Raw genomic sequence first — 126,345 nt, forward strand, 5'->3', positions numbered from 1 at the left:
GCTAACATTTTATGTTTGACTGGCTCCGGAGACAACTAGTGTGCAAAATAGGACAAAGAAAGATTCTTATAAAAATGTTATGGCATCATCTAACAGGGCTAATGGGGTCATGCCAACCTGCTAACCCTTGTACTACAAGAAAGAAAAAAACAACAAGAAATTGCTTGGGAACATGGTAAGGAAAAAAACAGGTCTACATGAAAGAGATATATTTAGCATACAAACAGGGTTAATGTAGCCATGCTAACCTGATAGCCTAAAGAAAAAAATACAATAAGATGTTTGGGAACATCCACAAAAATACAGCTTTGCATGAAAGATATACTTTAGCTTTTAGCTAATGCAGCCATACTAACCTGACAGATCTTGACCCTGTGCTGTAAATATCTTACAGAAAAGAAAAACACAAGAAAATGCTTGAGGACATTGAGAACAAAAATGCATGAAAGAGATACTTTAGGTTTTAGCATGTTAACTGGGCTAATGTAGCTATGCTAACCTGATAAACCTTGGTCCCTTGCTGTAAACAGCCTACAGAAAACACGACAAGACTTTTAAAAAACAGGTTTACATGGAATAGATATTTTAGCTTTTAGTACACTAACTGGGCTAATGTAGCTATGCTAACACGGGAAACCATGACCCCTTGCTGTAAACAGCCAACAGAAACAAAAAAATGTCAAGAAAATGCCTGTGAAAATGGTTTACATGGAATAGATAAGCTATGCTAACATTAAACCATGGTCCCTTGCTGTAAATATTCAACCAAAACAAAACAAACAAAAAACAATAAAATGCTAGTGAAAATGCTTAAGACAAAATACAGGTTTACATAGAAAAGCCTGGAAACATGGCCCATTGTCATTTTAACACCTGTTTAGGACATTTTGTTAGACATTATATACCTGTTGTTTTTATTGTTTATTAGTATTTCTTAAAAGCAAGCTATTCAAGGCTGCATGTTACCGTGAAATTACCACAAGCAAGCATATTTTACTCTGTTTCACATAATGCCTGAGAGCCCATGGCGTAATGCTTTAATAGCATGAAATTTGTTTGTGGTATCAACAGTCGGTAGAGTCAAGACTGTAAAGTGTGGACTGCGTACAATGGTACACTATCGCTGCCTTGTGCTGTTATGTACTGTAAGGCACAATAAAGAATTGGCTGCAAAGTCACAAGACCTCTAGTCCTAGAAACACATGACAGCATGCCTTGCCCCAGCTGAGCACAGTACACTTTCTCCTTCTTCCTCTCCACCAATGGATCACAAATAACATTCAGCAAAGAACTGCGTGACCTTACACTGTCTCTCTCTCCTGTTTTATTTTTCTTCTCACATTTTTCGCATTCTTTTGAGAAACTGTAAGCCGCCATACAGAAAGTCAGATTATTGATGAGAGACTTCTGAGAAAAAAAAAAAAAAGTGGGCTGGGTGATGTTTTGAAGAGAGCTGTGCACAGACACAAACTAGGTCATGGGAGAGCTGTACAGGGGCCGTTCTTCTGATTGATAGATGGCAGTGTGTCTTTGCATCTCTGTGCATGCTGCTTTGAACAAAGATGAGTTCACGTGCCTTCTTGAAAAGAAAAACATCTTTTCCCTCCTACTTACCCCTTGAGAGTTCAGGGCACTACACGTACACTCTTAAAAATAAAGGTGCTTCGCGATGCCATAGAAGAACCTTTTTGTCTAAATGGTTCCATAAAGAACCTTTAACATCTGAAGAACATTTCTGTTTCACAAAAGGTTCTTTGTGGTGAAATAAGGTTCTTCACATTATAAAAAGGTAAGAAAGAGATGGTTCTTCAAAAAACCTTTGACTGAATGGTTCTTTGTGGAACCAAAAATGGCTCTTCTATGGCATCACTGTGAAGAACCTTTTGAAGCACCTTTATTTTTAAGAGTGTATGTCAGTAGTATTTTGGTTTTCATGTTCAGAACATAGTACTAGAAAAGGGCTCAGATGCTCCAGAGATAAAGATCTAAGTAATCTCACACATGTGTCTTTGCGAGTTTCAGAAGAGATACCATCTCACATTATGCTTGGATTTGCAAAGTTTACAATCAAGCGCCTTCAATCAACCATCAGAGATTTGAATATGAGCTCAAATACCTCTTAAATAAAACGTTTGCATGCAAGTTTTTTTACGCGCAAATATGGTACAAGTTCCGGTTGATTATCAAACAGAATAGGTGCTATACTATTGTATGACTTGGTGAAAGTATGTGGAGTTCCGATCATATGCATAAGTGTTGAAAGCAGATCTGCTTTAGACATAAGATTAAATTAAATATCACCTTTAGACTCTAGACCATATAAAACCACAATATCAGTTGCCTTTAGACTTTCGATGCGTTGAAATGTTACTTTTTGTGGCTAGACCATATAAGGCCACCAGATCAGGTGTGATTCTAATCCAAAATTCTATGCAATAAGGGGTGAAATTCAACAATCATAAGTGAATGTTGGGGATGGTGTAAATGCGGCTGTGATAGCAGTCTGTGTTGGTGTTGTATATTAGTGCTTCTGTATGATTATAAGGTAAAATAAGGGCACAGAATCACACTGTTGAGACTTCCATATGCCTGCCCACCCTAAGTCCACCATGCCTAAATAAAACATAAATTAGATCACTATTATTACTACATTTAAATAAGTATTCTACTTGATACTGTTAAGAAGCCCCACCCACCCCAGTCTCTTTAAAATCCACTGATAAAACTATGGTGAACAGGTTGCTAAGTCATTTTACATCTTTATGACAGCTGGAACATGGTTTAATTCTTGGGACAGTGCCCTAGTTTCTGCATCAGCAGAATTATATCTTCCATACCATGTGCCCTCTGTAAAATGTGTGGGTGTGTCTGTGATCGTTTTGCAAAAACTTGAGAGTATATCCTGTTTCATGACAGTTGTAAAAAAAAACATCTCACACATGATGCAAATGACATTTGTCCCTAACAGATAAGCCACCCTCGCGTTTTGCAATTCAAGATTCGCAGTCTCAAAAGGAGAGGGGCTTAAAATATGCATGACTAAAATTTTAAGGGTGACCCAAATCATAAGAGTTATTAACCTCCTGTTCTTTAAAGTGACCTGATTTGCATTTTAAGCCTCTGGCCTCTAAAATCTTTTGTGTATAGTATGCGAAGAATGTCCGCCTTAAGTGAACATGCAACAATGAGAGTTCATTGTCAGGGCGAGACTCTTCTGGCAGATGTTAAACAGGTGACTGGTGTGGCAGCTGTTTGGTGCTGTGTTTCATGCTAATGCCATGGTCCACGACTGACAGCAACTACTGCAGGGATATAAAAGCTGGACACCACTAGATGTGCAGTTTTATACTAGATTCTATTCCAGTTTTGCGGACTCAATCATATGAGAAGTTAGCCAGTCTAATGTGGGTGTGGTATACTGTGACAGAAACAGCAGCGGAGGGAGCTGCTCAAATTACAGAACGTTGAGGAAAAACACACATGCAGACACGCAAGTATGCTGGCACACAGGCACACACCTTTCTTCCGCAGAAACAATTAAAAGAACCACACAGACACGGTATTTAACAATAAACTAATCTTATTTTGTCTCTTTTTCTCCTGCTATTTACATTGGTACCTAATGTGCAAATTAATAATTTAAAGTAGTGTAAAACTCTCAAATTAATACAAAATCATATTTTACAATTCTAAGACGGTGAGAGTCCATGAGCTTGTCGAATATAAAGGAGGAAGAGGAGAAGCAGGAAGATGGGAAGTGCAAGACACACATGATTGTGGAGGTGTATAAACATGGGAAGAGAACCAAGCAGTGGACATCCTTGGCCAGGAAAGACTAAACACTTACAAAGACACGGTGTTGGTTACCTGGACACCACCACACAACAAAACACAACAAGCCCTGCTCTTATGGTAATCTTGTCCATGAAGTAGAAAAGCACTTGGTTGGGCCTTTGCTTGGCAGAGGCACACAAAGTGGCTAACATACTAGTCATGCTAGTTGACTTGATTGGCGCAGTTATTTGTAACATCCTGATTTTCTAAGCACACAATGAGAATTAGCGCTTCGAGCGTGTGTGATTGTTAGCCAGTTAGTAGCTTAGCATGTTGTTGTATGGGATGGTTTTTGCACTGCTGTGATCAATTTTGGCATGTACCATAAAATGTCCGATTTTACATTTAGAGAGTTGGTCTGGAGAATATGTCCTAACCACTCATGATACAATCTGACAAAGAATAAATTAATTAGAGATTTTGTCCAAACTAAATACCACTGTGTAAACATATTCTGATCTGATAGGGTGTGAATTTGTTGTCACCGAATTTTCGTTTTCATTGTACACATAAAAATTTCAGCTACTAACATTCCACATTGCACCTATTTAAGATATTTTACACTGCTATGTAATCTATGAGAGTCAAAAACCTAAAACGCTTTCAAGAGGTAGATTTGTACCTTTAAATATCCAATTTTTCATATATAGATTTAGATGTTTCTATGTATATTATAATCACAATTGTGTGGTTAAGACTAATATTCCTGAGGACAAATGAAATGGAGGTGAAGGACCGTTTTGGCACATGAGAGGCTAGCATGGCAGTGTTAGCATGAGTGCTACAGAATGTTGATGAGCAGTTGCCAATTGCTTGTAGCCAAGCTGTGCCATCAGAGAAGGTATAAAACAGTTGACAAATACACAGTTTCATAAGCTTTCCACATTTAGTCCACTGCTGAAGCATATAAGGGTTTGCATTTCACATATATCCTCAGATAAGGTGGTTCTTGTAATTTAGCATTCACTAGCATGACTTTGTTATATATTGCAAATACAGAAAGCAATGAATGGAAGTCAAATGCTTACTGTATCGGATGTCAAGTTCAAGTAGCACACAATAGTGAGGTTTCATTCGATATCATGATGGAATGCAAACCCTCATATGTATATTATTTTACAATATACTGCAGCGTATATGTATATATATATATATATATATATATATATATATATATACACCACAAGATCAATCCAAAAACACACTCTGATATGCCACATATTAAATATTTTCCACCATAATAATCCCTGTACAGCAGACCTATTATAATCTTATCTATATCCCATAGAATCATATTGGGAAAAGTAGAATATGGCTGACGTCATGAATGCATAGATAAAAGGGGGAGGGGTGACAGTTGTTACCAAACTTATTGCTTTCAAAAAAATCCAAGTGCTGAACAGTGCATCTCCCTCCCTTTGTAATTATTTGCAATGCACAGCAAATCAATGTTATTTCATATTAAGATTCCAAAGAGCTATGCTGTGAAGTATTGCATTATAATGACCTCTAAACAGAGTTTTCCCTTCCATGATTTGGGAAGCTCCATCAGAGACTGACATATGCTTTTACATCTCTTTCTGCAGGTACAAGGAGTTTTTCAACACAGACTGAGCAAAATGCACAGAAGAGAACTTTTACTCTAGAACAAGTAAAAGATTGAATTAAATCAGACATAGGACAAACAATAACACAATCTCTGGCCAAAGCTGTAAACTGATTCTGGTTGCACTTCCTGTCATTGTAAAGCAGTGTTCGTTCGCTATTGAGAGTAAAGTAACAAGAATACAAGAAGGCCGATCTTAACTATAGTAGGAAAATGTTATGCCAGTTCTTTGTATCGCTTGCAAAGTGCAAAAAGGTGGTGGTGTTGCTGTTCTTTTTCACACACATTGGGCGTGGCTATATATGTGTGTGCATTTGCAGGGCTATCCAGGTCGGTGCACCTTCACCTCTCGTTCCCTGTGTTTCAGCTCCTCTCTATAACAGTATGAGCAAAAGTTCTCTGTCTCGGGTCGGCCATAGAAGGTGCAGTTCTCCCTCCTGCAACGTTTCTGCTGAAAACAGTACATTGGGCAAACACCACTCTGCCCTTTGGTTTTATCCTGCCCCAGCCAGGCATGGGGCGCTGGGTCCTCATCTGCAAACTCCAGACAGTCCCGGATGTCGCCAGTGTTGAAGCCGTTGGTATAAGTGTGGGACTTATGTTCCCCAGGCATGTTGTACGGCAGGGTGTCTACGGCATTAATCGTACGGATACCAGACATGCGGGCTGGACTGTAGCTCTGAGAGGACAGTGAGCGGTTTTGCTGGGGGTAGGTAGCACAGGTTTTCAGAGTGCTGACCATTGGCTTGTAAGACTCATCTTGGTAGCTGGATGACTGCACATTGACATCTCTCAGATGGATGACACTGTGCCTCTGGATAGGTGGCGTATGGCTATAGTGAGCTGAAACAGGGACTGGTCCAGGTCTCTTAGCACCGTTACTAGGGGAGGAGAAAGGGACAGGGGACATGGAGGATCCTGGGATGGAAGCTGGGATGGGTATTGGGATAGGGGAAGCAGCAAGCTTTGGGCTTCCCCTTTCTTGGACCTTCACAGCCTGGGAAATATTATGGCTAGGTTGCAACACCGGTGAGCAACTCTCAGGTGGAGAGCTATCTGAACGCTCCCTTTGGAAAACGCTCTCCTGTTCAGGTTTCTTTAGTGCCACCCCATTGGTCTGAGGCTTCTTCTCTGCCTCAGCCTTTCTCTTCTGTTCCTGCTCAGCATTGAATCGTTCTTGGGCACTGCTTAGGTAGAAGCTGATCATCTCTTCATGGAACTGGTGTCGGTGGCTGGTGAGCAGTAATCCAGCGAAGATGAATTTGCGCTCGCCCTGCATGGCTGCCCGAAGTATGTTCAGGCTGAGTTTGACATCTGTGCTATACTTCCAGTTGTCCAGTGTCCGATCACCCGAGTTTTTGCCTGATCCTGGTGGTCTCTCAACAGGTGAGCTTCCAGAAGCATGGTCTGTTGGAGAGGGGCTGGTTGTCTTTTCTGAGGAGGATGTGCTGGCCGACTGGCCTGACTCCTCTTTGCTCCCTTTTCGTGTTTTCGAGTCCTTTTTCTTGGATTTCTGCTCTCCATTCTCTACCGTTCGACCATTTGTTGAAGTGGACTTGCTGATCTTGCCATGAACAAGTCCTCCAAGGCCACCCATATTCTTCTTAAGTTTGATACCCAGAGTCTTGCTGAAGCTGCCCAGTTTGTTGGCTACTGAGTCTGCCCTTGTTTTGTCTTTGTCCTTTCGCTGCTTGTCCTTCTCCTTACTCGACTTGCCGTTATTGATGTTGGAGTTACTGCAAACAGACTCCCGGTCCGAGTCCATGGATTCTGCCAGAGACTGTACATCCTCACCTGCAGAGGCAGTGGGCGACTCGGGCTGAGCCAAGGGAGCCTGTAATAGATAGATCAGCCATTAGGACTCAAAACTGTAGTCACCTTTGGCAGCAAGTACAGCTGTTAAAAATTTTAGAAAAGGGGGAAACAACCATGTTCCTGAAGGGCTACCATCCTTAAATCAATTATACCTGAACCAGTTATTTAAGGTTGTCAGGATTACTTGAAAACATAGCTAGGTGTGTTGGAGCAGAGTTGGAACTTATGTCTGGTAGAAGGTAGCCTTCAGGAGCAGGGTTTGCAACCCCTGTCAACCAATAAATGGACGACCACTTACCCTTGTTTCGGAAGGAATTCGAATCCATGTTACATTCATGTAGTTGTGCAGAAGGTTTAATTTAGCTTCCAGTGATAGAATAAGACTAGAGAGAGAGGAGAACATAGTCACACATCTCTTCTAAAACCTAATTTGTAGCTCAAAAGGTTTATCAGCTCAATTGAAGCATTGAATATTCTTGTCATCTCTTACGTGCCAATGAGGGAATGGAAGATATTACAAACCATTTGAGGCATGCAACTAGGAACTCAATCAGTGCATAAATCTAGTCACCAGGGAATGACAGTTTGTATTTATCAGTCCATTATGGAGCCAATGAACTGGGGGCCATATGATTACAGTTACTTCAGCACAGATGTTTCTTTTGGTTTCTGTTCTTCCTTCAGTAAGTCATGACTGGGGCAGTGTTGCTGCAATTTATTTATATGCGTTAACTGGCTGACCTCTGCAGTTACTCAGATTTGAAAACATCCTGTATAAACCATCTTAACCATAAGACTAAATGCAAGAATATGCAAGTGATAAAAGTCTGGAACATGTACAGGCTTTAATGCCTGAATGAGTATTTAAGATATGTCAATCAAGAGCCGAGTGCCATGTGCTGGGAACTTCTGGACAGATTTAGTCCAACTTAATCCCTCATATGGTAGAGATAACATATAGATAGAGGCCTTCATTTGGCCTCAATTGACCTTTGTCTTAATTACCCCTCATTTAGGCTAGAAACTGCTCATAAGTTATTAAATTTCTCTAAGATTGCTGTAGGGGTGGATGGAGGATGGAGGGTGAGTATGAAAAAGAGGGGTCTTACTTTGCCAGCTTAGCATTGTCATTGTCATCCCTCCCCCACTCCCAGTCCCTCCCAGGGTCCACTGCGAAGTGAAGCGCTAGCAGCTTGTGCTCAGAGTCGGTCAGTGGGATGACGGCTGGAAGGGAGGGACAAAAAGATGAGATTAAAGATTTTGATGTAACATTCAAAACAAGGTTGCAACCAGTTTCCAAACAGATTGAAGCAAAAAGTGGACCTAGTTTTTGACTGGATACTAGGACTAGGGAAGAGGTGTACTTGTTTAGATAACACTGCTTAGCTACTTTACTTTTAAAGTAATGGTTCACCCAAAAATTAAGGTTCTGTCATTATGTTTGATATTACTTATCTGTGCAATAGCCGTCATATCTGATTTAGCAGGTGAAGTTTATCAGTGCATAGTGGCCTAAATTTATGGAATTTGATGTCAGATCTTCATTTTTAGGGTGAACTTTTCCACAAAAAAAATAAAAAAAACTGCTACAGTGGTTTGTTTCTTTCAAAGAATCTTCAGTTATTCCTTCACTACAAGGTATGACAAAACTGCAAAAATGTAAGAGAAACAAAAATCATGATTTCCATGATTCCAACACCCATTTGACAGGAAAAACATTTCAACATTAATCAAGGGGTATGTTAACCGTAAGTTAACAGGACTGGGTGTGGCACTGTTTCCTAAAAAGAAAATATCACAGCCTTCCATCCATTCTAACTTCTTCCCTTTTTCCCCTGTTCCCATCACTGTATTTGTCTTTGTACCTGACTCGTCTTTTTAAACCACATGCACCAGACAGAATGGAAGGGAAAAAGATAGTGAGTTGAAAGAAGAGAGATAAAGAGAGAGATTCAGTTCTCGTGACTGTTGGAAAATACAGCATGTTTGAACAGAGGACGTTCCAACCCCTTCTGTCACAACCATACACTCACAAACACGCACACACTGACAGAACAAACTGTCTCCTCTCCTCATGAACGGCCTGCCATTTGCCAGGGGACTGCTGGGAAGAACTCATGGTGTACCAATGATGAACATACTGCTCTTCGATGACTCATTTAAATGACACTATGCAGAGTAGGAGTGAGAGACATCAAGTCACAGTAATGAATAAATGTGTGTGTGAAAGAAAAGGTCAAGGAGAAAGAAACTGTTTGTAGTAGGGCTGATAAAAAGTAGAAAAAAAATCATGATATGGATGTGTTAGATTAATATACCACAAAATTTACATTCAAGATTTATGTTAATGATACACATTTTTAAAAGATGCAAGTTATTTTACTTGTATACTAATATGACTTACTTGTATACTTGTATCTACTAATATGACAATCACAAAAAAGGAGATTACACCAGATACAGTATATGGATTGAGGAACAATTTTAAACCTATTATTAAAAAATAGGAGTTCAAATCACAATGTCAAAATAATCACTTTTTTGTTTTTTAATTATGCAACCCTAATTTGTAGAGAAGTGTACCATCTAGCCATTTTCCACAGTAAGACATGAGCATGCTTGAAGCACACTTCCTCCCTGTTGAATTTTCAATCAACACACGACTTTGCCTCCCACCCACGTCTTTTAATTCACAATCCTGGCAACAAGAAGTGCCAAAAATGTCCAGCTGGTCTACTGAACATTCATACAATCCAAAATCTCAGTCTACCCTCTAAGAATTTCAACTTTTATTCACTTCAATTGCATTTTGTCTTGAACATGTACCTTTTATTCAGTTTCTGCAAGTTTTCTCAAAAAACAAAGGAATTATTATCCACCATGGAATAGCAATCTCATATCATTACATTATCACAATATCAGCACAATACTGTTTTGTGAAGGATGACAAAAGAACACAATTGTCAATGGCCACTTTTTTGTATTCAATTCCTCCAATGGAGTTTGGTGATTCAAACCAAAGAGCACAAAAATGAATCATCACATTGCAATTAGATTCTTTGATTAGAAGAAAAAAAAAAATATCAAAAAGGCAAAATGAAAGATTTAGCTGTAACCTTCAGAAGCAGAACGCATTTACTGAAAACCAGGTTGTAACCACTTTCAAATCATATCAAACAGATGGCTACAAAAGACAAATTTAGGCTTGGTACTAATGCTGTTTTCACTTTGTTGGCACATTTTCTTTCTTAGTTCAATTGGTTTAAGCATATATGAACATGCCAATCGCACCAAAACAATCATGCAAAATCGTCAGGACAAGGTGGTCTCAGCCTGGGACTATGGATCAAGTCTGTATACTCCATGGGAGTGGGAGTCACTGCTAAGCTGTTATGATGTGCTTCTTGCTGATTGGCGGATCAAAGTCTCTCCTCAGGATTATGGGTAGTGTAGTTCTACAACAGGAATTTTCCAATTAAAGAAACATTTTTGGAAATAAAGCCAAGATAACACTGACTAAAAGAAGAATATATTATCTGCTTCGCAGTCTCAAATCTCATATACAACTATGTTTCTTTAAAAGGAATGTTGTTCCAAGACCAACAAAAGATACCGATCCAAAAAAAACATCTTAGTTGCCAAAATCATTTACCCCAACCATGACGTTCTTTTCACTGTTATTGAAACACAAACTTCTGGCACGTTTGAGGCTATGAGGTTTCTTCCAGCATTTTGTGGGTCAAATTCTTGGGGAGTCACACCAGGACAAGAAAGAGCATCCAAAGTCCAAACTGAAAGAAATGTAGGAGGAATTCCCAAAGCAGAGCACACACTGTTCAGAATAACACACAAAATCGTACACGTGGGCATGCACTCATACATAGACCTAACCAACAAGTACCCCATTGTGTTCCCCATTGCACACACAGATACAGTTTCCCACCAGAGCGGGGTCAGACGGTGAACACTGGAGCTATGTGGGGTTGTGTCCCGACTGTTACACTGCAGCTGTCCTCCCTTCTCTGGTCCGGCATACACACTCACATGCTTCAGCTCGCACTGTTTTTACCGTTGGGCCGGTTCCAGGTCCAAACATATACCGCCACTGCCAGTTCTACCCTGGGGGACTGGAGCAGAATGTATTTTGTATCCATTCTGGCAGTCGTGTAGACCTGTCCTTGACTGACCCGCCTCAACCACATACGTTCAAAACCGTGACGTCAAGGTCACTCTGTCTGAAGGAACAAGGGGCGTTGATTCCTCAAGTATCTGTTGGTTTTCAGTACCCCTACATTGCCTGTGTGTTGTTATAACCAAAATACTTTGACTGGATAAACAAGCGAGTGATAATGAACGAGTAATCATGAGATGATGAGACTGCAAATAAGGTCTTTCGCTGAGCGCTGCGGTGATAATACAAACAGAAGTTGTTGACAGACAACATTGCTCATGGAGTCTGACATGCTACATTACAAGCGCATTACATGCAGAGTTTATTCCGTTGGCACGAGGGGGAGGTTGATGTATGCCGAGTGGGTCTGGCTGCACGACATGGCACCGCCTCAGGAAAGTTAGGCAATGAGCGGGAATATCTGTCATGTGAAGCATGTGTGATATAATCCTTTTGAGAGTGACTCCCAAAGCATTATTTCCCGGGATCGTTGTGGTTTTCTTGACTCTCCCCCTCTGGTGGGTGATATCAATCACTGCAGTTGCGCCCACTGAGGAAAACAATTAGTCTGTGTAAGTCACGCAAACCGTGCTTGTGCTTGATGAGGTATGAATTCAGGAGTTCACAGTTGTGTATTTTACAGCCCACGTAAACAATAATCGCAAGCCTAAACAAAGCTTTGTCGTGAATCTCCAAAATATGCGTGGGAGTGTGATTGCCTACAAAATTTCCAGAGCCACATAAAACACGCAATCTGTATACGGAAATATCCGTAGGCCTCCTGATGCTTACAACTGATCGCGATGTGAGGAATCTGGATGTTTTTAACCTAAGCTTGGCGTGAGTTGGTCATGACACAAGAAGGTTTTTCATTCTTTCAAGATGAAATTTTAAAAGCTGCCTGCCGAATTTAAAGAAAATAAAGATCTTCGTAAAGCTGGACAGGCGTGTCTTAAAATATCAACACACATTTCCTTTTGGTTGACTGGTGTTATATAAAGAGTAACCACAGAAAAATGAAGGTGCATTAAAGAAGTACTAGCATGGCACGTCACAGGGAAACCATTCAGTATGTCTGCCACGCGCAGGAAAATCTTAGGGGAAAAAAAACTTCAAAAGGGCCCTAAATCACCAAAAGAGTTTAAAATTAGGGACATATAACAATTACCCTGTGGTTAAAAAAAGATGACAAGTGGAAAAAGAGAAAAGTTGATGAAATATTTTTGACCACATTTTGTTCTCCTTGACAAATACTTTTAGCTAACGGCTAATCTTAAGGAACAGGGGCAAGTTTTTTATATCGACCAACTGATGATTTCATGAAAATAGCTTAATAAAGTGACTAAACAACATTTTAATTACAAAAAATGGAAAAATGTTTCTGTAAGCTGTAGAGTTATAGCAAATACAATAAGCTTAATAGAGCTGTGTCCGCTCCCTATCCCCTATGTAGTGCACTATATCACGTGTTGACCATTTTGTAGTGCTGTCTTAATTCAGAGTGAATGACTTCATTCCCTACATAAGTAAAAAAATAAATAAATAAATAAACAAAAATAAATCCCTACATTTATTCATTACTGTATACCCACAATGCACTCTGATTTCAAGTGTACAACCGATGTACACTCGCTGAAGCACTATTTCCCACAATCCAATGTGTAGAACCAATGAGCTGGAAGACTGTGAATGAGAGATGCCATTTACATCTTTCATGTTTTAATAATTTACTGAGGTGGCATTGCTGTTAACTACAAAAGATTATAGAGATGCGATGATTTTGAAAACAGCTGTGTGCATGTGTGAATTAGTGTCTGAATATCCATTTTTAAATTTTAAGAATGACAAGAGTATAGAGAGCCTAAATTGGCTACTCATGTAAAGACATCATAAATTCAGTCAGCTTTCTGACGTTCTGAATGTTGACACATTTCCTATAAAAACAGGAAGTTGGAACTAGACATACCGAAAGGCTTGTCCCTTTTATTTATTTTTGTTTTAAAGCTTTCATTTACGTCACAGCTGTTAATGATGCTATTTTCTATTGCTAGTCAGAAGAATGTGGTATTAAGCGGTGGGGCCTTTTTCATTCTAAAGGATCTGATTGGACAAAAAATTCACCCACCCACAAGTGCAGGATGAGTCATCAATATTTTTGCTCTGCTTTTGTAGAAGAGAAAGACTAAAATTTCAGTGTGCAAATATGCTAAAAACTAATTATTTATTTAGAAGTACACTAATATATAGATGTTAGCTTCAAAGCTAGCATACACTGAATGCCACAAGTGAAAAATTTCACGGGTCTTTTGACACAACTCTCTCTCTAACTCACACACACACAAACACACACACACAAGAGTCTCAGTGTTCTTGGGAAACCGCTGGCACCTGATCACACACTGGGCAGACGGGCACTCCCTGGCAGACCCGAGCGGAAGATCCGGGGGGGAGGAGGTATCACCCACCAAGACAGCCACACAGACACAGACTCTCCGTCGGGAAGTGGGAGAAGGGAGGTAGGGGTTTGGGAGGAGCAGATTAGGGCCTAAACCACATGCAGTGGTTGGCTTGGACTGATCTGCCCTAAATGGCAGAGGCCAAGCGGTTCTTTAGGGATGGAGAGAGAGAGAAAGAAAGTGGGTAAGAATAGAATCAGGGGAAATGAGTCAGAGGAAGATGCCTTATTGTGTGAATGTGTGCATTTGTGTAAACGAGTGGTAAATGTGTATATGAGGCATCATGGCGCTAACTGTCTCCAGACACACAGCAACAGATGACCTCATTCAGCTCAGAGGAAACCAAGGCAAGTGTCCCTTCACCTCACTGCATAGCATAAGCAGTGATTCCCAAAATACATCTGTATTTTTTAAAGTTTTAGATTTTGGGTCATTAAATACATAGGACTTTAAAAGTTGCTGATCGTTTTTAAAAATGAATTGTGATCAATCTAGTCATTTTCCTTTAATGATTTTTCTTTCTGTTTAAGAAAAGAAAAATAGTATGTGTAGAGTACGTTGTCAATTTGTATTGTAGGATGAGACCTTCTGTATACAACTTGCGTGTGATTTTTCATACTTTACGATGATTGTTTAATTTCACCATACAAAATGCCAAATAACTTTTAGAAATAAATTTGCTATTAGGTCATTCTTAAGGAAAGTTTCTGACCTGTCAAAACTAGCTCAGGTCTTATGAAACTATTTGGTTAGTCAGCTAAATGTGTTTAGTTTAAAAGTATAAGATAAATATATAAAATAAAGTATAATATAATATAATGACAAATTTCTAAAAAAAGGTAATCCCCCAGTTTCCTGTGGATAAATTACACACTTCACAGAAAGGTGGAGGTATTCCAGACGGGAGTGTGCAAGGTGTTTTTCTTTTATTTTCCGAGTAGCTAGTCATTCATATCCTGGAGAAATATGACTATAGTGAAGGCCTCTAATCTGTCAACAACCCACTGCTTCAAACCGACCACATGCTTTTGGGGTCAGTGAGTACGTGAGGGTATGCGAGGAGGTTTCCTGCAGTTAACAGAAGGACAGCGCGCCATCTAGCGGGATAGACACTCAACCAATGGTTCTCTATCTCACCCAGACATGTTATATACAGTTATTTACATAAACTACAGACAATGCTGTCTATATTCAATTTTATATGGTGCATCCAATATGCTCTTTAGAGAGTTTTTTATTGTCAAACTAACATGTGACTGGGGCTAGTTGTCAAACTTATTACTTTTTTCTAAGGAACATTTCTCAGGGTTGGTTCATTTCTGTTTTGACTACAATTTTTTTTTTTTTTACTTTAAGTTTTTCACCATTATTACAGGGCATGTTTTCACAATCTATGAGGCAAAATGTCATAATGGAACCTGCCAAAAAACAGCCTATTTATGACTTTTGCTTGTATTCTGAATGGTTTAAGAAATATAAAACACAATTTAAAAAAAAGCAAAATTTAAAGTAACAGGAAAAAAAAAAAAAACTAAAGAAATATAGCCCATGTGACAACTAGCCACAATGTCCCTTACAATATGTATTTGATTTTGAATGGAGTCCAAAGGTCTCATGCCACAGGCAAGGTTTTGCTCATCCTTGGCAGTTGGTGTGTGTTTGTGCCTGGCAAATGCCTTTACTGTGAGACAACTGCAGTGTGTGTGTGTGTGTGTGTGTGTGTGTGTGTGTGTGTGTGTGTGTGTGTGTGAAGAGAACAGCTTGTACTGTACTGACAGCTTCAGTGTGTCAGTGAAACGGGGGTTGAAGAGAGAGAGAGAGAGAGAGAGAGAGAGAGAGAGATAAGCATGCGTGGATCTCTGCCTGCATTCCCATTCAGCCCTAGACAACATCAGCCTGTTGTGTGTTGTTTTACCTCACGCTCAAACTGGCACCACTGCAATGAACAGACAGACTTCTGAGGGGGTGGGGCACATTATAGTGCACATTACACTCTACTGTAAAGATCGCAAGATAGACCATAATGGTCTAGAACGGAGGTTGTAATTCAGACAGACAGCTAATAATGTCCTTAACTGGGAGCCAAACTCTCTGGGAGAGTCTGAAACAGTATATTAAAACATATAATTCCTTATTTTTTTTCTCTGTCTCAATCTCTAATCGACTGGAGTCTACAAAATGTCCTTTTAATAATTGATCAAAGGTTATTCGATTTCAGGTCTGCATTATTCATTTAGCAGTAGATGGATTCAAGTCCATTCTTTGCCAAAAAAAATAAAAAATTTCAATGGAATGAATGAACCAGCAAACAAAATAATTACACTTCAGGCATTATACACTTATTCAGAATTGCATACTAATATGCTTTCCATAATTCTACAGTATGGTGTATACAAAATGTGCACAGTATGCCAATTTTCAGTATGCATGGAATACTTGGAGTTCAAGAGTGATTAATGAACCTGAAGTAATACTACCTGGGAATTTCAACATCAGATTATGTAAAAAAAAAAAAAAAAAAAAAAAAATCTGTCACTTCGTTATAATATAATATTAAGTGATATCCAGTATGACACATTTAATAAAAAGGTTGATAAGCCACCAATTTCCTCTATAGATAAGCTATAGATAAATTCCATGTAAAATGGAACACACAAAAAATGCACACAAAAAATAAATAAAAGCATAATTTGCTTTTTGGGTTAAAATAATTTCTTGATATGAAATTTGAGTGGAATGACAATTAGAGATTAAACTGTACAGAAATTGAACTGAATATTTACACTAATACACACTATACTTTTAGTCACGCAATGCTGATGTTAACATTAATAATTTGAGAATAAAGTATAACAATAATAATAATTTGCGTGGTTTGATGTGATATGACCTAATTTAGATTAAATCACCATTAGTAGCGCAATTTATTGCAATGCTTTTTTCCTCATTTGGTCAGAACAAACGTGGCAGACTTGTTACTTGTTCAGATGACCCAAAAGATGATTTGAAAACACTGTTTTCGCATTGTAGTGTGAGGTGTGAAAACGAAGGCTTTTGAAAACGATGACACAAGTTTAGTCATGTGACACATATTATACCGGTATTGATAGCACGTTATAAAGCAATGCACTTTCACACTATTGCTATAGATGTGTTACTTTGTACACTCTTCATATCACAGTGCAAAGATGAAAGCAAATTTACTCACGATCGCGAGTGACGTTATAGATCAGACGTACAATCGTGAGTGTGTGCGACCTGGACGCATCAGTGAATGGTGAGTTCTTTTCTTAAATAAAATATATACAATTTCCTGTCTACATTGGATTTTCTATCAGTTAGACATAGTTACTTAAGCCCGGCTGTATCATCATGTTATGTTATTGTTTGATTCAGTCTGCTGTGCGTCTACCTTGCTCTCTCTGCTGGTCTCTCTGCTCCATGGACACCAGGGCAGAGAAGTGGGCCTGGTCGTAGGCCAACACCAGCGGGGAACAGTGACAGCGGTTTGGAGGCACCTCCAATGGCAGGTACAGCCCTCCAAAGGGAATGGGTGCAAATGCTGCAAGATAAGAACAACAAATGGTTCATTTGTCTGTATGACACTTAAATGAATCTATTATAAAAAGTTAAAGACTTAATTCATACCAAAATGTTTCACTGACATTGGTGGAACTGAATCTTAAAGGAATAATTCATCTAAAAAAATCAGATTTTTTTTTTTTTTTTTTTAATATGGCTATTCTAGTGAGTCCAAATTTGTGAATGAATCATTTAGAATCTTGAATTGATTCATTGAAAATGTTTGACTCAGAAGAATAGTTGTCAATGAAACTACTTCTCTCATGAGCATTACAAGGGGAACTAGGGCACAAGTCAGTATTTTCCAGTTTCCAGACAACAGTTTTTCACATAAAACTTTCACATGGATTCAAGGACTGGCAATATATTGGTCAACTCAAATGTTCTGCTTTGTCTCAGTTTTAAAGTTTGCACGCTAAAGTTCATAAGAAAGTCATGGTTTGGAATGACATGAGGGTGAGTAAATGACAGAATTTAAATTTTTAATCCTTTAAAAGCATTCAAGCATATAATTACAGTCACACAAAGTCTTTTATCAGGTGTTTAATAACTCTTGATAACAACTTTAATTGGTTTTCAACTAGAAAATAAAGTTGTTTGCCAAAACACTATGAAGCCCTCTAGTGGTATAGATAAAAAACTGCACATTTTCAAGCTGGTAAAGCAAATGTGGTTGAGTTGTTGGATTGTGAGTCTTACCTTCCCCTCCAGAGTCTCTGAGCATGGTGTCAGCGATCACCACGATAGGTCTTCTCAGAACATGGGCCAGTACAAACACATGAAACTCCTCCAAGCTCTCGTAAACCGGGTCTTCTGAGTTATCCACCCTTTAGAAGACACACATACACATACAGTGACATAGTTGGCAAACAATATGATTCTTTGTTTATTGGTGCAAGTAAGAAAATTAAACCAAGGTAAAGCAGCTTCCAGTTTACCATAATGTTATGTCTTAAGACTGATAACTAATTCAAGTGAGCTTTAGACTTGACTTGGCTGGATATATAAAACTTCATACTAATTTGAAGGAGAAATTTTGGATAATCATATTTTCTAAATCCATTATTATAATGAACTACACCTGCATTCAGAATGGACACACTTCTCTAGCTTTCTGCATTATGCCTACTACTTTTTAAAAATACCATGCAAAGCATGCTTAGGAAGTGAAAAATGCGTTTTTGAAAAAACATAATAATAGGAATAAAATTGCATGTTTTAAAAAACTGAACAGTTACTCATTTCAAACACTTTATCAGTACTAACCACCAAACCACACACACTCATACTGTGGGTGGTGAAACATCTACGCTGCCTTCAGAGAACAAGCAACAGTCACGTTTATTGTCATATAGCAACATAACAATATAACACCTCATACCGCATATTCAGTAACATAATATAACATCTTGTACCTAATTATGTCATGAAAACATTTCAGAATTATCAAATTTAAATATATAGCATACAGTATTGATGCAAGAGTTAAAGGGATAGTTCACCAAAAATGTAAAATTCTGACATAAATAACTCACCCTCATGTCATTCCAAATCAGTAAGACCTTTGTTCATCTTTGGAAAACAAATTAAGATATTTCGATGAAATACGAGAGCTTTCTGACCAGACAGCAACACAACTACCACGTTCAAGGCTCAGAAAGGTAGTAGGGACATCATGTGACAGTGCTTCAACTGTAATTTTATGAAGCTATGAGAATACTTTGTGCGCTTTCATGTCAGTGTTTGGCACATGTTCATGACAGTACCACGATGAAGAGAAGAAATTGTTAAATAAAGTCATTATTTTTGTTTCCTTTGCATACAAAATTGATTAATTTAATGATGTCCTTGTTACCTTTCTGGACCTTGAACTTGTCAGTTGCATTGCTGTCTATGCAGGGTCAGAAAGCTCTCGGATTTCATCAAAAATATCTTAATTTGTGTTCCAAAGATGAACAAAGGTCTTAGGAGTTTGGAACGACATGAGGGTGAGCAATTAATGACAGAATTTTCATTTTTGGGTGAACTTACCCTTTAAAATGAAAGCTTCTGACATATTTGTCATATTGTGAGAGTCCAGCATAATAAAAACCTTCCTTTTTCCATTGTGGCAATGCAGCCAAACACATAAAAAGCTTTTTAAAAGGCAAACCTCTCCAACTTATATCCTTCATGTACAATACCATCACTAACTGGATTATTCTTCATCACACAGAGTGATTTATTAATGCATCCCTTAAGTTATGCCGTCTTTTGAAACTGTTCTAGACTTTTAAAATACTGCATCAGACTTACTAAACATTGTAACATAACACTTATTACCTGAATAAACTGTCATTTAATTTTTTTTTGTTTGTTTGTTTTACACAAGTCACAAAAAGGAACCAGTTCATATTTAGCTAACTATTGTGAGAGTAGACAGAACTGTGATCGCTCTGAGAAAAACAGGAAGCTATATTTTCCAATCCAGAAGACTCTGATGCATGACCAGAGACCTGGCGGTTGACGCTTTCACTTCCAGTCAGCGTGACTTCAGAAGGCAGATTAAAGGTAAGGGGTAAGTTTCCTCCTGAAGCAAGATTTGGTCGAAACTCTTTTGACCGCAGCGCTTCAGTTGACACTACTGAGAGGAGAAACCAAACCAAACTGCTGTCTGCCAGCGCAGAGTTTCCACTACGCTGATCTATGACCTGAGATCAACTGTTCTGTTTGACACAATGCTCAGTTAAAGGTGAAATAACTTCTGCAGCACTAGCGTCACCAAATGGAACTGCAAAACTATGGACTGTTTCCAAACAGGTTACCCAAACACTCCTCCTGTCTGCCATTGGTCGAACAAAAACTCCAAATGCATGCTACTGGCTGAACCAGTGTTGCTATGCTGGGCTGGTCGGAATACTCAAACAACAAAGGAATGTTTTGAAAACAGCACAGAGACACAGAGTTACACTTTTGAGAAGAATCGGCCTACAAGTGGTTTACTTATAGTTGTCTCTGCATGTGAAACTGAGAAAGGAAAAAATATTTTAACAATGAAAAAAATAAACAATTCATGTTTAAGTTTCCAGTTCCGTGGAAGGACAAATTTCAGAAAAATCTGAATCATTTTCTAAATCCACTACAATTCTTTCAGAACTATGGGTATTCATGAAGAAATCCTAGCGTACTGTTTCTGTATTCTACATTACACAGTATATACTGGATGCTACTTTTAAAATAAAAACAGTATGTGTAACAGTAATAAGCAGTGTAACAGTAATAAGCAATGATAAATGCTTCAAACATTAGTTGTTATTATCTTGAAAATTGAATGGTTCACCCATAACTTTCCTCACTTTCATGTTGTTCCAAACCTGTACGACTTTATTTCTTCTGAAGAACAAAAAAAGAAGGTATTTTGAAGAATGTTGGGGTCCACAAAAAATTGGACTACTGCTGTTGTCATTGACTAAAACTAAATATTTTTGTTGATGGAAATAAAATAAAGTATAAAATAAATGCAAATACTGGATAAAAAAAAAGAAAAAGAAAAGAAAAAAAAATCTTAAACTAAATGAAAATTAGAAATTTTGCCTCAGCAACTAACTGGAATAAGATGAAGTACTAAAATTAGTAAGTGAAACAAAACAAAAATTAGTAAAAATGATATATAAAAATATAAAAAAGTAAACATGAATTAAATAAAATTTAGACTAAAATATAAAGATAAAATCTAATTCAAAATGTCATTAAAACTATAATAGTATATAAATAATATTAAAGTAGCACTGCATTGGACCCTATTGACTTCACACAGGTTTGGAAAGACATGAGGGTCAGTAAATGATAATAGAATTATGATTTTTGGTAAACTATCTCTTTAATAATTTTGAATTTTAAACAATTCATATTTAAAATAAATTTACCCCAAATTCCCATTTGTGTGAAAAAAAAAAACAAAAAACAACAACAAAAAAAGATTTTTAAAGCCTTTTTTTTTTCTTAAGATGATTAAAACATTAAGGCTGATATTACCTTTGGTTTATTTCTCCCACTAGAAATAGGAGGCACATTGCATTGTGGGACACAGTGTTCCACACATTTAGAAAATATACATACTGTGCACCGTATAAGTACTGTAGAAAGAGTAGCAGTATGTATGTATGCTATTCTGAATGAAGCTAAAAATAATGTAACACTTCAACCACTGCCACCAGGTGGCAGTGTCACACATTTAAATGAACACAAAGTGATTTTTCAACCACAAAATAAACTCAACTTCACTGCATTCTTCTCCATGCATTATAACAATCCCCTATATAGCAAAAGAAGGTTCTTGATGGGTTCTTTGTGTTTTGTCTAATGGCATAGTGTCCATCTAAAGGTCATGAGTTAAGTGAGGTTACTGGATGGAGTTAATCTCTAGTGTCCTCTAATGGCAGTCTGAGTGCATTGTGAGCGGGTCTGTGGGAACTGTAGCTGGGCGTATTGGGACAGTCCATAGTTTGTCATTAGTTTGACTGCATTTTATCCAAACTTTGAACTTTGAAGTGGAAATTATTACACATCACCTATGACATACTGGTTAATGCCTTTAAAAATTTACACACATATACATAGCAACGTATGTATGAGTATGTTATGATGGGTAAACGTGTGTAGGAGGCTGAATTTTTTCATTATTCTTTAGCATTTTATGTAAATTGTACGATTGTTGTAAATGGTTACACAATTTGCATAAGAGGAAGTTTTTGTAGTTAAACATCTATACAGTAGGTGGGAATGGAAAGACAAGCAAATGTGACATAACAAGATGTAACTGTTTGTCTATATATGTGAGGGTGTGTGGGTGAGCATTACCCTCCGCTGGAGTTGCCGTTCTTGCTAAAGTGTGTGCGTGGCTCACTGGAGGCCAGCTTCAGCAATTCGTTCCACTCTCTCTCCCATTCCTCCTCGGTGTACACCAGCCCCGACTACAGAGAGAGAGAATATATCGCTGATTTACAACATTTCCCACATTACTATATTTTGTCTTGATATTCCACTTGAGATTTCCAATTTTATTTTTAAATTTAAATTTAAAATATTTAAATATTAAATATTTTAATATCCTAGAAGAAAAAAATTGTTTTTTGAAAAATATAGACAATTTATATTAATTTAATTGTATTATTAATATTTTTATTATTTTTATAATCGTAATTAAATTGTGTACATATTTATTCTTTTTTATTTATTTATTTGTCATTTTCTTTATTTACATTATGCGTAATATTTGGAAAAATGTAATAAATTCTTTATGAAATTACTGGAATTTTTAACTATAATTTCCTATTTTGCATAGGTTCTATTGGTACCACCAGACAAAAAAATCTGTTTGACAACATTCTATAGTCTCGTTGCTAAATCTGTCATTATTTGGCAGCTCGCATAATTTTTGTATTTGTAGGCACTGACACATATACAGCAAGTTAAAACATTTCGTTAGTAAATGGATGAGGAGGTTGCGCATATGTAAGTGAAAACCTCTGAACGTATTTAACAAATTAAACATTTTTTTTCCTCTGCACATGCACTTTTGTTCAGTTTTATAATCTGTTTTATCTCAGTGGCATCAGTATTTTCTAAAGGAAACACACCCACTCGTTCACTCTCCTCCACCTCTCACACAAACATTTCCACTCCATCCACACCCACTCGTTTCTTACAGCTTTAATCACTGATACTCGTTCAGCAGAGGCTGATTCAAGAGCTCCGAGCCTTCATGACAATGAAAACAGTGCAGCTAATAAAGAACTGAAGGATTTGCTATCGATCACACAGCTGATTTCCTGTCCTCTGGTATGCTGTTACAGCAATAAGCTCTTACGCTAAAAGCTGTGCAGGAAATACATAAGCTAATCTGCAAAGGTGTTTATGGGGAGAACCATTATGAACTGCAGGCTAATGTTTACACTTTACAACTACACACTTGGCAGACAGACTGACTTTACATAGTAGCAAAAACTTAGTAGGCTATAGTTACAAAATTGAAAATTGCAATAAATAAAATAGATCAAACCTTTTTAGTATTTGATTTGGTTCCTTAATTGTGTTAAAGTAGGCAACTAAGGAAACAACGTTACCTTACAAAGATACCCGTGTTAATGTGTACTTGCATGAGTGGATTTAGAGATAAATATGAAAGCTTGCTTCCGCCAGTGAATAAAAAATAAAAAAGGTAATTTACCTCAAAATTCTGACTTTTTTTCTCACATTTGCATATATTTCTCAGTATTGCATGATATCAGCTTGGAATTCTGACTTTCTTTCTCAGAATTATGCTATGTCTGGACCGATAGCCTTGTGGTTAGTGTGCCGATATATAGCACAACTGTGCTCGCAACGACCCAAGTTCAATTCCCGTCTCAAGGTCCTTTGCTGACCCCATTCCATTAAGTCAAATATTGAGGGAAAAAAGACAACTACAATTCTGACTTTGTAACTTGCAATTCCATGTTATAAAGTCAGAATTGTGATATATGAACTCACATTTCTGAGAAAAAAAAAGTCAGAATTGTGAGATAAAAAGTTGCAATTACAATTTAAAAAAAAAAGTTCAGCGGCGGAAACAGGCTTCCATAGATACACGCAACTGCAATTTAAAAGAGCTCAAAGTCACTTTTATCACTCATTACATGTGGAGAGAAATCTAGAGCAAGATTAAAGGACCAAGATTAAACATTTTAGTGCACATGTGTTGAACACCTGTGTTCATGCATACTATCAGATGGAGTACACATTAGCCACATTTCCACTGTCGGGCCTGTGCGAACCAGGGCTTAAAACGGGCCGGGCAGGGCTAATAGCCTCGGGCCTGTAGCACCGAGGCCAAAATAGCGCAGCGTTTCCACAGTCGAGCATGAAGCTCCGCTGCGCGTCACTAAAACCCGCCGTTTACACGCCTCTCAGGAACAACGTCATGCAACCCCATCATTTCACCAACAAACAGAAGTTATCAGAAAACTAAGAAATAAGTCACTGGAACTAGCGCGATCACAAAACAAACACGATAACAGTGCCTTTTGTTTGCATGCTTTGTTAAATATTCAAATTCAAAAGCATCGATGTTTCACTGACTATAGAATAAGTGATACATTGATCATAATGAATCAATTTATCAGGACTCAAAATTAATCACACAGAAATAAATGTGTTTCTATTTTATTTATTTATTTTTAACGCTTATGAAAATAGCCTGCTTATTCAGTCGAGACTGTTTCTGTTTATTTGTAGCCACAGTAGCCTATATACATTTAGAATGAATGATAATAACTCTATTTTTATAAAAGCTCCCGAACAAAAAACATTATTATATTTTTATGATAGGCTACGTGGAGCTAAACTCTCGAGACGAGACTTATGACAGATAATATAAGTTACTAAATAAATACACAATTGTGACAGAGAATAAGAAGCTGACGTCTGATTTCTTCAAGTGGTTGCGTTTACCATGTTTACTGTGGTAATGTTAATGTCTAGCGTGCATAGTCTTCTGCATCGCTTATAAATATTTCTGCCTTGTTTAGTGATTATAATCCACATTGGATCAAATTATTTCAAACACACGCTGCTGATTGAAAGTGAGCTTTGAGCTCAGCTTATTTTGAAAAGTTTTTAATGTTGATGTTATAACTGTTATCTTTCTGAAATGAACGGCGCTGACACTCTCCAGACGCGAAGAAACTCCGCCTCTGTTCATAACCACTCCTCTAGCCCCAGCTGGCCTGGTTTGGCCCAAGGTTTTCGTCGGGCCAAAAAACCCTGGCCGTTGGCCCCGAGGAAGCCCCGACGAGGCACAATCAAGCCCCGGAAGTGACAGTGGAAACGCGACTGGCCCTGGCACGCACTAGTACGCCCGCTTTAAGCCCGACAGTGGAAACGCGGCTATTGAAAGGCTAAGTGTTTGGCTGTATGCATACACAAAGCATTCGTGCCAGAACTTAAGTATATTTTAGGTGTAAGTTGCCAACCTCTTTGTTTTGTTGAGTCTGTTGCCACCTCCACCTCCTCTTCAGAGCTTCTCTCTCCGCTCCACTCTTCATCATGGCATACAGACTCTTCCGCAGCACCAGATCCCGGTCATGGAAGCCCCACATTCCTGGAAAACACGGATAGTGAAGTGTTTCTATTTAAAGGAATTAAATGGTTCTCTTTTTTCCAGGTGTTCATGCAATACATGAGACAATTGTGCATGAACGTGAATTCTGAAAGTCTCACCTAAAGAAGCTGCATGCAGAAGACAGTTGCCGTCTCCTGTTGTGGCTAATGGTAGTAGCTTCTTACAGCTGGTGCACATGGTGGACCACCAGTTTAAACGACCTACAGAATGGTTTAAACACAATATTTTAAGTCAAACACAGACTATTAAACATCACCCAACATTCCATCATGCTCTCAAATCTAAAATCAACCTTAAAAAGTTTTTTAGTCATACAGCCAATTATCTTTATTTAAATGTCACAGGCACTGTTTGGTGGTTTATGATTGTCCTACTGTTGGTAGATTGTGAGTGTTCTGTTAATTTTGGGCCCTGAATCCAAAATACATATTTGTTTAGCTTAGTTATAATGCATAGCTCACTAAGCATCACTTTTTTTTGGCATGCAGTGGAAGAATAAGTGGTCCTCTGCAGTTCTGGGCCCTGAGGCGGTTTGAACTGGGCATTGACCATTCGCCCACTCTTTTCTCTGGAGCTGGTGAAGCTCACCGCGGATGAACGTCAGTGCCTCCACCCTCAGCTCCTCTGCCCTCCTTTGGGATAGGGTCTTCCTCCCACAGTCCAAAAACATTCCCAAAGCCCTGAGGCCATGTCCAACCTGTTAGCATTTTGCTATAGTATTTTGCTTGCACAGGCTGGAAATGCATCCTTGCAATACTTGATCTTTTGCTAATTAATCTTCTAGTTTAAAACATGTTTTATAAGCTTTGAGTTTATATGGTTTTGTACCACTTTCAGCAAAATAATCAATTTATTAACACATCTTAATCAATCAATCAAACTTCAAGGCAATTTTTTAAATACTACTATTACTTATAATAATAAAAAATATTTTTATTATTCTAAATAATTCTAAATGAATAATAATACAATTAATAATAATAATAAATAAAATTTTTCTTTTGTGTTTCACAAAAAAAAAAAAAAAATGTAAAGGATGTCAGAATCCATATCCTCTGAATGACTTATCCATTAAATCTCATATATATATATATATATATATATATATATATATATATATATATATATTATATATATATATATATATTATATATATATATATATATATATATATTTATGTTTATTTATGTTTTATAAATTATATATATATATATATATATATATACATATACTGTATATAAACATAAAAATTTTTTTAAAAAAATCCAAAAATACTACATTTAGATTTTTGGGTGAAGTATTCTTTAAATCTTCTTTAAATGTTGGTGTTATTGAGCTTTGTTGTATGGGAAGTGCAAGTCTGTGTTTATCGCTTGGTTTTCCAGTCAATCCAAGATGAGAGATGACATTAATTCTGTCACTGTTGTATTGCGTTGACTCTTGCAGTCGAGTTGGTCTTATGCAATCTAAGCTGACATTAGTACTGATCATAAATCTGTGTTTATCATCACTGCAGTGAAGGGCTAGGCCTGGGATTCACTCTGCCGTGGTTCTGAGAGCAGTGTTTGGGGCTCACCGGCCTGCTCCAGGGCCACCATGGTGGATTGCTCAATGAGGTCACGCTCAATGAAGCTGCGGAAGTCCTCGCTGTACACGCTCAGGTCGGGCAGTTGGAATGTGTAGATGGGCATCTCCAGGGGGAACTGCTCCCTGGCACAATCCCCTGACACCTGCAGCCGGGCCAGAGACATGATGGCAGAGCTGGCATGGGAAATGCCCCGGGACAAACGCTTCTCTGGAAGAAAGAGAGAGAGAGAGAGAGAGAGAGAGGAAAGAAAAATCTAATTATTAATAAATATTTCAAATAAATGTATTTTCTTAATAAATGTTACTCTGGTCTTTTAATGATAATGAGTCATAACTGCAAAATAAGACAATCAATCAAGCAAGCAAGCAATCCATATTTTTTAAATAAATAAAGGTTTTTCAAAAATATGTTATGAAAATTTATTTATTCTTATTTATTATATCTTTTTAATTTTCTTATTAAATGTTAATAAAATATTTTATTGTCTATAAATCATCAACACACAATGAATGAATGAATGAATTAATTAAGAAATTATTAAATTAATAAATGAAAAAAAAATGCTAATTATGATAACCATTTCTAATTTTTAAAATAAAAAATCAAATTTCATTTACTAAATAAATGTTCCAGGTATTTTAATGTTTATGAATCACTGCGTCACAAACAAACAATAAGTAAATAAATAAAAACCTTGTTTCCTCATTTTAAATATTTGTTAAAATTGATTTTACTTTCCAAAAAAATGTTCCAGGTCTTTTAATATTAATCACCACCGCACAATACGTTTGTCAATCAATCAATCAATCAATCAGTGTTTGTTTTTAAATAAGAAAATACATTTATTATAAAAAAAAAATCCTAAATAATATTAATAATAATAATAATAATAATAATAATAATAATAATAATAATAATAATAATAATAATAATAATAATAATAATTTTGGTAAATGTAATACATTTCTCAACCTTTACTTCTTTTGCTTCTGATATAACAAAGTCCTCGTGGGCAGGGAAAAATAATATAAACCAATAATATTTTTTCAGGAGTACCTTTCAGGATCCAACCAAATCCTAACAAAATGAAATCCAGCCATATGCTATTTAACCATTAATATCTTAAAAATTACATTAAATAATTTAAATACATTACCAATGTTCTTTGTTGTCTTGAATGCTAATGTTATCTAATACTATACAAAATTGCTTCATAATAAATTGAAAAGTAATGGGTGTAATTTTTGTGCCACTAACACCACTAATGCAGGGCAGGGCAAAATGCAGGGCATGAATTTTCATTTTATGACGACTTTAAAACTGGTATAGAAGAAAATATTGAGAAAACACAACAATATTTGCTCACCCTGAGTGTTGTCCTCTTGTTTCTGGGGGCATTGCTCAGGCTTGCCGATGTGCTGCGGGGTGCTGCTACGCTCCGGCTGCTTGTAGTAACGGCCCTCATTGAAGACGTGGGGCAGGTTGGCAGTGTGAACCTGCCGGAGCTGCTCATAGTCATTGAGAGCGGCGCTCAGGTCCCAGTTTTTACCTGATTCATCACAAGCAACAAAATTGATGATACATGGTGTGAATATGCTAATGCATTAGCATCAACAGTCTTTCTGATTTTCTCTTGCAGGTCAAACTGGAAAACTGTCATGGAGCAAAGAAAATAATCTTGCAGAAAAAAAGTTCAATTATCAACATGTTTGTAGCATTTGTGTGTGTGTGTGTATTTGTGTGTGTTTTATTTATATTTGTGTATTTATAAAAATAAAGCAATTTTGTCATTGATATATTTAATTTCAGTATAAATAAGAAAAAATATATTAAAAAAACATCAATGCAAAAACAAGTAGTATTTCTTTAAAAAGGAAGAGACTTTTTTTTTTACCAGTTTTTACCATGATTTAGAATTTTTTTTTTTAATTCAGAGTAGCAATAATTCATGTAACAAAAAAATTTTTAAAAAAATAAATAAAAATAAAAATTGTCAGGCATATTAAGAACAAGAATCATTAGATGACTTTAAAAAAAATAATATACAATTTTTACATAAATATATCTGTTACACTGAATGATGATGGAACATTATTTCACCCATCATTTTATTTCACAAAAGGTATTTGAAACATTAAAGTAAACTCTTGCAAGTAACAATTTTTCTGTGTCAAATCAATTTAATTTAGAAAATGTAATTTGAAATTTACAATAAATTTAAACTTTATAAGTATAAAAAAAACACAACTATATATATATATATAAAAAAATACATATATTTGTTTCAAATATATATATATATATATATATATATATATATATATATATATATATATATATATATATATATATGTCTATTTCAAATGTATTTAATCACTTTTCAACAATAATTCCATGCCCACCAAATAGGAGGTCATTGATAATGAACATGACAGGCTTTCTCTTTCATTTCATCAAGCTACTGTTTGAGTGCACCTGCCAACTCCCACAAGGCCTTTCAATCTAATCCCAATTACACCACCTGCCAACACGAGTGCCACAAAACGCTTACAGTTCACATCAAACCCTAAACAATGGAGTTCCACTTCACATCAAGCCTGAAGATAAAGAGGGACAAAACTGTGCTTCTTCTCCAGCGTGCTCTGAGTCAAGACAATTTGATAAAAAACAACAACATAGATTTGTTTTTGGTTAAGTTCATTTTGTCTACCGATAGAGAGAACGTTCATACCAAGCAAATGGGAGGAAAATCACAGGAAAGACAGAGAAGCCAAACCCTCTAATGTGAAATGACAGTCACCTCAAGACTCCTACACACATACACACACACAGCTGCTTCCATGTCCTCCAGCAACTGTCTTATCTCTGTAACCCAAAGGCCTTGCAGGGACCAAAGAAACAGATCAGTCTAACCATCTACAGAGAGATACACACAGCCTGTGTGTGTGTGTGTTTTGCCTATACCCTATAAAACAAAAACAAATGTCTCCAAAATAATAAAAAATTAAATAAATCAACATAATGTACAATTTATTTCATAACATATTAAATAATGGCCTATCCCTAAACTTTAATAACTATTTTAATGCCCAGAGATGCCATTTTAAATGCATTTTTCATTTAAAAATGATTTAAATTAATTAGATTTACAGGAATGAACGTTTACTGAAACTCACCCCCAGGCCATCATTGATCTGGATGAGTTTGTTTCTTCATCTGAACATTTAGCATTACATAATTTGCTCAGCAATGGATCTTCAACAGTGAATGGGTGCCGTCAGAATGAGAGTCCAAACAGCTGCTAAAAAAATCACCACAATAATCCACAAGAAGTCCCTCAATTAATGTCTTGTGAAGTGAAAGGCTGCATGTTTTTACTGTTTTTGCTTGTAAATCTGCATATTTCTCTCCTTATTCAGACAAGAGGACTTTTTCATTGTAGAAAGCAATATTATGGATAGAGGACTTATTAAGTTAAAAAATGTCTTGATGAATCTGATCTTACAAGCATGTGATTTTTACTTCAGAAGACATTAACTGATGGACTGGAGTGGTGTGGATTACTTGTGGATTATTATGATGTTTTTATCAGCTGTTTGGACTCTCATTCTGACGGCACCCATTCACTGCAGAGGATTCATTGATGAACAAGTGATGAAATGCTAAATTTCTACAAATCTGCTCTAATAAGAAACAAACTCATCTACATTTTGGATGGCCTAAGGATGAATGAATTTTCAGCCTCTATTTCTTTGATGACCAGAGGAGACTTACAGTGACCGTCCAAAAACTAAGACACCTAAACTGACACTTGAAACAAACAAAAAATAATTCTGTAATCATTTGAGACCTATAGCATCCATTTTATTTCTAACTGGCAAGTCTCCCATCAGTCAGTCCGGACAGAGTTATTACATCCTTCCTGTAGCCTATGTAGCACCAGAACCCACATCAATCAATACAAACCTCTTTGTAGTTTATGGATTTGTTCATCCTTTGACCAGCCAGAAATTTTAAAAGACATTTTAAGGCTTAATCGAATGACCGCTCAGCACCTCTGATCCAAGCGTTTCGCAGATTGCTAAGCATTATGGGTCTCAGTTAATGTGTTTGACGTTCCTGTTGACGTCCCCTCCTCTGTCTGTCCTTTAGATTTACAATTGGATTTTGCAGACATTATCACATATTGTGGACTCATTCAGATCCCACAATATAAAATATTTCAATCATTTCCGAAGCAGAAATTATTTTCATCTCAGGTCAGTGTTTTAAAATTCCAGAGCTGGTTGCAAACGTGGTCAAACACCTAATTTAATTAAACAAGGTACCCATGGGAGCTTTGATGGCAAAAGTTTAACAGGGTTTTAAAGAAAAAAAAATGTCCAATTTTTTTTTTTCTAAATCAGCTTTATTCAGTAATGATATTGAACTGATTCCAGATATTACCAAAAAATATTGTACAGTATCTATATACAATTTGCTTTCTATTCATATTTATTTCTATACAAATGTACATTCATTTATTTGTATACTTTATATAATTTTCTGATATATTTTTACAATTTACTTTTTGTATAATAGCCTTTCACAGTTCAAACTTATCACACTGCAACCAATTTCCTTGCCTGTTGTTCAAATAACACAACTAAGCAGGTGAAGAATGAAACTGGACACCTGAACAACTCTAATTTGGTGCTTTTCTCTCTTTGCTAATGAACGAAGACATTCACAGTTCTTCTGCAAGATGTTCTTTCAGTAATTAAACATCTTTTCCTGTTAATCAGGTCCTCTGGTTTATTTATGTTGAGGAGAATGACACTGTAGTCGATCACCCATGAGATGTGAGGGGACAACACATTAAATATCTCACAGCGACAATAGCCATTTTTATTTCTGAAAAGCTTACAATATGCTGACTACATAGTGAATAGTTGTGATACCTTATCAGTCCTTTAGAGGGTGATAATACACCCCTCGCAAACCACAAATAAAGCTTTATTAATGACACAACTAAAGACTTTTTGTTTTATCTTTTTATATTAAATGGGTCTTTAATACTAAAAGTGTATTCGCTACCATGAAATGTCATCTCTCTATCACAACAGTAACTGAACAGAGAACAAGACCTAAAACAAAATGTCTGCCAGTGTCGGCTGAGTCATTTTTTTCCCAGAACACCTCTAACCACACAAAGGGCCTGTGGCTGAGATGAAATGCTGAGGCCCTTCCCACCCAGCTTTCCACAGCAGCTTCAGTGACGGTGGATCTGCAGGGAACCGATGGAGCCGGGAGACACACATCAACAACAGCCAGGTGGGATGACATGCTAATGATGAGTGGCACGGACAACCGGGGACACATCCTTCCCCTGCCACCATCTATCAGTCAGTCATAGCCAGGGATCATTTGAGCCTTGTGGCAGATCTTTGATCTGATCTGAGAGCAATTTTGTGTGGTTTGGTGGGTGAAATGATCAGTGAGACGTTTAGTTTTCAAAGAGCTCCAGCTGTTTGTCTTGTGAAACAGTAAGACATTTAGTGTTTAGTATTAGTGTTGTAGTTTTAGACAAGCAACACACACTTTGGAATCTTCTAGCATGTTTATAACATGATAAAAACTCTTAGGAATCCCTAGTAAACACATATCAATGGCCTGTCATTCATCCACACCAATAGGTGTCATTACAAAATCCAAGATCACTGTATTACTAAGCGCACTTTTACAGTTAAAGGGTGTCATCATTTACACACCCTCATGTTTATACTCAAACCTGTATAAACATAAAGGTAAAAAACAAATGGCTGTTAACCATTGACTTCTATAGTATGGAAAAAAAAAAAAATACTATGGATTTCTGTAACTATCAGCATTCTTCAAAATATCTTCTCATTCAGGTTTGGAACAACACAGTGAGTAAATGATGACAGAATTTCCAGTTTGGGGAGAAGCAACCCTTCTAAACTGTTGTCATGCTCTTATTTTGTAGTTTGTTAAACTTTTGAATTTACAGTTTGAATGTTGTCATATTTATTGTGCTTAACTCACTTGTACACAACAAATATAACAGAAAATACACTTTTATTTGTTTGGGAAAAACTTGCTTTTACTGGAAAAGCGATTATATTTTCAGGCTTGGGGAGTAACGGAATATATGTAACGGTGTTACGTAATCAAGATACAAAAATGTAGTAACTGTAATCCGCAGCAGCTACAACAAAAAACTAAGTATTCAGATTACAGTTACATTTTGTAAAAAGTGGGAATACTATCAGGATTACATTTGTTTCATTTACATTTAAATAAATGAGTTTTTTGACATAATAACGCTATTCAGAGCTGCTTCATCATACAGTAGTTCCTGGTTCTGTTGAGACATGTTGACTCTCGTAAGCCACCTGCTGGTGCGTGTGCAAATAACACCCATCTACAATAACTCTCCTTAATCATGGGATGAGACGCTACAGTTAAAGGGTTACTCCACCCCAGAATGAAAATTTTGTCATTAATCACTAAAAAGCAAACCCATAAAAGCTTTGTTTGTCTTTGGAACACAATTTACAATATTTTGGATGAAAACAGGGAGGCTTGTGACTGTCCCATAGACTGCCAGGTAAATAACAGTGTCAAGGTCCAGAAAAGTATGAAAGACATCGTCAGAATAGTCCATCTGCCATCAGTGGTTCAATCTGAATTATCAAGTGACGAGAATACATTTTTTTTTTATAAAAAAATAAAAATAACGACTTCAACAATTCGTCTCCTCTGTGTCTCTCCACATCACCATAGCGCCATTTTGGAGAATATCTGCTGAATATATATATATATATATATATATATATATATATATATATATATATATATATATATATATATATATACATATATATATATATACGGGCTGCAAAATCAAGATGGCGAAGCAAAACACGATTTTTATTAGTTTCAAATAGTTTTAACTATAGATTTTATTAGTTTTAATTTTAAAGCCATAGTCAAATAAAAGTACTTACAGTAGATATTGCTTTTGACTTTATTTACATACGTGACTAAAAGGAATCCAAAAGTAATCAGATTACATTACTTTCATATTGTGGTACTTGGATTACGTTACTGAATACTTTTTCAATTAAGTAATTTGTAACTGTAACGGAATAAATTTTAGAAGTAACTCTCCCAACCCTCGATATTTTGAAAACAGCTGGTTGAGTCATGCTACTGGATTACTTGAGGATTAGCTTGTGGTGCTGTTTGGGCTCTCATTCTGACGGCACCCATTCACTGCAGAGGAACCATTGGTGAGCAAGTGATGTGACGCTACATTTCTCCACATCTTCCTATGAAGAATCCAATCCATCTACACCTTCATCTAAATTTTCAGCAAATGTTAATTTTTGTGTGAACCATTACATTTCCCTATGGAGAAAATGAATGGAATTTTTACTTGTTGGAGTTGTGGGAGTTTCCAAATCATTCATGATCAAATATTAAATTAATATGTAGCTAGAATTAAGTGCATTTATGCTGGTTACTACCAACATGTAGTTTGTAAAGAAGTTTTACCTAGAGCTCTTTTCTCAGACACACTCCACAGAAAACATGAGGCATCTAACACCAGGATCTTATGAAGAGTGAGGACTGACTTCTGTACGCTACAGAAAAACAGTCCAGCCTTGATAAATCTGAGGCTAGATCAGATTTAATCATTTTTCTTTGTGCACAAAAAGTATTCTCATAGCTTCGTAAAATTGTGATTATAACCCCTGATGTCACATGGACTATTTTAACAATGTCCTTGCTATGTTTCTGGGCATTGAATGTGGTAATTGTGTTGCTGTCTATGCAGGGTCAGAAAGCTCTCAGATTTCATCAAAAAAAAACTTAATTTGTGTTCTGAAGATGAAGAAGCTCTTACGGGTTTGGAACCACATGAGGGTGAGTGATTAATGACAAAATTTTCATTTTTGGGCGAGCTATCCCTTAAAAAAAAAAAAAAAAAAGTATTATCTACAAAGTATATGGAATGCAAAAACTTTGATGCTCATTATCTCAAAACCGCTCAGAATGCAGATACAACCTTATAATCCAAAAGTGGCCATATTTAGTATGACAAACAAAAATGAGGCTGAGATTGAGGCCTCATTGTTTGTAAACCATTCTTGGGTAAATTGTTGCTTTGAATCGAATGTTATTTTAAAGCAATCATCAAGATGTTTTTAAATGTCAAACCGTTGCTTCCGGCTAGAATATGAATCCTCTATCCATAATATTGCTTTCTCCTGTGAAAACGGTCCATCCTGTCTGAATCAGGAGAGAAATATGCACAGATTAAGCTATGCTTAAAAGTAAAACTGTCTTAAACAGTTCTAAACAAATAAATTGCTAGATTTTGATGTGAGAGGAGAACACGGGATGGACTTTTCACTGGAGGAAGCATGATTATGGACTTTTGGTATTTTGGCCAAAAGTGATGGTTTAAAGTTAAATTTGTCTTGATGGTATTGTTTCTTTCAAACATGCAGCTTTTCACTTTACAAGATGTTAATTGATGGACTGGAGTGGTGTGGATTACTTGAGGATTAGCTTGTGGTAGCTGTTTGGACTCTCATTCTGACGGCACCCATTCATTACACTGCAGAGGAACCATTGGTGAGCAAGTGATGTGAGCTCTACATTTCTCCACATCTTCCTATGAAGAATCCAATCCATCTACACCTTCATCTAAATTTTCAGCAAATTTTTATTTGTTGTGTGAACCATTACATTTTCCTATGATGGAGAAAAATGAATGGAATGTTTACTTGTTTTGGCGTTGTGGGATGTTTCCAAAATCATTCGTGATCAACTATTAAAATTAATATGTAGCTAGATTAAGTGTATTTATGCTGGTTACTACCAACATGTAGTTTGTAAAGAAGTTTTACCTAGAGCTCTTTTCTCAGACAGACTCCACAGAAACATGAGGCATCTAACACCAGGATCTTATGAAGAGTGAGGACTGACTTCTGTACGCTACAGAAAAACAGTCCAGCCTTGATAAATCTGAGGCTAGATCAGATTTATCATTTTTCTTTGTGCACAAAAAGTATTCTCATAGCTTCGTAAAATTGTGATTATAACCCCTGATGTCACATGGACTATTTTAACAATGTCCTTGCTATGTTTCTGGGCATTGAATGTGGTAATTGTGTTGCTGTCTATGCAGGGTCAGAAAGCTCTCAGATTTCATCAAAAATAACTTAATTTGTGTTCTGAAGATGAACGAAGCTCTTACGGGTTTGGAACGACTTGAGGGTGAGTGATTAATGACAGAATTTTCATTTTTGGGCGAGCTATCCCTTAAAAAAAAAAAAAAAAAAGTATTATCTACAAAGTATATGGAATGCAAAAAAACTTTGATGCTCATTATCTCAAAACCGCTCAAATGCAGATACAACCTTATAATCCAAAAGTGGCCATATTTAGTATGACAAAACAAAAATGAGGCTGAGATTGAGGCCTCATTGTTTGTAAACCATTCTTGGGTAAATTGTTGCTTTGAATCGAATGTTATTTTAAAGCAATCATCAAGATGTTTTTAATGTCAAACCGTTGCTTCCGGCTAGAATATGAATCCTCTATCCATAATATTGCTTTCTCCTGTGAAAACGTCATCCTGTCTGAATCAGGAGAGAAATATGCACAGATTAAGCTATGCTTAAAAGCAAAAACTGTCTTAAACAGTTCTAAACAAATAAATTGCTAGATTTTGATGTGAGAGGAGAACACGGGATGGACTTTTCACTGGAGGAAGGATTATTATGGATTATGGACTGTATTTTGGCCAAAAGTGATGGTTTAAAGTTAAATTTGTCTTGATGGATTTGTTTCTTTCAAACATGCAGCTTTTCACTTTACAAGATGTTAATTGATGGACTGGAGTGGTGTGGATTACTTGAGGATTAGCTTGTGGTAGCTGTTTGGACTCTCATTCTGACGGCACCCATTCATTACACTGCAGAGGAACCATTGGTGAGCAAGTGATGTAATGCTACATTTCTCCACATCATCCTATGAAGAATCCAATCCATCTACACCTTCATCTAAATTTTCAGCAATTTTTTTTTTCCTTTTAAAAATATATTTCACTATGGAGAAAAAGAATGGAATTTTCACTTTGGGAATGCAACCTATGCATTCAGTCGGTTTCCAAATCATTTGTGATCACATTCAAAAGCTATAAACAATTTCACAGGCCGACAGTAACACTAGGGCATCCAGTGGCAATAGCGCCTACTAGTGGTACTACAACATGAGGCCGCAAACAGGGAATTGCTGGTATTTACAGAGGTTACTGAGTGCATGTTACATAAATATCAGTGCTTTGTGAGTGTTAAGAGAGTGTGTGTGACGGCTGGGACGCTGCAGACAGCTGGCAGGGTCTGCGATCTCGCCCAGACTTTGACTAATAAGCCCACTTTATGTCTCATTACATGCCCCCACTCAATAGTTGCACTTCTTCCTGCACGTACACATGGAGGAGCTGACAGTGAAAAGTTCCCGGCCGACCCGATGTTCAGCCTCCTCATTGGACATTCGAGCACGGAACCACGTTTATAAGCTTCGTAGGATACAATGGATTACACAACTGTGCAGTAGGAGAAAATCACTATTTTATTTCCAGACCTAATAAGCCATAAACATGTGGATAGAGGGTTTTTTCCCCCAAAGGTTTTTTGGATACAAAGTATGTTGTGCTTGACTGCAGCGGTGCCATTTATTTGGGATCTAGGGGGAGGACTGAAGGCACTTCATACCCTTTTCATTCATAACTATAGCTTGTTAGAGGCAGGATTGTTATCGTTGGAGTGAAATGTCAGCGGTGGGGCCATTTAAAGAGCATTAACCAATTGCTAATTTTGAATAACAAGCCTCAGACTCTGTGTTTTTACAGCAGAGCAGTAAGTACTGATCTAAGAACAGTCGTATGGGTTTTTAGGAGAGATTGGGACAGGGAGGTGCTGATCCTAGAACTTTTTCTGAGGAACATGCTTGCTGAAACTGTTTAACAGCTATCTATTAACTCAGAGTCCTCAGAGAAGGGTTTAAATCTACATTAGCACAGAGATAGTAGGACTGCTTATGCTACATCTAAAATAGCTGCTTCAGTACATTCACTCTTATGTATGACATGATTTATGATGAATAAATGCTGGATTAGACAAAACACTCAACAAACTGCTTAATCTATGAAAATGCATATGAAGTGGTGGTTGCATTGCATATACGTGTGTATGTCTTTCTCTCTTTGTGTGTGTGTGTGTGTGTGTGTGTGTGTGTGTGCGTGTGTGATACAACCCTGACTTCATAGGCGATAAATAAATAAATAAACATATTGTACAGTGTAATGATAACAGATTAAAATAAATTAATAATAATAAATAATAATGCTTAAGTACTTAATTAAATCTTAAAATGGTATAATAATTCATAAGTAAATAAATAATATTACTTTAAAGTATATTATATTAATTACAAAAGTTATAGGATGTATAAATAAACAGATGGTATTTTGATGGATGGATAGATAGATTAATGGTTTAATAATTTACACATAATAATATATAAATAATAGTATGTGATTTATAAATAAAAATAAATTATTATATAATTTAATGTTAACTATAAGACTAAATGAATAATAATGCTTAAATAATTCTGAAAATGTTATAACTTACAAATACAAAATCAGTGGTCTAATTTAAGTTATATATATTAAAACTAATTTTAAATTACAATAAATTATATAATAATAAACTGTAATAAATAAACAAATAATATTATAGTATGATTTAATAATAACATGTTAAATTATTATTATTAAATAATACTGCTTAAATGTTATGATATTGCTTAAATGTTATATTATTAATATAATATAATAATATTAATGTTATAATTTATAAATAGATAAAATAAAGAATGAATGAACAACATAATAATAATAATAATAATACATATAATAATACATATAATAGTACATACATACATACATGCCATATAAACACAATCATATAAATTTTATAATAAGAAAAAGTTCCATTTATCCTTTAATTAAATGACCCTTATAAGATTAATTTTCCATGTGCTAGGGAATATCACCAGGGTGATGATGGCGAGGCAAAGATGGATGTTTATCTTTACTCCAGCATTCTGTTAAAAACAGCACTGCTCTGTTAGCGTCAGGCTTCAAACAGATGGGTAATATCATCCTGTGATGATGTGCGACAGCTCTGAGGTGGTCTTGGCGAGGCAGGAGAGCACAACACTCGCAGCTGAACAGCCTCCTACTGTGGCTGATGCCGAGCGAGGCCCTATAGCTGAAGCAGGTGTGTGTTTGGGTACAAATTATATAAGTGGCATTAAAAATTTAATGTCATAAAATTGATGTCAAAGCACTGGGGAAAAACATCCCTGGAGTGATCTTGCTCTCTTATTGTTTCTACTATCTTGCTGTTCTACCACCTTTTCTGAGAGAATATTGCTGTTTTACGAAATGTAAAAATTAAAATATTTATTTGTCAAATAGCAGTTGCCATGCATCTCAGTATATATATATATATATATATATAGATATATATATATATATATATATATATAATTAAAATGTAAATAAATTAAGATTGAAACATTATATATACAGTATATATATATATATATATATATATATATATATATATATATATATATATATATATATATATATAATTTATTTTTATATATTATACATGTATTTCTATTTTAAATTAAATTAATAAATGAATCAACTATCATATATAATATTTTATTTACTACATATGTATTCAATGATTAAAATAAAATATTAACAATAATAAATTAATAATTATAATGATTTTATTGTTATAATAATTCAATTTGATAATAATTAATAATAATAACAATAGTATAATTTATTTATAAATAAACATTAGCATGGTACAAATAAATTATAAATAAATAAAAGTATAGTACAAATTAGCGATGAGATGAAACCAAATTAATAAATCTGAAAGTGGTAATATAATAATAATAATAATGATACAATGTATTTATAAATGATGCTGTCTAAAATACTGTCTAGGTAGGGCTGGAACACAGCCATAATTCACACTTTTTCTCCTGCAGTTTTGAAGGACATTTTTAACTCCCTTATTCTTCTTAGCATCGTTTCTCAAAAGGGTGCACTTCTTTTCTTCTGCTGGCTCTATTCTCCGTCCTATTCTTTTCTATAGCGGGAACATTTCTCTCCCCTCGGCCTTGACTTTTTGTTTGTCGATATGTCTCTCTCTCTCTCTCTCTCTCTTTGGCCCATCTCTTCGGGACAGACTGCACTTGCAGCCCTCCACTCCTCAATGAGTTCCACTCAATGGGCACAAAGGTCTCCTGGGGAAGACTGGTCGTAAAGCCATCACACAGGCCCTAAATCTGCCCCGCCGCCCACCATGGCAGGCCCTCCCTGCTGCCAATCAGAGCAGAAAGTAGACCAGCACAAAACCCTTATCACAGCAGAAACCAAAACCCTTGAGTCCTGCAAGTGAGTCTGGAACGAGTCACAAGTGCCATCGACAAGCCAAAAGGGACAAGAGTTAAAACACAGGTCTAAGCACACTGCACTTGGGCCTAGACTACATGAAAAGAGAAGCTGTACATCAAATCATTTTACTGGAGAAAACAACCTAGCTTGAATTAAATCTCAAGCACAGGGCCACTTTAGATTTGACGGTGCATTTTGTGCTTGACTGAACCATAAACCCTATGTAAGCACACATGGGACAAAAATCAAACTTAGACAAAGAGACGCCATACAGAAAAGGCAGAGATGCATATCCTGTACAACTGTCCCAGCAGTACTGTAAATCTAGTAAAGCTTAGCTTTTAACCTTACTATATGAGGTTCAATAACAGCAACAAAACTCATTTTGAAGTCAAATCATATGAAATTCAATTCAAGTTACTCTTTTAATTTATACAGGTTTACGGTGATTATATAATTGTTAATATATATTTTTACAGAAACTTTCAAAAGTTTGGGGTCAGTTTTTTTATTTTTATTTTTTATTAAGACTTCTATTCAGCAAGGATGCATTAAATTGACTGTACATATATTTATAATGTTGCAACATTTCTCTGTAACAACATTATCTCTGTAAACAAATAAACACAAAAATTATAAGCTGAACTACTGCTTTTAATGTAGATAAATCAGCATATTTTTATGATTTCAGCATATTTATATGATTTCTATGATTCTGATCATGTGACACTGAAAAATGGAGTAATGATACTGAATTTCTGTTTTACCTCACAGGAATAAATTACATTGTAAAATATGTTCAAATATATTATATTTTATACAATTTAACATATTATAAAATGTACAAATATTTCATAAAATTACAAAATTTTATTATATTTTATGTTTATATTTTAATATATTAAATATAAATCTATATTTATCTCTCTCCTAGCAATAGCAGCTTTACTGAGCCAGTTCCCTGTCCTAGTTTCTAGTTCCTAGTTCCCTAGTCTAGTCTAGTCTTGTTCATTGCCTGTTTCTCTCATATTTACATTCTGTCCTTTTCTCTAGACTTGCCAGTTCTCTGCCTGCCCTGAACTATACTTCCTGTCTTAGATTATTCCATTGTCTTGCCATTTCTGACTATGTTTGCATCTTTCCTGGACTATTGCCTGTGTTAGTGGATTACTCGTTTGCCTCGTCCTCTGAATTACGTTCTCTGTCGTTTGACCCACACCTGTTTTTGGATTACTCTTTTGTCTTGCCAACAATATACCTGTTTTGACCATGTTTAATAATAAAGATTTTGCATATGGATCCGCACACCTCTCGTGTCAGTCATTCCGTAACACTATTACACATTTACTGCCGTTAATATAGCCATTAATGGACTGAAAGCAAACTCCAAATCCAAAGCACTGTTGACACATTGAGAATTACATTCTCAGCAACACAAAATATTATATATATATTATAAATGAAAATTAAACAACTCCAGAAACATCCACAAATAGCCAACACATAATATATATTACTAAATATAGTAAAAACGTGCAACAATTGATATACTGTTAAAGACCAAAAGTATTTGGAGTGGCTATCAAACATTAGTGGATCATGTTCATAGAGACCAAGCCGAATACTTTTGGGGCCCTTAAATGAAGTATACTCACCATTAAATGCAACAAGAGCAATAACATTGGATGTCTACAAGAACTAATGACCAGCAATACATTAAAAATAATACATTTAAACAAAATTAAGCTCCAGTACTAGAGCATATTTTTAAAATAAGAGAAAAAAGTGCAGATCAGGTTTCCTACCTTCTAGCAGGTCTCGTGCCAGACCCGGTTCTGCCCCTGTGGACCGAACAAAGTCTGACAGGACCGCGTCCATGTCCAGAGTCATGGGATCATGTGGCTGTGCTGCCTGCCCTGCAGCTTCACGCTCTCATCTACACAAAAATCACAGGAAATATCATAGAAATCAATGAAAAACATCATATAAAGGACAAAAGAACAACAAAAACATGGACTGAGTGCAAAATGCAGCATTACCAGTACATCAGGCTATTATTTTCAGATTAATCACATTCAGATTAATCGGAGATGAATGCAGTCTGGGGAATGAGTGACATGACTGTGAGGAGTGACTGCACTGACAAAAAAAAATGGTGTAGGATTTACTTTGAAACTGTTTTCACTCAGAAAATTAAAGTAATTGTATATACTGTATTTACAACAGTTCTTTCTGGTCCTTGAATCTGATTGGCAGAGAGGAGTGTGATATTCCAGTGATAACAGCACTCCAATTGTTTTTATAACCGCTTGTATACACTCTTAAAAATAAAGGTGCTTCACGATGACATAGAAGAACCTTTTTGTCTAAATGGTTCCATAAGGAACCTTTAACATCTGAAGAACCTTTCTGTTTCACAAAAGGTTCTTCGTTGTGAAAGAAGGTTCTTCAGATTATAAAAAGGTAAGAAAGAGATGGTTCTTTAATTTTTGACTGAATGGTTCTTTGTGGAACCAAAAATGGTTCTTCTGTGGCATCGCAGTGAAGAACCTTTTGAGCACCTTTATTTTTAAGAGTGTAACTCCATTTGCAGTATTTCTCACAGCAAGTGTCTTGGTGTTATTATTACAAAGTTATTAGATTTGTTCATAACTTTGATATAACATTGCTACAACATTAGCCAAAGTTCTAAGAACATTTACTTTTAGCTGGGAACTAACTATAGTAAAAATATAAATACAGAATAAAGACCAAAAGTATTTGGAGTGGTCATCAAACATTAGCGGATCAAGTAACACATTGAATAAACATGACATTTTCAAGTAGAATGAAATGTATAGTTCAGACATGGAACTCTAGATGACACAGGCTGATGGGTATTAACTTAACTGATGCATAACGACATAACATCATTAAACGACTTGCCGCAATCTGATTGGTTCATGTTGCATACGCAGCCAGTGAGCTTGTTGGTTTACATTTAAATGGCTGGTTAGAATCCACTTGAGCATTTTGAAGCACGCTTTCAGAGTTCCTCTGAAACCTTCCCCAGCTCCACCTGTATAGATCTGCTATGGGTTATTTTATAAGCTATTTGTGCAGCAGCAGTATGTCTTAAATACTCACAACTCCAGTAATCTGTGTTTCATTTTTTTTTTAAACTTGTGGAGACTAATCTCTCAACAGCTGACAGTGAGACACCTGGATATGATTATATTATCAGAAATATTAACAAATCCCCAAAGAGAACAGATCGTGTTACACCAGCGCTTCTGTTTTGCATAATGCGCTTTAATTAGAGAAAAGAAAGATTATACTGTACTGTAGATATTAAAGGGACAGTTCACCCAAAAATGAAAATTACTCTCCCTCATGTTGTTTCTTTTTTCTGCTGAACACAAAATAAGAAACATCATTTTGAAAAATATTGGTAACCAAACCCCATTTTGGTTTCCTGAGTGACTTCCATAGTATTTTTTCCAATGCAATGGAAGCCAATGGCTACCGTCAACCGTTTGGTTACCAACATTCTTCAAAATACATGTATCTTCTATTGTGTTCAACAAAAGAAAGAAACTCATACAGGTTTGGAACAACTTTAGGGTGAGAAAATTATGGCAGGATTTTCGTTTTTGGGTGAACTGTCCTTTTAACCTGATCCTATTGCATGCGTGTTTATGGGTGTGTTCCACTGTCACAAGGCCGTACGAGTGTGTCACAGCGCTGGACAGCGGACAGACTGGTGTGAGGTTTCAACACTGTGCTGACAGTATGCAGGCTGCATGTCGGATTTTTCAGCTGGAACACGTTGGCTGTGACATTCTGCTCAAGGCCTTTTTTTGTCATTGCCTTATGAAATGCACAGTTGTTTGATGCTGGTGAGATTAGACGAACCCTGCTATGCTGGCTGGAGGGGGGAACACCTACGGGTTCACTGCAATAACAGTTGACTGTTTATCGTGTGTGCCGTGTGTCAGGCGGCCGGACACACGGCCAGCAGCTTCCACACCATTTACAGAGCGTGACACAAAAATGAGAGGAATGTGAAGCTGCCCACAGTGGAAAACAAGCTTAACTGCCCACTACTGAGTGCAACTCACAGACCTGAAACACACTTTATGATGAGTTCTGTATATGGATAGGTCATGATAGCCAAATATAAGACACAAATTTACCTGACTTGAAAAATAGTATTAATGAAATATGCTCGTTAAGTATGTTTTGTGTCACTAATATAAACCGAACAGCCAATAGCGAGCTTCCAAGCAATACAAAGTAATCCACTGCACTTTGAGTAAGATTACAAACCCTGCAATTACATTCTGCTATAGCCATTAGAGAAGCCTGACTAACCCTGCAGAATTAAACATAAGATTAGATCATTCGTTCTCAAAGAGACAGAGCACATTAACAATACCAATTGTATGGCCGCTGCTGGCGGGTGGTTTCTTTTTGTGCTTTTTCATAGGTCACATTTGTGCTGCCAGATGTTGTCCGGTTCAGACAGATGACAGAATGACATAATCACAAACCCTGATGACCTTTACACAACCAGTGTGGTAATATATAATGTGGGAAATTACAAATATAACATACTGTATATACTTAAAAATTAGTGTTACAAATGATTGAGGTATTATTATATATATATTTTTATTTATATTTAAAAAAGTCCACTGTACTTTCATGTTTTTTATATTTAAGTTAATTAATAAATTAATTAACTGTGCACAACAGCACTACTGGTATTCATTAGGAAAGTTAGCAGTGTTGTCATGTGTTTAAGGACAAATTAGTAAATTAATTAAATAACAACAACAACAACAAAACAGTACTTCTCATACTTATACGTAGTATAATCACAGTCACTTTAAAACTTTTGATTAGCAGATAACTACATAAATAATGGCAAATCCAAAACCTGTTTACAGTATATCTGTCTTTACGCAGGTTTCTGTTTTGACAGCAAAAACTTATATCTTCCTTATATCAAGATGAGAAAACATTTTTCTTTTCATATGCCTTGCATTATTTATCTGGAAAGCCAGCACTTTAGCGGCAGTTTAGCTGACCCAGTTCCATCCTGATGTTTGTATTGTGTGCTATGTGTGGATCTGTGTTGGGATTCAAGCAAAACCAGTTGAGTAAAGCACTCAAAACATTAACTCAAAATATCCAGCGGTTCCATATTTAAAACACCAAAATGTATTTGGTTATGACTGTTTATAAAACACCACAGCCCGATTTATATAATGGATCTAGTGATCGCCGACTGACCTGTTCTGTAATACATCAATAAAACATAACTCATTCAAATACAGTAGTTTTGTGTCTTTTGCAACCTGTTAAAACTATGCGTTCCAGTTGTTTATGATCAATGACCATTGATTTTAAATACTTGATAATAAAAATGATAAATGTTTGAGATTGTATACAGAGCAATTTCTAGCAGATAAAAATAGCAAAAGTATATAAAATGTATATCATTTTAATTTATTTGAAAAAATTACATCTGTTTTTTTAAGAGTGGTGTGTTTTTTTTTTTCCAGGTAAATCAACACAGCTCAGAAATATGTTAAGTTTTGTTAAAGACGGGTTTTAAAATTCTACAGAAATTTGTCAGATGTGATCACATGCAGATTCCGTGTGGGCTTTGTGAAGTTCCTGTGAATAAATGCTGATCCCATAAATGCCTTCTTACTTTCTGTGTTCTCAATGGGAGTTGAGCAGCCACCTCACCACCATGCTTATGTCTGCGTCACACTCTCTAACACACACTCCTCTCGTCTAGTCCATGGCTGGCAGGTGAGGAAGACTCAGGCTCAAATACAGGCCTAGAAACAGAGAGAGACCCATTAGTGAACAAATCTCAAATAATCTCCAGTGCCCTATAAAGCACAGTAATGTAGTCTGACTTTAGCCACATTATGCAAGCGTGACCCAATATCCCAGTGACCCTCTTAAAACACCCCTACAATCTCATATTACTGATGTTAGCTCAAATATACCTTTTCAAACATCTCTATTTCATGTAAATAGCAGTGATCATAGTTTATGGAAAGTAAAAATATGAGTGTTTATGTAATTTAAGTCATCGTCACTACAGAACGCTGTTAAATACCGTACATCTGAGATGTGGTGGAAATGGTAATGTGGTGAAAAAGTTTATAGCTTTCAGAAAAAAGCAAATTGAGATTCCTGCTTGATAGATGGAAGACAAGTAGGTCAGAAGTAGAGCTGAGGAACATGAAGAAACTTGAGCTGAGTTGTGAGAGATCACAGTGATGTAATGCTTTACATGAGCTCGTCCTGACAAACATGACAAAGCCTGGCAACCGTCCGATCACAGTCAGTTTATTAACGTATTTCTGAGTTGTGTGTGTAGAAATTGCTGATTAGACTGAAAGGAAAAATAAAAAATCCATATTAAGGTTTTTTTTTTTTTTGAGAAAACCACAGGACCAGTTCTAGGATTTCAACCTCAGTATGAGCTATTGTTCCTTACAGAACTATTTCTTCAAAAGTTCAAATCTTGCTCAAATGAATATCATCTGTTTGTCAGTAAAAATCCCCCTTTGATTGACTAACGAGTCAAATAAACACATAAGTATTTATGTGTTTATTTAGCAGAATTTTTGTTAAATTCCACAGATAATTTTCAGCCATTTCAGTAGGTATTTATTTTATTTTACTTATTTATTTATTTATTTATTTATTTTTGTTTGTTTGTTTAGCATTTATATTTTAATTCCACAGATATTTGCAACCATTTCTATAATAATTAATATTTAATAAATTCCACAGATATTTTTCAACAATGAAACAGTTAATTACTTTATTTATTTATTTATTCAAAATGTTACATTCCGGAAATATCCTTCCGCCTTGTTTTTTTTTTAATTTCCATATTTATTTGTTTGTTTGTTTAATTTAATTTAATTTAATTTAATTTAATTTAATTTAATTTAATTTAATTTAATTTAATTTAATTTAAGGTTAAATTCTGGAAATATTCTTCAGCCATTGTTTGTTTGTTTAATATACTATATTTTAATTTATGTAGATGATATTTTTGTTAAATTCCACAGACATATATAATAAATAAATAAATAAATAAATAAATAAATATGTGGGATCACATATTTATTTATATATTTATTTATTAACAGATTTTTTGTTAAATTTCACAGATTTGTTTTATTTATTTGTTTGATTGATTGTTTAAACATATTAAATATTTTATTATGTATTGATATTAGTACTACAGTATATATATATATATATATATATATATATATATATATATATATATATATATATATATATATTGCACATATAATTTTCAGCCATTTATTTGGTAGATTGTTTAAGTTAAATTCCACAACATTTTTAGCCATTTCATCACCAAAAGTATAACTAGTATGAATAATAAAACTAATTTGGTTAATAATACCCAGTGTCAAGCAATGAGAAATTAAACAAGACTATAGAAAAAAAGAAGCCATATTAATTTATGATAGTTTTACAGTATAAGTAAAGTATTTTTGGAGAAAGTATTGTTTTGTGAGATACGTGTGTGTGAGCGATGAGGTCATCCTACAGGCAATGTGAATCTGAGTCGCACAAAAAATAATATGCATACACAAAACACACTATATTTGATGCCTCAGCAGGCCCAAAGTCTCACACGGCAGCAGTTTTTACTGCAAGATCGCTTTGAGCTGCTGTAACCTCAAGAAGCAAAAATCACAATACATAATTCACAGCTATGCATGCTGTACATTCGGCTCTCCTCCCCCTCAGACCAGCGGCCCACAGCTCTGGCTGGCCATTTATAGAACGGCTGAGGCTCATTTCACAGCTTTAGACTGGAGAAGAGTGACAGGCAGAGAGATGGACAGCTACATTAGCTCAGGGGTCAAAGGTCAGGGCTTTTAGGAAAAGAGGTTGGTAAAAGAAGAGAGGAAGAGACCCTCTATTTACTCCTAAAACTGACAAAAGTATTTTATTAATTTTAAATTCATTTTATTTTAACATTTATTTTTAACCAGATATGCTAATTGAATTCTTCTTCTTCGTCTTCTACAACTTTTCCTTCCTCCTCTATCCTACTACATCATCATCTATCTTATTATATTATTCAAATTTAAGGCTTTTAAGACTCCCTTTGAGATAGCAGTAAAATCTATATCTTGAATCAATAATGTTCTTAGTCTTTATTTCCTGTGACGGGTGGCCCAGAGAGAATCCACATAAGTTTACATTAAATTAAATGCCAGATACAGTTTATTGTGTAGCCAAAATACCAAGAATTAACAGAAAAAAAGGTAATTACTGTATGCTCAATGCTATCATTTGAATTATCAACAACCCAAAATACGACGTGGCTCTTAGTTTGAAATGCCTTTGTACTTTCAAATACTTATTCAAAAAATATGAGGTAAAATATGCACTCTTACAACTGTCTACAAACAATATTAAAAGTATTCAAATACAATAAACCATTACAAAAACACTGTTGACTTTTGTCATGGAATTTAAGACATTTTAAGACTTGAAAAGGCAAAAAGCTCAAGAAAAAAAGAGATTAAGAAAAAATAAAAAGTTAATAATTACATTTTTCTGTATTGCAATTTCTATTTGTATATATGTATGTATATATGTATGTATATAAGTTGACAATCTCTTGTAGTATTTCTAATGTCTAAATTCTAATTTCTATTTAATTTCTGATTAGAACAACTAAAAACCTTCCTTAAGTTGTCCAGGGGTCCAAGAGGGGTTTGATTTCCCTTGACACCAATTTAACGAGTCAAATCTGCAAATACTGTTGAATTTCATAACCTTTTTCTCTAAAAAACTGAAAAAGTGCAGAGATACCTCTCTGACGGACTCCCACGGTTTCTGAAGAAAGCTTTTAAATGAAGGAAATAAGAAAAGGCTGAGTTGAACATACTTTGTTTATCAAATATAATCTCCACCCACACGTGCATTCATAAAAACACACATATACACTGAAAACAGGAAACAGTTCGTTTACACATCACGCTGCATTGACTCGAGCGCACAAGGACCTGCAGGCTTCTAGTATTTATGAGTCCATGTTAACAAGCTCGAAACAGAAAGACCCTCGCTCTCACCTCCACCTACGATCAGAGCCGCTGTAAAACACTTTCCACACGCTCACAGTCAACAACAACAGCCACACACTCATTCATCACATCTCCCTGCTCTCCCGCGGATGATCAATGTTTCCACGGCTAAATTTAACACAGTAACCTTCATAATTGTGCTCTGAGGCTGTGAGGTTTATTTTCAGAGCGTCAGACGTCTGGCAGCGGTGGAAAAAATGTGCTATCACACCCAACTGATATGCAAAGCAAGTGTGAGAATTATGGGAAGCAATTACTCATAATTTCTCCACAATATGTGCATGGAGTAAGTGTTTGCGTGTGAAAGTTATTAAAACACTTAAACAAAACAAAAAAACTAAAAAACAAACTTTAAAGTACATACACAGGCATATATTAAATTTGATAATAAATGTATGAATTGAAAAGATAAATACATATCTAATAATATATAAATAATATAATAAATACATTTATGAAAATTCTATAAAATATATTGTAATGACAATGTAATGGACAATATAATGTGATATACACATGGATATATATATATATATATATATATATATATATATATATATATATATATATCACAAATAATTATAAATATATATATTAATATAAACTATTATAAAAATATATATATATATTATATATATATATATATATATATATATATATATATATATATATATATTATATATATATAAATAAGCAGAAATTAGAGAATTAAAAACTAAAAAATTATATAACAACAATATATTTATTAATATTTCTTATATAATATTTACATATTTATTAAATTTAAGATTTAAATGATATATTATTTAAATTATATTTTTATTATAAATATAAAATTAATTAAATTATTTAATTATATGGACTTTTTTAGAAAAGAAGCTTTAAGAATAGAATAGAATAGAATAGAATAGAATAGAATAGAATAGAATTTTTAAGTACATCTTTTTCAGGAAAAAAACTTTAAGAATAGAATAGAATAGAAATTAACACTATATATTATATAAAATATATAAAATAAAACACCATTTGAAATCTACATATAATTTTATATAAATAATATTATAATTAATATTATAATATAATGCCCCACAATTTATTTTGTCTAGAGACATGCACATGGAACCAACACTGCCTTCATATCTATAAAACTTGATGACTTGATGAATGCACAAGCTTTGCTAAAGACAGGTTAAAAAGGCCTGCTGACACTCATGGACGTAATGAGTACACAACAACATCTGTGTGTGTGCTGCATTATTCAAGCGTTCCTTAACCACCGCTTCCACAGGTGCTCTTCAGGTACACACACACACACACACACACACCTGGCTGCGTTCCCTCACACTGAGCCTTCAACATGCAGCCCATTACCTCATAGACCTGCAAACCAAGCCAAAGACACATAGCTGCAGGTCTAGCAACCCCAAGGAATTATGGGATACAAGCCCAGCGATGAAAATAAGACTCAGGACGTGTCACGCAGTGCTCATTCATCCATGTGTGCTTTAACAAGACCAGACTCAGACTTTACAAAACTCTCTGTGAGTCAGACACTAACTGCAAACAAGGAGGCTTTCAAACCTTTCTACTCGCTTTCTACTTCACACAAAGTTGTTTTATCAAATAGGTCCTAACAAATCACTAAAGGAATATTGCGGGTTCAAGTTAAGCTCTATTGACTGAATTTGTGGCGTAATGTTGACTACCATAGAAAATGATTTGGATTTACCCCTCATATTTTTTATTTTAGTGAAAATGCTCTTGCAGCACCAGCCATTTCCAACTACTCTACCAAAAGTATGAATAAGAGCCATGTTTTTTGGAAATTTACTATGTCAGTATTCTTTTTTTGTATATGCAGCATGGTAATACCATGCTATAGTTTGAAATACATGGAATACAATGGAGTAACGTAAAAAAAAAAATATGGTGTATGGAATATGGCAGTCATTAGTAACAAAATACTACAGTATTACCATGTGATACTATGATCAATTCTTAAAAATATAGAACTTTTTTAAATAAAAAAAAAGTCAATATGTATAAAGTCAATATGTAATCAAAATGAATCTTATTTAAGCTCATAATACAGTACATGTCCCTAGTGTTACTGAGAACGATCCATCTGTACATGTAACATCTAAATAAATAAATAAATAGTTATAGTAATAATATAAATATCTAATAATTTTCACCTCCTTAAAAATTACATCACCAACCACCTGCCATACACAGTAGAGACTATTATTATTATGATTATGATTATTATTAATACATTTTATTATAATTTATAAAATATTTGTGTTAAAAAAAGAAAAAAAAAAACAATTGATAAAAAACATTATATCTTAAAAAACATAATTTGCTACACATTGGAAATTGTCACAAAAAAACATGAAATATTAAAAAAAAAAAATTAATAAAACACAAAAAAACAACACTTACCCACAAACAAAAAAATTACCCTCCAAAACAATACATTAGTTACTCACACGCATAAAATTTACTCTGCCCCTGAAATTAGGTAATTTTCTTCTAAAACAGTAGAGATGGATAAAATCAAGTGTCTTCCTAAACTTCGAGTAAAATGGATTCACAACGCCACTCAATTAAAAAGCAATACAAGTCAATGGAAGTCAAAATACGACATGTATCATGTGTATCATGTGGAGGGGAAGTATATTACACTCCTCAATAAACCTCTTCACACACTAGTCCTTGACCAAAAGCACTTCCAAAGTGCCACAGTGTTTCCATGTGGCCTGTACACTATTGAAGAAACATAAAACACACATTTCCTCTTGAATAACTTCTGCAGTTACAGCATCACATGATTATGAAGACAGATCAAATAAATGAGTGTAATTATGACTGCAGCGCTGGCTCATTTGGCTCTGATGGTGTGTTTTTGTGTAACGTTGAGGGCCTCTGCTTGTCGTGCAGAAGCTCAGAGTTTCTGATGATCAGAAGAACTTGCTTCTCTGTGTATTTGATCACCACAACAAAACACATCAGACACGATCTAGAGAGAGACAAAGAGACGCAGAGAAAAACAGACCACACTGGAACCACAACAGCCTGTTTACTGTTTGCTAGCACAGAGAAACTAGCCCAGAGATCATGAAGATCAAGATCTAAATCAGCACGACCTCAAGACTTCTGCACGGAGGACAATAAATAAGCTGAAAACTCCTAAAAAATACATTGAAAGAGCCAGAATTTTATATAGACTGCCGGGATTGGGTCAGTAAATAAACATCTTTAAGCTAACAGCTATTCATTCTCAAAAGATGAATGTATAATATTTGATACTCTTGCAGTTAGATATGACTGAAAAAAAAAAAAAAAAAAAGTGTCCATTGAGATCACAAAACAATACTGACATACCACAAGAAAAAATATTTATAACATTATTATTATTACATTTACATTTACATTTACATTTAATCATTTAGCAGACGCTTTTATCAAAAGCGACTTACAAATGAGAACATTTTATTACAAATGAGACTTACAAATGAGAACATTTTTATTATTATTATTATTAACAGTTTTACAAGAAAAATATTTATAACATTATTATTAATAACATTTTTTAAATAAAAAATAAAAGGATAAATTAATTATTACATTAACAATAATATTTTACCATACTACTGTTATTTTTAAATAATGAATTTGAATTTCCATTACTTTAAAAAGCAATAATAAAATATAATAATTAACAATCTGTGATAAAAAACAATAAAAATCACTAAGAATGTAGTTTGTTATATTATTTATATATTTTATATAGTAATTTAAAATATAAATAAATAAATAAATATATTTATTATGTATATATAAAATAATACATATAAAATATATAGTTATTTTTTATATTAATCATAATAATAATAATAATATATTAATTCTTCATTTTAAATAATTAGTTCATTTTAGTTAAATGCATTATGCTAATATTTTTTTAAAATAAATCATACTAATATATTTATGAGGAAAATATTTGTGTATAATATTTTATGTGTTCAACTTGTTTTTTTAAATAAAGAGGTTTACCGATTCCTATTCCTATAACTCCATTTACAGTATTTATTTCCAAGCACAAGTGGTTTTCCTCCGAAAATGTAAAAATCTAGTTCTGTTGCAATAAAACTGTTGTTAACTGCTAGCCGTTAATTGGAGCTAAATTGCAATTATCAGCTTGAATCCCTGTAGACATGCTTACAGTAAGGTTCTGGCAGCACATACTGTAGTTTATAGCGTAGTGTGGTGTAGGGTTTGTTTGCACAGCTGACGAGAGAATTGAACTCCATTCAACATGGATATTATTATGAATATTCATGATGTGGGCGTGGCCTACCAATGAGCGCAGGCCGTTCTAGAATGTGTTGGAGGGAAAGCTAATAACAATCAACTGATGATTGACGATGAAAGCATGGAGTCATAATATACCAGAACATTCTCACAGAGACACATGAAAGGACACGGCCTGATTTGAATCCAGAAGCCTACCTCTAGAGAGCAAGGATATGTGTCAACAAAAACTGTGCTAGTTATCCTCTGCTGCCGGTCAAAACAGATGGCTTTTTATCAACACATGACATAGTCCTAAATATCAACATATCTAATCCAAAACTGCCATTCGATAGAGTGGACGGTATGTAAATTCATCCTCAGAAGCTGTTGCTCCTCATGTTAGCATGCTAACATCCAGAAGCCTGTTGCCATCGCTGTTAGACTGCAGATCCCAAATGACGGCTAATTACAGGCACCTAATTTATCCATGTTCATCGCTGCTGTGAGACAAATCAGAAAACACGAAAGCGTAGAGGGATTTGAAAGAAGAATCAGCACCCTCCTGTGAAACTACGCCTCCTTTATATTTAGCAACAAGCCCGAGAAGATTCAGTCTCTCAGACCTAGTTAGAGAGAAACACTGCTCTGTTCAAAAGAAGACTGGCGAGAATAATCGAAAACAAGGAGAAAGGCAAGCTGCAAAGAGAAATCTTCCCTAAACACTTGGCAGTAATGTTCGAAATCAAGGCTAATCGCCAACTGCTAAATTTCAAAATGATTAGGGATTGATCTATCTATCTATCTATCTATCTATCTATCTATCTATCTATCTATCTATCTATCTATACTAATTTATTCAAAAATACATAAACAGTTCAATTTATACGTTCACATATCCTAAAACCCCTATCACTAAATTCATGAAAAAAAAAAAAAAAAAAAAAAAAATGGTGAAAAAAAAAAAAAAAAAAAAAAAAAAAAAAAATATATATATATATATATATATATATATATATATATATATATACTTTCATTTGCTTGGTTCAACTGTGTCCTGATATCATAAAGAAAAGCCATAATTAAAAGAATTACATTCAATTACATTAAGTAGTTTGGAAAAAAAAAGTATAGAAGTATAGAAGTTTTTTATACGATACAGTATTATTAGTATTCAAAAAAAAAAAAAAAAAACTTTTGCCCACCAAGTCAAGTGGTGCAAACAATATGTATAAACAAGCAGAAAAAGAAACATAAACACAAAATTATATCTTGAATCCCAGCAGTCCCAAGTAAAATATCAGATAATTTTATGTTTTGTGACATGGCAAGTTTACTTCAGGTTGTAAAATGTCATGTGGTGCGACTCCCACAAAAATGTAATGATATTTACACTTTCAAAAGTTTTGGGTGAATTAGATTTTTTTTTTTTATTTTAATTAAGAAACTGAATGAATTAAATTGCTCAAACTGTAAAAACATGTATAATATTATAAAAAATAATAATATTTCCAATAAATGTTGTTCTTTTGTACATTCTACTCACCAAAGATTCATGAAAAAAAAATGAATCATGGTATCCACAAAAATATTAAGCAGCACAACTGCTTTCAATATTTATAATAAGATATGTTTATTGAGCAGCAAATCAGTATATTAGAATGATTTCTGAAGGATCATGTGAAGACTGGAGTAATGATGCTGAAAATTCAGCTTTGACATCACATGAATAAATTACATTTTCAAAACAGAAAACAGCTATTTTATACGAATATTTGACAATTTTTACTGCATTTTTGATCAAATAAATGCAGCCTTGGTGAGCATTAGAGACTTTCAAAAACATTAAATATTTTAGATATCCTAAACATTTGAACTGTAGTGTGTGAATTATTCAATCATGATATTTGCAACAAATAAATAAATTAATTAATTAAATGTAAATAATATTTCTCTCTAAAAGATATGCTTAAATATTTTATTTAAATAATGTGGGGACTATTCACCAAGAGACAAATGCCTGACTCTGTCAGAAACATGTAACAATGCAGGAAAACCACTGAAATCCAGGCGAATAAACCATCTGCTATGTTCCTCACTAATCAGCATGTTTGAGTTTGTACTAAATCTAAACTATAACAACAATCTACATCTGGCATGCATACATTGCAGGTTTTAAACCCGTGCACCTTACATGTTGTTGACCATCTCAGCTCGTCTCTACAGGCCACACGGCCTCATGGGTTCACCTCGCCCTCGTAACCTGTACCTGCACACCTGGGACGAGTGTGTTTTGTTTTTGCTGACTAATATCGGCCGACAAGCCAGCTGCTTGAGGCATCTCAATGTGTCTTCTAGCCCAAAACAAACACTACAGTACATACTCAGTATTTTCTCCTCTTTCAGTAGATGTTGAGAAGCAACACATATTAATCCAGTCGTCTGATTTAAAACAACACACATTGTTTTCCACCATCACGCTTTCTCAAACAATCAAGATATAGTAAAGAATAATAAATCAAAAGCAGAAACAGCTTCTCGTCAGAAGCGTGTGTTGATGCCAGGCACACCAGATGGAGTCTCCACACCCCTCTGCTGGGCTCAGTTTAGTGCCAGCTTTTCAAATTGGACTCTAATATGCAATCTAATAAGGCTGATGACATAATATTTTCATCAGCTACTCTTGGTTTCGGAAAACAAATTCAAAACAAAACACAATTACGTATGACATCATACTGTTCTCAGAGTTTCAAAATGAATGAAGCGCTAAAACATTTCCAGGTATAAACAGGAACAAAATAGAAAAGTATTTATGAAACCAATTTGGTTAACAGGATTCAGATGTAAAAACACTTACTTATTATGTATTACTCATAAAAATGAAAGTGGGCCATAATAATAATAATTTTAAAACTATTATTATTGTTATATCTTTACATAATGACATTATAATAAATAATAAGTATATCATTCAATATATTTAATTTAATTATATATCAAATTATACACTTATATTCCAGTTTCATTCTGGCAATGTATTAAATTATTCATAATTTCATACTTATTTTAATGATATATTTACATCATATTATGACGATATTATGCAACATAAACAAAAAATTGGATTATAGGATTCAGATGTGTGTCTATTACTTAGGCATACATTATATCGGTTTATTTTTTGGCCACTTTTTTCACTCTATTATTTATTAATTATTTGATTATTTATAGAATAAAATATAAAATAAAAGTAAAACATCACTTCATGTTGCATATTATACATCATTCTATATATAATACACAGTGACATATTATTCTATAATTACACATAATTTATTATAATTATATCATTAGACCATTTTTATTGAATTATATAATTAATTACATATTTTATTATTTATAGTTATATACTTATAAATGATATTTTTAATAATATGCAACAATACGATTCTACAGTAACATATTCTGAGTTTAGTGATAGTTGCTGTAAATGGTGTTCAATTTCTTTTCCTATAAATGTGAAAAATATCACTAATGTGAACTACCAATGAGTCACGTCTTCTACAAATCCATTTTTCCAATCAAATCAAATCAAACAAAACCTGTTTGTCACTGCAACAAAATGAAATGTGTGTGGAAATGACGAGCCACGCAACATTAAACACAGTTCTGAATGCTGTTTTCTCCGTGACAGTTTGGCGTGTCCTTGCATTCTCAGGAACAGCTTCTTCACCGAGACAGATCTTCACATACATTAGACTCATTCACACTTCAGTTTACACATCTGTCATGTGGTTTAACACATCGCTGCATGTGTCATGACAAAATAGGGGGTTATTTTCATGGCCTCAATTCAGAGAACCCATCTGCCTTTGTCAATACAAATATAAACTATCGGAATATCACTTGATATCTAAGTAACAGTTTTGTGGCCTTCAGTCTGTGTATATCTACACCGCAAACTATTTCTGAGTGATTAGTGACACTGATGTGACCGAACACTGGAATAAAGACTGCTGAAAATTCAGCTTTGCATCACAGGAACAAACTATCATTTTATTTTGGGACACTTTGATTCTGACATTTTTTATTTTTTTATTTTATTATTAAAAAATAATATTAAATTGTCAGAAAACATCACATATCATTATATAATGATATAAAATAAATATTTTATCTATCTGTGTATATATATATATATATATATATATATCTATATATTACATTTAAATATATAAATAAATTTATACAAACATAAATGATATACTTATACTTCCAGTGGCATTCTGGTTATGTGCTAAACTTATTTTTAATAATATATTTAATAAACATATTTATGTTACATTATGAATACTGTATGTACATGTATATTATGAGAATGTAATATTTTTTAACCTTTTAAAAAATAAAATAATAAATTAATTAACCTTTTTTTTTAAATATCAGTACATCAAACAATGGTATTTACGAAACAGTCTGCTTTGTGGAATTATTTTATTTCTATTTTTAAAATGATTTTATTTATATTATAAAAATAATCAAATAAAATGCCAAAATAAAAATAAAAACAAAATAAAATAAAACATTATATTTTATTCTATTTAAATATGCTGTGAATGGTCAATCTTTCCCCAAAAAAATACACACGAAAATCAAAAAAAAAACTAAAAAATATCTAAAATGAAAAAAAAAAAATACTCTTTTTTTTTTTTCAATGAATAAAATAATACCTGTTTATTAAATACTAAGGGGTTAGTTTATATTGCAATATTATTTTACAATATGGCTTTTTTTTACTGTATTTTTGATCAAATAAACATAGGCTTAGTGGACATCAAAGACTCAAAAATATATATTTTTTTACATTTCAAAAATATTGCAACATTTAATTATTCCAAATGTTGGCCGTCAGTGTTGTATATAATGTATGCTCCTAAAAGTTCTTACCAACTCTTACCGGATACAAAAAAAAAAAAAAAAAAAAAAAAAAAAAAGTTTAATTATTTCTCTTCCTGAGAAAACAGATAAAAAATATTGATGACTCATCCTGCACTACACAGATTTTTATCCAATCAAAAGCTCCCCAGAAAGAGAATGTCCCAGTCATTACCAAGTTTTGTTTGTTTTTAAAGATCGATATGCCCTGCCCACCCTTCCTGTTTCAACAGGAAATACCTCAACACAATGAAACAAGCGAGTTTACCTGGAATTTAAAAATAGATAATTGCTAGTACAATACACACACAAACTAGCAGCACAAGTCAGCACAAGTAATCAGCTGAAACACATGCTGGTAGGATGAGTTCTCTGGTTCTTAATGGATGATGAATTCATTTATTATCTTTGTGTGGGCTTCAGATCAAGTCCCGGATAAACAGCGCGTCCTGTGTGAGTTAAGTGTACAGACAGACAGCGATGGGGATTCAGATGTGACATCTTGTTCCAGCCTGATGTCATGTCTGGTCTTAACACTTGTTCTCTACACATGACTGATGAGGTAAGAGGCTTATTCAGTACATTGAGTCTGCACTACATTTGCCAAACCAGATATATTATGATAATGTGCTCAGCTGTGAACTGAAAACCTCTTTTGAATTTCCTTTGGCTGCATGGCTGAAAGGTCAAAGAAAGCCTCATCTCACAATAAAATAGATTTTAAAAAATGAATCACAGCTCTCAGATCACTTAGAGAGAGCTGATAGCTCAGCCATGCATGAAAAATGCATGAAAGAGATAAAAATACAGTCTGTTATCATAGATATCATATCATTGCTTTCATGGATACAATAAATAAAAAGATACCTTAAACATAATTTCACAGTTAAAAACTGAGCGCTGTTCAGTTGTCATCTCAGAAATACATATATATATATATAACTTAGTGTATAATAATAATAATAATTTATTTAACAAAATATTATATAATTTATTTAAAATATTAAAAAATTCTATAACATTTTCAAATAACAGTGATTGAGTTTAGAACCAGAATGTTCTGATTTATGAATGAATCATTCTGGCAGGTTTTTTGAACTGAATCAACTGATTAATTGAAAAGTTCTGACTTGAAAATAATAGTAAATGTAATAAATATATTAATAATAGATTTACAAATTGGAAAAAGCAATGCAATAATTGCAATAATTATCTCTTTATTGAGTCAGTAACTCATACTGAAGACCTGGATCAGTCCGATTTGTGAATGAATCATTTAGACCGATTTTGAGAATTGTATGAACTGATTCATTGAAAAGATTCGCCTGAAAAGAATAACTCATTTCCAGATCGCACAACACAACTTCTCTAATAAACTTTACACTCCATATTCAGTGCGTGTAAAATCTTAAGATGCATTGTTTTCTGTCAAAATTCAAAACAAGCTTAGCCTTTATTTATTAATAAATAAAAAAGACATTAATGGAAAGTATTGAGATCCACAATGCAGAACAGTTCCAGTATTAGTTCCCTATTCTGTGAAAAGAAATTAATAAAGAGATGAAATGGATATCAACCACAAACACAAGCCTTATTATAACAGACATATGTTCCAGAATGTTACACACTCTGGAGTTTGTAAAGCTAAAGGGATACGGTTACACTGGACACTGATCCGCAGTCACGGGACGTGCTTCTGCTGTCGGAACCTGCTCCAAAGTAGCAGATTCGGTGACTGAATTTCAATGCAGGGTAGAAAAGGCTATTCAGCCTCTGAATCAATCACTCACTTCCCATCTCTCCTCCTCCAGCCACAATGCCAAGCTTGTGCGTGTGTGTGCTGGTATGGATGCAAAAGCCGGACGGAAGTATGGGAAAGAGGATACGCACCGGATCTGCTGAAGCCATTATCAAGAGCATTTCAATGTGTTTGGTACAAGGTACAAGGATATTGATTCAAAACTCTTAGTGTTCATTATTTCACAACCACTGTAAGATAATAATCAGGAATCCACTAAAGCTAATAAGAACATTTAAAGAGATAGTCCATCATTTATTCGCTACATTTCATTCAAAACCCTGTATGCCTTTCTTTCTTCTGTGAAATACAAAATGAGATGTTTTAAATGATGTGTAGGTTACTCTTTTCCATTACAGTGAATGGTAGGTCAAACTTTAATGCTTTAGTAAAGATGTAAAACCACCATTAAAGTATCATATGAAGACTCTATATGACTGATTGCACTATATTTCAATACACATTTGTGAGAAAAGACTGATTATTGCCTGACAATCTATTTCTATAGTGAGCTGTTAATCACTGGGAATGAATCAACTGAAGTTGAACTCGTAAACTCTTAATTAATTCTTTAATTATTCATACTTGTTTTATAAATTGAAAAATATAGAACCAATTAGAATTATTTGTTTATTAATCCCATGGAGTGTTATTTTACTGTAATTATAGGACTTATTGAATAAGCTTTTATTTTATAATTCCAGTGCTCATTTAATTCCATTTAGCAATTTTATTTTATTACGTGCTTTTGTAATTTTTATTTCTTTTAACATTTCTATTCAGCTGTAATGTATTTTTATTTTAACCTATTAACGTATACTTATTACTTAAATGTATTGCTTTAACTTATTTCAGTAAGCTGCCATAACAACATTTCTAATTTTCATTTTAATTTTCAAGCTTTTTAGTTTCAATTTTCCATGTAATTTTTATATTTTATTTAAATTGCCAAAAACTATTTGTAATTTGTAAAACTGATCCCACATTTGCATTTCTTTCTTTTTTTTTTTGGTGAATAAAAGCGTATAGATTTTGGTCTGTTTCTCACACAAAGCTATCATATTACATGATATATCATATATCAAAAGATGGAGCATATAGTGCATAAGTTGTCATATGAACTACTTTTATGTATTTATGTATTTTTTTTTTATTTTTTATTTTTTTGTCATTTTGAAGTTTGACAGCCTTAATGTTCATTCGCTTCCATTAAACTGAAAACAGGACATTCCTCAAAATTCACCTTTTGTGTTCCACAGTAGAAAGATTTGGAATAATGAATGCGATGACAGAATTTATTTATTTTTTTTTTTTTTACAGAAAATTGCATATTTTGGCTGAGCATTCTGGCAGAATGACAAAGAACTGCTTTGAAATAAGTGATTAGCCTTTACTATCTGAAAAACATCTATCTGCATGCATGATTCCCTTTCACAACTGTGGCATTTGAGGAAATGGTTTCATTAATTTTAGATGGGTTTATTAATCCAAGTTCATCCGACACATTAGTTTCAATGTGCAGATCTGCACAAATATTCCCAAAGATCAATGATCTCGTCTCTCGCATGAGGAATTGGATGACTGAGTTTGGCGGGTTCAGGTCAAATCTTTTTGGATGGAAACAATGATCAGATTCAAACAACAAGAAGAAACAAATTTCATTAACAAACCAACCTTCCCCCACAAAACTCCTCCCACTTCAGAACTCTTCCGACTTGAGAATGGTGGCATCTCGTTATGTCTGCAGCCGTCAGTCAGACCCGTCTGGGCGTGTAAGTGTTTGCTTCACCAGTTGACAGAAAGCTCCGAAAACCAGTTCTCACTGCAGCAGCAGATGCTGCAGCCAGCAACAGACGTCTAAACAAACCTGATGGAGAGAGATTGAAGAACCAAACGTGCATTTGGAGGCCAGCAAATCCAACTCAGTGTAATGCATCTTCACTGGCTAACACTTCAGCTTGTGTTGACTTTAGCATGCCTATATTATTCATGTGATATTCAAGAGTTTCACACTGACAAAGACAAATTCACTCTTAAAAATAAACTTTCCAAAAGAGGGGTTTCGCAGTGATGTTACTTAAGAATCATTTTTGGGTTCTCCATCTTTGCGTTCCTCAACTATTTTTGAGAATCTGTTAATGGAAAGGTTCCACGTATGTTGAAGTTTCTCCAAGGAACCACTGATTCCAAATAAAAACCTTGATGTTTAAGTGTGTTGGTGCTGTTCATAAAGCTACTGCAGTTAAATACTCAAAAATACTCAAAATTATGTGATAATTGGTGTTCAAAGGATGATGTCATTATTACTCACACCATTTTATTGATAAAAGGCCAGTTGTTTGGAAACAGGCATGCAGACAGCAAATTTTGCAAATGTTTTTATGCACTTTCAATAACAGAACAGCAAAAAAATTGGATGGAAACTGGAAATTGACACAAATTCTTGCATTTCTTTTTGCTCTTTCCCTTTCTCCCCAGTCACTGTGGTTTGGAACATTGTTTTGTTCATTTAGTTCTTTATGGGATTAATATCCTGCCATGATGTTCTATCTAATCACTAGCTAATGCCTGTAAATGGTGAAATTTTCCCATGTAAAGCAATTACTGTCCACATACACATAAAGGCAGGACTTGGCTTATTAGCTTTAGCGTTTTCCTCAAGCATGGCTCCAGTCCAATCCTGTTCTAGTAAAGGCTTTGTGTTTGGACATGGACTCCACGGATTGGCAAGGGAACAGACAGAACCAACATGGCTTTGAACGCAGCGGTAGAGTAGAACCAGGCCTCTCCTTTTCTCTCATTGTGTCTCTCTCTTGTTCCTGTCCTACTTTTCAGCCGTCTGAACAAGAGCTCAGCTAATACAACATCAGTTGACCCAAATCTACAGGGGTCCATCAGGTGATATACATGAAGACAATTACAAAGATTTCCCCAAGTGAAACATAGTTTGTTATAAAGTGACATATGGAGCAAGGTGCAATTTCACAGCTGAATGTCGACACAAAGGTGTCAGGTTGTCTGGAGACACAAAATGTCTTAAAATGCAAATGAGATTTTACCAAAACCTGTGCAGACATTTCACTCTAGCAAGTTAAACATTGGGGGGTATAAAATTATGTGTATTATTTCTAATGGATGGGCCCTATGATTTCTGCGAGGCAGAACCGTGGAATTCAGTCATAAAAATGCCACAGAATTTTGGTTTATGATCCTACTCTGTGTTTCTCTCTGAATGAGCGGCACAGTTTCGTCTACTTAAGCATGCATGATGCTCATGGTGTATTCAGCGTCTGCCGCAGTGGAAGTCCTCCTTAAACAGCCTCCAAACCACCAGGGGGCCCCCTTGCTCTCAAAGATGATTTAATGGCTAGGGTTGTGTGATTACTAGATATTTAGGTTTGTTGTTGACTTTGGCTTCCATTATGAAAATGCGATGCTGCATTCTGTGCGCCATACTAAAAATGAGTTGAAAACGTTTTGAGTTGCGAAAGAAGCGCTTCTCCCCAGGTGGCTTTCCTTGCACATGACTAAATTATTTAATTTGTATCTTTTTTCATACTGCATTTGTCCTATTGTTCGCATTTTTATTTTTTATTTATTGTATTAACTTTTATTGTATATAAAAACAATCACAAATTAAATAGCTCAAATATCGGAATATTGCAAATTTTTCTCATTATTTTAATTTTAACAGTAAAATTTCATTGTGCAGCCTGGCCCGGCCATATTAATTTGTTTGAATTTTGAAAGATTAATTAAATTGTTAATGCTTTATGCACTCGTTAGATTAACACTGTTTGTATATTAATTTATATTAAATCATAAATTTAAAAAAATAACATACATAACACAGGATTACTGAAATAAAAAAAAACATTACTGTAAAAATTGTAATAAATTATTAAATTGTTAAAATGTATTATTGTTAAATGTATTGATTTAATTTAGTTTTTGATTATGAAAATGCAGAATTCAGGAAAAAACTAGTTTCATAGGACCCTATATATTTAATTTGTTTGTTTTTGTTTTTTTAAATGTTAATAAACTGTTGTTTAAACTGGATAAGTTATTTAAATTAATTAGCCATGCTTTTTGTATTCAGAAAAATCAAAGCCAAAAAAAAAAAAAAAAAAAAAGGAATTTGGGGGAAAAAACCCCAGAATGGATTCTGGTGGGAAAATTGATTTAAAGAGCCCAACAATTTGTACTATTTATCTAAATAACATTTGTGTCCATGTTTAAGGGATGGCGATATAACAAAAGAATGCTAGCTTGGTAGATTTTGTTAATGTATGTCAGCAAATACAACAAGCTAACATACTTTTAAACAATCTTGACAGCCAAAAATAAAACGTCTGTAAAAGGCAGAGAAATCATACAGTATCTGACTGTTAACACTACATACAGACAGGCAGAACCTTATTTAACCAAGAGCGACAAGTTCCTGGATCAACGTCTTTGTGGGTGAGGGGTGATCAATTTTCCACTTTGTCAGTTCTCCATTGCTTGAAGAGTCGACTTTCAAAATATGTAGTTAGTTTTGGTACACAACAGCTCGTTGTTGTCTCCTGAGAGAGTGCTGATGGGAAACAAATGCTCAGCGGGACACTGGGTGGAGATGACGTTTCTGTTGAGCACGCTTTGCCTGCTGCGTGTCAGTTTGAGTCTGGGCTGTCATTTTCTTGCACCCATTCCCCATGACAGAGTAAACACCACAGTACGAATGTCACCACTGGCCACCAGCCCTTCGTCATGTGCGTGTGTTTGAGCCAAAACACCCGGCGTCCCTCTTGATTGAATTTTCACTGTCATTTATGTGTCTCAGCGTGGCTTTCTTCCAGATACAATTGACATTGTCTCACTCTTCCTTTAGAGAAGAGCCCAAACATCCGTATCCTTCACCCCTCCTTCATCCTCCTCTTTTTCGCCTTTCCGTTCTCTTACGCTATTGAGAGATGCTTTAAGTCTCATCGGATTGTTTTAATTCATGTCCTACTTCTGCCTAGTTGAAGAATGCAGAAATCCTCCAAATGTAGAAGAATGGCCTACTTACTTCCAGTGAATATAATATAGAAAGAATCTGAAGTTCACCCAACTGCTCGTCCCTCAGTAGATCGGAATGTGTTTTTGCAGTATATTGATCTGTACTCTTATATATTATATGTCTTACTACTGTTCAGAAGTTTAGAATCAGCAATATTTTTTTAAAAGACGTTTCTTCCCACAGGCTTCATATGTATCATTGAAAATACAGTAAAAATTGTAATATTGTGCAGTTTCATTTCAGTTTTGTCTATTTCTTCTAGTCATTACTCCAGACTTCAGTGTCACTTGATACTTGAGAAATCATTCTAAAATAGATTTGATGCTCAAGAAATTTTGAAAACAGTTGTGCAGCTTAATATTTTTGTGGAAACTGTGATAGATTTTTTAGGATTCTTTGATTAAGAAAAAGTGCAAAAGAACAGTATTTCTTTGAAATAGAAATCTTTGTAACATCATAAGGATCTTTACAGTCACTTTTTAATGTGCACTTGCTGAATAAAAGTATTAATAAAAAATAAAAAATTACTGAAGCCCAAACTTTTGAACATTAGTCCATGTACACCAATCAGGTATAAAATTATGACCACTGACAAATTATGATGGCTAGACGACTGGGTCCGAGCATCTCCAAAACTGCAGCTCTTTTGGGGTGTTCCCAATCTGCAGTGGTCAGTGTCTTTCAAAAGTGCTCCAAGGAAGGAACAGTGGTGAACAAGCGACAGGGTCATGGGCGGCCGAGGCACACTGATGCACGTGTAGCCCGTGTGGTCCAATCCAACAGACGAGCTACTGTAGCTCAAATTTCTCAAGAAGTTAATGCTGGTTCTGATAGAAAGGTGTCAGAATAAACAGTGCATCACAGTTTATTGCATATAGGACTCCATAGCCACAGACCAGTCAGGTTGCACATGAAAACCCCTGTCTACCACTGAAAGCGGCAGAAGTGGGCACATAAGCATCAGAACTGTCTGGAGCAATGGAAGAAGGTGGCCTGGTCTGATGAACCATGTTTTCTTTTACATCACGTGGATGGCTGGGTGTGTGTGCATCGCTTACCTGGGCAACACATGGCACCAGGATGCACTATGGGAAGAAGGCAAGCCCGCAGAGGCAGTGTGATGCTTTGGGCAATGTTCTGCTGGGAAACCTTGGGTCCTGCCATCCATGCGGATGTTACTTTGACACGTAGCACTTACGTAAGCATTGCTGCAGACCATGTACACCATTTAATGGAAATGGTCCCAGGTGGTCTTCAAATACAAGACATAAAGGATCTGCTGCTAACATCTTTGTGCCTGATACCACATGCCTCGATGGGTCAGGACTGTTTTGGCAGCAAAAGGGGGACCAACACAATATTAGGAAGGTGGTCATAATGTTATGCCTGATCAGTGTATATACTGTATGTAGTCTTAATTCAGGCTAATTGGGACATTTTTCCTAGTCATTGCAATGGCAAAAGGTGGTCCAATTTATCTGAATTCACCCTTATATATTCAAGCTATGGTGCCTCAGCCTTTGCAGTCCACACTTTGCCACATGTACTGTTGGGTGATAGCATTTTCGCTGTGGAGCCGAAGAGGGACATTGCTCCAGAAATGCAATATTAAATCTAAAGATGTCCTAAGACAAATTTAACTGTTAACTTTAATTAGTTTTTAACCATGGTAAGTACCTCAAAACAGTGCATTTTCCATCCAACATGGCTGACTTCCTGTTGGACAGAGTCAGATAAAACCAAATGAACTTTGTCCTACATGACGTCATCAGTAACCATACTGAATTTCATCCACATCAAAAAAACTTCATCGTGTTCACAGCTTGCATTTGGTGGCACTATAAAGCCCTTTGACCACAACCAAGCCCAAGCACTACATAACTTTCAAATTTTTCACAGGTCTGATGTGTGAATTTCATGAGTTTTCGAGCATAGCAAAGGCCTCAAAAATGGGCAAATTCTCTCTCTCTCTATATATATATCATATTAGCAAAAAAAAAAAAAAAAAAAACGAACAATAAAGGAGCCGAAAATGACAAACGGGACGCACCAGAGAATCATAAACAAGACATATAAAGGGGGCGCTCATGAGCATCCTTCTGAAACCGAAAATGACAAATGGGACACGCCATGGTCTTGTGGACCTGATAGACATGTGCAAACAGAGGCCATTAGATAGCCATTAACTAGTAAAAGTCAACATAAATGGTGTTCACAACTCATTTCCTTTTCAAAAATTTATGAAAATGCTCATAACAAACTAGGACAGAGGTAAAATAAGGAGACCTCAACTGCAAGGGAAAGAGTTATTACATTTTGATGTAGCTGTCCTTTTAAAGCTAACATAACAGTGCAAACTTTAGCTATTGTTCACAAAACAGATGAGCTGGCGTTAAATAAAGACAAAAGCAAAAAACAGCCTCTTACAAAGTGCCTATTCTTCTCCACAATTAGGAGATACACAAGAGAAAGTTGTTGATAATGTTAGCATTGGTAATCCTAGCATTGTGTGGCCATCACTTAAAGCAAAGGGAAACATTTTCTGTTGAAAAAATTTAGTGCTCATGCCTCAAGATGCTTAAAATACAGCGCCAAGTCGACTGAAGCTAAAGACAACAGTATAAGTATGTATGGTTATAGTAGAAGTGGATGAAATTAAAGACTTCTCAATGTAGATTTTTACTGTGGTAACTGTCTAACAGCTAGCACAACACACTATTAGCACACTAACTGAAAGTGTATATTTCAGCTTTGATACTAACCACTACTGAACTTTTTGGCAACATAACTAAGAATTATTTAGTTCTGAAATCATTGGGAGTGAATGAAATACTCCTTAAACATTCATGGTGATGTGATGACATATTCTAACAACATTAATATTGCAACATCCTGTAAAATACAGGGTCCACTTGTGACATCATGTATTCAGAATATATGAATGGTAAGTTAAGAATCAATCAAGCATTTACTGAAAGCCCTATTCATTTTTTTATTCCTGCAGTTGTTGCTGAAAATACAATGAAATCAATGCTAATTTTGTTTCCACATCCTACACAATTGAAACATCTTGTAGATTCCTGTAAATGCATTAGTGTTTGAGTCACTCATGAGCCGAATGAGCGTAACCGGTTAAAATGCAAAACCATCAGCAAATTTAATTTCCAGACCCACACAGAATGTACATTTTCACATTTTCTGAGCTTATTCTGAGGAAAAATCTGTTCATTAGATTTACATATGGCAAAAAAAAAAAAAAAAAAAAAAAAAAAAAAGAGATTTGCATTTTGCAAATGAGCCATAAAATATTTTAAAATATAATTAAACTATTATTTAAAGAGCATTTGCCAAAACCCTTTCAAAATGCAGTTAAATTGAGGAAACACACAAAAAATTATAATTGACGTTTAAATTCTGTGTAAATTTGCATACCTCTGCAAATAATTTAAATATTTCAATATAATATTTTTTAAAAAATATCTAAAACATTTTTTAAATGGAATTTCAGAACTAAACCAAAATGGAAAATGGAATTATAATGAGAAAACCAATAATAATGTTTGAATTCTGGTAATTATATGCATATTTCTTCCTTGATTTAATTTTAAGTCACTTAGATAAAATGCATGGAAGCTTTTTTTTCTTACATGGGATAAAAAAAATATAACTCACAATTCTGAGTTTATATCTCACAAATTATTAAAACATAAAATCACACAAATATAAAAACAATAAAGAAACATACTTACATAAACACAATTATGATATATACACTTTTTTTTTTGAAGTATTGTGAGAAACAAATTCTGAATTGTGAGATATAAACCCAGAATCATAAGAAAAAAGTAGCAATTATCTGTTTTATTTTATTTATTTTTTATACTCTCTCACAAAAACTCTCCCACCAAAAAATAAGTGATATCTCCACATACACAAAAAAAAGCATCTAAACCATCCCAAATTCATAACCTCTGCCTTCAAAGGTCAAAACACAGGGCTGGTCTCAGAACCGTGACCCTCAGTAACACTGTCCTCATACCTCCATCATAAGAACTTCTCGCCCTGTCCATCTCCAGTAGGTTCTGCAGTCCTGACCTGACCCAGCGTCTGTTGGTTTGAAGGGCATATATAACCTGTCAGGCTCTCCGTCCGATAGCCGCTGTTCCCGGTCCAGTCTCCGAGCTGTCAGCCAGATTCCTCACCACACTTTGAGTAGCTCCACAGACTGTCAGTCACATCTGAAGTTTATCTCTCCCTTCGGCTTATGAGAACAAGCTGATCTTTCTTAAGGACATCTCTACTAGGTTATTCAGCAAGTGACTCGTTTTAGTTCTGAGGTGACATAATTAACATCATTAACAAAACACACAAAACACAAGAAATTCAACTAATAGAAAAACTATGTAAACTATTCCGTGAAAAGTTATGGGTTTACACAATTTGACCTGTGGTATGATTGGCATCATTTTTAAGTTTATGTAACTGGTCCAGTATTGGATATTTAATAGTTTCAGCTGGCAGCGTTACACTATCGCTATTTATTTGACATTAGATTCACTTTTTGTTACACTGACTTAAAGTTAATCTAAAAGTATATAAAAATAGACATTTTACAACACTGACTTAATAGTTGGAATTCTTATTACAAAGGATGACTTGTGGATGTGTTTTTTTTAGATAAAATAAAAGCACAAAATGCTGGGCAGTCTTTTTAATACAATGAAAGTGAATGAGGACTGGGGTTGTCAAGCTCAAGTGATATTAAAAAAACGGACTGGGGTTGTCAAGCTCAAGGGTTTGTAAATGATGACAGAATTTCCATTTTTGGTGAAACAATTCCTTTCACAAGGTTTCTGAGTACTCGCTGATTTCCCCCGGGATGATGTGAGATTGAAAACACTGATAGAGTCCCTGCTTAGTGACCTCACAGAGCCTCTACATTTCAGAGATCCCACCACGACAGTTCAAATCCCACAGATCCTCACACTACTCCCTCTCAGAATGGCCTCATTCAGGACATCCCAGCGAAGGTTTAGCTTAAGTAACAAATTACTACACAAACAGATCAGTCTCTGAACAGTTTGATTCAAAATTGATCCCTACGATTTTCTCTGTAAATAGGAGTGAAAACAATTTAATGCAATTAAGAATTATAAAATCAAGATCAATTATTAACATTCAGCAGATGCCAAATGAGTGTAAAATAAGCTTTATGGTGAGCAAATAGAATGTTTCTATAATTTATTACATTGTAGCTTAATATAAAAAACCAATAAACATAATGCAAACAGCAATACAGTTGGCTGGTTAGGTTAATATTTTTTGCCAAATGTCTTTTTCAATTTTTTTGCCATGGGTTGGTGTGGTGAAAAGTTACATGTAAAAATGCAGTAGTTTTTGTGTGGCTTGTGGCCATGAAACTACACTGGCAAGCTTTTTTAATTTGCCTGGAGTATCTGAGTTTCCATTTGCATGGCCTGACAATCAGTATGAATGCTGACACCCAGATTAGAGCTAGAGAACGTGAACGAGACCGATCTCAGGAAATTAAAGTCATCACAGAATGACTAGAAAAGCCCTCTACCACCTCAACAACCCCACAATATCTCCCCCCTCCCTCTCTCTTTCTCAACAATCCCTTCATTCCCTACTCTCTCTCTCTCTGGACCAGTCCTCCCCACAATCCCTTTCGCCCTCTGGGTGACCTCTCTCTGCCTGTGGACAGACCACTTAACATTGCTTCCCCACCTGTAGAGAGGCAGAGGGAGCGGGTCACAATTCAAAGCCCGTGCAGTGATTGAGCACTGATTGCTGTGGACCACTTGACTCCTTTCATCTCATCTCAAGAACTAAAACTTCTGGAGAATGAGGTGGGAGGCAGATGGAATGCTGTGGAAAAACAGAAAGTTTCTGCCTTTGATGGGATGAGCTTCCTGGTTGAGCAACACTGAAATGGTCCTGACAACATTTACGCAGTCAAACAATCTAAAAAAACAACAGTTCTCCACAAGTTAAATCCAGAACACAACTATATTTAAGATGCTTTCATGTTGATGCTCTAAATATAGTCTAGTCTAAAAATGCAGAGGTTGTTATGCTTCATAGAATTACATTTTAGAAAAAGACAGTATGTCAGATTTTCCCTCACTCTTGATTACATTTACATTTGTTATTGGCAGGTACTTCACTATTACAGAGACTTACCTACTAAAGCACATACAATGTGTTCATGCCAATTAATAGTTCAGCCGAAATAAAATTTGTCTTGAAGTGCCAAGTTTGACTATGCAAAGGCAGGGAGAAATGATGGACCAGAATTTAAATGTAATCAAACTGCTTTAGAAGACTTATAAAAATATGTATGGACTAACATTTATGGTACACTTAGGACTTGAAAACCACTGGTTATTATATACTGTATGTTTACAGTATGGAAAAGAGCAGCAGGAACAGTGTTCAAAACATCTCCAATATTGAGTTCTACCAAAAAGACCAAAGTATCTTTTGGTTTTTAATATCTGTACAGTGTGCAATGTAAATTTCAGCATAATATGTGTGTACTGTACGTGTGCAACAAGTTTTTTTTAACCACGCTTAAGGCCTGTTCAAACCAAGGATGACAAATATAACAATAAATATGTAATTTAAAAAATTGTTCTAAATATTAAAGTCCACACCACAACTATAACAATAACGACACAAAGGAACAATATCACTGGAATTACTTTCAAAACTTACAACAAGTTACAACCAATCAGAATCCAAATAGTTTGAACTTTTAAAGCAGCAGGTGACAAAACCATAGCTATTAGTATAGTTATTGTTCTTGGTGTGAACATGCCTTCTGAATATGTTTAGCATATTGGAAAAAATCTCCAATATCAAATTCTAACAAACGCTGAAAGTACATGTCATTTTCTAGAAGTACTATTTACATACAGTATTGTGCATGTGCACTCTGATTTTTCGAGGTATAAGAGATCCAAGATAAGTATATAGGAAAAAAGGTATGAATATATAGAACTTTTATTGTCATCAACCAAACCGTAACCAGGTTTAATACCTAAAAACATTTCTTTATTGGCATTAATGGTTCCATAGAGAACCTTTAACATCCATGGAAACTTTCCATTAAGTGTTTTTATAATGAAAAAAATATATATTTTTTGTTTATTTAAAATGTTCCTTACACTAAGGAAAAGTGTTTCTTTTAAGAACTGTTCACTAAAAGGCTCACTGGTTCCCTCTGTCCACGTCCCACTAGTTGTGACCCACCAACCTTGAAACCTCAAAAGCTGTACAAAAAAGTATCAAAGTCTGTGATCTCTTTTAAGAAGTGAATTAATTTTATGTCAGATTGCAGAGCCGATCTCCAGACTGATCTCAGTAAAGGGCTTATAACATGGACAGAATTCCATGTAGAAACTGATCGGTTGCCAAACATTGTCCCCTGGTGCCCCGTCGCACACAGGACTTCAACGTCCCGGGGTTTCTGCTTTGGTGCCTTGCCCTGATCATCCCATCTGTCTCCAAATCATCCTCCTGTTTCAGAGAAATAAAAAGCTGGAGACTTGCAGACTGGGTCAATAGGGGCATGTCAGACTGTATGACAGCATCTGAAACAATCAGGTCAAGGTCATTCATGTTCATGTGTGCCACCTACTTTTGGAGCCAACATTTAATAAGATAAAACAACCAAAAGAAAGGCCGTCCGCCTGAAAGAGTGTGGCTTGTTTGCCGTGAAAGTGGAATGCAGCTTTATGTTTGTGAGGTGTCGCATTTATCACATCTCAGAGGAACCTGTTTGCCCTTTTCTAAATTTCCCCTTAAGGATCAATAAAATATTTCCCTGTCTATTTATTATTTCCTCATGCTTTGAGTTTAACCTTAAGTCCCTAGTAAGATTTATGGCTGTCAGCTCAGAATGTAGATCAATATTATAAGTTTGCATGAGCCTAGTTGTATTACAGCAACAGAAATGAATATTTTTGGATAATTCAGGTAGTTTTAAAAATAATATATAAATATTATAATAATATAAATAATTAATATATTCAAAATAATGATGTGTATATCACACACACATCAATAAATGCTCTAAGACAAAACAAAAGGGATTCAGCACACAAACCTTTATAAAGCCTGTTTGTACATTGCCAGAAAAGTCTACCTTCAAACATTTGAAAGTTTCTTGTTACAGACAAGCTGTTAATAAGAAAAGAAAATATTTTTCAAAGGATTCCGTGCGCCTAGAGGTGTCAGCAAATCAGCTGGCGATCTTATGGGTGCGTTTGATGCTAAAACAATCGGACAAGTGCGTGATAGCCTGAATTGAAACTTCATCCTGACTGACATTCTTAAGAAACCACAAGCACACAATATAAGCACTGTTATACTAAGTTCACTAAGGAGTCAAATGTCAAAAATCAAAGATATGATATTCGATTTTAAAAACATACTCAGTTGGCCTACTACAATCATGACAAAGCCACAATATCGCATAAATCAAATGAAGCTCAAATGTGCAGTCGGTAGGTTTTTGCTAAACGTATATCTGGCTCTTGTTGGACTCTATACTGCGCCTTCTGGCCTGGATGCATGATTTTGTTTGTTTACTAACTGCAGCTGTTTCAAAATGAAGATGTTTAGCTTTCATTTGGTTTCTTTTAGTCTATGTTTCTCTTTGCTTAGATGCACATTTATGTTTATGCTTTTTAATGCACTGATTTAAGGTCCGTTCACACCAAGGACAATAACTAACTATAACGATAAAGATATCGTTATAGAAATCATTCTAAATTTAAAGAGTCCACATCACAACTATAACAATAACGACACAGTAGAACAACAATTTCGCTGGAATCACTTTCCAGTTGATGAACAATAAAAACATTGACAGCCAATCAGAATCCACCCCGCTTTAAAGTGCTAAAACATTTAAAGCAGCAGACGACAAAACGCAGTGCGTGCTTATAATGAACAGAAACTTACCATGCGTTGGTGTGGACGCTGCTGTAATAATCATTGTAGTTATCTTTATATTTATCGCTCTTAATGTGAACGAGCCTTTAAAGTGCTATACAAGAAAACAGTTTACTGTTCTTTATTAGTATTAGAAGTAATATTAACTTTGGTCATGTGAACTGAAAATACCTGCTCTGTGTAGATAAAAAAAGAGTTTTTCTTGGAAACAGATCTGAATAGAGCAGTGATTCTCATTACTCATTACTGATATTTCTAAAACTGTGCATTTCTTAACGTCTAAAACTTAGCTTGAGCAAAAAGTGACTGAGTGCACCTTTAACCTTAAAAAAATAAAATAAATACTGAGCCCAACAGCCCGGCTCAGGGCCTAAACGCACCATTGGTGGATAGCTAGTAGATTGTTTACAGGTACTTTCAGCCCACAGAACCTATAAAGTAGGTTATATATTAAAAGCATCTATAGATTGAATAACCAAAGAGCCTTTCTGACACACATTAACCAGGGCATGCTGATTTCTACTTGAGGTTTGTGCATATACAGTAGAGACAGTGAACAAGAAAGCATCCACCATCATCCTTCTCTCACATCAAATATTACAAATTTGATTATTATTTTGAAAACCATAAACGGATTTTTCTGTTCAGTCTATTACGCAACAGTCCCAGCCCATACTGATATATAGCCCTATAATGTGTCTTCAAACAAAGAAAATTCAATCCCCAATCATATCGCAATGCATTTGATGATGATGATGCGCTGAAAAGACGCCCTTACCTCAAATCCACCAAAATAATGGGCTATTTAATATCCCACACAAGTTCCTTTGTTCAGACCGTCCTCGACTGGGAAAATAAATAAATAAAAACACTGTATACCCGCAAGATGCGTCTTATAGCGGTCCAGGCACGTACAGAAGACAGGTGCACCTGGATCACCTCTTATTGAACACGGATGCTCCGTATGCCAGCAGGCTATTATTTAAGACGCGTCTTACCGTTCCTCAGTCAGTCCTTAGTGTATTCCTCATCGTCCATATAGCAGTCCGCTCGAGAATGGCTTTAAAATCATATGCCCAGCCCGTTGTATTCTTTCACATCCTCATGTCATTCACTGATGCAGCAGTGGCACCGAAGACACGCCCACCTCATCTCTTACCCCCACTTGAATGACGTAAAGGAGCAACAGACTCCGCCCACAGCCCACTCTCACGCCTCTTGAATGACGTTATAAATTAGCTACAGACTCCGCCCACCGTGGAAAACAGTTGTCTGTTAGGATTGCTATCAGGGTCTGTGCGGTGTCACACACTTTTTTATACACGACTAAAAGACGATTTTTTTTTTTTTTTATCAAACCAAAAATCTAACTATAACATCGATAAGCGGTTTTCCCACAGTTACTTATATATTTTAAAACAGAGAAGTAGAATAGGAAAGTTAAACAAATACAAATATTATTTCCAAAGATCGTTTATATATATATATATATATATATATATATATATATATATATATATATATATATATATATTATATATATATATATATAATTTACTTTTTAAATAGGCTACATTTTATGATATTTCTTTGAATGATTTATTACTCAATTCTCATTTCCTCAATAAGAATTTATTTAATGGGTGACTTTTATCAAATGTCAAGCAACAAATAAGGTACTTGGCGTTGATTGGTACATTTTTTACATTGCAATATTAGTCAGTTGTGTCATCAGATTCTAATTAAAAATGTTCAGCAAGAGGTTCCTGTTGTATATTGTTTTGTTTTTTTTTTATTATTATTGTTGTTTTTGATGTTGTTTAATTTTTTTTTGTTATCCTATTTTATTATCATATTTATTACTTTTTATATTTTATATTCTTGTTGTTGTTGTTGATTTAATCTTTTGTTACTTTTTATTATTAATCATTTTTATATTTTATATTATAATTATTATTGTTGTTGTAGTTGTTTATTTTTTATTTTGTTATTATATTTATGTTTTATAATAATCTTATTCTTGTTGTTGTTTTAATCTGTTGTTATTTTATTATTATATTTATTACTTTTATATTTAATATTATTATTGTAGTTTTAATTTTTATTTATTGGACCTATTGTTATATTTATTACTTTTATTATTTATTTATTTATTTATTATTAGACAGTCAATATATAGCAAGTTATCTGTAAGCAAGCAAACAAACAAACAAATAAATAAATACATACATATGTACATACCCCTTCTACAATATGGGGATTGATCATAATGATACGATACGATCCACGATACTAAATTTAACTGGAAGTTTAGAAAATGTATTTATTTATTTATTTTGCAGAGTAGCAGAGAATGTTAAAAAAAAAAAAAAAACAGTGGGGAGCCTGTTGTTCGTTCTGATTTATCAGCAATAGCACACACTCTGCTGCCCTCTGCTGCTCAGTTGTCTTCATAGGTTTGCACAGAGCTCATTACACTCTGTGAATCAGGATCCTCCAAAACATATTTTTCTTTGAAAACCCTATATAAAATATTGTAGCTGTCTACAACATTATAATTTTTTTTTTCATTTCGTTTCTTTTAAACCTTTTATAAAGTTGAAATACATCAAAATATGGCAAGTTATCAATATGACCCAATATTTTGTTTTACTGTACACCTTGGGTTGCTTAGCTCACTCAATCTGTTTAGTGATGAGGCCAGGACAGATTCACAGGAGCTGAAGTCCTCTGGGACAGAAATGAGGAAAACACACTAGACAACAATAGCATGCAACTAAATCTGATATGTATGAAGTTAGTGTGAAGCCTTATTTGAAATAAACTCATATCACATCTCATGCAGTTTGGCAAAAGAAATCCAAAGCGTGAGAGGTTATAATAGGAGATTCTATTCTTAAACTGGACTTTGTGCTAAAACCCAAGCATGAGCTCTGGAACTTGTAAGACTTCCTTCAACAGGAAAGTGACCCACAATAGTGAGCAAAAACAACTGCGCTGAAGAGGCTTTGATCCAGAAGGTTAATGTGCATGTCCTTAATCCTGTTTTTGGAGTGGCCTAAAAATCCTGCTCACATCTAACTCAGAGTCAGAGCAAATTTACCAAAAAGAATGTACAAATCTTCTTTAAGAAGCTTTTTATAAGATGTGCAACAGAGAGACTCAGAGATGTATTTGCTGACAACTATCAGGCTATACTTGGAAATAAAATATAAACAAATGTGATGAACTGTACAGAGAATTATGGCAATGTCTCTTACCCACTGTATTTTTTTTTAGTTCTATATTTATTTAAATAAATTATGTATTTATTAGACGTTTTACTTCTAAAAACACATGTAATGTAAAATAAAAGTAAAGTCACATTCAATGTCTTCCATATTTTTTCTTTCATGTTTTTTTTTCTCCATATGCTCAGGTAACTAAGTCAACCAATGAACACTCTTATTTATTTATTTTTTTATTTTTTTACAGTGGGCTACCACATTTATTATTATCAATATATTATTATTAATGTAATAATATTTTATATTTTTATCACTCTAAGCAATTTAGTATACATTATGAAATACGTTGTACTTATGACTGCTAAATAATCTCAAATAATTATAGTTTTATATAATCACAGTTTAAAGATTTTAACAGTAATTAAGTCAACCTAATGAACAGGTTTTTACAGTGGGCTACCAGTTTTTAATAATAATAATGATGACAATAATTACCACCACCACCACCAACAACAACAACAACAACAACAATAAAAAAGTAATGAAAAGTAGTACAATAAAAAAAAAAGTTTATTATAGCACTGTATATGAAGGTTTCCTTTTAGAAATACTTTGCACTGATTACTGTTTTTCTCAGATAAATTATAGCTCTATGCTTGAATATGATGTTAGTGTGTGTGTGTGTGTGTGTGTGTGTGTGTGTGTGTGTGTGATACTTCAGGAAGACTGAATAATTCAGTATTCCACGTTTGTGCATAACCCCGTCCTTTATATCAGATGCGGAACAGAGCAGAGGAATGGGTGGACCCTGAAGGCCCGTTGACCAATCCCCTTGAAAGCAACTTGTTGAGCAAGTTTTGTTATTTAGACGCTCGTTGTCACTGGCAGGGCAGGACTGACCCATTTCATTGAATGAACTGTGTGTGAGTGTGTATGGCGAATAGATGCGCTATACAACACCGCGAACGATGAACGCCGGTTCGACGCTCTTTATTTTATCATTATGCTGTTTCGGTTTTATTCGGTCCAGATCGCCGGCGCTGTCCTGTCCCAGCGGACAGTTCTTACTAAAAAATCAGTGCGTTTTATGTCATCCCACCTGCACGGAGTGTCAGGGTCATGAGCTATTCGAGTGCACCGCTTGTGGTTTAGGTAAGTGATAGTTCACCATTATATTCTGTAGTTTAACACTGAAATCTATTGGATCAAACAGGTGCCTCCATTGGGACAATTCTTATCCCCGCTATCGGTGCGCATGCGCAGTAGAACAACTATTTTTATGATGATGTGATGTTTTCAGAACGTTTCCACAACTTTGAAATTGAAACTATATTAAGTTATAGGAGTAAAAAGTTATATTTGGAGCAGGGACATTACTCGATATTTAATTAAACATGTAAGTCAAAATACATCGTAGCTAAAGCGTTTTTGCGTTGTTTTGGCCATTGGTTGATACGATTCTGTGGCAGCATTGTGCAGGTTCACAAAAGGGTTTTCCAACTCCAAGAGACAATTGGGAGGGCAAACCACACAGTCCTCCTTGCACAGCTGCTGCGGTGAAACAATGAGGGCGCTCTCACTATTTATCAACGTGACAAAGACTGCTGTACCTCAAAAGAGGGTTTGTTTAGTGACCTCAAACATGAAAGTGCTCTGCGCACTTACAATTACAGGAAGAGTTGAAATTAAGGTCCACTCCATAAATGAATCTATTATGATTTTGAGCAGTAATCGATGTCACTGAGGAAGTTTAACAGTAGACTAGACTTTAAACTGCCAAACATGGGAGTGGAAAATGGTGAGACCACTTCCTTTCCAGCATTGTGAAAGCTGATAGTGTTTCTGTTTGGACATAGTTAAAAAATACCTCAAGTTATGCTAGGTAGCTATTGCCATTTTCTTTAGCCCCAGTCCCAGCAATCAAATTCGGATTGAAACCCATTCTGTGACCAAGTTTGTTATGTATAGTAGATATAGGCTACATCAATCAAAAATATGTTTTAAGAACGTTTTGCTAATGTTCGCATTAAGATATTAAAACGGTATTTCTAAACGTTGTCTTTATGTTATACTTAGTATTTAGAATCTTAGAGAAAACATAAGGAACGTTTCATTTTTGCAAACATTACATTTGAATGTTTTCTGAATGTTCTAAAACAAAAAGTAACATTTGAATGTGTTACAACTAAAATATTTCAGAAAAAGTGCTCCGAGGATGATGAATAAATAATGTTTTGAGAACATTAAAGACCAGACAACTTTAATCAAATGTTCTTTGAAGGTTACTTGTAGAACTCTTGTTCAGAACTTTAAAATAATCATTCCCAACTTTGAAAGTACATTAGCCAAACATTTTATAAGGTATTTTTTGTCATACATCATCAGATTCTGATGGCTTCCCCCTTAATACTTGATGGTAGCCATTGACTTCCATAGCATGACAAAATACTATGGCTACCGTCAACTGTTTTTTTTTTTTTTAAAACCAAAATATAATTTTGTGTGTTTAAAAGAAGAAAGAAACTCATACAGGCTTGGAACAAGTGGAGTGTGAGTAAAATGTTGACAGATTTTTAATTTTTGGGTGAACTGTCACTTTAAAGCTGTGACTGTTAAGTGCAGGAAGTTTTCCATTCTTTGTTTGTCATCAGATAAATCAGTGCATTATTTGGGTAATTGAAGAGCACTTCCTAATGTTGGAATTTTTCTGTGAACACATTACTTGCACTATACTACAAAATGGTGTAGAAAAGTGTATAAGTACGCGTATTGGGACACATTTTGTCTATATGTTTTTTGTTATGGCATTTCTTTTTCAGTGGTTTCAATGGCAAACAATTCTGGGTTAGGGGCAGTTCAACAAGAAATGTAAATCTTCTCCATGAAAAAGCTCTAAAGTAATAAAGCATTACAATGTCCAGTGTTCAATGTAGATTATTCCAAGTCTTCAGAAAAGATCGTAAATTAAAGAGATACTCCACCCCGAAATAAAAAAAAAGCTTTTTATGGGTTTGGAATGACATGGGGGTAAGTGATTAATGACAATATTTTCATTTTGGGGTGGAGTATCCCTTTAAGTCATATTCACCGATCTTGCCATCCATTGTTGCTTATGAATACCAGCATATGGGTTTGGAACGACATGAGGGTGAGTAAATAATAACAGAATTGTAATTTTTGCCTGAACTATTCCTTTAATAGTACAGAATGAATAAGCAAACACTGGTCTTTAGCAAACCAAGCCGCTGTTTTGAATTCTGTTTAGTAGGTATTCATGGTTGCCATCCCTCCTTTTCAACCATCTCAATGAAGAGCGCTGTAAATCTTAATCTCTCTCTCCACAGCCCAAGGGGCTTGAAGGGGGAGGCCTTGCATCCACCAGTGTGTGACAACTTTAACATTGCCAAAAGTGCCCGTTCACTCTCCATAGCCCTTGTTTATGTGTCCCGGTCTAGGCAAAACCTGTCAGCCAGATCCCTGCTACTGTTTCTATTTAAAGAAGAGTTCATGATAGACACAAGCAGATGTTGATATTCAAGTTTCAGTTTTAGTCACTGTTTGCGGAAAGCATTTAATGCGCCATCTTTTTTATATTTTTGAAAAGTATCTTACTGTATGTTTACCAAGGCTGCATTTATTTGATCAAAAATATGGTAAAAACAGTAATATTGAGAAATATTATAAAATATTATTACAAATTAAATATTTTAAATAATATATTAAAATGTAATTTATTCCCGTGATGCAAAGCTGAGTTTTCAGCATAATTACTCCAGTCTTTAGTGTCAAATGATCCTTCAGAAATCATTCTAATATGCTGATTTGCTGCTGAAGAACCGTATACTGTATCATTATTATATCAGTGTTGAAAATAGTTGTGCTGCTTAATATTTTTGTAGAAGCTTACTTGATGTTTAATTGTCTTCTCGGGATTCTTTGATAAATAGAAAGTACAAAAGAACAGCTTTTATTTGAATTAATTAATTAATTTATTTATTTATTTATATGTAACTGTAAAAGTACTAGGTGCCCATGCTAAATAAAAGTTTACATTTCTTAAATAAATAAATTTTATATATATATATATATATATATATATATATATATATATATATATATATATATATATATATATATATATATATATATATATAATTCACGTGTGTGTGTGTAATGTTTTTAAATCGTAAAAAGTATTTAAAGGTATTAATACATCACAGTAATGATTTGTTGTACTGCAACAGCAATAATTACAAAAACAGAATAACAAAAGCTCAAAAATAAAATGTTTGCATTACAATAGTGACAACTAGACTTTATTGTCATGCAAATAATGTCCAAATAAACATGCTTATACATTCATGACATTCACCCTCAGCTGCTAGTGTTGGAATAACTCCTGACCAATGTCATAATTTTACCTGCTTGGAAAACATGCTGTAATTTATTAAGAGTAAGCCAGTGATCCATATAACCAGCAGGTTACAAAGGACATACAAATTCCTTGCAAACTGGATATTTTAGTACTCTTGGTTTGGTTTCTTTAGATAGATAGATAGATAGATAGATAGATAGATAGATAGATAGATAGATAGATAGATTGATTCTTATATTTGGATGGTCATATACGTGGTCATTTGAATCATGAATCTCCATGTTAAAAGTATTTTGTGTGTGATTTCAGATGAGGAGGGGAAGGAGCGTTTCCTGTATCAGGGCCACTGCAGGCTACACTGCCCACGAGAGTTTTATCCCGACCGAGAGCAGTACACCTGTCTTCCATGTATGCCTAACTGTGAGATCTGTGCTGACGCCAATGTTTGTGCTAAATGCAGGGAAGGCTACAATCTTCAGAGCGGCATCTGTCTGACAGTCCTGTGTGGAGCTGGTGAGTCTGTCTGATGACAGAATAGAGTGCTGCAGTGATGGTGTATTTTTGTAGGCCAGCCTGAAGTTAGTGTCACCCTGGTACCTTCGACAAAAATGCAACAGGGTTTTTCCATTGCCTTTTGGATTTTGTTCATCATGATAACCTTCACAAATGAACAAAGATTTTCTGAATTTTGAAGATTTAATACAATCACTAGAATAAAAAATGATAAATGAACTACATCAAGGTTGCATGACTTCAACATCTCTGCCTTTAAGCTTCTGACAACTCTTTCAATCAGTCAATCAATTCCTGAAAGTTTGAGTTTCCAGGTTTTGGCCTACAAAAATGTATTATCCCTGTAGCATTCCATTTATGAAACTACACAACAGAGCGGCCTGTGTTTTTAAAATGCAATATATATATAGCATAGTAAAATAAAAATAAAAACAATAACATCAAAATAATATTACTAAAAATGAAAACGTTCTTACTCTTCTTGTACACACTCAAAAGTATCTACTTCGTCTTCACATAAAAATTAAATACATCAAAAGCACAATATAATAAAAAAAAAAATACCATGATTACAGTTAAATAACAACAATGGTCACTTAAAAAAAATAAAATACATCTAAAAATACCACATTTAAGAATATGGTGCAAATGTATGTATTAAAATTGAGGACAGGAACTAAACAATCTTGTAACACACAAATCAACACACATATATAATGTAAAGTTGAATTTGAATGCCATTTGGTCAATCATAATTGAGGACAGGAACTAAACAATCTTGTAACACACAAATCCACACACATATATAATACTCACAGACATTTGCTTGAACCACAGGTCAGGTTCAGGACCCGGATACGCAAGAATGTATAGACTGCGGTATTGGCTGTAAAACATGTTCCACAGGTAAATAACACACTTTTACATTTTAGTATTTTAACAGTGCAATTCATTTATGTAATTTTATGAGTATTCATTAATACTTGCAGCCAATTGTTTTACAGTTGTTTGTTATTGCTTGTTTTGTGACAAGAAAATAAGCAATGCATGGTTTAATAATCATTGCCTGTTTTGCTTTCACAACAGATGATCCAGAGATTTGCCACAGCTGCACAGACGGCTACTTCCTGTAAGTTTCAATTTGAGAAATTGGTCTATTCCTGTTGCTGTCAAATTTTAATTTAAATGATAATTTGCTGAAAATGCACTCACTTTCAGGCAGGATTGCCAGGTTTTCGCAAAAAAAAAAAAAAAAAAAAAAAAAAAAAAAACCCTGCCAAATTGCTACTCAATACTAGCCCAAAACTAGCCCAATCACGTTTCGAAGGGATTCCCCGGAAAAATTGGATCCCGCAGGGTGAAACACACGTTTTTCGGTGGGGATCCTCCAGTAAAATTCACATTCCAAGAGCTAAATATCACATTATTGGGGTCGCTTCAACCCACGGACACGATAAACAACCTGCGGCAACAGTGTAAAAGTAGCCCGATTTTGCAGGAAAACCACAGACTTGGCAACACTCCTCTCAGGCCACCCAAGATGTAGATGACTTTGTTTCTTCATCAAGACAGGTTTTTAGAAATTTAACATTGCATCACTTGCTCACCAATGGATCCTCTGCAGTGAATGGGTGCCATCAGAATGAGAGTCCAAACAGTTAAAAACAATATTATGAAAACCAGGAAGCGACAGTTCGAAGTAAAAAACATCTTAATGGTGAATTTGTTTCTTACAATCACAGATTTTTGTTTCACAAGATGTTAATTGATGGACTGGATTGGAGTGGATTACTTGCGGATTATTGTGATGTTTTTATCCGTTGTTTGGACTCTCATTCTGATGGCACCCATTCACTGCAGAGGATCCATTGGTGAGCAATTGATGTACTGCTACATTTCTCCAAATTGGTTCAGATGAAGAAACAAAGTCATCTACATCTAGGATGGCCTGAGAGCAGAATTGTGCTACTTTAACACTGTTGCCGCGGGTTGTTTTTCATGTCCGGGGGTTGAAGCGACCCCAATAACGTGATATTTAGTCCCCCTCATCTACATTGTGGATGGCCTGAGGATGAGGAAACTTTCAGCTAATTTTCATTTCTAGCTGAACTACACCTTTAAGCTGCGTTGAGGTTTTTGGAGCGTATTGCAGAGATGCTATGAAGAGAACAGAGCTTTGATTGTGTGTTGTGGCCTCCAGCTATTGTGTGCATCAGATTTCACTTTCAGTTAAGTCTCACAGCCAGTTACCTGAGATCCACGCTGCTCGACATGGAGGCACATCTTATGAGTTATTCCCTCCACTCACTCATTCTGTCTTCTTTCTCTCTCTCCTCACTAATTTGAGCCCATCTCCTCCTCGCTCGGTTGAAGCTGAAGGACTTTCTTTGCTCAGAGGGTTGGAGTGTCTTGTACAAGAGTCCTGGGTAATGAATGTCCACTCAGAGAGGAAAAGAGCAATGTTAATCCCCCTGAACATTTCTGGTGCTTTCATTGTGCTTGCACCGTTGCCATGGCAGCTGTTGTCCGCCGTCTCGCTCAAACATCTTGCTTAAGTCTTGAGTTCCAAAGTGAGGCACCTCTGTGTCTCAGATGAAGCACTTGATCAGCCATGCTTATCAACTGCTTAACTACAACAAGATATGTGTTTAACGTAGCGCAAACATGTAGTTTTATTCAATTTTTCTTTACGTTACGATTTATCTTAATTCTTTTTATGATTTTAATACCTGCAAAATTTTGAAGACATCTACTTATTCTTCTTAATTATATTGCTACTATTTTCCACATTTTAGAATGATAATAAAGCCATCAAAACTATGAAATGACAAATAAACAATATGACCAAAAATGCAATATTTATCTCAATATGACCAAAAATGCAGTTTTTTTATATTTATCTCATAATAATGTTCAAATAAATGTATATTTTAGTTTTTATAGAAATTCATACATAAACGCTACTAATTTCAATAGTTAATGCATATGCCTGTAAAATACATAAAGAGATTTGTTTTTCTTTTTAAATCTTTAGAAATATAAATTTAGTCAAATGTGCATGTTTGACTAATAGTGTGTTAATGGCTTAAAGAAGATTTATTTTCAGGATGTTTGGCTTTATTATAAGGCTAATATTTAATATGATATTGTAATTATTGGAAAAATTATTCTGGAATATGTATAAGCTACTGTTCTACAGTTTTGGGGTTAGAACATTTAAAATTTATTTACATTAAAGTGAATTATTTTAACATTTATATAACAGCATTTTTTGCATTATTAAAAAAGTAATATTTTAAAATATTATTACAATTTAAAATATTTTTTTCTATTTTAATATATTTTAAAAATGATGATGAAATGGATTTTCAGCATCATTACTCCAGTCTTCGGTGTCACATGATAATAGAATTAGAAAAAAAAATCACATTTATTTAAAATATAATTTTTTTGTAACATTATAAATGTCTTTACTGTCACTTTTAATTAATTTAATGCATCCTTGCTGAATAAAAGTTAATAAAAACAAATCTTTTGAATGGTAGTATAAATTCTAATACATTACACAGTATTAATTAAAAAGCTTCTTGAAATGCTGAATTTATGTAATGTAAATGGAACTTGGTAGTGAGGTTATCAAATATGATCTGAATCCAGGACTGAGTCCAGTCTGTTTTTGATGGTATGGGAAAATAAACAAATATGTCCATATTGTGCTTGAAATGTCAGTCTGTCTGTATTAATGTCTTGTGGAGCAGATCTGATGATAGTGTTATAACGCTTCCAGCTGTCATTCCTTAAATAGTTCCAGTTGTATATAGCAACACAGCAAGAGGTGCCTGGCAGGAGTTTCCTTCTTTGATAAGGAGAGACCAAGGTGCCATTAAATGATCTTTTAATCTTTCCCTCATTTGCGCTCTTCCTTTAATATGAAAGCTCTCATATAACTTCACTGGATAATTATCAGTCAGTGCTCATAAACACTGCAGTCAGTCAGAAGATTGATTGGTTGATTTAAAGATTGTGTTCTTCCCAAATGGTCTATACAACCGATTTAAGAATTATGATATTCGATGAATATTGACAGAAGACTTTAAACTATGTTATCTTCCACTCTTATGCTTTCTTTTCTATTGTCATCTGAAAGTTGGATGGCTGAATAACTGCAGTAACACTGCTGTAGGCAGGTGCGCTGAGGTTTTGGGATGGTGTTCATTTCTCTGGTGTGGTTAGGCTTCTCTGGTTACTCTTTCTGTCAAAGCACTGAAACCTACCGCCCCGGTCTCATATAATCTCAGCCTGCATTATATTCCTCACCCTTGTGGATCAGGGCGTCTTTGATTCAAAAGTAAGTCTACAAAGATGTTGCTGATCTTAAGCTGCTCCAAAATCTTTTAAGGAAGCTTTCAAACAGGTCCAAGTTGAGTTGAGAGTTTTCACCAAACACTTTTGTGAACGGTATTTGAGTGTGTTATATACTCAAACTTTAGTTAAAAAAAATTTACACCATTGTGGCACTTTTAATAAATTAACTGTGATTAAGAGCATGCAAACAAAATGCCAAGACATTGTCTTTTCTTTCTCTGAGCAGATTATTCGGTCATGTGACTCGAATACATGATTTTAATTTTATGCACATTTTTGGATACGATAAATTGTAAATGTAATTTTTGCTTGCCAAACAAAAAATTAATCCACTTTTAGTGAATTTATTTTCGTGTTATTTTTTACATTTCAGTTGGACAGAAAATGCTGGATGGAAACAAAAACTTTCTATACACAAACACCAACTATTGACAGAAAATTCCAGATCAAAACACCAACATTTTTGTATAATTAAAATACTATTGTTTTTGTTAGTATTTTGAATTCGCGTATTTTGAATTCGCTTTATGTTATATTTATTTGATTACATTTTTTGTTTTTAATTTCAGTTTGGGATATCTTAGTACATCAAATTAAACTAAAGAATATTTTGTATTTCAATTAACATTTTATTTCAAGTATGTTTTTGACATACCTATAATAACTTTGCATAATTTTCTAAGTAGACTTATGCCACTAGTTTTTAACACTAACCCAAAGAAGGCAATAAACACAGTTTATTACAAAACGATATGGCTTGAATTCGCTTTTATGTTTATATAAAGAACCTTCAAACACAAATCTTCTAGACAACACATAAAAACATAAAACATCTACAAAACACAAGATTGTGCAAAGCCACATGTTTTTGACATTACCTTCTTGCATAATTCTTCTAGTGAACACAGAAAAAGCTCAAATAGCTTCAAAGTTCTGCAATGGCTCATCCATGCATGTTTATTCTAGAAAACAGCCCTCAAGGGATATGTTGAAGTCCTGTTTAAAACAATGCAATCAGTGTTTAGCTTCAATATGTGACGAGTCTATTGTTTGTTATCTCTGTGTGTAGATACAGACAGCAGTGTCGTCAGAACTGTCCCCAGAGGACCTATGAGGACCGCGGTAGAGGACTGTGCATCAGCTGCCCGGAGCCGTGTGTGGACTGCTGGAGCGATAGTCTGTGTCTCACTTGCCAGTCTGGATACTTCCTCAACAGTGTGTAACCTACTTCCTCTGAACGCCTCACTAAAGTTCACTCATTTTCCTGTCTGATAGCCATAGCTGTTTCAGTCACATTACTTTGGCTGGTTAAGTCTAACCTAAAGCTACAATTTAAAATGAATACTACTTTAAAGACATTTTATCCAGTTGTAGAGAGCTAAATCATCAAGAGATGCTTGTGAAGAAACCCTGAGGGTCAAAATTCCAATGGGTTATTTATAATGAAACTTAAAGGTATAGTTCACTCAAAAAGGACAATTCTGTCATTAATTACTCACCCTCCGGTCGATTAAAAATGTCTTAATTTGTGTTCCAAAGATGAACAAAGGTCTAACAGATTTGGAACAACATGAGAGTGAGTAATTTATGACAGAATTTTCATTTTTGGGTGAACTATCCCTTAAAAGGTTTTGCTGACATGCAAATAAAGGCTAAATAAATTGTCATAGAAATGCCATATATTATTAATATTTAACTGTAGAATATAATATATATGTATATATATTACATAATAAGCTTCAGCTTTAAACATTATATTTAAAGTTTATATATATATATATATATATATATATATATATATATATATATATATATACTTTAAATATAATGTTTAAAGCTGAAGCTTTTTCTGCAACACTCACATCACAATACATAATTGCAAACAAACAAACAAGTAAATAAGCAAATAAACAAAAAGTTTCCATTGCCATTGGTTGACCAAACAGATCAGAAAAAAAAACACTTCTAAGAATTGAGAGAAAAAAAGTCAGAATTATGATATTAAACTTGCAACTCTTTGTTTATATCTTGCAAGTCTGACAAACACGAGTCCATATTGTGAGATGTAAACTCAGAATTGCAAATGCCTTGTAGAGCATTGCATGTACTTCACAGAAAGGATATTGTGCACAGCAGCACTGCTTCCCTCACTCATTTGAATGGGAAATAGAAATGGGATGCAAATTTAGTTAATGCAAAATCTGTGCAGGTTAGTGCTATGATTCTGAATCTGAGAGGTTCATTCATGCAAATTCATGTTTTTGGCATTATACACACCTACTTATTCCTAAATATCACTACGTTAATATACTAAGAAATATCACAGTTGCTTTATCACCCGTGAACAGCTACTGTTCAAAAGGTTTTTGAAAGAAGTCTCTTATGCTCATTATTATTTTACGAAAATCACAACACTAAAATTCTTTTTGCATGAAAAAGATGGCACGTGTGTGAAGGAGTGTCCAGTAGACACATTTAAAGACTCCAGAGGGTGGCGCTGTCAGCCCTGTCACAGCTCCTGTCTGACCTGTCACGGCCCTGGAGTGAGAGACTGTGACCGATGCAGTGGCTGGAGCCGGCCAGCTTACGGGAAGTGCCCGGTGATCAGCTGCCCGGAAGGCCAATATGTTGATGGTGAGAAAGAACTCCTGATATTTAACATGAGAAAAATGTAAAAAAAAAAAAAAAAAAAAACTGAAAAGAAGTCCACACTTTGTTGCAAACTTGCTGTTTAGTCTTAGATTTGCTTATGTCTGTTATAGTTGGTGTAATACTGTGCTCTGCTGGACATCTGCTAGTAATACATTTAAAACGCTGCTGATAATTTAGCAGGCATTTAAAAAAAATTCTACAAAAAATACAGGAGTGAAAAATATAGCTGGTTTTCTATAGCTGACTTTTATTTTTATATTTTCAGTTTTAATATTTCAGTTTTAGGTTTTAGTAATGTTATGTGATCTTGTCATTTTTATTAGTATATATATTTATTTCATATATATATATATTTTCATATTTCTATAGCTTTAATTTATTTTTCATTTTAATTTATTTTTATTTCCGTTTTATTAATTTTAGCACTTCATCTTTTCTCAGTTCAACTTATTTCAGTTAGTTTGCCAGAGCAACATTTCTCATTTCTCATTTCTTCATTTCTCAAGTTTTTCATCCCATTTTTGATCAATTTTATGTAAATATTCTTTAATAAATGGTTTTAGATTTGTAAGGGGATCATTTTGGGGTTCTCGCCATCAAAAAGTTTGAAAATCAAGGTAGTAGATCAAAGAAAACGAACAGTTAATATAATAATAATAATCTTTTTTTTAGGGGAAAGTCGCACTTGCCGTTACTGTGATAGATCCTGCCTGACATGTTACGGTTCCAAGGCTCAGAATTGCATCACATGTGCTACCGGTAACGTATAGGTTAGCTTTCCTTTCCCTCCCACCTGATAAACAGACTATCAGTGTTCCCTTTTAATTAGTCCCTGCTTCAAAAGAACTTGCTGAATAAATAAGACATTTGCCTACTTAATAGGATCTTCGCACCTCTGTTTGCTTTCCCAACAGGATACATGTTGGAGCAGGAGGCCGTGTGTGTAGACCGCTGTCCTCTGGGTTTCTATGCGAACAGCTCCAGTCTTCTGTGTGAGAGGTGTTCTGCTAACTGCGAGGCCTGTGAGAGCAGAGACGAGTGTGTGAGCTGTAACACAGACACTTACCAGCTCTATCTGTTCCAGGGCAGCTGCTGGTCAGAGTGTCCAGAGTGAGTCACTATGGCTGTAACTTCCGAAACGTGCTTTACAGGGGCCCAAGAAAGATTTGGACTACTATAATATAACTATACTATAATATAAACATAAATATTTAGATTTTATGGATCCTAAATATTGCATCAATGTTAGAATTGACTTTAATATTGTTGAAATATTTACTATGCAATACGAAAAGGATAATCAACGGCTTTCCGTGCATTAAAGGATTTTAAATGCACGACGTGGAGGCCAAGAACCACCCGATGTGAAGTGCATTTAAAATCCTTTAATGCACAGCAAGCCGTTGATTATCCTGCTTATTCTACTTTCATTTGCCAAGTTATAGACAAGCTAAAACTAGCCTTGCTCTTTGCAGCACAATATTTGACCAGAAGGGTAAAAATGACTAATTAATTTAGTCAGTTAGGTAACAATAAGCGCTAACATTCTCCCTGCTTCAAATCAGACACAGAGATGAAATAGTGTGGTAAGATCACACTTATTTAAATGAATTATAGCATTTATTTCAATTTATTATCGAGAGAGAGAGAGAGAGAGAGAGAGAGAGATTGACAGTTGTGTGTGCGTTACCTGCTGCGTCTGCGTGTCTCTCTCTACAAGCAATTAATTACTTAAAAAGCATATTTATAGTGCTGGGTGGATTATTTAAAAAGTGTAATCCATTACTGATTCCAGATTACATGACAAAAATTGTAGTTAGTAACATAAGCCATTACATTACACAATTACACATTTTAGGTAATATAATCAGACTACTTTTGTATTACTTTTACATTACTTTTGACCTAACTTGTTCATAACATTGATTTAAATAGAATAACCTTGTACCATATATAAAATATACAGTATATACCTATAAAAACCTAAAGAGAAAGAAATTATATTCCATTAGTTATTATTAACAACATGAAGTGCATCAAACATTACATTACTTCAACATTATGTTTCCCAAACTGGGGTTTGTAATATATATAGATGTAAGAAAACCTAGCAATATAGCATACTTTGTTTTGAGTCCTGGCATTCGTGTGAATATGTTAATGAATGCAAGAGGGAAGCAAACTTGTATGTCTTGTGTGTCTTGCAGAGGTTATTTTGAGACTGAGCTGGGGACATGCGAACCCTGCGATGAACTCTGTTTGACCTGTGATGGCACAAGCAAGCAGTGCCTTTCATGTCGAGAAGGCCTTCATCTGGCCAGTGGGCAGTGCAGACAAAACTGTGGCCCCATGAGCTACGTGGCAGAAGACGGCACATGCAGACGCTGTGCCCCTCACTGTGACGTGTGCACAGATTTTTCCACCTGTACAAGTGAGTGATTGTTACAACTGAGATCCATTTAAACGAATAGTAACAGATACATCCAAATGAGCACTGAAAACCCCTCCAAAGTTGCGAATTTGACCTGTGCGCAAAATTGGAATATCGCACAAAACATTTGCAAACAAGCACCGTTTCCATCCAACGAGTCAAAGAGAACAAAATCGTCACTTCCTGATAAACTGGCACTATGCATCACTCAGAAAAGTAGGAGAAGCTACTGAATATAATAATTTTCCTTTATAATAAATGACTTGCAGTTATTGCTTTCGGAGGTGGATGCTCCTATTTGGGAACACAGTCATTTAACATTTCTGGGAGGCAATTATACAGAAATACTTTGATGACAGACTTTGCTCGGGCATTTCTGAATGACCATAACAACAATTTAGATGCTGTGGAATGAGATCGGTCTGCTGGTTAGTCAGTATTTACCGTCCCATAGTGCAATGTCATGACTTTTTTAATGCGCATTATTCGAATTAACCAGTTTTCGCACAAGTCGAAAACCACCTTAAGCGAGCGTAAAAACATTTTTTGCGAATTAAGGCATTTTTATTTGAAATTCAGTGTTTCCATCACTCGATTCTGATGTGATACTTTAGAATGCGCATAAAAGCAGGGTAATGGAAACCCAGCTACTTACACTTCAATGAACTATATGGAACTCTTTCCTCTTATATTATCTTGTGTACTATCTGCTAATGTGGAATTGTTAGAACATATTTGGATTACTTCTGCATTTCAGTGGAAATTAGAGTACATTGAATTTGTAATCTAACTTAACTATTGAATTTCAGCATGCAGTTTTCTCTATTTGCTCTTAAACGGGGCATGCAAGGCTGTCTGTCCGAAGGGTTACTTTGAAGACTTGGATCAGGGCATCTGTGTGAGCTGCCATTCCACCTGTGCCACCTGCTCTGGTCCTCTTTCTGATGATTGCGAGACATGTTCTGCCCTCAATCCAAAACTCTACGAGGGCATGTGCTTGGAAGAGTGCCCAGCGGGAACTTATTACCAGACCTCTGATAAGGAATGCCAAGGTGAAGTTATACCACTAACGCACAAAACCAGTATTATACTGATTAGTGTAAGTTCCACCTTAAGCTCCAAGTATGCTTCAGTTAATCTAGGGTAATCTAGAGTATGCGCATAGTGTGTGGCATGTAAATTTCGTAATCAGAATAGTATGCATGAAGCCCAATTTTTCTAATCGTACATACTTTGCACCTTGGGTTTTCCTAGAGGGCGCCAACACCCATTACAGAGGGACACAAGCGCCTCAATTTAGAAGTGTACACTCAAGCAAACAAACCACAAATCATTCGAGAGGGCACTTTAACTCTCCGAGCTAATCAGGTGACTGATACATATTCTCAAAGGTTACGATTATGGCATATTTGGAGAGATTGAGTTTTAGCAAAAACAACTAAAAAAAAATTAAACAAAGCGATCGTGCTGCACTTTGTTTTTTGTGAAAAGTTCATTTTTTGGCCAATGAAGCTTTTACTTTTCTTAAGCAGCAAACTTTGCAAAGCACTAAATTTGCAAATTATTTACTATTTCTTACACAGTAATCTAGCAAATGCTCAGCTATCACATAACCATATATTCTCATTTCTCACATAACACTGCCAAAACTTTTGGCTATGACTGTACTCTATATGCTCAGTTCGCACATAAGCATTGATTTTTGTTGTTGTTGTTGTTGTTGTTGCTCTAATAAGTTTGTCCACATGGTGGCGATACTGGTCTGACTTGTTGTTTCACAGTTAAAAAAGAAATGGGTGAGACTACTGAAGATGCACCAACAACAGACATCCACACTGATGTTCGCTTGTGTTAGGGGATTTAGAACAAATATAAGTACAAACGAGTACAAGGACACTTCACTCATAACTTCCCAAGAGAAATAGTGCAGACAGACACTGGATGAAAGTTGGACAAAACAAAGATTAAACTTTCTAGTACCCATGCACACTTAATGCAAACTTTCAAATGAAGTATACTTCAAAAGGCTATGTGCTTGGCTGTACGTGTACAATAATAGTTTGTGTCAAAACTGAAGTATACTGGTTATTTGATGATTTATTTTGTTATTTATTTGTAGTAACTGAACACAGTTAGATAAATGTGATAATTTAGATCATCTATATATGCCCTGTGTTTGGCTCCATAGAGTGTCACCAGACCTGTGCAAGCTGTGACGGTCCAGAACCCACCCAGTGTCTGCAGTGCGAAAAGGGTCTGGTTTTGGATCCCAACACCATGATGTGTGGAGTTACCGGGGATTCAGACTGCCCACCCAAAACGTTCCTCCAAAACAACCAGTTCACTTGCCAAGCATGTCATCGACTTTGCCAGTCCTGCGAAGGGCCCGGCCCCTCTGACTGCCAGACCTGCGCTCTGCCCAACTACCTCCACAGTACGAATGACCTGAACTCACATTATTGCATTTCTTTTGTATACTTCTACTTTTAAGAAAACAATGACATTGATTGTGATGTTTGTAATATTGATTTAAAGTGTTCAAGTTGTGGTTTGGCTTTTAATCCCTCTTTTGGATCTAAGGTATAGTAGAAAGGAAAAACATGGTCTTTTGTTGTACAGGTTGTACAAATAACTGGTTTAATGGGAACCTGTTTGTGTTCCAGATGGTTCGTGTGTGAGCAAATGTCCGGTAGGAACTTACAGTGCCCATGAGGATGCTGACGGTGTAGAGCTTGGTTTCTGTATGCCCTGTGATCATGTGTGTGCCACCTGTACTGGTGCGTCTCCCAGAGACTGTCTGAGCTGTGCACCAGGCTACCTTCATCTGCTCTCTCATCTCTGCGTTAGCCACTGTCCCACTGGGTAAGATCTTCCTGCACACACAAATTTCATCCAGCCTTTGGTAATTAAGAGCTTGGTTAATGGGAAAGCACCAGCGAAACGTTGTTTGATTGAACTGTAGCTTTCCAAACTTCTCAGAATTTAAAGTAGTTGAAGACCTGAGCTACTTTGACAAGGGTCAAATTGTTATGGCCAGATGAAACGGGTAGGTTTGTGGGATCTTCCTGGTCAGCAGGCATAAGAACCAACCAACAGTGGTCCAAGGTGCGACAAAACCGAATCTGGCAACAGGGTGTTGAGCAGCCAAAGCTACAATGGGCATGTGAGCACCAGAGCTGCACCTTGGAGGTGTGTAAGAAGGTCGCCTGATCCAATGATTCCCATTTTCATTTATATCAAGTGGACGGCTGTGCATATGGGCACTGTTTACCTAGGGAACTAATGGCACCAGGATAAACTTTGGAAAGTCAACAACTGGTGGAAGGAGTGTGAGGCTCTTCACAACATTCTGCTGGGAAACCTTGGGTTTGGCCATACATGTGGACGTCAATTTGACATGTGCCACCTACAGTACCTAACCATTGTATATCCCTTCATGGAAATGATATTCTATGAGGGGAGTGTCCTCTTTCAGAAGGATACTGTGCCCTGCCACACTGCATAGGATCAGGAATCAATTGAGGGACATGATAAAGAGATGTTGCCCTAGCCTCCAAATTCCCCAGATCTTTATCCGATTGAGCATCTATGGGATGTACTGGACCAGCAGTTCTGATCCATGGTGGCTCCACCTTACAACTTCTAAGACTTAAAGGAAATGCTGATAATGTCTTTGTGATAACATAGGACAGGACTTTCCTGTAGCTCAAACAGTAGAGCATGATGCCAAGGTCATGGGTTCGATTCCCAGAGAAAGCAAGAACTGATAAAATGTAAATGTGTAGCTTGACAGCAAAATTATCTGCCAAATGCATGAAAAAAGGATTTGCGTTCACTTTATCAGAGCTGTGCCCTAGCATGGTGTTTCTTTTTTCATTTCCCAGTAATTTACTGCCTTCTTTTCACTGTCTGTATATAATAATAAGACATGTGTTTCTTTCACTTAATGTGTCTACCTCAGGTACTTCAGCACAGGGGAGCGCTGCGAGAAGTGTGACCGTTCCTGTGAGCAGTGCTCGGGCCCAGGGCCGGACTCCTGCAGGGTGTGCACACCTCCTCTGCTGGACCTGCAGGGCACCAGACAGTGTGTGGATCAATGTCCGCAGCGCTTTTATGAGAGCAAGCACAGCTGCAGACAGTGCCACACCAGCTGCAAATCCTGCACAGGTATTTCTGTTATATCATTGTTTTCACATTTTATGAGCTTCCGTAACACCAACATATCTTCATTCTTATCATTATATGGTCTCCCTTGTTTGATCATGAAATGTTATATTGACCAGTCAGCAAACAGAATCAGATCTTTCTGTCTGTAATAACATTTCATTGTGCTAGCATGCATGCTATAGAATTAGCTATGAAATAAAATCTTTTGACTTAGCCACCAAGATTTGTCCTTATTGGAATTACTAAACTAGCCAAACTAATTTAGAAAAGAGTGAGCACATAAATTAATTATCATTCATAATATGACTTAATATGACCAAATCTCACTATTAACTAGTTGCTTATTAGCATGCTTATTAACATATCAGCTGTTTATTAGTACTTATAAAGCATAGGACTAATGCTATAAAGCATTAGTACTTATAAACTCTTTAAACGAAACAGTTGGTGCCTCACCCATTCTTTTCTGAGTGATTCTGTGTTGTTTGCAGATAACACTCCTCAGGGCTGTGTGACATGTGACTGGGGCAGCGTCCTGCAGGATGGGGTGTGTTACCCTCACTGTGAAGAGAGCCGATATTACTCACAGAGTGTAAGTGCTGATGGCTGTGTGTGTGGAAGTTTATGCCTTCACTTATAGTAGCATCTGATCATACTGCTATTTCTGTCAAAATATGAAAACCATTAAAAATATCAATGCTTTCATCAAAAGATATAACAACAAGATTTTTATATTTTTCAATGGCATTAGGGAGTTTGTGAACCCTGTGACGAGTCCTGTAAACATTGTTCTGGTGCCGGGCCCCAGAGCTGTCTTACCTGTCACCCAGGTTTCGCCCTTCATGCCCCTGAGAGTCAGTGCTTGCCCTGCTGCCAGTCTGGGGAGAAGAACGAGAAGTGTTGTCTTTGCGATTCAGGCTCAGGTACTTTTTACTTTAAACCTGGGTTTTTGACATATTAGTTCACCCAAAAAAGTTAAATTTGCAGAAAATGTACACAATCTCAGGCCATCCAAGATGTAGGTGAGTTTGTTTCTTCATCAGAACAGATTTGGAGAAATGTAATGTTACATCACTTGCTCACCAATGGATCCTCTGCAGTGAATGGGTGCCGTCAGAATGAGAGTCCAAACAGCTGATAAAACATCACAATAATCCACATCAAGCCCACACGACTCTAGTCCATCAGTTAACACCTTGTAAAGCAAAAAGCTGCGTAACTGTAATAAACAATTCCATGAAGATGTTTTAAACATAAAACTATTGGAGGGAAATATGCGAAGATCACTGTTTACAAGTGAAAAAGCGGTTCTAAACAAATATTTGGGTGGATTTTTGACACATAGCTTTTTACTTTAATTGATGGACTAGAGTTATGAGGATTTCTTGTGGATTATTGTGATGTTTTCATCAGTTGGACTATTTGGACTCTCATTCTGACGGCACCCATTCACTGCAGAGGATTTCCATTTCAAGTGATGTGAAATTTCTTTAAATCTATTCCGCTTCATCTAGGGAAGCGCGGGGCACAAAGTAACACGGGGTTAGCTGTAACACACATGGTTTAAATATTTCCACACATGCTAGCATAACCAAATTTACGGCATTTACTAGTTGCCATATCAACGCTATATAGAGAAAAAAAGTGTGCCAAAATTCAAAAATCTTTTGAAGATATCGCAGAACATTTATTTTCTGTACATTTCTGGCTTTAGTAAATATTTCTTCTCAGTTTTTAGTATTAATTTCAAATGAGACAAATCTGCTATTATTTTAATCCCCAATCTGTTATTTATCAGTTTAGTTTTTTAATGCTTCAATAACTAGCAGAAGACACCAACAGGTTGTAAATTCCAGTTGCGCAGTTGGGGAATGTTGTAACACTGCGTTTTGAGTGTTATGAGATCAGTGATGTAATTTACACCATTTACTTTAATTAAATTTAATGAGAAACCACAAGAGACAGGTTAATAAAGACTGACAGTCAAAGTTATTATTTCAAGAAATGTAAAGCATTTTGGCTTATTTATGTGGGCCATCCCAAGCATGGTTACAATGTGTTCATTGTCAAACTCCAAAATCAGATTATTTAAAATTCTTAAAAAGCGCCATTATTTTATTTGAAAAAGGTAATTTATTGTATTGATTAAATATTTTAGGTTGTCTTGTATGTATTTTTAATTAGATCAGATAACATTTTAAGTTGTCATATGGTCGTTACAACGTGCCCCTCAGATGTTACAATGTACCCCACCTACAGGGCATGTTGTCACATTTCACTTCCATTTTTTGAGGGTAAATAAAGTAAAAAGTTTACACTGCAATTATGAAACAAAGCAACATATTTGTACTAGACAAGTGTAAAATTACTGTGGATAAATTATACTCCGAACCACATGTAGATTAACACAAACTGAGAAAGTCAAAAAATGTTACGTTGTGCCCCGCTCTCCTCTACATCTTGGATGGCCTGAGGGTGAGTAAAATTTCTGCAAATTTAAATTTCTGGGTGAACTATTCCTTTAATAATGTTTTAACAAATCTTGAAATTAACATTAAGATTAGTAAATGCTTTAATAGTAGTTTTCATTTTTAATTCATGTTAACTAATGTAAGTTAACTAAGGTTAAATAATGGACCTGTTTACTCATTTTACTCAAACTTACAGCCCAAAATGGGCAGTTTTGGGAAATCAGAATAATTTTAGTGAATTGTTACATTTGCACAGTAAAAAAAAAAAAAAAAAAAAAAAAAAAAAAAAAAAAAAAAGGTTAAATAAATTAACTGTCTATTTGCAAACAAGCACTGCATTTACCAGTATACTAAAGTGTTAGGTTTTTTTTTTTAGACAAAACTCTATATTATGTTATGAATTAATTAATATATTTAACATTTTTATTATTATTATTTTTTTTTTTTTTTACAGCATTGTGTCTTGAGGCGCCTGTACCAAGTATAAATCAGGATGATGCTATTCTGAGGTCCCAAGCGGTACAGCATGCATCTGCAGCTTTACCTGCTGCTCTGCTGCTAGCTGTAGTGCTAGCACTAGTTGTGTTTGCTCTGGTTCAGGCGAGGGCCAAAAAGAGGTTATGCTGGAGACGGAGTTATGAACGACTGAGTGGTGGAGAACAGCCCAGTCCTCGGCCCATGCCACACGGAGTACCGGAACCAGAGGACAGTGGAGACGAGGTGGACGTGGTCTACACCAGTCGAGAGGGATCTGTGTATCGACGCTATGGTTTCATCCATGAGCCAGACACGGAAGAGGAGCAGGATGAGGACGATGCTTATGAGAACACACACCTCAGCAGAGCCTAAAATATGGTCACTAATGAGTCACATTATACTAATTCTTTATACGTACACTTCTGTGGTCAGAACTCACTGGATTGGAAGGTGGTAAACATTAATGATAAATTAATACATGATAGCATCTTTATATGTGCTTTCCTGATACATTTATTCTTATATATTGTATATATTTCAGAATTCAGAATATTGCTGCCAGTGCCTATGTAGATTACTTTTATGTTATTGTAATATAACCCTTTCCATAATGAAATGTAATATTTGTTAATGTTGTTAATGACAGTTACTATAAAGTGGTACCAAACTTTTTTTTCTTTTTTTTTGGGAGGTGGGGGGTGATTGAAAGGTGACAGATAGTTTATTCGTATTTTCTTAATAAAAATATTCAATCAATTTCAGAAAATCCATTTTCCACCACTTTATTAGCTGTTCTGCTGAACATTAAGTTGTGATAATGCATTCACAATTGAGCATAATACCACAGATCGTAGAAACCATCCTACATTTCATCTTGTGATCATTTCTCAAATGTGTGTATGTGTGATTCAGTGAACGAATGTACGCACAAAAAAGTGTGTATGCCTCTTTTAAGATGTGAAATTTATGGCACAAATGATCTTGAAATTGTGCACAGCTAAATGGTTTCAGATCTCTGCCTTGTAAATGCTGCCTAAATAATGTCATTAACATATAGCGCCAATCAAAGTCCAAATCTTTATTTGAGAATGATGAGCAGCAAGAAGCTTTAGATTTCTAAATACCTGCAGTACTCAGACACAGAAAGACACATTTGCTTGGACACATTTTTATAAATATGAATGTAGGCGTGGATTTTAGTGTATGCACACTCTAAGATAAAATCTATGTGTATGCACATTTTATAAATAAGGCCCTAAATGCATCATGTACCACACCACAATTTTTTTTTACAAAAGTTCTAGATCCAGGGCCGGCGCTCCGCACAAGCACATCATGCACTGCGCGTAGGGCACCAAGTGGTTGGGGGGGCACCAAAAAATCTGGGTCGTGAAAAAATCATCACAATAGGCTACTAGTATAAATAACAAATAAAATATTTCTAAAAGCATGTTAATATACAAAAGCAATACAAAAGTAATATAGGCCTAGACCAAATTAGTCGAGAAAAAGGTGAATCTCTGTGCCAGTCTCCCTCTGGTGCCCCCCACCTTCCCCACCTCCCAGTGGTCTGTTCGATTATGCCTCAATCAATGTCAAATTTGGCAGACACCGACCTCAGACATGGCCTCGAAAAGGCACCAAGAGTCGGGGGCGGAAAAAAAGAAAAAAAGAAGAGACAGCGGGATGATGCTCACGCGTAGCTTGCAGGTCAGACAATGTTTTAAATAAAAATGTTAGTTTTGTAGCCCTTGCGTGTAGTATGCATGTCCAGGGGCGTCGGCGCGCGTCTGCGTCGCTAGTAGTGCAAAAGATCCAGGGCTTTTAGCCCTGCATGTTGAGTCTTTTATTTTAACGGGGTCCGGGGAAATTGTGAAACTTGGGCTGTTAAAGATGCAGTTTGTTTGAGAAGGAAAGGAAGGCCAAATCGTTGGGGTCCTCATCATCATATTTGAATGACAAATAAAGCTAATTTTCCCCGTACGTTACAGATGTGTAACGTGTGCATATAGCTATTAGTGCAGAATGTTCCCTTTTGTAATTTCTTCGCTTCGATACAATGTCTATCTGCCTCAGTCTGAACTTTAGAAAAACCCTGCAACTGAACGTGATGTGATTTTGCCAAATTAGACCTCTTAGATAAAGATTTTTCGTTGTTGTACTATGGCATGCGGTCATTTTCAAGAGGTTCGGCCAAGGGCGACATCTGTTGGTGAAACTGCAATTAGAAAAAAAAAAAAAAACACAATCTCAGTGTTTGTATATTTTCATATTCACAGAGTTGTCAAATTATTAGGGCTGGGAAAAGATTAATCTCGATTAATCGCATCCAAAATAAAAGTTTGTGTCTACATGATATATGTGTGTGTACTGTGTATAATTTCATGGTTATTTGCAGTTTAAAATGTGCACTTTAAAATTCATACTTCATAAAATTCATACACTTATACTGTTATTTGCACTAAACTTTTTTTGCACTTTTAACTTTCTGTGTTTACATTGTTCAGTTCCAATTATTCATTTGCAGCAGTTATTTTGGAAGTAAAGAGAACCTAACTAAGAAATTCTGAATGGTAGTTATTTCTTTGGTTGGTGGGTGGTTGGTTGGGGAGGGGAGGGGGGGGCACCGCCAAGCATTTGTGCTTAGGGCACCCAATTGGCTAGCGCCGGCCCTGTCTAGATCTATTCATTTAAAAACTAAACAAAAAGAAGAATTATCTTTAGTAAAATAATGGTTTTCACTGAGCAACAAGACAGTTATAAGAACATCGTGGTTATGTATGTAACCCTCGTCCCCTGAAGGAGGGAACGGAGACGTCACGTCGAAACATAAAGACGAAATGGGAGCCCCATCACCTTTGAGTGTTAACTAATTTGCATCTCGCACTCTGCCCCACAGCTCAGGTATAAATGCAGAAGCAGGTGCAGCTTGGGAAAGCAGGAGGAGCATCATAGGAGTGCTCTTTTCCCAGTTGACCCAAAGCCCCAGCTGGCAGAGGTGACTGAGCACCATTTGCCTGTATTCGCACAACTGTTGAGAATGCGAACACCATGTTCTCTCATGGGAACAAGGACCACCTCCGCCACCTTCCTAAGACGCAAGGTTACAGGGACAGCCCGAAAGGGACTGCTACTGCTATGCCCACCCCTTGAACGCAAAGTGTAGGAACAGTCATAGGAACCCCCCCCCCCCCCCCCCAGCCCTCTCCTGAAGAGCTGTCCCCTTTCATCCCTGGGTCACCTTCCTGCCCTTCCTAAGGTTGTGCGGGGGTGGAGGAAGCTGCAGGCTAAGGTTGTGCGGGGGTGGAGGAAGCTGCAGGGGGCATCTTCGTTGATGAGCTGGCAGAGCAGCTACAGCCAGTGGCAGGGTGAAAGCAGCAGTGAGGCAGGATGTGCTTGATTGCCTCTGTCAGCTTCCGGGCACCCAAGAACTGCTAGGTAAAGTTCTTGACTGCATCTCCGAAAAAGAGGGGAGTTGAGAAAACTATATTTGTCTCCCCCATGTCTCCCAAGTTCAGCCAGAAATGGCATTCCTGGATCACTAATGTGGCCATTGTCTGACCAAGGGAACACACAGTGACTTTCATCACTCGTAGGGTGAGGTTCGGCTCTGTGCACATCTCCTGCATCAGCCCTAGGTCAGAACTACCCTTGTGCAACTCTTTTAGTGCCATGCAAGGTGGAGGCAGCCTGTCCAGTGGCTCTAAAAGTCTTGGCTGTGAGAACAGACTCTTACATGCCTTGGATGGGAGACACGGGTTACCCCTCCAGGTGGAAGCGCTTCTTGGACACAATTGCATCGCAACAGTGCCCTCCACTGGGGGGATTGCAACGTACCCCTTGGCTGCCACACCATCAAGGGTAGTGAGGAGGAGGAGGAAGCAGACCAGGTTTTGGGCAGAAAAAGGTGCCATCCATGGCCTAGTATCCTCCTAATGCACTTCCGGAAAGATTGGCACTAGGGCGGGGGGCTGAGAACCAGCTCAGGCCACGCCGAGATACCAATCGTCCAACCTCAAAGGCTTGGGAGCACCGTAACCCTTAGGTCACCATGGCTATTCACCGAAGTAGCCCTCTTCTGAGGCCCCGAAGAGGATCTAGATCAGGGCATAGTTAAGGGACTCCACCTCTTTTGAGGTATTGGAGTTTTGACCGCAGCACTTTGATGTTAATCTTCCTACAGTGGGAACATGACTCATCCATGAAAGCAACCGCAGTGTGTTTGATGCCCAGACATGTGAGGCAACAATCTTGACTGTCATCTGGCTCCAGGTAACGACCACATCCAGAAACACACAGGTGGAATGAGCACTCCTCAAACTCGTAGAACACTCCTGTAGAGATAGACAGAGCAGAACAGTTGAACCACTCACAACTTTTTCCAATATGTTTGGAACAGACAATCTCACATATTAGTAGTAATGTTAATAACCATCTTCAACCAATGTTATCTGTTTAAGAACAGTTTATGAATAATAGCAATTTGGTCCAGCAACTGTTTGGTATGATGCGTGATATAAACTTGCAATTCTGACTTTTTTCCTCAACAATATAAAATGTGGGAAACTATTAATTGGTTATTCTACAATTAATTGTAGTACAAATTATACTACATCTGGAAAATACTGTAAATTGATAAACTGTTCGGCATGATGACGTTATATGTCTCCGCCAGCACCTGTAGTCCCATTTAGCAAATTGTTAGCAACCGTCTTTTTTAAGAAACGTAACAGTTTATAAAAATCACGAGTGGGGTGTAACTGGTGTGTTTTATGTTGTAGAATAATATGTGAAAGTATCTTGAGCCTGTGTGAACCACGGACCTTATTAAAAAATACGTTTTTTTCACATTAAAAAAACCCATTGACTCTGGGACGATGGAACCGGAAGTGCTAAAATGTTAACTCGCTTCCGTGTTTTTGCGTACAAAGTGACATCTTAGTTCCACCACTCTATTAAAAAAAAATGTTTTAAAGGAATATTCAGACAATTTTTCCTCCATGTATTAATTTCAACAGTAAACATCAGTTTGTCTGCCAAAAAATAAAAGGGTTTAATTCACATAAAACTCACATAAAATTCTCGCATTGATGTTTGCCTACAAAACATTCTGCAAATGAATGGCACACTGTAGTGCCATCTCAAAGAGGCTGTTCCCTCCTGGTGGAATGACCAGCCCAACTCAATTGGAGCAGCTGAGTCCTTAGCTATCTTGAAGAAATGGCTAAAAACATATCTCTTCCATCTACACTTGACCCTCTAACACTAGCACTTTCTATTATATTCCTATTCTATCTACTATTTTCTTTTTATTATAAAAAACACGTTTACTGCGTTAGACAAACCAAGACTTGTCACAGCACTTAGATATTATTGCTCTTTTGTTGGATTTGATTGCTTCTATTGCCCTCATTTGTAAGTTGCTTGTACAAAAGTGTACAAATAACACAAATTACAAATTAATTTAAAGTATTTGACAGTTTGCACCATCCTTTTAATATTATGACCATCTTAGGATACATAAATGTTTATATTATATTTTCTGAATGAATGAATGAATCCTTAACCACTACATTTACTATTACATTTACTGTACAGTCATATCCATTACAAGATTCCTACAAAAATATACAGAAAGGTTTTTGAGGCATTGCAAGAGAAACTGTCATGCTGTTGTGTTAAATATAGCCATATGGGCTCAGGAGTACTTTGGAAAAAGTAAATGTTTGTTATGGTATGGGGATGCAGCAGAGCAAACGGTATGGGTGACTGGGAAGTCCATGGTTATTAGATGAAGAGAATGCCAGGTCTCATTCTGCATGTGCTACAAAAGAATGGTTTCGTAGACATATGTGGATTTGACTGACTGACCAGCAGATCTGTCTCCTACTGAAAATTTTAAATGTACGGCCCATCATGAAAAGGAGAATTCAGACAATAAAGACTATGGAAAGATGAGCAGCTGAAGTCTTGTATCAATCAATTATAATCCTCAATTATTCAATTTTATGCGAGCATATGCAAATTTTATGCAAGCATGAAATTCAGCTGATCATCAGTCACAACTCCAAGGTTCCTGGCTGTCCTTGAAGGAGTTATGGTTGATGCGCCTGGAGGGTGAAATTGTGATGAAGTGATGGGAAAGGTTGGGTCCTGTTCACTTTTTAACTGGTACCGGTACCAGTACCTGAATACGGTACAAACAGAGGCAAGTGGCCCATGGAGGATTCATATTTAAACAGTCTTTTTGCATTTTAATATTCACGGACACTACATCATGTCACAGGGTCTCTCTTTCTCTCTCTGTAGAGTATGCGCCCAGATACATTCTCAGGAAATTTGGAAATTTGGCACCGGTTGATGTAACTTGAATCGGTACTCTGTAGTACTGACGCAATTCGGTCGGTACCCTTAAAAGTACAGAGTTCGTTACCCAAACCTAGTGATGGGTCTACTGAAACCATAAGCAGTTCAAAGGTTAAGTTGAAGGTGATGGTCCTTCATCCAGCAAGAAATTTATTTTAGACATGCTGAGATGCGAGCAGCTATCGTCAGATCATCAGTATTGAATAGGAGGTATAGTTGAGTGTCATCAGCATAGCAGTGATATAAAAAAAGTGAAGTTTCTGAATGTCAGAACCTAGTGATGCCATATAGGCAGAGAAAAGAAGTGGTCCAAGAGCTGAGCCCTGGGGCAGCCCAGTAGCTAGATGTTGTGACTTGGAAACATCACCCCTCCAAGATACCTTGAAGGACCTATCTGAGAGGTAATACTCGAACAACTGGAGTGTGGCTCCTGAGATGCCCTTTGCCAACTAGGTTGACACGAGGATCTGGTGGTTAACCATGTCAAAAGCAGGGGACAGATCCAGCAAGATAAGTATTGAAGATTTGGAAGCCGCTCTTGCCAGTCTTAGGGCTTCAGCAACCGAAAGCTCACTTCTGAAGCCAGACTGGATGCTGTCCATTAGTTTTTTCTCTGTGAGAAAGGTAGAAGGTTGGTTGAACACAACTCATTCAAGTGTTAACAATGAAAGGAAGAAGGAATACTGGTCTGTAGAGTAATGGCAGCGCGTCCACATGCAGCGGCTTCTCCCTTTAGAATGGTGTTTTTTGTCTTGTGAGTCGCAGTGTTTTTGTACGTCTTCATGGCATCTACCTGTATTTAAGCGCGCATACAGCCGGGAGTTTCTGCTCGATGTCAGTAGAACCCCTTTTTTAGAGTTAAACTCTGTGCATGCTGAAGAACTGCGGGACCTCGGTCTGCTCCGGAGGCCTACACCATCACCGACCCCCACTGCTGCATCTCGCCCACAGCGGAGGTGCCACAAGCGGCGTGAGAGGAAGCAGAAGAGGGGTAAGTGAGGAGGTATCCAGGCTAGGCTAATGGCTAACCCTCACAAGCCAGCTATCCCCACCCTTGTACTGGCTAACATACGCTCTTTGGACAATATACTGGACTACATCCGATTACTATGCTCAACTCAGAGGACTGTAAGAGACTGTTGTGTTTTTGTGTTCATGGAAACATGGCTCAATGACAGTGTTCCAGACTGCGCTATCCAGCTCGATCAGCTGACATGGTATCGAGCAGACAGAGCTCTCGTCGCAGGAGGTAAATCACGCGGTGGCAGGCTTTGTGTTTACATCAATGATGTGTGGTGCCGCGATGCTGTTGTGGTCTGCAAACACTGCTCGCCCCTGGTGGAGTTTATGATTATTAAGTGCCAGCCTTTCTATCTGCCAAGGGACTATTCAGCCATACTGCTTGTGGCTGTTTACGTTCCCCCCAGCTTCAACAACAACAGGAGTGAGGCACTGAATGAACTGTACCAGCACATCAGTGAGCAGCAGACAGCCCACCCTGATGCTTTTCTTCTCTTGGCTCAGGATTTCAACCACGCAGACTTAAAGAGTGTGTTCCCAAGAATACACCAACACATTAAATTTCCAACAATTTTTAGACCTTGTTTATACCACACAGGGAGGAGCTTACAAAGCACCCCCCCCCCACCTCGGTGCCTCAGACCACATCACTGTCATGCTAATGCTTGCATACAGACTGCTCGTTAAAGTCGCCAAACCAGTTCACAAACAAATTCAAGTGTGGCCAGAAGGGTCGTCTGAGGCTCTTCAAGACTGTTTTGACACCACTGACTGGCATATGTTTAAACAGACTGCCACGTACAATAACACCACAGACCTCCAAGAGTACTCAGAGACTGTCACTGCCTACATCAACAAGTATATTAATGATGTAACAGTCACAAAGACCATCACTGTTCCGGGCCAACCAGAAGCCGTGGATGACAGGGGAGGTCTACAGACTCCTGGAGACGTGGAATGCTGCCTTCAGAGCTGGAGATGAGGTGGGCCTGAGGACAGCCAGGGCCAACCTGTCCCACGGCATCAGAGAGGCTAAGATACAGTACTCCATGAGGATAGCCCATCGATTCAGCGACAGCAGAGACACTCGGAGCCTGTGACAGGGGATACAGACCATTACGGACTACAAGCCCCCACCGCGGACCTGTGACTGCACCATCTCCCTGCTGAACGAACTGAACGCCTTCTTTGCTCGCTTTGAGGCACAAAACAACTCCACTGCACAGACGACTCCACCTCCTCCCGGCGACCAGGTGATGATGCTGTCCCTGGACAGCATGAGGAGATCCCGCAGCAGGATCAACACACGCAAAGCTCTGGGTCCTGACAACATTCCTGGATGTGTACTGAAAGACTGTGCAGCGGAACTCACTGTCTTCACAGACATTTTTAAACATCTTGCTTAGTCAGGCTGTTGTCCCCACATGCTTCAAATCCGTCTCCATCCTGCTTCAATGACTACCGTCCAGTTGCACTTACCCCTATTCTCATAAAGTGCTTTGTACGGCTAGTCATGCAACACATCAACCCCCCCCCCCCCCCCACTCACGCATCTAGAGAAAAAAGACTCATACGTCAGAATGCTGGTCCAGCTGGGGTTCAACACTTCGCTGTGCAACTGGCTGTAAGACTTTCTGACTGGAAGACCTCAGGCAGTACGGGTCAGCAGCAACACATCCAGCACCATAACAATGAACACTGGGGCCCCCCAAGGATGTGTGCTGAGCCCCCTCCTCTTCACTCTGCTGACCCACGACTGCACACCGTCACACAACTCCAACCTCTTTCTTAAGTTTGAGGATGACATGACTGTGGTGGGTCTCATTAGCAACAGAGATGAGACAAACTACAGGAGCGAGGTGAGCCACCTGGCCGGGTGGTACAGTGACAACAATCTCTCTCTGAACTTGGAGAAGTCAAAGGAGATTGTTGTTGACTTCAGGAGAGTGCACACTCAGCATGCTCCTCTGACCATCAATGGTGCAACTGTGGAGAGAGTTAGCAGCACTAAGTTCATTGGGTGTGCACATCACAGAGGACCTCTCCTGGACTGAAAACACTGCAGCACTAGCCAAAAAAGTACAGCAGCGTCTCTACTTCCCCCACAAACGTAGAAGAGCCAGAGCCCGGCCCAATCATGTGCACCTTCTACAGAGGCACCATCGAGAGCATTCTGACGAGCTGCATCGCTGTGTAGTATGGTCCCTGCAACGCGTCCTGCCGGAAGACCCTTCAACGCATAGTGAGAGCAGCTGAGAAGATCGTTGGTGTCTCCCTCCCCTCCCTCCAGGACATTTATGGAACCTGTCTCACCCGTAAAGCCCTCTGCATCGCAGGAGATCCCACTCACCCGTCACACAGCTTCTTCAGTCTGCTGCCATCAGGGAGGAGACTGCGGAGTCTCCAGGCCAGGACCAGCAGACTGAAGGACAGCTTCATTCATCAGGCTGTCAGGAAGCTGAACTCCCTCCCGACCCCCCCCCCCCCCCCCCCCCTTTTCCCAATGCACCACTGAACTCTGAACCTCAGTCCCTACCCCCCGCCCCAAGCTACCACTAACACACTGGGACATGCACCAGACACTTTGTACAGCACTGGTCTGCTCACTACCTCATTCAGCTCTGATCATTCAACCTCCTCTTCTGTCAGTTTAAAATAAAGAACTACTGACCTCATTCAACACTCTTATCTTTTTTTTCATGACTGTATAGTTTAAAATTTAAGATGTGGAAGAACAGGGGTTCCCAATAATAGAATCTAAGTACCAGAATACCAGAGACAACATTACTACAATAGGCTACATCAGCGGTTCCCAATAATAGAATCTAAGTGCCCTGTGAAGTGGACCTCACCGGATATTCCGCCGTAATTCCAGTTTGAAGTGAGCTTATAAGTTCCATACAAAGGGCATTAAAGGGTGCGAGATGTAAATTTAAATAATATTTATTTACAGAGTATATTATGTCACACTTTTCTAGTAAGTTTCGTCTGTGTGTGAAGATGCTGCATAGTGCAATTCTGTGAATGATTGTTCCAAAGTGAAGTAAACTTCAATGGATTTCCCCTGCTCATGGAGTAGGGAGCAAAGAACACTGTGTAGGGAGTATGTCAATCGGAACACAGTTCATGCACGTAGCTCTCTTCTAATGAGCTGGTTATCTGAATCAGGTGTGTTAACTTAGTGAGACATGCAAAGGACATGCGAGGACTGGAATTGGGAACCACTGGGCTACATCATGTGTCATTCACCGGTGAGTAAACTGTATAGTACAGTTAGTAAAAGTACTACAATACCAGGAAGGAGGATCAGTTTGTTGATGTTTGTTTGCCATTCTCAGCCCGTCTGCACAGCATGCGTGAACGCGCTGATGACGTATCCTGTGTTATGGTATGCAAAACACATTGACAGGGAGGTAGGAAAGCCAATTAAAACACTTGGACCAAGCGTTTTGATTGGATGAACATTTCTTGGTCCTACGCCTTCCACAGAATATATAAATACAGATAAATAGATTTAGACCACTTAACTTTATGATTGCTATCGGGATGTGAAAAGACTTTCAACCAGCATTACAAAAAATGTTTCTGAAGACAATCACCTATTGCACTTTTAAGTAGTGGGGCTATCCGAGCCTGTTTAAATGCTGAGGGAAAGACACCAGTGTGAAAGTATGTGTTAAAGATGTGAGTTTATGCAGGTAAGATGTGTTTGACAGTTTGTGGTGTGAAGAATTGTGCACTGATGGTTGTAATTTTATTAATAAAGAATGTGGCAAAGTCCTCAGTTGTTAGAGTTGATAAAAGAGGGGGAGGAGGATGACAAAGGTGGGAAGAAAATATTTTAAAGGGGTCACAGGATGGTACATTTCCCTTTAAATGCTAATGAGCCCTGCTCACCCCGCCCCCTCTCCTGTGGGGTGACGCACAGTTCTCTGAGAGACTTTAAACTTTAGACCAGGGATCCTCAAATCTGGCCCACGAGATCCACTTTCCTGCAGAGTTTAGCTCTAACCCTAATCAAACACACCTGAGCATGCTAATCAGTGTCTTCAGGATCATTAGAAAAATCACAGGTAGGTGAGTTTGATCAAGGTTGGAGCTAAAAGCGCATTGGCCCTCCAGGGCAAGATTTGAGGAACCCTGCTTTAGATGCATAGGTCCGAATCTATAACTTCGGGTCCCGGGTCTGTTTAACATTGTGTGTAATACCCGTGCGATCTGAGTCATCGGACTCGGAGAACACCCGGCCATGATCAGACACTGCTTGTGTTTTTTGTAACATGCAACTTGTAAAATTACGAAAAGAAAAGTGTGAGCCAATCTCTCTCTCGCTCTCTCTGCCGTTAGAAGCAGAGTGCGCAGACTCAGAGTTAATGCAAGTGCACGCACGGTAATGATGGATACGGTCATTAGCGATGTGCGAAAAAAAGCTAAAAAACAACGAGTATAAAGAGGTAAAACCTACGGGCACCTCTTCTGTCTGGGCATCCTTCATGCATATTGTAGACGAACATCAGAAAAAAGTGAGTGCAGATGTTCGTCTATATATGCATGAAGGATGCTCTGCTTCGAGTCTGAATCTGACCACTAAAACTTTAAGATTAAACGGTTCATTTATATTATTATAAAAATGGGAGAAAATGTAAAGCGTAATGTAAAATAGCCTAAGAAAAGGCGCCACTGAAGATTACTAATACATGTGATGCACTGTTGAAGTTTGATTCAGCAAAAACTGGCACGTCGCATCTTTTAAAGCATACCAGGTCGTGTGGTAAAAATGTTTTGACCCAATCTTCAGTGGCGCCTTTTTTTTATTTTACATTACGCTTTACATATTCTCCCATTTTTATAATAATATAAATTAACCTTTAATCTTAAAGTTTTAGTGGTCAGATTCAGACTCGACGCAGAGCAGAGCACAGAGATGATAGCAAATAAATAACGTCAGCGGCCATGGCACTGAACGAGCAATCGTTATTATAGTTCAAAAGGGCAAACAGTCGAAGTTATTATGCGAGTTAACTCAAGTCAGAATGTACATGTGCACAGTTGCATTTGTCATCCGTCACCGTGACATCAAGTGGACTTTTGAAGCTGAAATAATGAGTGGATTAAGCTTGGACTTGGAATAACGAGAGGAATAACATGGATAACTTTCTTGTCGGAGGATTGTAATGCATCACAGGCAGTCACGTACAAGGAAGAGAGACTAAGCTCCTTAAATTAGGTAAGACAAAAAGTTGTATTTTTCACAACAGGTTTATTGATTTATAATAGGAATTTATTGTGGAATATGTGACAATTGGGTCCAGTCGGGTCTGTGTCTTCCCGGCAGGTTCGGGTCCAGCTTTCAAATAATAGATGGGTCCAGGTCAGGTCCGGGTAGGCATTTCTTGGATCTACACGGGTCCGGGTCCAGCTTTTGAAATAATAGACGGGTCCGGGTCGGTTCGGTGTAGTACATTACGGGTCTCTTTCGGGTTCGGGCACAAATTTTTGGACCCGTGAAGACCTCTAATTCCCTTCAAAAACAAATGCATACCACTGCGTCTTCAGCAGCTCAGATGTCGGGAGTAAATGATGACTGCTATGTTCATTACTACATCCATCAACAAAACACCTCAATTGCTTAGGAGATATTCTTGTCTACCCCTGCTCTGGGGTCGAAACAATGGTGGACCGATGACAGCTCACTCAGGGTGGGTCTAAGGTTAAACGCTGGTGTCATGTAAACATGTAAAAGTGAATTTTGCATCTGAAGACCCCTTTAAAGAGCATGCAAGAGTTAGACGAATTGTTAATATTGTTGTAGTAGTATGTCCTTTTAGCAGTGAAGACATTAGCAGAGAAGGAAAAGAAGAGTGACCGATACACATTAAGGTCCGTAGGATTTTTTGATTTGCGCCACACCTTTTCTGCAGCACTGAGCTTAGAACGATGCTCATAGAGAACATCAGATAGCCAGATTCCCCAGATCTGAATGCTGATTCCAATATTTGCTAATGCACTATAAAAATCAAAGTACCCATTAATGTTATTTAATTGACCTAAGCTAACCCAAACTAATAATTAACAGTTCCATTTAATAAACACTAACAGTGTATTGCCCATTGTTAGTTAATGCATTGAATATAGTTAACAAATGGAACCTTATTGTAAAGTGTTACCAAACATATTAATTTCAATCAATCAATCTTACTGACTCCAAAAGTCTGAATGGTAGTGTATGTCACACTTTGTAAGCACTTATTGTTCATGTATATCTTAGGTAAACTACTATGAAAAATCACAACACTAATTAAGGGATAAAACCAAAAATAAGAGGATAAACAAGACCTTTTGCAAGAAAAAGATGGCACCTGTGTGAAGGAGTGTCCAACAGACACATTTAAAGACTCCAGAGGGTGGCGCTGTCAGCCCTGTCACAGCTCCTGTCTGACCTGCCACAGCCCTGGAGTGAGAGACTGTAACAGATGCAGTGACTGAAGCCCGCAAATTTACAGGAAGTGCCTGGTGATCAGCTGCCTGGAAGGCCAATATGTTGATGGTGAGAAAGAACTCCTGCCATTTAACATGAGAAAAACAAACCAAACTTTGTCCTATAATTTAGCATTGATTTTCAAAATGTTTTACACTGAAATGTTTAGAAATAATTTTGGTGGGCTTCATTTAACATTTAACTAAATATATTGATTGAAAGTTTTTGACATTTTATTTTAACATACCAGATTTTAAATTATTATGGTTTCAATGTTATATTTTGGAAATCATTTAATTAACCTTTGTTGTGTGATCAGTATCCACTGCAATCCTATATACAGTAACTGCTTCAGAAGTCTAATAACATATAGAAAAAAAGACAAACTTTTAAGTTATGTATAATGTGAATATTTATCAGGTAAAATTAAAAATACTATTATTAATAATTCTTATTTTGGATTATCTTTCATTTTATATTTTGTTATCCGCTTGTGTCATTTTTATTTTATAGCAGTTAGACACAATAACTATGTCTTTTTTTTTCTTACTCCGAAAGAGGGAAGTCACACTTGCCATTATGATAGATCCTGCCTGACATTACAGTCCCAAGGCTCAGAATTGCATCACATGTGCTACCAGTACCCAACAGGTTAGCTTTCCTTTCCCTCTCACCTGATAAACAGATTATCAATGTTCCCTTTTATTAGTTCCTTCTTAAAAAGAACTTGCTGAATAAATAAGACATTTGCCTATTTAATAGGTTCTTCGCACCTCTGTTTGCTTTCTCAACAGGATACATGTTGGAGCAGGAGGCCGTGTGTGTAGACTGCTGTCCTCTTGGCTTTTATTAGAATGTGTCTATGTCAGTTTGAGGCACCACAGTGTGTAGATCAATGTCCACAGCACTTTTACGAGAGCAAGCACAGCTGCAGACAGTGCGACACCAGCTGCAAATCCTGCACAGGTGCATCTCTTTCATTTTCATACTTTTTGAGATTAAATCATGTAGTACCAATATATCTTCATTCTTATCATTATGGGCCATGGGCCTTCTTTGATAAAAATTGTATTGCAAACAGACAGATCTGGATCTGTTTGCTGGACTATATAACATTTCATTGTGCTAAAAGGCATGCTATAGATATAACAATGAAATAACGCCTGTTGACCGAGTTACCAAGGAGGTACAGTATATATAAAATCTCTGAGGAAGCTGCTTGACAAAGGATTCCTGGAAAAACAAAACTGGAAACCAAGTAGTTAGTAGGTACTAAGCCTCTAGTGTGAGTTACATCCCTATTAAATTAGAACTCAATGAGAACTAAATTTGACTTTCCACTTTTTATTTTAAAACAGCCAAAATCTGGGCCCATATTCACAAAACATTTCATCTTACCACTAAGAGTTCTCCCTAATAGCAGTAAAAGTTTTTGTCTCTTAAAACCTATTCACAAAGCTGCTGAGACAAACTTTTACTAAGGAATAGAGAGAAGTCTTAAGCTAAAAGAAAGAGCGGGGTTGACCTCGTTGCTATGGATGATGTCAGCATGCTTACTATGCCCATTGTGATTGGCTGATAGTCTCTGTCAGAGATTTATTCATAGAAATATTGTAGAGCATGATGTTGCCATATACAAAGGTTTAAAAATAAAAATGTTGCCACATTCAAATAAAGATTTTAAAATGTAAGCTAAGTGTCAATAATTAAACAAGTAAATGTTCAGCTAATTGTCAGCCTCTTAAATGTATGCTTCTCGTAAACAATTAGTGAATATGCATAGAAACAGTAGAATAATAGAATAGAGTAGAATAATCATGGCTGATAGTAATACATTCAAACATAAAAAAAAAAAAACTAGATGCAAGAACGTCTCGGTTACGTATTGTAACCCTCGTTCCCTGAAGGAGGGAACGTAAATGTCACGTCAGATGACCAACGAATTGGGATCTCGCTTAGAGAGACCAATCCATTTAGACTGTAAACTAAATGAGCCAATGCATATTGGCATGCGATTATTGCATCGAGCTGCCGCTGATCACAGCATGAGTATAAGTAGGCAGAGGGTGCAGCGCATATTTAGGTTTTCGCTGAGGAGCTAAGCCGGTGACCCAGCCACTCAGCGGTGCTACAGAAGCTGTGGTGACATGAAGTGACGTCTCCATTTCCTCCTACAGGGAACGAGGGTTACAATACATAACTGAGATGTTCCCTTTCAGTCGGTCACTCTCTACGTCACTTTGGATAACCGACGATTTGGGATCCCTACCAAAGGGCCACAGGTACTGCCCCTTCCAGTGTCCCGTGGAACCCTCCTGCGCCCTACTTTTTGGCGTAGGCCAGGGCTTACCACAAGAAGACTAGCTACTGCTGCTATGGTACTACCCACTCAGTAAGACTGGAAAACACTGGGAAAACGTACCCTTACCACTTGGGACAGACACGTTGCGGAAGCTCTACTCTTCCCGAAGGAGACTTCGGAAGCACTTACACATATGAATAACCATTTAGGAGCATATGGAAGACTTGAGGTGATTGTAACCCTCTTGGAAAATAGCAGGAAGTTTGCAGGTGAAACACAGGCTCTGTAGCTGTACTGTGGATTTTACACATATGTGATCCACTTGGGTCACTACATATGGAACCCAGCCCAGTCCTGGTTCTCACGGATTCTCACGTCTGGCTACCGAGGGGACAGAGGAGCTCGACAGGAGTACACGATATGGACTCTCGGAAGCGGTTTTAGCAAGCCGACCTGAAGCTGGGGCCTCTCAGTGCTTATGCCCGTTTGAGGTGAGAACACAGGAGGATGCAACACTTCTAGTCGAGTGAGCTCGCAACCTGAACGGGCAGGGCACACCCTGTGCCTGATAAGCCAGGGTGATGGCATCCACTATCCAGTGGGCCATACTCTGCTTAGGGATGGCATTCCCTCCTGTTGGCCTCTTTGACAGACAATGAGCTGGTCTGAGGTCCTGAAGCCTCGTGTCCTGTCTATGTAGCATCTCAATGCCCGGACGGGACAAAGCAAAGCTAGGGCTGGATCTGCCTCCTCCGGGGGCAGTGCTTGCAGGCTCACCACTTGATCCCTGAAGGGAGTAGTGGGAACCTTGGGCACATAGCCGGGCTGGGGCCTCAGGCCCGAACTCTAGGCATGAATCGTCGACCAAAAATGCATGCCCCTACCCTCTTGATGGAGGCCAATACAAGCAGAAGCACAGTTTTCATTGACAGAAACTTCAGCTCGACTGTCTGCAAAGGCTCAAATGGTCACTGCTGTAGTGCTCTGAGCACTAGAGACAGGTCCCAAGAAGGTATAGAGGGGGGCCGTGAAGTATTTAGCCTTCTTGCCCCCTCAAGGAACCTGATAATCAGGTCATGCTTCCCCACCGACTTCCCTTCCACAGGGTCATGGTTGGCAGCAATTGCAGCCACATAGACTTTAAGGATGAAGGAAGACAGCCTTCGCTCCAACCCCTGCTGCAGAAAGGACAGCGTGACTCTGACTGGACGGGGGTCTTCTCGGTGAGAAGAATCCCACTCGATGAACAGGTTCCACTTCAAGGCGTAAGTGTGTCTCGTAGACGGTGCTCTCGCCGAAGTGATGGTGTCAACTACCTCTTGGGGTAGGTTACCTAGAACCTCTGCGTCACCACAAGGTGCCCCGTCTCTGAGTCAGTAGATTCTTCCTCAGAAGGAATCTGCCAAGGAGGGGCTGTTTACGAGGAGCATCAATTCCGGGAACCAAGTCCGAGTGGGCCAGTAAGGCAGCACGAACAGGACCTGCTCCTCATCCTCCCTGATCTTGCAGTGTCTGTGCAAGACGAATCACTGGGGGAAATGAATACTTGTGAAGGCCCTGCGGCCAGCTGTGTGCCAGTGCATCCGTGCCGAGTGTTCAGAGTGTAGAACAACTGGCAGTGAGAGGTTTCTGGAGTGGCAATCAGGTCTACCTGAGCAGCTCTGAAATTACTTCAAATCAGCTGGACCGTCTGGGGATGGAGTCTCCATTCTCCTGGGAGCGCAGCTCATGACAGCTCGCCGGCTGCCTGGTTGTGCAGACCAGGAATGTGAATGGCACGAAGCGACCTCAGATGCTTCTGACTCCAGAGGAGGAGGTGGCCGACGAGATGCGACGGGAGCGTAGAACACCTTATAGGTTGATGTACACAACGGTTGCAGTGTTGTCTGTGCAGACCATTACATGCTTGCCTTATAAGCACCCTTTGAGACACAACAAGGCAAGGCACACTGCCAGCAACTCTAGGCAATTGATGTGCCAGTGCAGTTGGGGGCCCGTCCAAACCCCTGACACTGCAAGCCGGTCAAACATGGCCCCCCAGCTGGTGTTAGAGGGATCTGTGTGAACCACAGGATGCCTGGAGACCTGTTCCAGGAACACTCCTGCCTGGAGAAACACAATGTCTGACCACGGGGTGAAGGTTTGGCAGCAGGCCGGTGTGACTCAGACCTGGTGAGTGCAATGTAGCCACGCCCACCTCAGGATTCGGCCATGGAGCCAGTGTTAAAGTGGTCTCATATGAAGCAGTCCCAGCAGCGTGACCATGGAAAAAAAAACGCCCAATGCATCACAGAGACAACACTTCCTGCTATTGAGGACATCCAGAGAAAACACTGTCTACGTCTAGCTCGCAGCATTCTTAAAGGGATAGTTCACCCAAAAATGAAAATTATGTCATTAATGAATCATCCTCATGTCGTTCCAAACCCGTGAGACCTCCGTTCATCTTCGGAACACAGTATAAGATATTTTAGATTTAGTCCGAGAGCTTTCTGTTCCTCCATTGAGAATGTATGTACGGTATACTGTCCACGTCCAGAAAGGCAATAAAAACATATTCAAAGTAGTCCATGTGACATCAGAGGGTCCGTTAGAATTTTTTGAAGCATCGAAAAATACATTTTGGTCCAAAAATATCAAAAAACTACGACTTTATTCAGCATTGACTTCTCTCCCCGGGTCTGTTATAAGCGCGTTCACAACACTGCAGTTTAGTGATATCCGGTTCGTGAACGAATCACTCGATGTAACCGGATCTTCTTGAACCAGTTCACCAAATCGAACTGAATCGTTTGAAACGGTTCGCGTCAACAATAAGCATTAATCCACAAATGACTTAAGCTTTTAACTTTTTTAACGTGGCTGACACTCCCTCTGAGTTCAAATAAACCAATATCCCAGAGTAATTCATTTACTCAAACAGTACACTGACTGAACTGCTGACCGAGCCAGATAACGAACGAAACATTGACTCGTTCTTGAGTCAAGAACCGTTTCTGTCGGACCTCTCAATGGAGGAACAGAAAGCTCTCGGACTAAATCTAAAATATCTTATACTGTGTTCCGAAGATGAACGGAGGTCTTACGGGTTTGGAACGACATGAGGGTGAGTCATTAATGACATAATTTTCATTTTTGGGTGAACTATCCCTTTAAGGACTCCTTTCACCCTGACCATAGACTGTTTAACCTCCTGCCCTCTGGGAGGCGCTTCAGGAGCCTCCGGACAAGGACCAGCAGACTCAGGAACTGCTTTTTCCCTACAGCTGTCTCCTTACTGAATTCTGCCCACTGACCCCCCACCCCCCTACACACACACACCACTAAACACTTCTCACCCCTTCTCATCACTACATCTGGTTTACAACAACAACAAAAAACAGTTACACTTGTTATTACTTGCACTACTATCTATTCATTCATACAGAATACTGAATAATCAGTTTGCACACTGGAATATTTTTCTATGCACTTTTTTACTGTCCATTGCACTAGTGTAAATGTTCATATATTTATAGTTTCTGCTTATAGTGTACATACACTTATTACATAATCCATCTGTATAGTATGTTCATAGTACACATATCTGTATATCATGCTGATAGTATTTAAAAAAACTGTAAATTATGTCCATAGTACTGCCTTATCTGTATATTTATTTTACATTTGTAACATATTGTAGACACTGTATATCCTGTACATACTGCTTATTGCATTTCTGGTTAGATGCTAACTGCATTTCGTTGCCTTGTACCTTACATGTGCAATGACAATAAAGTTGAATCTAATCTAATCTAATATGCCCCAGGAGCCTCTGAAACTGTTTCAGTGGGACCGCAATCCTGCCCTTGAACATATTCAGGCAGTTCAACACCAACTGAGCACTTCCTTGCATGAGGCATGCTCGACCAAATCCAACTCCATACCGAGAAAAGATATCCTCTCCAAGGAGAGTTTGCTCTTTTCCCAGTTGACCCGAAGGCCCAACCATCTGAGGTGCAAGAGCACCAAGTCCCTGTGTGCACACAACTGATCGTGAGACTGAGCTAGTGCGAGCCAGTCGTTGAGGTAGTTGTAAATGTGGACGCCCTGTTCTCTCAGAGGAACCAGGGCTGCCTCCATAACTTACATGAAGAAATGGGGTGACAGGGACAGCCCAGAGAGCAGGAGCTGGTACTGATATGCTCGTCCTTCATATGCGATCCACAGCAATGGTCAGTGATGCAGAAGGATCGACACATGAAAGTACGCGTCCTTTGGGGTCAATCGCTGCAAACCTATCTCAGGGATGGATGCACCCGAAGATGCGTTCCTGTGTCAATAAGTTGGTAACCAGTGGAGGGCCCGGTTCAAGACATGCAGGTCCAAGATCGGTCGTAACCCACCGCCTTTCTTGGGCACAACGAAGTAGGGGCTGTAAAACCCCATCTCCATATTGGCTGGAGGGATCGGCTCTATTGCATCCTTCGCCAGTAGGACTGCGATCTATGCACACAAGACAGGAGCATCAGCTGCCCTCACTGATGTGCAGCGGATGCCGCTGAACTTGGGGGGACGCTAGGCAAACTGAATCGCATAGCCAAGTCTGATGGTCTGCAGGAACCAGCGAGACGGTATGGGTAGCCAGATACCCTGACACTACACAAATTGGACCAGCAGGACCCCCGACGAACCTGCGGTGGGGCAGCGAGGTGGAACGCAGGGACCTGAAGAGGAGTCTGAGTGTGCAGTGCAACACTTACCTGGTTCCACGGTTTGGGATGGGTCGCTGCAGCCGACGGACAGGTGGAGGCAACAGCTGCCCGCCAGGCAGAAGGTCAGACCGCCTCAGTCTGCTCCTGTGCAGCCGAGAACTGCTGGGCCATGTTCTCGACTGCGTCACCAAATAGGCCGGTCTGGGACAACGGGACCTTGAGGAACTGAACTTTTTCAGCGTCCCTAATGTCGACCAGACACAACCAGAGGTGATGCTCCAGGACCATAAGTGTGGACATCACACGACCCAGAGAACTCGCTGTGACCTTTGTTGCTCGGAGTGCAAGTTCAGTTGCGGTTCGGAGCTCTTTCAGAACTTCTGGATAGTGAGCACCCTCATGCAGGTACCTCAGTGCTTTAGCCTGAAGAACCTGCATTAACGCCGTAGCGTGTAAGGCAGAGGAAGCTTCTCAACAGGCCACATAAGCATCGCCGGACAGGCCAGACAAGTACTGGCCCTGCTGGGTGGAGGCAGTATTAGGACACAACTGCATCGTAACCAACCGCTCCACCGGGGGGACTCCCGTATACCCCCTAGCTGCTCCACCATCGAGAGTGGTGAGGGAGGAGGAGTGAAGCGCGGACCACATTGAAGAACCAATCATCCAACCTTGGGGGCTCGGGACATGGTGGAAGTCTCCACTCGAGCCCTACCCCCACGGCAGCCTGGAAAAGCATAGCTCTTATTTCCAGATCTGATTCTGGCATTGCTACAGTCCCAAAGGACAGCAGCGCAGCCGAATCTTCCTATCCAGAAAGCTCTGGCTCACTCTCCGATGCAGTGATCAACATCCAGTCATCAAGAGAAGCGCCAAAGGATACTGCTGGCAGCTCCTTGTAGAGGGCCCAGCACTCCATTGGCAGCTCAACTGGTTGCGGAGTGCAAGAGGAACGATGGTCCCCCGAGGGTTGGTTCCCTTGGGAATGCTAGCATGTCTCCAACATAGTGATAACACTCGTTGCCTTCTCTGGGGCAGCTCAACCAGGTCTCATCCCATTCGTCAATATTTGTGATATCACAAATCCCGGAAAATATGCGTTTTAGTCCAAACAAGTCGTTTGTTGTAGGATTTGAAAAGTGATTTCTGTTAAATAAAATATCTCCTTTGGAATTGGACTTTGAGCTTTGTTACTTTGCAGATCTTTTTTATGCTCAAACAGCAACATTACAAACTAACTAAAGTTGAAAAAGTGAAAAAGCATAATAGGACCCCTTTAACATTGTCATGTACAGTACTATGCCAATCCCTTCAAGAGTTGTCATGACAGAACTACTATTTCTACCAGAAAGACTCAGGAGGTAGAGATAAGACTGAAGTATTTATTTACAACAACAAAAAATATAATTATTTTGGCGTAGGCCCCATCCGTAGCGTGGATCTGAAGTTTGTAGATACCAGCTAATCCTGCCGAAGACGAAGGCAGGGCGGAGCCTACCCCCCGCATGGACACGGCCAACCTGGTGGTGGTGGGGAGGATGGAGGGAAATGACAGCGGCGGTATCTGCAAACACAAATAGGATGTGAGTAGTGCGCTTTTATATCCATCGTGTTGAAAGCCGATTGGCTAGACCTTAATTGTAATGTGACGTGACATTTAGTCTTCCTAGTAGAACTTACGCTACGCTTCCATTTCTACCAGAAAGACTCAGGAGGTAGAGATAAGGCTGAAGTATTTATTTACAACAACAAAAAATATAATTATTTTGGCGTAGGCCCCATCCGTAGCGTGGATCTGAAGTTTGTAGATACCAGCTAATCCTGCCGAAAACGAAGGCAGGGCGGAGCCTACCCCAAAAGAAAGAAGAATAGTGTAATACGCACCAGATGAAGTATTTCTTAGAGGATCCTGGAACATGAACGAAAGAGATAAATTGAGATAATTAGCCAGACATAAGAATACAACATCAGATTATAGCTAAAGTATTAGCTTATATGGCAATGAAGATAGACCACAGAGCCTTTGAGAGAGGCCACGATAGGCCGGACAGTGAGAGAGAGAGGCAGGCCACGATAGGCCCGGACAGTGAGAGAGAGAGGCAGGCCACGATAGGCCGGACAGTGAGGCAGGCCACAATAGGCCGGACAGTGAGAGAGAGAGGCAGGCCACAATAGGCCGGACAGTGAGAGAGAGAGGCAGGCCACGATAGGCCGGACAGTGAGGCAGGCCACAATAGGCCGGACAGTGAGAGAGAGAGGCAGGCCACGATAGGCCGGACAGTGAGAGAGAGAGGCAGGCCACGATAGGCCGGACAGTGAGGCAGGCCACGATAGGCCGGACAGTGAGAGAGAGAGGCAGGCCACAATAGGCCGGACAGTGAGAGAGAGAGGCAGGCCACGATAGGCCGGACAGTGAGGCAGGCCACAATAGGCCGGGACAGTGAGAGAGAGAGGCAGGCCACGATAGGCCGGACAGTGAGAGAGAGAGAGGCAGGCCACGATAGGCCGGACAGTGAGGCAGGCCACGATAGGCCGGACAGTGAGGCAGGCCACGATAGGCCGGACAGTGAGGCAGGCCACGATAGGCCGGACAGTGAGGCAGGCCACGATAGGCCGGACAGTGAGGCAGGCCCCGGCGGGCCACAGTGGTTAACGGCCCCAGCGGGCCACAGTGGTTAATGGCCCCGGCGGGCCACAGTGGGAACGGCCCCGGCGGGCCACAAAAGAAAGCCAAGAAGGCCGCAGAGAAAAGGCCTAGCTAGGCCGCAGAGGAGGATGTCCAAATTGACCATAGTGAGAAAGCCAAGAGGCCGTAGAATGAAGTGAAATGCAGTATGCACAGAGAGGAAGGCCATGTAATTAGACCACGGTGGGAACACCATGAGATGGGTATCAGAAGGGAAGGCCACGAAAGATGGGCCACAAAAAGAAAGGACAAGTTAAGCCACAGTAATCAGAGGTTGTTGGGAGTAATATGAAGAGGAATTGTACCACCACCATTATTTGCATATAGATTACCTTGAGGACAGCTTGATATACCTTAAAATGTTTAGTATTTCAGGTCTAATGTGGAATTCAAATGCGGAGGATGACCATCTTCCCAGTAGCTTCATATCTGATGTTTGTACTCCGAGTTCAGCAGCATTAGTGACCAGTGTATAGAAGCGGTGACAGACCGCAGCTTCTAAACGTGACTACATTGAGCTGAACCAGCCGCAGAGACAAAGGCCCCGATAGGCCGTGAAAGAACGCTACAAGAGGCCGTAGAGAGTATAGCTGCTAAGGCCATGACGGAAGCCTGCGAGAGGCGGTAGAAGAGTAAATGTAATGAATAGGTGTAACACCACCACCACCAGTATTTGCTTAATTTACCTTAAACACACACATTACATTACGTTGATAGGCAATGTACTTTTCTTTAAGCTATGTGATGTGAAAGCCTTGTGTGTAGATGACAACGATAGACCATTGTGTGTGAAAAACCATGATAAACTGGACATGGGGAGCATGTGAGAAGTAGTCACCGCCAGTAGTTTGCTAAGAGTATTATACTGTACCTTGAGCATTACGTGAAATAAAGCCTGATCTTGACGGATATCCGATGAGGAGGATCATGTATATAGCAGCCTGATGGCAAATTACAGGAATTCTAAACCACCTCATTGAGTAAGAAAGGTGATTAGGTTAATTGATAAGAGGTAGAATTAGGGTTCTAGCAGACATAAGAGCATATACACAGATACAATTCTTTAGGTTAGACTCCTGAGCACTCTTGATAAAACTCCATCTAACTGCCAGAAACTGCAGAGCAACCTATCCCCCCCCCACCAAAAAAAAAAAAAAAATAGAAAATGAGCCAGATCAGCATGACCATAAAAAGAGATACTCAATTTAAGCAAAGTCGTTGTGACATGTGAAGGCCACAATAGGCCAAACTTCATAAACTGTAATGGACACCATCCCTGATGACCATCATAGCAGAGTTATGCAAAGTGCCTCAGCAGTCTGTGTAAGGTGAAGGCAGCAACAGCCGGGTAAGACCAAACAAGCCTCGATTATAACTTAAAGTCTGCGTGAAATCAAAATTGACTTTACCAACACACATGGCTAGTATTGATGTAAATTATCTGTGCAAGTTAATCCGCTGAAAAAGAAAAAGAAATAATCTTCTTTGTAATCCTTAATCAAAATCTGAACATTTACTTCCGCTGTGGAATGGCATTCCTTTTCTAATGACGTCAGTTTGACGGCATGGGCAGAATATCCTTAAACACACCCCTCCAGCCATTAGTTTGCGATAAGTGAAAAACAGACTAGAAGTGCAAACAAAAACCATGCCCTCTATTCAATATTCTGTTTCAGCTGGAAATACGTCACCACACTAAAATAAAGTCAGCAGCGACCTCCAGTTCACGTGGACTTTAAAGATGAGCCTACTCTAACCTAGAACTCAAATGAAAGATGACCATATACATCAGCTTGATAGAGCCTGCTTCATAATAGCGCCAGTCCAAAGAGTGACCTGTGTAAAGATGAGGTGAGAGCCAAAGTTCTCTGCATCTGCAGCCATGGAATTCCCACGAAGCTTGATGACTCCATATAACCATGGGAACCCGACGAGTGACCCCCATTCCTATACGAGGCATTCAGAATTATTGTAGATAGATGCAGATGAAACAATGACTGAATCAACAAAAACAAAAGCATATGATTAAGACAAAAAATACTTAAAGGTGTGCAAAACATAGCCCATTTTTCAGAAGGAATAATGCGAGCAACGATCTTTATCAGTAGGCTATAAAGATTGCAAGCCTTTAATAACAAGCCTTAAAATTTCTTATTACGAAAGAGTTGTTCCAAACATTGAATGTATTAGTTTGATTAACATCTTGATCATGCTAGTTTGCTAGATAAACCATCACGCAACACCAAACGCTTTATCTTAAACGTTTGAGCAAATAACCTTGCAGAGAATAAAATGTATGCCCAAGCGCATAAAACAAAAATTATACTTATAAGGTGTAGGCTGATGAAAGCGAGATGCCGAAAGAGACCGTCAGCAGGCCCAGAGAGATTTCATGCGTGCAGGTTCACGTGAGCGTACAGATGAAATATTTTGTTGATAGAGACACAAGCAGCGCCGACACGACAGCTCGGAAAGCACAGGCGTTGCCATGTCCTCGATTTTTCTGAGGAATTGGGATATTGTAACACTGTTGCTGCGGGTTGCTTTACATGTCCGCGAGTTGAAGCGACCCCAATAATGTGATATTTAGCGCCTGGAATGTGAATTTTTTTTATTTTATTTTTTTTCGTCAGGGAACCCTTCTCGAAACGCGATTGGGATAGTTTTGAGTAGCAATTGGTGGTTTTGAAAAAACCTGGCAACACTGGAAAGCACTCGGAACTCAGCCAACGTTTCACTTCCTCTGCCGAGAAAACTCCGAAGCCTGTGTATCATCCAAGACTACTAACGACCAAAAACATTCACGACACCAGAGCAAAGCCAACTATCTAATGTGCATCTTGAGAGGAATGTCAAACTCGCAATAGCTTGCAGGAAACGAACTTAACTGCAAGTAACCCAGTGAAAATCAGGCAATAGCCTAAACGACAGTTTGCGCAAAAATGACAGCGGCGGTATCTGCAAACACAAATAGGATGTGAGTAGTGCGCTTTTATATCCATCGTGTTGAAAGCTGATTGGCTAGACCTTAATTGTAATGTGACGTGACATTTAGTCTTCCTAGTAGAACTTACGCTACGCTTCCATTTATGTGAAAAGAAATCTGCTTTAAAAATATGACATGTTTGAACTCAGCCAGAATGTGTGTGTTG

The 126,345-nt window shown here is 37.1% G+C and overlaps 2 protein-coding genes and 1 long non-coding RNA gene across 4 annotated transcripts; 2 read left to right on the forward strand and 1 right to left on the reverse strand.

The window, feature by feature from the left end:
- Positions 1–3,562: 3,562 nt before the first annotated feature.
- Positions 3,563–76,120, reverse strand: LOC109046116 (OTU domain-containing protein 7A-like). 2 transcript variants are annotated; one of them, XM_042753735.1, is made up of 13 exons: positions 75,968–76,120; positions 46,464–46,596; positions 42,568–42,698; positions 28,559–28,741; positions 27,181–27,399; positions 25,703–25,804; positions 25,456–25,583; positions 22,304–22,416; positions 18,164–18,291; positions 17,295–17,444; positions 8,365–8,479; positions 7,554–7,638; positions 3,563–7,274 (listed from the first exon to the last, which is right to left on the reverse strand). In XM_042753735.1, exons 3-13 carry the CDS (start codon positions 42,650–42,652, stop codon positions 5,763–5,765), a joined length of 2,820 nt encoding a protein of 939 aa, XP_042609669.1. In that variant the 5' UTR covers positions 42,653–42,698; positions 46,464–46,596; positions 75,968–76,120; the 3' UTR covers positions 3,563–5,762. The 2 variants fall into 2 exon arrangements, with proteins under 2 accessions (XP_042609669.1, XP_042609670.1); XM_042753736.1 differs by lacking the exon at positions 75,968–76,120 and adding an exon at positions 75,748–75,934.
- Positions 76,121–79,037: 2,917 nt separating this feature from the next.
- On the forward strand, positions 79,038–100,413 carry LOC109086101 (proprotein convertase subtilisin/kexin type 5-like). The gene is made up of 16 exons (XM_042752949.1): positions 79,038–79,348; positions 82,881–83,084; positions 83,922–83,990; positions 84,171–84,213; positions 88,519–88,664; positions 89,889–90,083; positions 90,774–90,860; positions 91,016–91,211; positions 92,309–92,532; positions 93,342–93,584; positions 94,721–94,966; positions 95,196–95,394; positions 96,494–96,699; positions 97,191–97,291; positions 97,451–97,622; positions 99,625–100,413. Exons 1-16 carry the CDS (start codon positions 79,141–79,143, stop codon positions 100,017–100,019), a joined length of 2,934 nt encoding a protein of 977 aa, XP_042608883.1. The 5' UTR covers positions 79,038–79,140; the 3' UTR covers positions 100,020–100,413.
- A 9,797-nt stretch (positions 100,414–110,210) lies between these two features.
- LOC122142456 lies at positions 110,211–114,908 on the forward strand. The gene is made up of 4 exons (XR_006158618.1): positions 110,211–110,284; positions 113,302–113,580; positions 114,070–114,162; positions 114,306–114,908. It is a non-coding gene; the product is annotated as an uncharacterized LOC122142456 (long non-coding RNA).
- The last annotated feature ends 11,437 nt before the right edge of the window (positions 114,909–126,345 follow it).

This window comes from Cyprinus carpio, chromosome B25 (assembly GCF_018340385.1).
Source record: "Cyprinus carpio isolate SPL01 chromosome B25, ASM1834038v1, whole genome shotgun sequence".
Lineage (NCBI taxonomy): Eukaryota > Metazoa > Chordata > Actinopteri > Cypriniformes > Cyprinidae > Cyprinus > Cyprinus carpio.

Excerpts from the sequence above, each read along its gene's own strand:
- LOC109046116 (XM_042753735.1), bottom strand. The coding sequence starts at position 42,652 with ATGACTCTGGACATGGACGCGGTCCTGTCAGACTTTGTTCGGTCCACA. Across the intron at positions 17,445-18,163 it reads CAGAGACTCTGGAGGGGAAG|CATTTGCACCCATTCCCTTT; the intron begins GTAAGACTCACA and ends CTTATCTTGCAG. Across the intron at positions 7,639-8,364 it reads GACAATGCTAAGCTGGCAAA|TCTTATTCTATCACTGGAAG; the intron begins GTAAGACCCCTC and ends CTCTCTCTCTAG.
- LOC109086101 (XM_042752949.1), top strand. The coding sequence starts at position 79,141 with ATGCGCTATACAACACCGCGAACGATGAACGCCGGTTCGACGCTCTTT. Across the intron at positions 84,214-88,518 it reads TGCACAGACGGCTACTTCCT|ATACAGACAGCAGTGTCGTC; the intron begins GTAAGTTTCAAT and ends CTCTGTGTGTAG. Across the intron at positions 91,212-92,308 it reads TGCTGGTCAGAGTGTCCAGA|AGGTTATTTTGAGACTGAGC; the intron begins GTGAGTCACTAT and ends TGTGTCTTGCAG.